At 37.6% G+C, this 129,247-nt stretch overlaps 2 protein-coding genes across 9 annotated transcripts; one reads left to right on the forward strand and one right to left on the reverse strand.

Annotated features, from left to right (window-relative positions):
• Positions 1 to 2,196: 2,196 nt before the first annotated feature.
• On the reverse strand, positions 2,197 to 28,830 carry MARCHF5 (membrane associated ring-CH-type finger 5). The gene is made up of 6 exons (XM_014875391.2): positions 28,546 to 28,830; positions 13,480 to 13,682; positions 9,510 to 9,640; positions 6,149 to 6,332; positions 5,554 to 5,720; positions 2,197 to 4,409 (listed from the first exon to the last, which is right to left on the reverse strand). The coding sequence occupies exons 1-6, from the start codon at positions 28,587 to 28,589 to the stop codon at positions 4,293 to 4,295; spliced, it is 846 nt and encodes a 281-aa protein (XP_014730877.1). The 5' UTR covers positions 28,590 to 28,830; the 3' UTR covers positions 2,197 to 4,292.
• Positions 28,831 to 36,495: 7,665 nt separating this feature from the next.
• Positions 36,496 to 110,161, forward strand: CPEB3 (cytoplasmic polyadenylation element binding protein 3). 8 transcript variants are annotated; one of them, XM_088169146.1, is made up of 11 exons: positions 36,496 to 36,630; positions 37,053 to 37,963; positions 57,425 to 57,584; positions 67,835 to 67,891; positions 77,171 to 77,194; positions 81,780 to 81,947; positions 83,757 to 83,846; positions 97,217 to 97,335; positions 98,600 to 98,714; positions 101,391 to 101,572; positions 104,462 to 110,161. In XM_088169146.1, exons 2-11 carry the CDS (start codon positions 37,064 to 37,066, stop codon positions 104,687 to 104,689), a joined length of 2,043 nt encoding a protein of 680 aa, XP_088025272.1. In that variant the 5' UTR covers positions 36,496 to 36,630; positions 37,053 to 37,063; the 3' UTR covers positions 104,690 to 110,161. The 8 variants fall into 8 exon arrangements, with proteins under 8 accessions (XP_088025272.1, XP_088025268.1, XP_088025269.1 ...); XM_088169142.1 differs by having other exon boundaries at positions 36,569 to 36,711; XM_088169144.1 differs by having other exon boundaries at positions 36,570 to 36,711; positions 57,425 to 57,515.
• Positions 110,162 to 129,247: the final 19,086 nt, after the last annotated feature.

Raw genomic sequence — 129,247 nt, forward strand, 5'->3', positions numbered from 1 at the left:
ACTTGAAATCTTTGTTTAATGAAATTCAAACTGAAATATTTTTATAGATTAGCACCAATTTTCTATGCTCCTCTCAGCAATTCCAAAAGAATTGCTCTTGTTTTGGTTACAAGAAACCCCTTGGCCTTTTATGGCTTGATGCTAAGGGAATTTGGTCTCAGACTCTGTATGTCAAAATGGCATTTTCTTCTATCTCTGTTTTTATTCCTACACACATCCACCCCACCCCAAATGCCTTTCATCATGTACCTTGTGTTCCATAGAACTACTGCAGTGTTCTTGATCCAGAGGCAGTTACTCTAATATGTTATCTATAATTAACCAGCATCTGTCTTGGATTAATAAAATACATAAAACCCCTGAACCTGAAGTACAAATATACTGGATAAGCAGGACTTTCCTCCTGCACTGTGGTCTTGTTTGAAACAGAGTAAGGCAACAGAAATGTAGCAAACTATGATTAGACTGGATTAAACTACCATTAAAACAAACATACCCTGAACTACCCAAGGGAACAACTAGATTAACCTAGATCTGTGCAAGAGAGGTAATGTGGTAGAGACTTTCTTCCATCAAGTTAATCAAACAGTTCTGAACCAGCCACCATTTTGCTGCAGAAAAAAAGCCCAAAAATCATTCTTGCTTTTCATCAAATGATGTTTTAACATATAAACGTTTTTAATTCTATTCTTACATATTCTATCTTCTGTGCATGAGAAGTATCTAGAAAATTAGGAAGGGGAGGCTCAGAGGTAGCTTGTAATGATTCATGTCAGAGAAATGACAACTACTGACAAAACAGTCCTTAGACATGCAGCAAATACTCAGAGCAGTGTATTCCTTTATCAGCTTCCATTAAACTGCAGCCAAGTGTTACGGAGTTGTAGTAAGAGCAGAGGAGCAACTGAAAAACACTAAACACTCCTAACATCGAGCTGTGCATGCTCTACCACAGAGTGGTCTGAAGCCAGGAATTGCTTTTATTTTTTATTTTAAAAGCACAGTACTTCCTATGGAGGACCACTGCTTAGGCAATTGCTTTTCCATGGCTTAGTCATCCAGCAGTAAATGAGATGCCTGCACGATATGTTTTGACAGGTGCTGCTGAGCTGTTTGGTTGAGGCAGTTTCAAGTCCTGTCTCCTGTTTGCTTTTAGTGGTTCTGGAATGGAATTTTTCTACCAAACAACTTAGTACAGTACACCAGAAATAACTGCTTTATGCTCACAATATTCAGAGAGGCAAAAGCAATAAAATATCCAGAGCATGTGAATAACTAATTGGCAAGAATGGCCACAGGTCTTCAAACTTTCTGAAAGCCTAGGAGCCCCAGTCCCATGGGTAGTTCATCCCTGTTTGCATAGCATGTTTTTCACTCACAGCAATTCTTCTTTGTACATGTGTCCTGGGAACTGCCCTTCTGGAGAGTGAGATGGATCACTCAAGCTCTTGAGTAAGGCTTGAAATTAATAAATAATGCCTATCTGGACTTCTCTATCTTAGTAAAGCAGAAAGAATGCTTGGCAAATTTTGGCACACATGCTTTTAAGTTTTACAGGAAAGAACAACACACACAAAAAAAAAATAAAGTAGGGGTCCATCTAAATCTAAGAGTTTAAGGCAGAAGAAAAGAGAGAAGGAGAGAAGCATCCTCTGTGTATTTACATAATCACAGTGCAGGTAATTTGTGCCCTTATGTTGATGTAATGGAAGCCTAAGAGAAATCATGTTACAGGTAAGAGTATACTGAGAAATGCCAGACAGGGCATAGTCCCTGTCCTGAAAGTTATGGGATATAAATTGGCTATCAGTGAAAAATACAATTTCTTCAGCCAGTATTATCTTTCTTAATGAAGAGAGATCAATGTATTGGCCAAATCAATGCTGCATATTAGCCAGCCTAAGGATATGTAGTCACTTCCAACCCCAGTTCTGTATTACTGGAAATTGCCCATATTGTAACAGTTCTTCTGCTTTAAGTATTTAAGAAACACATTCCCCTACATCATTTATTCATCACTAGAGAGGAGGAAAAAAAAATTCAATGTCAGACTTAAAGTAATTCTTTCTCCATCACAAAGATATTTCTTTAGTCTATCAACTTAATTATATAAATCTTCAGGTATGCATTAAAAGAAAACACAGTTTCCATTCAGAAGTTTTGCTACAGGCTTTTTAACTCACAAAACACACTAAGGAGTGTAAAAAATATTTATTCAACCTAATTCAACATAACTATAATTTTCAATACTTAAAAACAAGATTTACAGAGTAATGACCTTTAACTACTCGTGAAATCATCTTACAGTCCATATGGTATTTTATAATTGTATTTTTACAATAGCTTTAACTTCCAGAGGAGACAATGAGCTTTCCCATGAAACAACTTTCAAACCCACTAATTTGTATCATTCAATTCTCTCCATAAGACTTTAAAAAACAGTAATAAATTGCTTGGAAATATATACAGTGAAGACCACTGAAAAGCTGTTTTCTTGAAACAAGGAATTCTGTAAGAAATACATATTATATTGTTTCAAGACTATCTTACAGAGTGTAGCAACTTTCAGAGGCTGCTACTCAGCTTAGGTTTTATATAAAAGTGAGCCCACTAAGACAAATATATAATCAACAGGCTTACAAGGTTATAGTAATTCTTCTATTACAGCAAGAGCCTTAAAAGTATTTGATACTGATTGAATGTATAATTCTTAACACCTGTAGAGGTTTTCAATACTAATTGGCCTTTATATACACTTTTGTACAGTTTTAAAATATTACATCTTGGTAATTAAGATAAACATACTATAGAAAAGGTACCTTACTTTGAATTTCTCCTAACATACATTATTGCAGTCAAATAGGAAGTCCATTCTGCATTTACTTCATTTCTGGTGAAAAGAAATATTTACTTATGAATAATTTCACTAGAATATTTTTAAGCCATTCTCCATGCATTTGACATAGTAATATGAACAAGAAAAAACTTGGAGAAAAACAAAGAAATTGTTAATAAAGAACTTCAAATACAAAATCTAGATTCGGTCTGGTATGAATATGCAATGGCCATATTATGTTTGTCAGAATTTAACTTCACAAAACAGTCAATTTCTGTTGAAAGTAGGTTTAGAAATACATCAAATAATGGTAGTGCTAATGTCTCCCTCCACTGACTACTTTAGACATATGGGAACAGTAAAGCTAACTGTATAAATAAACTTTATTACACATGTAAGATTTATCTTTTAGTCCTTTACAAAATAGAGCCAAGTTACCTTCAGAGCACCTATCCTGCTGGCAGGATGCTCAGCTCACACACCCCAAGTGTAGTGTGAGCCCTTGCAGCCAGCACTTCCACTGGGGCAGGAGAGCCTCGTCCTGAGCAGAGCTGAGTTACACACTCAGGCCTGGATGCTTCAGGGGATGCCCTGCTCTGTCAGTTCAAATGGAGCTTTAGTGTTCAATGCTACTTTCTCATTGGATTTCTGTGGGTATTTACACAACATAAAGGACTATGGAAACTAACTCCAATACTTAACTACAAAATAAGCAACTGAAATTTACTTCCCCCTTGTAATTATTTTATTGTGGAGGAAAAAAATGCTATCCAGCACCAGTTACAAACCAGTAAAGCCATGAGAAAATGACACTAGGCACTGCAGAAGATACAACAGGACACTGAAAATTACCAGTAATAAAACAGTCACCTGAAAGCCATGCTAATTTTAACACCTAATGCTTAGGTGATTAAAGCTGACATACAACTCCTGCAGAGAGTGATCTATCTTTTGCTTTCTCTGCCATTTGGGTATTTCACACTCCTCATTCAATACCAGCAAAACCCAAGGAAAATTACTTCTCCTTGGTAATGACTCACATTCCCTTTCATCAAAGCAATCTCCCTTCATTGTGTGAAATGCTAAACTGAATGACAGTGTGGGTATGAAAACACCTATAGAAAAGGCATTTGGACATAGCCTACATAACAACACTTAAAATGTTCTGTAGTTGGTGTTTTTTCCATTCAATATATTGGCTCAAAGAAAATAATTCAAAAGCCTACTGCCCAACAGAAATACCCAAAAAAATAATGAAAGCCAAATCACAGTCTTAGGTTCAGTGGTTGCTGAAAAGATTTACCCTGCCACAAGACAGTGCTTTATTGTATTTAAAGAAAAAAAAATAGAGGAGCAGCAACTTATCACAATTTTCCACTACTGTGCAATAACAATGGAACCAATACAACATGGAAACCTGTTAGGTGAGACTCTGTGACATCTGGAGGTTACAGCCTTATGCTCCTTCTTGCTCAGGATAATTTAAAATTTTGCGGTGAGCTTGGCGCAAATATTGCTGCTGCTTGAAGTAAACCTTAAAAGCTCCTTTTATAGCAACGAAAGCAATTCCACCCTGAAATAAAAAGATGTTTTGAAAACCTCCACAGTTCAGTGTCATATCATTGCAAATGTTCTCAAAAATTTCCAAAGATTTGTTTTCTAAACATATAGTATTTTCTTCTGAAGATTAATTAGTACAGTTCCAAGTGAGTATCTTAAGGTTTTCTGTCACAATGCACTATTACAGAAGTTAATGTTACTTAAAGGGATTACAGACTGAATTTATAAAAGTTCTTATTTCCTTGAAAGTCTCACCAGTATTCTAAATTTAAAAATCAAAATCTTATTTCAAGAACAAAGATCTGCTTTCCTCCCTTCTCTGAATAGAAACTATACATGGCACAAGGAATAGTACTGATAACCATTCTATAACTAGACTGTGAAAAATAGCACTTGCCAAAAGTGGAGTAAAATAAAATCTATTTTTGTAGAGCAAACTTTTTTCCCCCTCTAGAAAGCTTTACAATATGTTTATCTCAAGTCTTCAAAATGAGACGCCAAGAAGCTTTTAGTCTGTGTGGACATTTGCAATATCATATAAAATATATAAATATGTAAAAGAGAGGGGTGCATAAGCATGCAGGCATTGAAAACAGGGGCTGAAGTGACAGTCAGATCACCAGGGATTCCGTATTACCAAACTCAATGTACTTGCCCTTGAAAGGCTGCAACCAGAGAGGTTATTCACAAAGGAAGAGATTGTCATTCCCCCTCCACTTGAATTCTATGGAGAGTTAATTTTCCTCTCGTTATTAAAATAAGAAACAAAGGGTTTCTCTCAAAAATCAGAAAACAAAAGCTAATATGGAAAGGTTTAGAATATAAACCCCAGTCTTCCCTTACAGAGACTGTTCTTAGAAGATGCTGGCTCCTCATCTTGTCAGCCTTAATAACTGCTAAGGCCTGCCTACTACAGTGCCAGATTAAAAGTTTCAGCCTTGTCATGAACTGAGATTAGCTTCAGTCATAAAGGCAGTCTTTCACACACATTTGTCCACTGCTAAGACAGGCAACTTAAAAAAACCCCTCCTTTAATCAAATGCTGCTCTTAAAATCCTGAATCAATTGATGCTCCTTTTTCCTTTGTCTCCCTTCTTCACAACACTTCATATTTCTGCATTATAATAATTTATGAAACAAACAGTATTGAATCTTACCAAGATTGTCCTTTGTAAATTTGAGTTAACACTGCTGAACATCAGCTTGCCAACTATCGTGGCAATAGTAGGGAAAACTAGAGCTCCACACAGAATCCGTGTGGCAGAGACGTGATCTGCCAGAGGGTTGGCCTCTGCTGGGATACGAGGAACAGGACATCCAATGCCTAAAGGGATAAGAATGGGGGAAGAAAAGGTTACACAGCCACTGCCTTAAAAAGAACACAGAAAGTACATTACTGCCCACTCCCTATCCCACTACACATCTATAGCACAACTACTTTTTGAGAACTATGTGTCTTCTCAGTCAATATTCTGTTTCCATTAAGTGACTGCAGTCATTTTTACTTTCAAGACCCATGAATTTTAGGAGCTTGTTTTGCTACTAAAGCCTGAACTGAAACCGTGTTCCTGCTACTCCTGCCCCACCCTTCTCAGGACATAGTATACAAACCCAATCTCAACAGAATGAACGTGAAATAGAGGGATGGTGTTAATCACCTCTACTTAAAAACAGCAAAAACTACTTGTCTATCCCCATCTCTGAAGGCCAAAATTCAATCTTGGCATTTCCTTTTAAATTTAATCACGTTACCTGGAAATATGCTGTTCAAAATTTGTAGCTTATTAGAGTATTTGCGCCACAGTCTGAGCACATAGTCCTCCCAACGGATCATCTTGCCCAGTATTAGCATGACTGGGATAGTGGGAAGGCCAATCAAAAGGAATAAAGGATCAGCTCTCTCCATCACATCAAGACCTTCTTTGTGACCCACAACCTGGAAAATATGCATATAGTTGACAAACATAACAAAGGCCACAACAGTATAACAATGTACAAATAAACAAAAAGGTAACTTAAAAAGCTGAGTTTGTTTGAAGCTGCCCAAAACGTTTTAAGTTAAAGAAAAAAAGAATACTGTTTTACCTAATTTACTCTGTTTTCTCTTTGTATCCTTGCTTGCTTATAGATCATAATGCAGGTGAGCTACCAGCCCTAGTTTGCAAATCATTAATCTTGCAAAGAACTGTAACATAATTCCCTAGCATCTCAAGAAAGGTTTCATCTATTTTTGTGTAAGTAAAAGCCTAAACATCTGAAACACTAATAATATAGCAGGCTTTCCAAATTAAGAATTCACATTTAAGAATTTACAGTTTTACAACATTAATTCTGCACTCAGAAACTGATCAGATACTACTGTTCAAAAGGATAAACTGATGGTAGGTATCAAGATGTTTTTATCAAAATTTTATGTTTTTTAGGAATACCTTACGTAACAGAGATCACAGTATTTAACTATTGTTTCTCTGGGCAATGCAGAAAGATGAACAGTATTTTCAACTGCAGTGGAAACAGCAGCATGTCTTCACATGTACCTTATTTTCAAATGTAGTTAGTTCAAGGATTTTAGAGGATCAGTATTACTGCTGTGTCTGCACTTTTCTACTAACATATAAAAAAAATTAATCAGACCTTTCCATTTATAAAATGCATATATTAACACTGCAACAGAATAGTGCCTTATGTCTTCTAAAAAGTACATTGTTTTAATTTTAAATAAATCTAATAGGACTGAGGATAAAAAAATTACATGGTAGATATCCTCTAGAATTGTCTCAATTTAAGCAGTCTAAATCCTAATACAGTCCTTGAACTGTTTCCAGGAAGAACAGGCTCTTTTACGACTTTTTCTGTAAGAATCTGGGAGGACTAAAAACACTAAAATAATAATTATGTTTGTCAGGCACTGGATTTTCTGATGTGTTTCCACTGACTTCTCATTTTCCTCACAAGTACAATAACTTATCAAGTCTTCAATTGCACAAAAATTAGAATTAGGAGGTGAGAACATGAAACCACAGTAAAATTTTAAAAAAGGAAAACAAGAAACCCAGTACTTCTGGAATAGGTAGGACACGGGGAAGAATCTACAGTAATGTACCACAGTACCTTCAAACTGTACATCTTTCCTTTGCTCTGAAAAGCATTCCATGTTATGCCTCTAGAACAGGAAGTTCTGTTATATACCACAGGCTCTAAAAATAGGCATAACCAATATTGTTGCTGCCAAAAGATTACCCCTGAAAAAACATTCAGCATTTATCTTCCAGCTTCTCAGGAAACTTCTCAAGCTGTGAAGTCTGACACTATCCTTTTTCTCATTATAGTCATTGCCCATCAAAAAAAGCATCAGTATCTCGTCTCTTTCTGCTTTAGATTACTGTATTTCTCTGCTTTCAGTAACTCCATCTGACTTGTTCTGACTTAGCTACCACAATGTCAATTCTGTATTTATTTTTCTGCGCCCGAAGTCTAAAAATAGCTTTTGTGCTTCTCTCTGGCCCTTCAACTAAAGGAAAGGAATCTGAAATGCATCAGGAGACAAGTTGTTTTAAACCTAGCAAGGTTGGGGTGGCAAAAGAGGTGGAACAGTTTCCCTCTACTACACACTCAATCTCCTCTTCTACAAGCAAAACTAAATTATTGTCTTGCCCAGCATGCCATCCATACAATCAAAACAGTAAATCTTGAAATTAGCTAATTCTGCATACCTGGCACTTAACCAGCTGCCTAAACCAATGTTTAGACAGATCCTCACTTCAAAAGCAAAACAACTTCAGAACAAAGAATTTATTTTTCCATTTGGCTATGGAGTTCTAGGGCAGCTAAAAAGGTCACAACTTCGTACAGAAAAAGGGCTCAGTGTAGCAGTGAGCAAGAAAAGGACTGGGGCATTTCCAAAGTCTGGCTGTAGTTTTACAGACGGTTGTAATGGTCCTGTTGGAGCCACAAGAAGAAAATATCCAAGGAAAAAATATTTAAGTGCACCACTCTGTAATACACAGACTCATCCACTGGAATGGAGGTGGATTGAAAGCCATTACATATCAGCTATGCAGCTGCCTGACCTTTGGCCACACTGGTACAGGGAAACTGCAACCACTCATTTGGGCTCCATTTCTGCTTTCAGATCACACAGAAAGTGAACCAAAACAGCACACGATCTTGAGAGGGAGTGACCTGCAGAACTGCAGGGCAGTACCACACATCTCAAGAACTAGTGCCAAATGACCTACAGGGCAAAGAACCAGGTTGTATATTTAAAATTAGAACTGTGTAGAGGAGTATTTATTAATATACAGATTTGTTTATTCTATCTACAGCTGAATTAGCATCAGAAATACTTTTATGCTTTCAGGCAAAACACAGGTTATGGACTTGATAAAGGAATCAACAACTAAAAGGGTAACGAAAGTGCTTCTGACTGTACAATCTCTGAAAAGTCTGGTCTTGTGGTTGAACCAGGACTGCCCTGAACAAGTCTTTCCATAGTTAATAGTCTACCATCTGTCAACATTACTTTTCTATTTAAATAGCAAGTTCACAAAAACAGAAGCAGGAAAAATATTTTTCCCCTTTCAACTAATCATACAGTCTGAGTAATTAAAACATTATTAATTTGCAGCGTTTTGCATTTCTTGTTTATGAATGAATTGCATCATTCAGAGCATGGATTTTCCTTTATACTATTTAGGAAAAAAAAAAAAATCACATTGTCTAGAGAATAGTTTACCATGTTTCAATTTCAACCCTGTGAATGTTACTAGCAAAGTTTTTCTCCAGGTAAGAGAAAAGATTAAATCTCATATCTTTTCTGAAGAATGGTAGCTAGGTAATAATGGCACCTTTTCCATGAGAAAAGAATTGGGTTCCCCAGTCTGCCATACACAGAGCAGCCAGCTAGAGCAGGAGTGGATTTTGTTAGCTGCAGACTGAACCACGCTCGAACAGGCATACTAGCATTTCTAAACTATGATCAGCTAAATGTGAAAAACCATCTTGAATTCACTGTTAACTACACTGAAAGCAGCTAAGAATGTTTTAAAGCAAGGACAAAGAAGTCTGAACTGACTTCTGCTTTCAGAGCTGGCAAGAAGAGGAAGACGTGTACCTGCATGACCGTCACGGCCCCGTACGTAACGGCTGTCCAGTAGATAGAGCCCACCATTATTCCAGCTGCAGCAAAGGGACATGCCTTTGAGATCAGGCGATCTGCAAGATCCAAAACGTAAACAACTGGACCTGTGATAAAGGAAAAGTAAGGTTTCAAGATAGATATATATAGATACACACACATAAAAGCATACTGTCAAAAGGGCAGCATCTATCACCAATAAGAAAGAAAGCAAAATACAAGTCTGACATACCACACGTGCTGATTAAGTGAGAATATATAATTAAAAAGCTATTAAGCTAAACTTGTGACTTCTTTCTACCTACCATTTCATTTACCACATAACCTTTCCAGGAGATTGATACACTGCTTAAAGCACTAATTTACCCACCGATTAGCTTCCTTTGTGTTGAGTAAGAATTGTTCTTTTGTAGAAACCACTTTAGGCTTAGTGCCTTTTTTATTGCTTAGATATTTTAGTTTTCTAAAGGAAAAAAATACCGATTTGTTGTAATGTACTTCTTGTCCTTATTTTTGACAGCTTCATCTGAAAATTCTGTCACTAAACTATCCTGCTATGCAGTAAAAAGTAGTGCAGTTAATACAAAAGATTTCTTCCACTGGAAGAGGCTGCATTCAGTATGTTTAGAGGATCACCTCTCAAAACACTGGAGGAAAAATACTCCTATTCAGGTTATTCAGTGCCTTTGACAACAACACATGAATAGATTCATTGTTCTGTCTGTGCACAACTGCACTTTCCAGACTTACACAGGGCAAGACAATAAATACCCTGACTACCTTTGGGTGAGGTAAACAAGGGCAATGCCTGCATCTTTTCTTTGGGGGACTGCAAGAGCATGAGTGAAGCAAAAGCCAGAACACTGAAATGTATATATGGAAGTGAAAAACATCATCACCATAATTTGCATTACTTTTGTATTTGTCAACAAATTCTACATACAGACTGTCCTCCCACAACTCATATGCATGAACAGTTCCTGTGAGCTCCCTCCTACTTTTTCCTACCAAAATCAGTGACAATTCTCAAAACCAGCCTACAGGCATTCCTCAAGTAACCAATCCTCCATGTCTCTCAAAGTTTACCCATAGTGACAAAACTGTGACTCCTGTTTCATGACTTACTTAGTTCTTCTTTTTCTAGAGAACATCTTTATTATAAATGATTTCAAAAACCCCAGTTCTACTCAGCTCAAGTCATCTGGTGGAAAAAAGCAACAGGAACATCCAGTTCAACTCTTAACAGTTGTGTTTGACTTTCCAGAACACACTTAAGAAGGTGCTGGGATGTCTATCAGTATGCTGGAAGTAGCAACAAGGTCATAACTGCAAGTACTAAATGCACAGTAGTTTACACATCTTGACTGTTTCCCAGAGCCACTGAAAAAGTGCTTTGGTTTTACCATTTTGAAAACTTATGTTTGAAAACAGGAAACTCAAATGACACTGAAAGTTGCCTTATAACACAAGTACTAACAAATTATACCTACTGACACTAATCATTGAGAGAAACCTGGCTAGAGAGTCAGGCATAGAATCTGGAGAAAATACTAGAAAAAAATATTGAAATGATCTTTTAATTAGCCCTTAGGAAGGAAATAGTGAGAAAGGAGGACAAAACTGGTTTTGCTTTTTAAGATGGTACTGAGGAAGAAACAGGAAAATAGATATCATTGATACCCAAATTAAAGAAGGAAATATGAAACAAAAATATTTTTCATTTTGAAAAATATATCATGCTTTAAAGTTTTTTTCTGCCAAACTCTTTTCTGTTTATTAAACTGAAGTAATTATTCAATAGATACTTTAGTTACTTTCAAAGTGGTAGTAATATTTTTTTATTTAGTGAAAGTTCTCAGAAGAGCAGAAAACAGCTCACAAGAACATAATTACCACCAATCACCAGAACTGATAGGCACTATCAAATCTAAAATGGATTTACGATTTTGAGATATGAGAAGTTAACTGGTAAATACATAAAAAAAATCCAGTGTTACTTATATTCACTGATGTCTCCTGCAGTTGATATTACTTCTAAACTATAATCATAAATTAAAATTTGTGTTGGGGGTGTCCTTTCACAGAATTTTTAGAAAAAAGTTTCCAGCAGTACGTTAAGGAAGTCTTAAAGTAAGTAAGTGAATTGTGATGCGTCAGGGAAGGGTATGACTAACACTGTCTTCAAAAGACACCTGCTGCAGGAGAAACAGGGCCACTAGCAAGGGCCCTTGGAAAATTCTTACTGTCCTTACTCTGCCTGGTGTGACCTTGATTGACTTGTAGTTGAATTGCACTGTAACAGCTTTGGGTTACTAGAAAGAATGACAAAAGGGCAAGACTGGTCACTTGTTTAAGGCACTTCAAGGTTATGTTCCATGGACCCAGATTAATTTCCCTGCTCTACTACTGATGTCTTGTGTACTCTTACACAAGTCTGAATTCTTATGCCCTCATCATTAAAAATGGAAAAAGATGTTATTGTGAAGGGAATTTTATCAAAATACATGAAGGGTCTCACACATGTGCAAGAGCTGAACAATCTCATGCAAGAATTTTAGTTCAGCTTCAGAACCCAGGAATATTGGAATCTAAGCTTTCAAATACAGTATGCCACGAACTGCAGGAACAAATTAAAATGCCTGTTATGTTAATATATCCTGTCCAAATTAGTTCCTTCCCCTTATTTCCATTGTCAAAATAAAATGCAAATACAGCTCACCTTACAATTTCATCAGTCAAGATACAAATAAGAATTTTAAACAATGTCAAGTTTTGTGATGCATTCTATGTCCAGACAGAAACCCAGTTTTCTTTCCAAAGCCAATGTAAATGTTATAGTTTGATGCCTTCTTTATGATGGAGATTTACCCTATTCAGCAAAGCTGAATGGTGGTTGTTACATGAATACGTGTAGTAAGTTTTATACTGATTTACATCTTCTTTTATATCAATAATGCAGTATTGTTGTATATATTTTGCTTACCATAACTCCGTGTTCTATCATGGAAATAAATGTCATTACTCAAAATTCCCTTGACACCTTAATTTTGTCAGCCCTTAAGCTAATAAGAAAAGAGTCCAGTCCCAAAGAACTGGCAGAGTTATTTTCAGCTCTTTCATGACAGAAATAGGATACTTAAAAAAAAAATCTTCAAAATCCTCTAAATGTCTGCACTCAACTGCTACACCACCATTTCTCTGACAAGCAGTTTTACTTTTAAACAAAATTTAAGTTTCCATGGCAACATTTCATTTTCTTGATTTGCTTAATATATCCCATAGAACACATGGGCAAACGAGGGCTGAAATAACAGCAAGCACTGCTAATTTAAATACATGCAACGTACTGTGCATTATCCTACTTGGCTACTCAAGTAAGAGACTCTGGAAGACCATGTCCAACTTTTTTTTTTCACCTTGACAAAAAGAGCTAGAGCAGTATCCAGCAATTGTAAATATTCTGCCTCTTGATTACGGGGCAGTATTGACTCAAAACACCTCCTGACCAAAGTGAAAGTATGTTTTTCCAGTAATACCACATGCTGCTTAGGAAATTCTCCTCTGAATTTCCTCTGATAAGTGTCTCTGCAAGCTGAGTAAAAAAAAAAAAAAAAAAAAAAAAAAAGATGTGTTTATGTACTGTGTGGCAATTGCTGAAAGAAGTCACCTTCTGCTCAACAAGAAAAATAATCCCATTAGCCAGGAAATAATTACAGGTCAATCACAAGATTTATCTATATACCTAAGTGGAATATATCCAAAATTTTTAGACGGCATTTAACTAAGCCACCAAATAGGATGCAAGCAAAATATAAAGTTATTTCTTTCTGTCTGGAAAAGGGAATAGACAAGTTTCCAACATAACTGGTACTCCCAGCATAAGAAAGGGGAAAAAAAAAAGCAAGAACAAATAAATAAACAACAATTTAAATGATCCATATCTTACCTAGCTTTGGAAACACTATTAAATATTCTGCATTGCACTGAGGACAAGCAACTCTAGCAGTACTGTTTCCTCTTTGCTTTTCATCCACCCAGCGCTGCAGACAAGTCTGATGCACCCATTTGGTGGAGCCCCTGCACCTGCAGGGCCTCACCCACTCTGCTGTCCGATCATCTTCATCGGTAGCAAAGCAAACCCAGCAGCTTCTGCAATCACAGGAAGGGAAAAAAAGAGATATTTTCTGCTACTTTTACATGCTTAAAATAAGTATTCACATGTTAAAGCATGCAGCTTTAGAAAATGTGCACCTAGAGGAGATGATGGTTGTTACTTCATTCTTAATCACCAGAAGTGTCAGTATTTTGTACCACAGTTTTGCTATAAAATCAACAGCATAAACATAATTTTATAGATAGCTAAACAACTGCTTTATACATTCTGAATTATTAATTAAACTTTTAGATAATTTATGATTAAAGAGCATTGAGACTGTAGTCCAACCTTTAATAATTCAACATATGAAAAATCCATTTTTAAAATGTTTTATTATCTCCTTCTACAACATTTTGTTGAGTTTTTTAAAAATTTTAAATGTATAAGATCAATACTGTAGTCTGTTACTTGGGAAAATAAGTTCAATCCACTTAAATGATAAAACAACACAAATACTACAATTAGTCTAACTCTAGACAATTATATAAAATTCATTCGCTCTCTTTGAAAAGATGAAATATTTAGTTCAAACAAGTTGACTTTGTATAATATAAATTCAGTTACAAAGTACTTCAAGAATACTATTGTACCAGTAGAGGAGGAAATTTCTGCTTTGGAGAATTTTATGGACATGAAAATTCAAATACATTAATTCTGTAAGGAGAAAACACAAAACTGACAGTCTATACAACCTCACCTGAAGTGAGCACAGGACCTAGGAACTCCCAGATCAATGATGATGTTTAGGCCAGAGTTTTGGCCAACTTACAAGAGAAAGCAAAATATGGATCTAAACCAGGAAAATACTAGATATGTTCAGCCAGTTACTTTTACTGTGACACAATCTGCTAATTCCCATACTGAAGATAGAGGAGTTTACATAATAAACCAGAATCTATCAAAATAACAATCTTACTATAAATATATATATATATCTAATGGTTTGCTTTTTAAAAAATATTTTATGCAAGCCACTGCAATCATAGTTAAACCCTTACAAAGGAGCACAGCAACAGAATCCCTATAATTTAACTTCCAAGAAACAATGTAATTAGACATTGTGACCTAAATGAAGTTTTACATCACAATTTTGATGATGTTTTGTTCTCTTAACAATTTGAGTGACATCATTAAGATGAAACATTAAAAAGTTTCTTATGTGTAACGAATAACAGACAGTAACTGAGGAAGAAGAAACTGAGAAATGCTCTGGCGCTTGTAAATAAAACAATTTTGTTATTTGAGAATAATGGTTGTGGATTCTATGCCAGGATGTTACATGTGGTTCATGATGCTTTTCCTCTCACTTCTGTTTTCGTTTGTTTTTAGCTCCTCTTTGAGGAAAAAGAAGAGGGAATATGCAATAGGAAATTAAATTTTGTCAGGCTCCAACTTCAAGAAATGAAAAATATTGTTGCCTAACAGCTTTGCTTTTCAGACCTAACTATTTTGGGTAGTGTTCTATTTGTAAATTGAAAATGCTTATTTACAGAAGAATAGCCATTTTTTAAAATAGAAATGACTGTGCCTATAAAATACTTGCAAGACATTCTTTAAAGCACTGAATCTTTTTATCATCTATAGTAGTAGAAGTATGTTGAATAAATTGCAAGTGCAGCTTCTCAGAGCAGAGGGCAACCTGTATCAGTTTAGTACCAGCATACTTGTAAAAGGGAATACAATTTGAGATTCAGATTCCAGGGAAGACTGCAGAGAAAGCAGTCCATAAACCTTGAACAATTGAACAATCCATAAAATGAACCTGTAAGGTCCATATGTTCAGTTGTAAATTCAGAACACATTCTATAGGTACAGATGCAAATTTAAACTGTGGTGGCCTAAAACCAGAGCTGCCTCCACTTGCATTTGAGAAGACTTTTTACTTTATGACTGACATCTGGAATCAGAACTGTAGTTTCTTCCACTGATCTTAATGGGAATGCAAAAGCAAAGGCTGACTTGGCTTTTTTCTGTTCTTCCCCACATTGGTTTGTATCAAAATTGTCATGTTATTCACTCCTGTAACACCACCCTTCTTTTTGCCTTCATGCTCCCAATGTGCACCTACTGCAGTCCCAAATGAAAGGACACATTGACCTTCCTAAGCAGGAGGAGGAAAGACAGACAAGCCACAAGTTAGTAAGAGTCTAGATGAAAATGCTGAGACCACAACTAAGATTTGTAAGGATTACAAAGCATGGCTGACATTTTGGTTCATTGCACTCAATATCAAGTTCTTACAGAATAAAAGTTCTTGCATTGTTCATTGATTTTTATTTATATTAAGAATCCCCAAATTTACTTTAAGAACAAATAATAATAATAATAATAATTCAGCAGTTTTTTTCTGCATTACAGGTAGACATTCACTCACTCATTCCACATCCTATTTAAGTCTACAACTGCTCTAAATTTGTAATTCAGATTTTTATTTGTAAATTAAAGACTTCACAACAGAGCTAGTTAGGTCTGGGGATACCATTACAAAATGCAAGTCTAGAGTTTATTCAAATAATAACAGATTTAAGCATGAACATAAAATTGCAGTGTAGCAAGATTAACTAGTGAATTTGTCCATGACAATAGTTATAAACTCTGTTATAAATTCTGTTCTCAAGTTCTCTGTCGGGGTTAGTAAGTCAAGAAAAATTTGCATATTTTCTTTAATTGGTTCATCCAATTTCTTGCCAGCCAATGATACCTGAAAACCTGAAAGACCTATGAAAGGAATAACAAAATCCCTTACAGACTTAAACCTTTAGCAAGCCATGAATAATGAACAATAAATTCCCTGTATATTGTCATCAGCTTTATCTCTTTCCATTGACAGCAGCTGTAGCAGAAAGGACTAAATAAAACCATTTCAAAACAGGTATCTAGGCTCTTGCCAGATTTTCCATTTTCTTGTACTGAATAAAATATGACCTTGATTCTTACCACTGAATCAGGTTGCTACTCAGATAACCTGAAATAGAAAGGGCTGAAAAGGTGGAACAAAGCATTGTTTCTGATAGAAACTCAAACCCTTTTCCTTGATGACTTTCTACATAGCCAAATCAATAACACTAATGTATTTTTCCACACTTCCTTGGCTCAAAAAAAAAAAATCAAAACAAAACATACAAAACCCCAGACCAGTATCACTATTGCAGCTCTGAATATAAGGTTACAAATGCCTTTTAGATTCAGCTCCCCAGCAGATGAAGCTTTCTGGTCTCAAAAATTCTGTTCTGGCTCTGAGAAAAATGCCTGTTTCACATCAGTTTTTTTCTCCAGCAAAGACAAACCCTTTTCAGGGCAATGCTTGTGTGAAGAGCAAAGCAGATGGGGAGAAAGTTGTATTGAAGATTAGAGACCCTATACTCCAAATGACTAATCTAAGAAATCAAGGCTTGCCTAAAACCAGGATCCTCCCAACCTCAAGCTTCCTACCAGTAAGGAGCCCACTGTCTCTGGTACCTGGTTGGAGCTACAGCTCCAACACATCCCCAAGACCCCCAGTCTCAGACATACCTAGACTGCTCTGCTTTTTATTAAGCTATAACCCTTCTAAAGGTTACTTTTTTCCAAAACCAGTCTTACATGGGAAGGAAGACAGTATCTAATTCATGTTATTTAAATAAAATCTGACTCAATTTATGAAAGCTGAATTCATCATGAAACAGCTTTGTTTTCAAGCAGGTGTGACAGTTGTAAAGCAATACAAAAAAGTAATTTAAAAGCAGTATGTGAGTTATCTATACTTACTAGTAAAAGATTTGCAAATATTTCTAAAGCCCCATAAGCCCAGCAGATGTCCTTGTATCCACAACACTTAATGGAAGACGACTTGCTAGACTGGGACAGCACAGCTGTTCTATGATCTGGTTTGAAATATTCAGTGCTGCAAGTGGGAATGGAAACATCTTGGAATTTTTCCCCTTATGTTCAGTGGCATACACATAGGAATGGTCAGCAAAATCAGAAAACTTCTCAGAAAAGAAAGTTTTACTAGACTTTTAGACCTAACTCTTACTGTGGGAAATGCAAATTTGAACATGCGTGATGCGCTCTAGAATTATGAGCTAAAAATGCATTTTCCCTCTCATTACAGCTCCTTCATAAAACAATAAATTTTCTACACTTCTCCCACATCATAAAGCACAGCTCTTTTCCTTAAAGTGTCAGGAATTTGCTGACATCTTGCTGCAAGAGTAAAGCATCCTAGTCCTGCTAAGCACGAAGTGTCTGAGCAGCTTATTGAATTTCACATCCCGAAAGAAGAAAGTGAAAAGGCTCAAATAGAATTGATAACAGCAATAGCACAGAGAGCCAAGTCAGTGAGGGGTGAAAACATACCTTGAAAGAAATTACTGAAAACCTTCCAGTAACTAGCCATAAAAAGGCACAGTTCTAAAGAATGACCCACAAGTCTGCTGTTTGGAAGAGGCAATTTTTCATGAGCTTCTATAACAACTTTTTATGCGTAGTCTATGTTGCCAGATAAAATATCTTTGATGATGAATGGTGATAAGCTTTACACTAAACTTGCCAACTACACTCTAACTACTACAAGATCATATTTAAGTTGGAAGACTAGGATGTCAGAAAAATGGAGTTACTTAGTAGCATTAGGCTGCTTTGGAGGTGACTAGAATTTTAGTAGGGGGACAGCAAACTGTTCTCTCTAAGAGCCAGAGAAACACCTTATTGCAAATGCTACCACTAAGCATTTCTTTTTCCTGAGTATGAGGAGCCAGCAGCTTGTGCTAGATCTTGTGTTAGAGGGCCAAGAGAGAACGCAAGCCTAGCCTACAAACCCCCTGATAAAGGCTACAAAGAGAGGAATACCATCAACCTGAGAAATGTTAGCTTATGTCATGCTTCACAGAGGAGATTAAGTGCCAGAAGAGATGAACCCACTTGCAGGATTATAGATGGAACATTGCTCTTTCTCCAGTATTTTCCTGGCCATCAAACGCAGTGGAAAATACTTTTATCTTCAATCCAAAACCTTCCTATCAAACTCAAAACACCCTCACACTATCCTAAGGGGGAAAACACACAAGAGAAATACAGTGAGTGAAGAACAGATACTGGTGCAAAAATAGCAGTCTGAGATGCTTTTAAGGCAGCATGGCACAGCAGCCATATGCCAGCCTGTATCACTCAGCTAGAAAACATGTTGTCACTTCGAAACAAAGTCTAAAATTCTCAAAGAAGTCCTGAAAGTCATCTGACCTTATATCCAATTCTGCTCTGCCTAGTCTTCATGGATAGGGTGCAATGCTGGGTAAGGGAGACATTGCTAAGGATCTAGACATAACAGTAACTACCCTTTACAAAAGCAATGCTTTCAATAGAAACAGCTCAAGGGCAGAATATCAAGCTAATGTTGGTGTGAACATATGGGCACCCAAGTGGTATTCACATATAGGTTCTCAGGATGATATCATACAAACGAGATTTTTAAAAGTTTTTATTAAAAGCATGTGCATAACTAAACCCAGTAAACAAACACATTAAACCCACATGGAATAACTAACTAGACAGTGCACCAGAAAGATCTACTGATTATCAGAAGTTCAATTCAAGGTTGATTATATTCTCAATTATAGCTTAAATCAAGGGGAAATACTTTACACTTGAGTTCATTGCACTATATAAAGGCAGAGATACGAGTAAAGGACAATTCACTGAATCCTGCTGGCTGTTTTCTAGCTTGTGGATAAAATTAAACCTTTGACTGTCAGGCCTCACCTATTGTGCTTAAATTGAGCCTTAGGAGGTTTTTATGGTGTTTGCTTCTAGCCAGCTTAGCATAAGGAATCTCTCCTCAGATCTAGCTATCTTGTTGGGTTTTAGTCTCTAGTTTGCCAAATCTAGACTGTTATTAGCTTTCATTCTGGATAAGTTAAATTTTTGCAACCAGTTATTCAGACATACTCCTTTCACAAAGTCTTCTAAATTCAGTTATCTTAAAGGCTTTAGTATTACCATACTCTTACTTTTTCAAAAGGAAAAGCTGAGAAATCACCAAAGCTCAGTGGCCTTGCTATCAGCCTTTAAATATGCAATGAATTTTGAAGTTAGAAATATTTGTTTATTTCCTAAGTGAAGGAGGGAGAACAGGGCCCTTCTAGACATGTACAAAGGACAAATCAGGGAAAAACTACCACTCATACAATAAGTACTTCATTACTAAAACGTTCTACATTTTGCTAGCTGAACTCTACTATTGTATATTAGCAGCTTGGCCTATAACTAACAATTTAAGCTACTGAATGCCTGCTGGGGGTGGATAACACTGATTCATACCATCTTAGGAAGAAAAACAGAAGTGACTAAAACTAAATGGAAAAAGAAAAACCAACCAAACAAACCTAAACAAAGAACCCCATACACACACAAAAAACAATTTACTTCCAAAACTGAAACATGCTTTGAACAACATGATTTGAACAGAAAGTTGACATGTAGTCAAGTACATAAATAGCAAACAGTGAAGAATTCTAATAGCATTAAGTTAATGCTTTAAAATTTTAATGGATTTTTTATAGTGCAGATAGCATATGATATGATATAGGGAAAACATTTTCTCATGCATTGTTTATCTGTCAATAATCACAAACACAGGAATAGAGATGTGAAGCAACTAGGAAATTACATATTAGAGGCTATTTAAAGTTACTTCCTTGAATGTGACTTTAAACATCTTAATTACTTATTAATTACCTCTAAGATGACCAGACTCCAAATGAAGACAAAAATATGTAGTTTCTATTAACCAACAATGCTATTTTGCACTGGGGGAAAGGGGAAGGGAGTTGCATCAGAAAAATACCAACACTGATACTCGTGGTGCATGTATAGAGTAGATGACAGATGCTACAAATATCAGGAGCAACCTACATACAGAATAGACCAAGTCTGACCTGCCTAAAACTGTAACCATCTTGACATTAAGCTGTTACTGTGATAAGCAAATGATAAGAACAGCAAAGTTATTCACAGAATCTGTATCATGTGAGCTCAGTCTCCTGCAGCCATTTTCCAGTGTCAGGCAGTTAATGGAGAAGTACAAATGAATCTTTAGGCACAGTAATTTTAATTACAAAAGTAAACGCATTAGCATAAACACCTCTTAGAAACCAAACATGGTTCCTTGCTTTACATCCAATTTTTAGGGAAAGTGAAATAGAAGTTTTATTTTTCTTAATGTATTCCTAGAGAGTTTCATGGTTAAACTGACCATACAGGGTAGGCAATCTTCCTGTTGTGTTCTTCTGAAGAAAAGAAAAAAAAAAAAGGAAGTGCAGTCCTCCAACTGCACAAAGTGGAAGGCTCCAAAGCAGGGGAATTGCTTTGAACTCAAGAGTTTATGACAGATACTATTACTCAAGTTATTCTCAGTTTATCATTTCTACTTTTTACCAGAAAATTTACAGTATAAGAGAATAAACCAAAAAGCTCTACTTAAGTCAGTCATCTTATATAATCCTAATAATAAAAATTGGAACAATTTCTGACCTAAAAATTATCAAAAAAATTTAAATGCCAAGAAGATAAATTCTTGGAATGTTAATACTTCAAGAAAAACAAAAACCACCTATCAAATGTGGCAGACACTGAAAATCTGGAAAGTCTTTACTCTAAATAAATGGGAACAAAATTGCAAGGTGTCTGATCATAACATTAAGTAATTCTCCTCAACAAGCTGTGGAACTGACTGCATGACTCACCAGTAGAACAGTCACAAGCACCCTGCACATGGTCTTCTGTAATTACATCCCTCACAGAAAGCTCACTCATGTTGGCACATTTTATCCCAATAAAAAATATCCACTTCTAAACAAAAATATTCACATTCCAGGAGGCACTCAGAAGAAACAAATGAGAAGAGATCTGGAAGGTACACAATGACCACACTGCAGGTTTAAAATAGAGGGTCTTGGCTTTTTTTCTGGAAAGATTGTGAAGAAGTAATTAATTATATCAACACGGCTTTAAAAAAATACCACTGAATGCCAGCCCCTCTTGTCATGACAACTCTGTTATTTACCACCTTCTCACTGTTAGCAGTTTCTTTTACTACGTACACATTGAAGAACTGCACGGCCACAGGAGGAAACAAGCAGAGAAACATAAACTGAGAACACATAACAGTCCATACTTCTCATCAGTAATCACCTGAAAACCTAGAAGCACTAACAACACTTATCCAAGACGTTTTTTCCTGTCAAAGTTGTTTCCAAATTCAAGCACATAGAAGGATTCCCTGATTAGCCCTTAAATCAACTGGTATTTACTTGTTATAGGAGAAACTATTTTATAGCAGGCCAGTTGAATTTTTACGTTAACTTAGAAACAAATGAACAGCTTGTCCCTGATTTAATACAACTTCAGTGCAATTTTTTTAAAACAGCATTTAAAAGCAGACATTTTGATTGTAAGTTTTCTTATCATACAGTAGTATTAGGCAGGAAGTGTCTAATCCTTCCCCCAGAATCACTGACACAAAAATCCTGAGCATAAGCACTTGCATTCAGTTTTAGAAATTTTTGACAAAAAGCACTCATATTAGCATCAACATAACAGTAGCAAAATTCTTAAGAGAAAAAAAAAGCAAATTTTCAGTCCAACTAGAGAGAAAGTTATCTTTACTTTTAGGTACAAATTTCAGAGCCAGTGCTAAAAAAGGCCAAGTGCAGATTTGCTAGAAGGTGTCAGTGGACTGTACCTCTCTATTGGCACCTCCAGCATAGTATGCTTAACTTATGCAGTGCAAATAACGCTGTGCTGTTTTCCTACTTAAACTGGGATTGCATCTAGACCCGGTATCACAGAATTGCAGCTTGGAAGGGACCACAGGAGATCCTGTCAGACCTCCTGCCCAAGACAGAAACAACACCAAATTCAGACCAGACAGCAGAGCATTCTCCAGCTGGGTCCTGAAAAGCCCCATGGGCAGAGATCCACATCTGCACTGGGCAGCTTGTTCCCAAGCTCAACTGCATCACTCCTATTCTCACATGCTGAAAACTTCTCTGTTAAAATTCACAGTTGATTCTCATCATCCTGCCAGGAACCTCCAGTCTGTCTTCTGAACAACCTCCTTGGTAGGTAGAAGGTTATCAGATCTGCCAAGCCATCTCTTCTTCAGACAGGCCTAGTTCCCTCTAGGTTTTTCTAGTAAGTCATGTGCTCCAGCCCTTTGACCAGCTTATGTAATATCAACAGTTTCATTTAGAAACATCAGACAGAAGCAGTTTGCTTTAACTACTTCACATTGAGTCCTCTTATTCTTTTGCACTAGTGATGAATTTGCTCCTTCTGGTAAAATAAAAATGCCAGTAAAAGCATGAGCAAGTCACACACTCTTTTGATAAAGACAGGTATTTACATCTTTATAAAAATCTAGTGCTTGGCCCATTGTGCTGCTTTTTTTATCAGAAAGCACTTACTTTCACACCAGGAGTTTTCCACCCTCTGTGCAATGCAGAAAGGCCATAAGCAGGTAAAGATGTCAAAAGCACCAAACAAGCCTAAAACAGCTGGCATGTTCATTACCACTTTAAATATTACTTTTAAAAACTTGCTCCAAAATTGATACCTTAACCTTTTTGATATTTGTCTGTAAATTATTATATGTATATTTATTCAATACATTTGCATTAATTGTCAGACATTTCAACTTCAGTGAGCACTTTAAGACACCACGGCAAAGGAAATCATTAGAGCTTTAAGCACTACTACAAAGTCTGAACACTTTTATATGGAAGAGATCAATAAAGAGGGGTTTGTACAGCCTTTATAGAGAAAGTGAATATAACAAATGAAAACGTTATCTGAATGCCTTCACATTACATAGGATGCCAAGAGTTTGAGTACAAAAAATTTTAAGTTGTCTCTCAGGAGTTTCTTCACACTTAAATAGGAAGAATAATTACCTACTGTCTGCAGGTAGAAGTTACTTGTTAAGCAGCAATTGAAACACGTACATTTGTTCTTAAGCATATCAAAGATAGAAAAATAACAGACATAAGATGACAGTCAAAAGGTTAAGATAGTTTATAAATAACATGCTGACACCTGTATATTTCACATGGGCAAAAGGCAGTGTACAGGTCTGCATTAAGTCTCCACTAATCATTTTTAGTAAGATAAGACACAGGAAGAAGTCAATCTACATAGAACTTTCAGCATAAAGTGAAGCAAAATACGAAGGGATGTACCTAAAATGAAGCAGTAATGAGAAAGCCAAGCTATTATAAAGTCATTGTTTCAAACTTCCTTTCTTAAAACCCACTCTCCAAGATATGTGTGATTTTGCTTTTTCCATCCTGCATCAACATCAACTTCCAAATAGTTGGGGTAAGGACAAGGAAAAACAAAGCCCTTGTTTGCTTCCTGGTAGAGGTTAACCCAGCACAGTCCATTCTCTACTCTTACACACCCTTTCCTTCTAAGCATGAATAACCTACTCTCAAGGAAGAACAGAAAGCCAGGTACTTCTAGATACTAACAGACTTTGACCAGAAGTTAAGAAGACCTCTCTCAAAAGTTTACCTTTGTTGTGAAGAAAGAAAATAATTACTTGAGGTAGGACAAGGAAGAGAAACGTGCTTAATCAGTACAGGTAGAACAGACAGACTGAATAACTGCAGAGATGGCATTCTGTGACAAATAAAAGATAATACATAGATCCTGTATTGTGTTTTATGTTGCCCATTAGTTTGCATATCTGGCTGAACTCCACTACTACAAAGAGTTACTCGTGTGTCAGCTTCCATCACTGAGAGAAATAAGAGCACGACATACAGTACAAGTTAAAGATGTTCAGAATAAACATCTTCAATCAAGGACCACACTGCACTAATTACACTGCCAAGGTTGCAGCATTAGAGTCTTAATCCAAAACCATTTATTAGGTTACTAAAGTATCAACAGTTAATTGTGCAAATAAAACTAAATCAGTGCCTGCACTTTCAAAGAAGGAAGGAAATGACTGCTCTCAACACAAACACCACCACAAATGCTGACTGGAATGGAAAGATAAACTGAAAATTATGTGCAAAACCACTGCATATTCTTTTTCTTGGGAGAAAAAAAGAAAAAAGAAAATTACCATGGAATCAGGTGACAGTTAAAAAAACTGAAATAGAAAATCCAACATATTTTTGCAAATTTTGGACTACAATTGCTAGCATTTTTCCAATAAATCAATGTTCTGGCAAAGAGCAAATTTAATTGCAATAGTACTCCTCTCTTGATAGTATGAGTAATTTCTTAAGTAAACGACAATTTATTGTTTAATTGCATTTAAAGTCCATCTGCAATTTCAGTTCTCTTGCCTCCTTTCAATAGGGAATGGCAAGGGTAGAGACTTAAAGTCCCATCATTTGGCTCTAGTTTTTATCAAGGATATTGACCACAACTGAGCAACTACCATCCAGTCAGGAAATTAAGAATGCTAATCCAAAAACTAAACCATGCTAAAATTACCTCTGTGTTGATTCTTCAGCATGTACATGCACAAGCCTTCAACAGATTATCCATCAAATGTTGACTAACATCTTTGAAGACAGAAGTAAAAGAAAGCAAGTGAACATGCTCTGACCAGGTGGCAAATATATGGAAAGAAGGGAGCAGTTGTCTTCAATTTAGACAGTACATGAAGTACCACAGGACATACTTTGAAAAACAGAATCTCAGCATTCTGAAGCCTTGGCATAACCAATTGCAAGAGCAATCCACGTGTAATTCAACTGAAGTCAAGAGAATAAAGTTAAAAATATGAGTACATTTTAGCATTACATTAGCTCACATTCACAGCACATAAAAAACCCACTGTCACATAATTTCAAGTTTTAATGAAGATTACTATAATTCTGTAATTTATGTATTAAACTAACATGAACAAAGGCATTAAAGTAATGTAATAATAAGAAAATCTCACCATTTAGCCAGATTACTAATCCCTGGCTTCAAGTGTACACATTAGTCTAGAAATACAGCTTTTTACCATAGATTAAAGAGATTCCTGCTTTCAGAAAAGGACAGTATTTTAAGAATTATTATCTGGAACTGTTATTTGAACATGAAAGAGAAGAAAAAGATTACAAGAGGGACAAAAAGTCTAATTTTGAGGCTAGAAAAGTTGATGTCAATCATATGGATTAGTTTCCTAAATGCTGCAGATGAGACAATCCACAATGTAGTGTCACTTTACAATCATGCTTCTTGTATTTATGCTACAGCCAATCCTTCAGGTAAGTATAAAATCCTTACATCTTAACAGCTATTTACCTTCATTATAAATCCATGGGTTGCTTCTAGATTGAAATTATACAGGCAAATAAAGGATGGAGCACAAAATACATCAAAGAAAGATTAATCCCAGGCAACAATGTGGTGATACTATTGAGTCAGTCCTTGCACTGGAGAAATACGACTTTATTAAGGAAAAGAAACCTGTAATCATACAGGTATAGAATCTATGAGTCAAGACAAGAACCCAACTGTTCCCTCTCACAAACAGAGAATTAAAGAACTTGTATTAATTAAAGACCCTTGTATACAAAGCAATGCATGCATTCAGATCTATAGCAACACCTAATTCCTGATACAAAAGCATGTCACCACTCTCAGTGGTGATCTAGGTACTGGAAACAGAAGAAAACCCTTAATTTTCCTCTCCTTAACGATTAGAATCCAAACGAAACTCATCTTCACTGGAAAGCTGTTTTCTGCATCCTTCACTAAAAGATCTGTATTTTTTTTAAAAGTATGAGCTTTGTATTAAGCTATAATCATTACGAATTACTCTTAAGATTTTGCATATCTGTTTTTTTTCTCACTGAGGAAAACAAATAATCTGTCATGAGCAAAAAAGATTACAGGATAGAAAAGTATTTCCATTCCTCAGAATCCCCACAAACAATTTAACCATAGGGTATGTCCCTAAAGATGAAATACTGAAGGTTTATCTTGATCACTGCTACAAACAACATGACAACAGTTATGTACAACCTTCAGAAACACCAGATGCTGTTCCCTGTTTAAAAAAAATCTGTTTATTCAAATGTAACCCTGCTCCACAAACCCAATATAAACCAGAAAAATTATTTACACCAACTGAATTTTGAGGTCTTGGTTAGTCCAAAATCCTTCTATTGATGTTGTGCTACACTCTGAATTAAATTAAAATCCTAAATACTTGGTTCCTTCTTACTACTACATCCACCACTTGTCACATTCCTATTTCTAATGAGCCCAAGGAATTCTTACAAGAAAGCTACAGCCTCTCTTCAGACCTCCTTGTATGCTACTTAGGTACTTCAAATTATTTCCCTGCTATCCTTGCTGTTAAGGTAATCAGAGACATTGTCCAATTGTTTCACAAATCAAGCTACTCCAAGTACATTAGAAAAAGTCTTTGAAAAGAGCCAGAGACACAAATTACAACTTCACAAACTTGAAAGGATACAAGAATATTAAAAGTACACCAAAACTCACATCTCTTTTACAGGTAACAACTGAAGAATAGTAAACTGGTTTGGCAACCTTTTTTTTTTTAATTAACTGTTTAATTTAACAATTGGTCACAACAAAGATTATAAGCATCACCTTACAGCCATTTCCCAACAGGGTGAACTAGGACTTCAGAGTGTGGTACAGTAGCCATGGGCATCAGGGCACCCACTTACTATTACTATGGTTTCTTCCTAGAACTCCAAAACACAAAATACTACACATTACTGGACTACAAAATACAGGATGTAGATGAGTTTGTTGTTTGATTTTGGTTTCAGTTTAAGAGGAGTTGATTCAGCAACACTCTTACAACGCAAAACATCCCTTTGTCGTCTCTTACTTATTCAGTTTTTCTAGAACACAAACTTTCCCTCCCCAAATCACTTTTATCCTCTTTCCATATCAAACTGGAACCTTTCATTCTCACTTTTCAGGCTGCACAAGCTCTACCCCTGCCTCCCATAGCTTGTATTTCTATCACCTGCCTGATGACAGGCTGTATTTCATTAAATAGTCTTTCCTTAGAGGCTACCTAGAAAGGAGAAAACCACCAGGGGTTTTTTTGATTCCTTTTGATGAAAACTCGGCAGGTACATCAACAGAAGCCTGATTGCATCTGGATCCCCAACGACGGGTTGCAAGGGCTTCCTGGATGAGTCAAAATTACACTTAAGGAATCTTAAGTGCCCAATGGAACAACGTGAAAGTGCTATATACTCAAATAAAAGTATAAAGAGAAAACAAATATAAAATAGAATGTACAAGTTAGTAATTACAGATGAGGAAAGATGCTTAAGTCATAATCCTTCTAAGGTCGTAATTTTTAAGAACGCTCCAGAAAGCAATTGTAGGCTTTCTTCAAATCATAAAACCAGCAACAAAACACACAAGGCGGGCTAAGCTTAGGTCATGTTTTGGTGCCTCACTTCGCGTACCCGTCAGTGCGTTCCCTACCCAGAGGCTCTCCCAGAGCCAGGGACAGGCTCCTGCAGCCCCCGGCTGTCCCAGAGCCCGCCCAGCTCAGGTACACACACAGACACACACACACACAGACACACACACACACATACACACACAGACACAGACAGACACACACACACACAGACACATACACATATAGACACACAGAGCCAGCTCCTGTGGCCGAGGGCTGTGGGAGCGAGCCCTCCTCTCCCCTTAGCTGCCCGCGCTACCTTACGCTGCTTTACGACAGTGCTCGCACAACTTCTGCCAGACCACCAAGGATTTTAGAAGGCAAAAAATGAACTCGGACCCGTGATACCGGCCCCAAACCCGCCGCGGGGGGCTCACAGGCCCAGCCCGAACGTTCCCTCCCCGTACCTGTCCATGGTCTGCGGTAGCGCCAAGCCCGTCTGCTCGGCCATGGCCCCGGGCGGAGGAGCGGGCCCAGCCGTGGGCCCGGAGCCTGACAAAGGCGTCACGCGTGCAGCGGCGGAGAAACGGGAGCGAACGGGAAGGGGGCAAACCCGCCCTTCCGCGGGACGGCCGGGGCGGCCCCTCCTTCGGCAGGCGGGACGCGGCGCAAGGCCGGTGGCCGGGGCAGGACGGAGCGCCCGGGCCGCCGCGGGGAGAGGCGGCGAGCGCTGAGCGCAGCCGCGCCGCCCGTCACCGCCAGGCCCCGCGGCGCGCCTGCGCCAAGGGCAGAGCGCGAGCCCGTGCCCGGAGCGCCGGGAGCTGTAGTCCTGCCGTAGTCCCGCCGCAGTCCTGCCGCCACTGGGAGCTGTAGTCCCGCCGCCGGCGCGGGTTTAAAGGTCCGGCGGGGCGCTTCCCCTGCCCTACCCATGTCTCTGCTCGCCGCCGCCGTCGCGCAGTCGCTGCCCGGCTCCGCGCGCGGGGCAGGTACGGGAGCGCGGCGGGGTGGCCGAGCGGGGTCTGCGGGGGGAAGATCCGCGCCCGGTGGCTGCCGCCCCTCCTGCCGCCCTCCGCCGCCGGCCGGGACCCCTCACGGATGGAGGGAGGGAGGAGGAAAGGAAAGAGGGAGAGGCTGGGCCGCCTGCATTGCCCCGCTCCCGCTGGGACCCCCTCGGGCAGGAGCATCTCGCATTCCCTCCCCTGCCGAACAGGTGCAGGCGGCCCCCGCCCCTGCGTGGCCGCCGGGCCCCGGGAGCTGCCCCCAGGGCGGAGGGGATCCTGCCAGCTGCCAGCCCCGACCGGGCTGCCCAGAAGGGCGGTGGCTGGAACGGCGGAAGGGAAATTAATCCGTTTCAGTGGTGGTGCTGTCGGTGACAAGGACAAGCGCCCTTGTAAGTGGCACTTGGTGCTCCATGGAGGCCCGGTGACCATTGGCTTCTGTGTGCAAGTGGGGTGAGGGATGGCACGGCCGGTGGTAATGGCAACGCTCTCTTTTGTGTTTGTTGGCGTACTTCCAAATGGGAAAAAGTCCTTCTAAGCTGCTTTTAAAATTTGTTGTATGTTCAGAAGTCAACTTAGAGCGTCACAATCTGAAAAACTGGAAGTTTAGAAGCTGAAGAGCCTTTATAGAGGGAAGAGGTGGATAGTATCTGGAAAGGAGTTGTCTTTGCAATTATCTCCACCATGGGTGTTTGTCTCTTGCCTTCACGTCATGCTCTCGAAGCAAAGGCAATGGCCTCTTTTTCAGAGCCTGTTGTGACATGACAGATTCTTGGAAAGATTCATTAGTAAAAATCAACTTTTAATTTTCCTTTTCTGGAAAGAACAGCTTTTATATTAGGTTTTGCTATGTGAAACTAGTCCCTGTACCTTGTGTAAATTACACTGCAGTTGCTGTTCAAGGTTGTAATTTACAGGGCCAAGCCCAGGTTGCAACTGTGCAGCTGCATCAGCCTACAGCTGTTCTTGGCTGAGATCAGGCTTCTGCACGTATGTGACAACAGACATCAGGTGGAATAGGAAGGCAAGTTTAGGGAATATTCTGGATTTTTTGACTGTGCTGCCTTAGCGAGGGACAAATCAGTCTGGTTTTGAGAGTCAGTGGGAAAGTGTTGTCAAAATTTATGTAAAACATCTGGACTTGCACTTGTAAGCAGTATTATATGCATAATAGGGTGTTGTTTATTTTTAATTACAAATACCATAAAGAGGAATGCTGAAGTATTTACAGAGATGTAAATGTTCCATACCTTAGGAAGACGGCATTGACATCCTGTCCCAGAAAATTTATTTTGTACTTATTCTTGGGACTATAAAATTCAGTTTTGCTACCACTGCTGAGGAGTGTTGGATGTACAGTGGCCTGAGTGAACCACAGGGGCATGACCTCTTGGAAGAGATCCTAATACACACTGTCCCAATTACAGCTGTCTGTGGCATGTAAGAGCAATATTGGATATCAAGAGTTTCTGGTTCCTATTCTTGGTCTGGACTAAGCTCATTGTCTATTGGCCAGAACATTGAGCAGCTAGGCTAGCCTAGCTTAGGTTTTTTTACATTTATTCTCAAGTGTTACAAATGGAGATAGGGAAGCTGGTTTTATTTCTAGGAATATGTGCTTTGTGCAATTTCTGTATTTTTGCTTTGGAATTGAAAGGATATGCTGGTTGCCTTCCATTTATGATAAAGGTCATAGTGGCTAATAATAGCTGTGAAGAATATTTACCTGAAGAAATGGAACCAGAACCCAGGATCACTTGGCTACCATTTGAAGCTAAGGAACTGTCTGTGACAAAGGTGACTTCTTTGCTCTACCACTGGCACAGGAAGGTATGCCAAGACTGGACTGGACAAAACTTGAATATCAGGTCAAATAGTGAGCACTTGGTAGGTTTGGACATGTCTTTTTTTCTTTTTTTTTAATTCTAATTTTTTTCCAATCATAAGAAATAAAAACATATTAGGATACATAAAAGCATAATTGGACAGGCTTTAGTGGTTTTAAACTAAAAGATGGTAGATTTAGATTGAACATAAGGAACAAATATTTTACGATGGGGATGGTAAAGCACTGGCCATAGGTCATCCAGAGAGAGGGTGGACTCCCTGGAAACATTTAAGGTCAGGTTAAGCAACCTGATCTGGTTGAAGACCTCCCTACTCATTGCAGGGAGGTTGGACTAGAGGAGCTTTAAAGGTCCCGTACAGCCCAAAGTATTCTATAATGGCAGACCCCTTAACATCCCATAAATAGCTTAAAGATTCTGAAATCCAAAAACCAATTTGTGGAAACTCTTGGACTGCTTGGGATATGTGTTCTTTGTCTGCTCTTTCCAGAATCAAAGTGTGATCCTAAAAGACATATATAACCAAATGATTTTAAATTTGTAAAAAACCACTTCCCTACTCCCAGACAGAGCAGGAGTTGTCATTTTATCCTTCTCTATTCTCCTTAACAAGACTGGATATGCAGCTGCTCTATTCAATTGCTTGCTTTATTCCCCATACAATCTCTTCCTTCACTCTCCCTCATCCCTCTTCTCTTAATTTTCTTCCCATTTTTTGCTTTTTATGCTTCCTTCTTTGCATTGGCAATTTCCACTATACATCTCAAAAATGCCTCTTGCATTTTTTTTTTCATTTTTAAACTATTGCTTCCTATATCGCCCTTTAATAGATCCTTCTTTGTTTCTTCCTCCCGTTTCTCTGATGTTCACTGCACTCTGCCTCACTCTGTCATCTCTTACCTGCACCTGGCGTGAGTGGCTCCATTTGAGCCGAGAGAACTCTCCTGGGAGCAGGCTCTGTTTGGCCAGTGCAGAGTGAGGGAAAGTGGCTGCTCTTCCTGGAGCTTTGCCAGAGCTCAGCTCCCAGACACTGACTGGAGGTAGCAGCCATTTTAAGTAAATTAAGTAAAACTGCACATTTGAAGACAAGTACAGAACCTAATGAAATGAAAGTCACCAAAAGCAATATAAGCTATTTAAGGCTTCAAATTGAGTCTTAAAATTGGCTATTGGATTTACTGCAAAATATCAACTTTTAAAAATAATAAATGGTTCGATAACAAATTTATACAGATTTAAGCTTTATAAAGAAGTTGACAAACAATTACTGAAAGAATGACATGGAGGTAGATTAAATATATATATGTATATATGACTACTTCAGTGAGGACTGAAAAAGAGGAAAAGAGGACAGATACTGAAGGAGCTGTACCTTAATATGGTTCTTCTGACCTGGCAGTATTAAAACTGTGGAAATTATTCACTGTTTACAACAAAGCTAAGTAACCTGGCAATATAGGAATATTCTGTTTTGGAAAATCTAAATATTAACTGCTACGATACCAATATGTAAAATTAAATTACAAGATCAGTTAGGCATTTTTCATCTACTTGGTTCCATTTTTTAAAAAATAAGTAGCCCTCAATTAGTCTAAAGTGAAACTAATCTAAGTTGAAAAATGTGTTTCTACAATGAAACTTGTTTTTTTTTTAATACCATAACACTTTATTTTAACCTTCAAACTAGTTGGAATAGTGACTTTCTGTCAAAAAGACTAGCATGCTTTGTTAGTCACAGGAGGCTTAAAGAGGCTTAAATTGCTTCATAATGAATTGCTTAAAATAAAAATACACTTTATGCAATGTTAATTGAATTAACTTGGCTTATTTGGGCCTTTCTTACATTTGTTTCTTTGGAACTGGCCCAGGTCAAGTAATTCATCTACCAGATTGAATTAAGCTCTTGTGTTCTGATTCAGCTCTCAGTACTATCTTTTAACTTCCAGTTATAAGGGAGTTGGTTGCTAGGAACAAAAGAAAGTTGTTTTCTTCTAGTGGCTAGTTGATCAAAAACTGTCTTTACATCTTGATTTTCTTTGGTTCTGGAGTGCTTTTCCTTATCCTAATGATTGATCTATGGAGTGAAACTGTCTCCTGGGAAGAGCTGACAGAATCAGTGCAGTCCCTTGCATGTGAATCCTCAAATCATCTGAAAAGCAATAACCTACAAGTAAATAGGGACATAAAGGAGGGGCATAGAATGCCTAGAGCCAGCCCTGTGAGAGGTGGGATAGTTCATTAAATTAAGTATTTTCAACTGCTGTAAGAAAACAGTTTTGCTGCCTTTAATGATTCAGAGTAGCACAAACAGGTTAGAGCAAGTGTTGAGAAACTCTTAATTACAGTGTTGATTTAGGGCAGGCAGACCATACAGCCCAACATAAACAGAGTGCAGAAAGCAGAGACATAAGTGTTAGGACAACTCACTTTCAACTGCCCTTATTTACTTTTTTCAGCTTTAGTCATCTCTCTTTGACACACAGAATTATGCATATTTCATCCTTGGAAAATCAGCCTGCACTTTTATTAAACACTGTTTTTTTCACACTTCAGATTTCAACTATGTATTTCCTTATGTGCATTACTATTTGGTCTGAATAATTAGTATTATGAATTACCCAGAATAAACATGCAGAATAATTCATGGACTAGTGCAAAACAGAACACCAAGTGCCAGTGAATGAAATTCTGAAAATTTTACCTGATCTACATTAAGGATCACAGTATTAATATCGTGTGAGAGGCTGGGTGTTGATGTGGAGGCTGGAGATATGTAGATGGTGTGTAGTGAAAGGGAGGGAGGTCAAGTGTGGCACCACCATGTACAGGATAGATGGAATGTTAAATAGTAACATTCACACCTTGATTTTCTTCAGAGCAGCTTATTATTTTTTGGTAGAATTTTCAGTATAGTAACAACTCAGTAATGAAAAAGTAGTAACTTGAAAACTGGAAACTATTCCAATAGTACAACTTTTCACCTATGTACTGATTTTGTTTTTAAATGTTCATACTTGACCTATTTGTGTTTGAGTTTCAGAATATATTTAGAAATTATGACACGTGATTAATGTATTATGACACGTGATTAATATATTCTTCAGCTAAGTAACATGACACAGTTTTCTTTGTAACAGCTATAAATTTTATAGCTGTATGAGCTTATAATTAATTTCTTATGCTAGGAGTTTGTAAGGGAAATACGGGAACTATTCCTTTGTCTAGCAGTTGTTCTGAATAGGTGGCTATTTAATCTGGGCTTCTAAATCAAACTGTTTAAAAGCTCATATTTAGTTAGTCACGTTCAGCTCAGTCTGACAGATATTTCCTCAGAGCTGATGATTCAGATTGCAGCAGTTTTCCCTGGGAAGAGGGAGTGTGCACGTATGTTTTTTCTCCTTTGGAGCTCTCTTCCTTTCAGGAAGCAGCAGTGCAATGCTGTCTGTAGGTAAGACTTCAAACCCCATGATTCCTTGGGGAGAGCATGCGCTGAAGGCTTCCAGTTGTCAAAGTGCTCTTGCCAGGCTGGTCGGCTATTTGTCATATACCAAACCTGAGGGAAGGAAATAAATATACTGTCCTTTTGTTGATCTTAAAATACAGAAAATCCAAAGGTAACTGTTCCTTAAACATTTCTGCATTGGTTGCGTGGGTTTCTGCATGCAAGTGGAGCTGGTATTGCTATGGGGATATAGATTTCCTGTACTGGATTGTAAATTTGTAGGAATACTTACACTAGCAAATAATCAAGAGTACTGCATACTAGTCCAACATTAGACATTGGCTGGCCTGTCTTTCAAAGTCATTTATTAACCAGTATTTTTTAATTTGGACTGGCTTCATTCATTAAGGAAGGTCTTGACCTTGACAAGAGGGTTGAACTGTGCAGTGATTTTTGCCTTTAAGAAGCACTATGGAAGGGAATATGAATCATGGTTCTTAGGATAAAGTTCAAAACCAGCTAGCTAAGTCAAGGTACATATTTGAAGCAACTACTGTACTAGCCACTATAGATAACTTGGTGACTAACTAATTTAAATATAACTTTATTGACGACAGAATTTTAACATTTCAGCTGCTGTGCGTTTTTCTCTAAATGTATTTTTATACTGATAGCTCAGATCCAAGGGAGAGGGGTACATATAATCCTTTTCTCCCTCTGATGTGTAGTCATCAGTAGTTTTATGTAGCCTTAGGAGTAATAGTGATGTGGGTAGAAGTGAAGCTAATGGAAAGTTACACAGACAGAGCTTGGTATATTGTGTTTTACTGCAGTATTGCTTTAAAATGCCTTGCAAGGTTTTCTGCACTCCCAGCAGCAGCAGCAGCGCTGCCTGGAACAGATGGAATGGTTTACCCCGTCCTTAGGAGATTAATGTTGTCTCACTGCATGGTCTGCTTAGGAAGCCTTGCTGCTCGTTTTACATATTGAGCTGGTAAATCAGGGGGAGCATAAGCAGTAACTGACTAGATAGCAGAAACCTTCCTGACGTTCATTTTAACTAAAATGTGTGTGTATTCCTCAGAAGATATTTAAAGGAAAGAACAAAAAACACCTGGACCATCTGATGTCAGAAAGGACAGTGCTGACAGTTTCACACTTTGCCACCTTTCTTAAACAGTTAATTGATTTGGCTTTACATTGTTACATTACAAAAACAATCCTAAAAAATGCGGTCTTAGGCGTGTAAATGTCATATGATGAACTCAATAGCAATGCAGTTAGGTATTCTGCGATGGCCATCTTTGACATAGTTATTCAATTAAAGTACGTGATTTGGGGCTCATTTAAAATACTTTTGAGATTTAGAATGATCTCCTCAATTGACTAAAAGCCTGCAAAATACGGATGTTCCTGTTGTGATTTCATACAATTGCTGTTCATTGATGTCTGTATTGTATTAGTACTATTAGGTCTCTAAATAATAATGAAATTACATGATCTGCTCTGTTTCATATGGAGCACCTTTTCTAGCAAATATAAGCCTCAACCATTCCACATACATTTCCTTTCTAAATTTTTAAGTTATGTATTGATTTAGCAAATAATTTACATCCCTAGTCTTTGTCTTGTGCATATAAAGATGGTTTTTAACATGCGGCATGTCTATATTGTAAATACTTCGATTTTCCCTGGATTTATATTTTATCTGAAAGCATCGGAAAGATCATGGTCTAATTATACCTCTCCAGCCTGCTGATTTTGACCTTAGGTTTTTCTAATGGACAAATCACCGATGATTTCATATGTATGTGTATAAATAGAGCGGGTATGTATATAAATAGAGCGAGTAGACAGCTATACCATCAAGCAAAGGACTGCTTTGATGTAAAATAGCGTTTTACGCGGAGAGATCGTAAGGTCACCGAAGGCAAATGTAGCAGCCGTCGGTGTCTTTGTAGGCGCAGTGTCTCCGCCCCCGGCCCCCTCCCGGCCGTGCCATCGCCGGCGCTGCCCGGAGCCGGCGCGGGCTGGGCTCAGGAGCGCGCAGGAAGCGATTGTGCAGCGCGGAGCCGCTCCCGTGTCAGCGCCAGCGTCCCTGCGCGCCTTCGCTCTGATAAACCTCAATCACTGCCAGCTTGCTCGTTAATTAAGGAAAATCGGCACCCGGCTCCTTTAAAGGTCCCCTAATAGAAAAGGGGGTGGAGAAGAGCGAAGACTGGTGTCTTTTTAACCTTGCTGAAGGACGCAGCAGTATTTATTGACGTATGCAAATAACCAGGGGGAGGAGGTGGAGGAGGAGGGTGCTTGGAAAAACAGGAACCAGAATCAGTTTCTCATTGCAGGGTGAGAGCTCTGAGTTCCGGTGTAAGAGAAAAGAGACGTGGCGAAATTGCTGTATATCTCTGCCCTATAAGCACACCTCTCATTTAGACTGAAGGGAAACAGGCATCAAAAAGGGTGAAGCATCTTAAAAAATATTTTAAAGGCAATCTAGCACGATCAAGGGTTACATATTCCTAAATGGGGGAGGGGGAAGATTACGGGTTTGCCTTGCAATATGCTGTAGCATAGTACTAGCAATAGGACGAAATTTTTGGCTGGCAAATTATTAAAACAGACTGGCTTGTGGTATGAATGACAATGTTAATAATCTGTCTTTGTGGTTTTTTCCCCTACTGTTTCAGCTGCGCAAACCATGCAGGATGATTTACTGATGGACAAAAGCAAAGCCCAGCCCCAGCAGCAGCGGCAGCAGCAGCAGCAGCAAGATCCAAACTCAGCAGAAGCCCCCTCTACGCCCATCTCGTCGGAGACACCCAAACCAGAAGACAACAGTTCAGTGACTAGTATCGGCACATCGGCTCCCTCCCAAAATAGCAAGGAGAAGATGCAGATGGAGTCTCCCATTTTGCCTGGCTTGAGCTTTCACCAGCCTCAACAAGAACCTGCAGCCGGCACCTCCTTGTCTCCCTCGTTTGGCAGCACCTGGTCTACAGGGACCACAAACACGGTGGATGATAGCTTTTTCCAAGGGATTACTCCAGTCAATGGGACAATGCTTTTCCAGAATTTTCCACACCATGTCAACCCTGTATTTGGTGGCACTTTCTCACCTCAGATTGGCCTAGCTCAGACTCAACACCACCAACATCAGCAGCAGCAGCAGCAAGCTCAGCAGCAGCAGCAGCAGCGGAGGTCACCTGTGAGTCCTAATCAGGCACCTTTCGCCCAGAGAAATGCTGCTTACAGCCATCAGCCCATCATGACCAGCAAACCGTCTTCCTCCTCTGCCTCTTCTTCTTCCTCCTCCAGCTGGAATAACCATCAAAATGCGGCTTGGAGTACACCTTCCAACCCTTGGGGTGGGCTGCAGGCTGGTAGGGACCCTCGAAGGGCAGTTGGAGTGGGGGTTGGCGTGGGAGTGGGAGTCGGCGTGCCCTCCCCCCTCAATCCTATTTCACCCCTTAAAAAACCCTTCTCCAGCAATGTCATTGCCCCTCCGAAGTTCCCACGGGCTGCACCCTTAACCCCCAAATCCTGGATGGAAGACAACGCGTTCAGGACGGACAATGGCAACAATCTGTTGCCTTTTCAGGTAAATGACTAGATGCACCTTTTGCACGATGACAGCTATCACAAATTTGTGGTTTTTGTAGGGCTGTGTTTCATGTTACTGTTGTCTGACTGGCATCTCCATAACTCATATTTTCATCAAATAGTCACCTTACATGAAAGAAATGGGGTTGAACCTGGGGAGTGCATACACGAAGATTTCCTATTCTAGCTTAAGGTTTAAAATCCTGTTTTTCTTGTAACTTACTGTTAAATGCGGTGCGTGGAGGTTTTTTGTTGTTGCTCTTTGCTCTTTTTTTAGCATCTGAAAGGTAGTAGCCTTCATGAAAAACAGGTTCAGCAGACTACGTTCCCTTGGTGCTGTGTTAGAATTTTTTTTCCTATTCTCCCATATGTGAGAAAGCTGAGATGTTGAAATTGCTGGCTTCAGTTTTCTAACTGGGTTGTTAATTTTAACCAAAGATGCTTCTTGACCTGAAATTCAGTTAATTATTTTATCACCAGTGCAATAACTAATTGTCCTTGTGTTGTGGTGGGATTTAACAGGGAGTCTGCTTGCATAAGGCATCCATATGAAAAGCTGTGTACATCTAATACGAACACCCTGCTGTTATATTCACAGTGGACGTTTTGAATACATCTTGAAGCAGCGTGGGTGTGTATGGAAAGAGTGGCATATCTGTCCTTTCCAGTAAGGAAATGCCTAATACAATTGACATGGTTTAGAAATGGCAGGGAGGTATTGTATAAAATAAACCATTTTATGTTGTTCAGAATATTTGCAGAGAAAAGAGACAATAGGACACGACCTTCAGAGCCATATTGCAATGGAGTCTATTTACTAGCTACATAGCTCTGAAATATTTAAAGCTGCAGTGCCCTTCACTGTTTTTTTTTAATCTATGACGACAAAGCAGATCAATTGCAGCTGAAACTGGGCCAAATGGAAGATTTGCAATTTTAATGCAGAATGAAACCTGTCATGGTGTGAAATCCATTTTAAGTCGAAAAAAGCAGAGCTTGCACTTGCAGTTATATCCATACCAGGTGAAGTGAACCTCAGACTTTTTCTAGGCTAGCTGTTTTGGTCAGATGAGTCAAAATTTTCTGCTTTGAAATACAGGTAAATCATTCACAAATGCTTGCTTTTTAGGTAGTAGTTTTCTTAAGAAAGTATGACCTCTCAAACATCTGTAACTTACCAGTTTAGTAAGAATAGCATTTAGATTGACAGTTTTAGAAACACAGTAAAAAAAGAAATCAAACAAATGCACCCCCACCCTCATGATTTTAGGAGACCGTTGAAGTAAAATATATGCACTTTCCAGTCCTATTCAAAGAGGACATCTTATAGTCAGCCCTGAAATTTCATTTTGCTGCTTCATTCTGTTTAAAGGGAGAGTTGCAATTTTTTTATTGGCTGCCCTAAATGAAGGTGGAGTGGCTTCTGGTGAGCTGCTGGTTAATGTCTCTGAAGCACTGAAGGCAGATTACACTTTAGCCACAATACGCCTGGTGTAAATAGTATGTTGCACAGAGCACAGCACCACAAAAGCTAATAGCTCCCAGTCATTTTTGAGTAGTGGGAAATGTGTTTCAATTTACAAGTATTTTTAATTGTCTACATGTAAGGCATTACAAATTTTGGTATATTTGAATTAGTGGTGAAAACAACAGTAAATGGTCTTATTTCTGTGGTTTGGTTAGTGAGATACATCTTTAATGAATACAGAACTTTATTATTGTGACTGTAAATTGTCACGAATTAAACTGGCAGACATTTACTCATCATGAGGAGAAAAAAACAGATAACTGCTTTTAAAGAAAAGTTCTTTTGCTTTTGAAATTAAGGTTTCAAAAAGCTAAAGTATTAGCCAATATGTAAATTTGGAAACCTGTTTTCTGTGAATTTAACCTGGTATTTTCATGTTCAACTGAAAGCAAATGCTTAGGCTATTCTCAGCAGCAGCCGGTATAGCAGTCTGATTTCAGAGACTCAGAACACTTGTATTTTTTCTTCCTATTAGGCTCCTTTTTTTTTAATACAAGCTGCTGAATTTTGCTTATTAAAAATTTTTCATCTGGGTTACTGTTGATTGCTGCTATACTTAACGAAATGCCAAAGACATTCTGAAACCATCCTATTGGTAGGAGGCAACTGTTTAGTTACACTGAAAAAAAGAAAATTCAAATTAGTCTAAGAGTTTAATCTTTGCTGCCAAGGTCCTGGTTGTCTTTTTTTTCTTCTTTCCCCCACCCCTAAATTGGGCAATATGTTGACACAGTAAGTTTTGCTTGTCAGCACTATCAAGTAGTTCTGGCAGGTTTATCCATTTACATGTGCCACCCCCCATAACTGCGTGGTACTTTGGAAATATCTTCCAGTAAACTTTCTAGCAACACACTTATGCACATTAGCAAGTTCTTAGTGTTAACCTGTTATTTTATGTTAAGATTATGAGGCTTCCTTAAGAAAGAAGAAAACTATTAATATGTTCACTGTTTGAAATAACATGAGAGAGCTATTTTGTAGTTCAGGTCTTTGCAGTGATCACAAGTTTTGATCAGAAAAGATCTATAACCAAGATTTGCGTTCTGAGTCTATAATATTTGAAGAAAGTTGATACTCAGGTATTGATATATCTTGTTCTAGGAAAAAAATGTCCAGTTTGAAAATGTTTCTGTTAAAACGTATATAAAGCAATATGCTAGATATTTTCATCCTTTAATTTGAGTAATATTTTTGTGCATCTTGTATGCCAAAATCAATTGGTGTCTGTCCCAAGGAGTTGTGCTGCAGAACATATCAGAAGGTTTACAATACCACTTGGTAGGAATTCTGCTGGTGTTTGCCTTGTGATTGGTGTGGAAAGGCCACTAAAAATGCTTTGAAGGAGACTACATTCATATACCAATGTATTAAAAAAAAGGGAGATATAAAGCTGATGGTTGAAAGGAAAAAGAGAAGTGATCAGTCTGGAATGAAATGTAATGTTGGAAGTAAGAGTTGGAGACGAGATCATGGGAACAGATGTGGAACTAGGCCAGATAGGAAATACAAAAACATGGCCAGTTTGTTCTTCTGAACGTGCTTTGCCTGCTGACTGGTTCAGGTGAAGGGTGCCTGGCTGCCGTGTGGCCAGCAGGGTGTTGTGCTATTATGTGAGGTGCCCCTCAGCTCTGGCATTTGAGGCTGGCATTAACTGGTTGTCCCTGGGAGGACACCGTTCTCCCGGCAGTGGCTCAGTTCCATTTTCCAGAAGAGTGGTGGGGCTTGTACAGAACTATTGTCATCTCCTGCTTCTGTGCTGCTCCCACTATTCTATTTCCCTTCACTTGTCTCAGGTAAATAGTGTATTTCTTTTGGCTTTTGGCCATGTGAAGATATTGGGACACAGCTTGTGGGTTAGGAGGATTGATAGTGCCTGAAATAGATCCTTGGAAACAAGGATCAGAAATTCTCTTTGCAGGGAAGATAGAGAAGGAATTAAAAGTTTGCAGACCAGTATCTAATTAAGTATGTCCACCTTGTGGATTTTTAATTATAGCAACACTGTAACAATTTTCCAGAAACTGTGCTGAGTTCTGCCATTTCCCAAGTAATGTTCTTTAGAAACATAAAATGCATTGCACTTTGTGCTCTGAAGATTCTGGCATGCATCAAACCATCATTGGCAGCTTCACTGATAAATATTTCTCTGGCAGAAATAAATAAGGTGATGTTTATTGTGTATAAAGATAGTTTTAATGTGTTAATCTTTTGCAGGGAGACTGAGAAAGAATTTTTGGGAAAGTGTTTTGGTATGGTGTTTTTTTCCTCATTGTTTTCAGTTAGAATTAGATAAAATTATAAGCTAAATTTAGAAATTTTATATTCAATATTTCATACTTAAACAAAATGCCAATTCTAACATGCAGTTAGTTTGTGTTTAAATGTAAGTGTGTATATATGTATAGAGTTCAAGTATTGGAACATTCAGGAGTGTAACAATCAAAGTTTTGTGTTTATGAGTAAAGAAGGTTTACTGACTAATACACTCTGGTGACTGATTTTAAAAACCTTTTTTAAATCTGGAGGGTTTTTTAGGCAGAAATAGTTGTATGCAACTATGTAATTAGTCTATTTAAAGATTAATTTTTAAAACACTGTATTTCTTTAGTCTAAATTTATCATTCTGGGCTCTAGCTTCATGACAGTTTAGTAGATAACTGCACTTAGTATTGTTACTGTTACCTTAAAAATTATTTCTTAAATTGTAGTCCAGTCTTCATTTTTCTTTCATGATGATGCACAAGCACTGACAGCCTGCAACTTCATGGATGACAAAAAAAAAAAAAAAGAGGAAAGTACCTAGGATTCTCAAGTGCTTCTGTTGGTACTATTAACTAGCATTTTTTGTAGCTGGATTCTGAATAGTAAAATGTGGGAGCCCATATTGTGGTATTTCAGTAGTCTTCCCATGTAACAGATACAAGTAACACGTCATATTCTAGCTAAGTAGTTGAGAAGAATTTTACAACTTTTTGTTAGATTTTAAATTTGATTGAATTACAAATGTCTGCGTTTTCAAATTAACTAAAACATAGTAATGGTACAGGAAAAAAGCACATGGCTGCTTCATAATGAAAGTATTATGATTGAACACTAATTGCTTATTGATCAGAGTTTTGATTTGAAGTAACCAATCATAGTTAAGCTGTCAGAGTTAGGCAGCTGATATTCTGATCTGTACATAGCTAGGACTTCCTTAAAAACATTAAATGTATTAATATGGAGCAGTGAATCAATAATTCTGCCTGAAAGATTTGATTAAGGACTTACCTGTCTTTGGGAGGAACCATAGAAGGGAAGGTGTAGTTAGTTTTGCTATTTCCCCTTCTTGGATCATGTCTCCCAGCTTTCATCTTTTTACCTGGACTTCTTTTGTGAATAGAATGTGAGAGGAAGAGAGACCTGGAAAAGTTGTGTTTTTCAAGGTGCTTTTCAAGGAAAAAAAAGAGTTTGCTGAGTGAATGATGAATATTTCCATTGTTAGCATTTGGTAAAATATCTCTCCTTTCATTAAGGTCACTCAAGAGTAATTCCTAGCAGATCTATACTAAGGGGAAACTAAAATAAAGCACGGTTTAGTTTAAAGATTGAAAGTGATCTTAAACAGTGCATGTCTGAATTTTGCTTCTATTCTAGACTTTACAATTTTTAGGCTATCTTATACATTCTGTACCTAAATTTAGGGCAGCATTGCCATGTTTTGTTTCATTAGTTTTTTAAATCTAATTTTTCTGTGTTTCACAAAAGCATTGCTTTTAAGCAGTTGTTAGAATGCTGCACATACTGGTACTAAGCATTGTCTCAGTAGTTAGAAGAATGTAAAATTTTTGTATATGGAATTAGTTCTTCATTTGTGTAATCATTTTGTTATTAAATTTTAGAATTTAAAAAATGCAAGATGTGAAAGGTCACTGGAATTTTGCTTGTTTGTTCAGACTTGGTCAATATTTTTGTTTCCATAAGTTTCAGTTAAATGATTCTGACTTTTCCTGGAACCTACAAGTAGCATTTGTAAATCACAATTAATTGATGTCTTCCTTTTCCTTCTTGTTGTGGATAAGTGGCTTTGTACCTTTATTGTATGTTTCTCAAGCTCATTCCAGAGATAAAGTTGTCAGTTTTTCCTAACATCTTATAGGAGAGAAGCACTGTGCCAATCAGGATAGATATTGATCTTCTTTGTCACAACAGTGTTAGAAAAGATGATGTGAAGTCCATTCTGCAGAGGTTAATAAGAGGCACAGAGTTGGAGAAATTAATTTTCTTCTTCAGCTTGAGAAGACTAAAACATTGTAAGATTTTTCTGAAATGTTTAGAAAACACGTCTTTGAAAACAGAGCATCCACTGCAGTCTCTTAAGTTTAATGGTTGTGTTAATCTCAAATTAGGCATGAAAAAATGAAGACAATAAATCGGTTCCTGTGAAAACTTTTAGTTTATGCTACATACCAGTTTCTCAGGAATTAAGAACTTTTTGTCAGGGAAGAGAAAAGAAGCAAAATACTTAATTTCTTTGATACCCACTTTTCCTTCAACTGTTTGGGTTGTTCTCTGAACATCTTCCAGATTGTGGAGAAGTCTTACTCTTGCTGTTCCTAATTCTTTTCTTCTGGATGGCTTTGCAAAATTTGCAAGAATTTGCAACAGTTTTCTTTTAAATTCCTAGAGTCTAAATAAACTACTTAAGCAAAACCACAGATTCTGTGGCATGTTAGGATGATAAACTTCGCATGATTCATCACCCAAGTTAAGAAGACTTTGATCAACTCCATAGTTCTTTGTTCTTGGTTTAACAAGTTAATGAAAGGAGTACAGAGCACTGTCAATAGGTTTCAGTGGGCATGGCCCATTTTCTTTGTTTTATCCACCCTTGAACGCTTTGGCTGCCTTCAAACATCTATTTCTTCCTGTTCCTGAATTTTGATTTTTTTTTTTTTTTAATGAGGCTTCTAGTTTGAGTTGGCCTCCCCTATTCCACTTTCTGTGTCAAAGCTTCAGGTTACAGTGGAAGGCCCAATAAATGCCTGTAGTTGTAAGCTGAATCGTGTTCACTTAGTCCTGTGCAAAATTAATAGCATGGGGAGTTTTAAGTAGGTTTAATTAAATTCAGAGAGAATGGAATTTTCAGAAATACTACCTAGAAGGTCTAAATTCTAAAAATTTAGACATTTTAACCAAGGGACAACTTAGTCTGAACATATAGAACTGATTTTCTTTCCCCATGCCCAAACTGAGCTTCCAAAATGTATGACTTGGGATGGATTTTCACACAAATTGACAAAAAAACCACTTCTGACATAAATGAGAAAAGCATTCATTATGGCTTTATCATGGATCTTTTATATATGATTTTGTTTTATCTCATAGTCGTAAATGGGTGTTTTGGTGAAATTCACCTATGTATAAGAATCATTGTAAAGGTGCTCAGCTTAAAAAGATTCATCCTAAAAACTTACTTTTAGCAACACTGTAGGCAACTTAAAGCTGATCTTTTAATGAGAAATGTCAGACAACAAAGAAATGCACCCACCAAAGCTCTCTGGGTTTTATTCCTGAGTGAGGCTCTTTTTTGCAGGTAACTCATATCCTAAAGAGATTCTTCGGAATTGTAGCTTCTTCTGGAAATTGCTGAAATAAACAGAGCAAACATTTTGTTTTAAAACATTTGAATGGTTAAAAATTGTTTTGGATGAAATGAAAATTCCTAATTCCTTGTTGGAAATTGCTGCTTCATTCTGCTGAAGTATCTTGCTTTATGAAATAGATGTGTTAAAATCATTAATGAATTAACATGGAAGTAGCTGGTGTTACTCCCAATTACAACATGACCTTATCACCTGTGAAGGGTTAACAAATTTTTAATGTATTAACTGATTGTTTGCATGGTAACAGATGGCTTATAAGCAAATCTAATATCATCTCTTGATGTGCTTAGTAAGCATTAAGATGTGTAATTACCAAGTGTGTAAAATGTTTATAGTACACTGTAGGTTTGAATTTATTTTAAACTGCTTATAAAAATAACTTTTAGTTTTAAATTATGATGCCCACAACAGTCTGACCTAATTTTTCACCTTGCTAAATAATTTTCTTTTTCATATATTCTCTCCAGGATCATATTGTTTCTTCCTGTGACAATTGAAAAAAAAAATTGAGAACAGTGAGGCCTCTCACATTAACTGAAAAGGTTTTTCTTAAAATTCACAAGGCCCGAAGTAGCAGCTGGCTGTGCAGCAGGAAGACTAAGACAGAACAAGAGAGTAGAGGAAACAAAAGTCAGGAAGAAGAAAAAGTAGGACTTTTATAGTACAGAATGGAAGGGAAGCTGTGGTATTTTTTAATATGGCAATCCAACATGATAATATACCCATTCACTTTCTGCAGATGAGAATTTCTGCTAATAAAATCTTGAAAAGTTTGGACCACATTCAACATTTAGTGGTAAGGGTCCTCAGGTGGGTGGCTCCTGCTCCTTTTGGCTGCTAATAAGTGGAGCTATACCTGTGACTTCTGAGTAAGAAAATCAGCCCTAATAGTCAGCAGATTTTACAGGTGATGTTTTGATGCAAGTTTCTGCAGACAGTACCTCCCTTGTCTAAACAGAAACACAATCTTCCAACATGTTTTTACAAAGTAGTTGATGACTTATATAACAATTTGTTCTTGCTAGGCAAGGGAGAAGTACCTGCTGTTGTGTATACCATTCAAAACTACTTGAAAATTGATCGTAGTAAATCTTACAGGTTTTTAGAAAGGCTTCACTTTGTATAGAAACTGGAAAGTTTTCCTGCCCATCTTTTTGTTTGGACAGTATCTTTGTTTGAATATAAACCTGAACTGGTGAGTGTCTCAAAATACAGCTCAGTCCTTAGCTCCACTGGACATGTAGAACAAGGAGAATTAATTTAAAAGAGCAAACACAGTGAAAATAACTTTTTTTTTATTAATACAGGCATGCATAGTATGAGATGCATAGTTTGTCATACTACCTACAATTTTGTTTACCTTTTTACACTTAATATTTATATTTGTGGTTTGTAATTGTCCAGAAATTGACTAAAAAACCCCTGTATTTCTCTTTTCTGTCTCATTCTTACTGGTTGATGAGTAACTTCCCACTTTATGATGAAGACCGAGTCCTTGAGGTTGTGACCTTGTAGTTAGTGCTATTAAATATCAGTCTGCTTTGCTGCAATTCTTCAGCCCTTTTTGTACCATCAGCTTATGTCCTCTGGGTTGATGATGTCTTGTAAATATTATTATTGTGTATCTTCTTTAATAACCAACATTACTCATTTCAAGTATCTCAAGTAATATCAATGAAACTAGTCTCAAAATTTGCCCTTAAGAAACTGCATTATTCACTTTTCTTTAGCAGATTCTGTTGAGCACTAGCAGTTCTTTCCTCTTTTGCCTTTTTTTTTTTTTTTTCCTTACCTCAGTTGCACTGGTTACTTTTTTGTCCCCGTTTACATGGTTACTTTGCCTGTAGCACCATGTGAAGCAGTCTGTGGAAGTCCTTGTTAGATCAGCCATATCCTAATCTTTCAAGAAGCAGGAATCACCTTTTCCAGGGGATTGCATCGGTAATGCATAATGCTGCATTGTTTCTGCACTGTACTTCTTAAGAGAAGAAATCCTTGCATTTCAATCATAAAAACTAGGAACAATGTTTGTCATCTTTAGTTTCATATCCTGCTTCAGTTATTGCAGTTCTCTCATTTTTATTTTGCTGGTCAGATATACACAGTGCTGGCATTGTTACTTGGTCTAGCTTTCGTGGTTCCACTGACAGCCTTGCTGACTGACTGGCTCCTTTTGATTAGGATGTTGCCATGCACCTCATCAGTTACTGACTTGGATAGATGATATTTCTTTCTCTTACTATTTATCTCTCTTCTCTATTTACCCTTGTTTACCTGATTTTCTTCTATGAATGTGAAGAGCAGTTATGGAGGTGATATTATTTTCTCCTGACTTCTTTTGGTGTTCTAAAATTTTTTTCTCAGTCTCTTGCTAGACTTTTTGTCGACATTTGTTGTCCAAGGTATTCATGCTGACCTTCTTACAGCAGTTTCCCTGAATATATGTAAGTGGCTGGACATCCTCGTTCTTTCCTTGTAGCAGCATTTTCTTAACATGCTTGTCAGTTTTTATTACCCTGTGCAAAAAAAAAATTAAAATTAAAAAATGGAGAATTCTGTTTCAAATCAGGCAGGCTTTTATCTCAAGACATTTTTCCTGTCTGGAGCAATCTTTACTAAATTTGCCATGTGCTAATCAGTTTAGCTCTTATGATGTAAAAGGAAAGTGCTTTTCCTGCTCCTATGAATATGGTTTTCAATTTCTGCATAAAGGTTTCCTTTTGGTTAATTGGCTGTTCACACTTGTACTTTTGTTGTGTCAGTGATTTATGAATTATTTTAATTAAATCCAAATGTGCCACAGTAATTTGAATGCATAACACCTACCTGACAACACAACTGCTCGTGGCCTCTTCTTATCTAAGGGGAAGAATTTTTATTCTGGTTGTTTTCAAGACTTTTACCGTAAGTGTTCCGGCGTTTTATACACAACACACTTAGTTATTCTTTTCCTCATATCATCTATTCCTTTTAAGCCCCTTAGGCAATAAAAGATGGAAGTATGCATAGTGTTATTCAGTTACTATTTTAATATATTATCTTATGAAGGTAATACATTTAATAATTTAATTCTAAATTTGTTATTAAATTGAAGGGTTTTTTTATACGTGGGATGATTCAGTATTTGCCACTGAAAAAATTCCTTTGTTTATAAAATTTAATCTGAAATTGAATTGCTTGCATATAATTGATATGAGGAGTTGCTTCGAATGAAAACATAAATTTTGGACTGGGTTTTTTTTTGCTCTGCTTCTGTCATTCCTTCCTGTAATTGGAGCTTGATGTTACAAGTGGTCTTTGGATTGCTACTGTCTGCTGTTTCGTGCCTGTTTCTTGCATATGTGCAGCCTTGGGTGATTTTGTAGATGATCAGATACGTAATAGCAAATATTTTAAAATTAGGGTTTCTAACATAGTGACACTTTCAGAAAAGGTTTGCATGGTATCTCACTGGTTATGCAGGAGTCTTCAACTCATGTTTAGAAGTAGCTTGAGAAAGCCTGTAGTTCTGTTTCCCTTACATGAAGGTGTCTGAAGCAGCTTGGCATTCTGTGATTGATTTTTGTCCTTGATAAAGTCCCAGAATTGACAAGATTTGCTGCCTGTTCTCAATCCCCTTAGGAAGAAGATGACAGACTGGATTGTTGTGTGCCACAATTTATCATGCATATTGATAGTGCTATGATAGTATAAAGTTAGGAATTGGGTAGTTCATGAGTAATTGGTAAGTAATTAGTAATCAAAGTGTATTGCAACTAACAGGTTAAATTTTTTCTTTAAATCCTGTTGGATGCAAAGTGACATCATACTGCAGAAGTCACCTTGTCTTCTCTGGGAGCTGTTTTTCATTGCAAATGTTTCTGGCCTGGTTCAGGCCTATGAGTAAATATTGGTGAATAGCCCCAGTTCCACCCAGGCCTTACGAACAGCGATCTCCACTGTACCATTTCCTCTTCTGAAATGGAACATGACTGTCCTCTCTAGGGACAGTTCTCCAGACCTGTAGGTGAGGATCTTGTCCTGTGTGAAGAGATGAAACGTGGTACCTCTCTTTTGTTGAAATAGCTACTGGAGTTCTGACACCTTCAAGATTTTTGTCAAGAGGCACTATTTCCTGAGCACAACAGAAATGGAACAGGAGCATGACATGGAATGTGCCAGTTAGATGTTATGTTAGTCACATTTTTCTTAAAAGCACAATGATTTAGGGTAAGAGACAATATTATTTGTCATTAGGCTTAAACATTTCAGTGACACTTTTTTTTCCCTCTTACCAATATAGTCCTTGTCACTGATGATTGGTATAGACAAAACCACAGTTTCAGAAAAATCCTTGAGTCTCCTTTGCTTGGTGGCCTTAGTGAATGAAGCTAGTGGGCAATGGTCCTCAAACATCTGTTTGACAGTGATTACTTGTGTCTTTTCTATCTCAAATTTAGTCTCATTATGCTGTCATACCATGAGACAGACTGTAAATCTTGGAGACAACAGCTTCCTTATACAGCATGTGTCCACTGTGTTTTACATTCTGTAGTCCAGCCTGTGAAGTGAGATTGTTCAGATCCTTTCCTTCTGTAGCATCCCCAGTACTCCCTCCTCTTTGCATCTCTGCAGTGCTTTCATTTTGTGATTTGAGGTTTGCACTTGTGCTAATTTGTCTAGCAAGGAGTTCTTAGGTCAATGTTACTTTTTCCTTGCTATGGGACACAGGCAACGTTCAACTGAACAGAGTGAGAGAAGCCCAAAGGTAACTTATCAGTGCTGAACTCTTGCACAGCAAACCAATGAACCAGTTAAATTATGTCATTTTAATAGCTCAAGGGTATAATGAATGGGCTTGTAAATTCTACTGCTGACATCTTTTTTTTTCCACTTGCTTGTTTTTGTGAATTGATGGTCATCTTGGGTGTAACTACTTTAATCCTATATTTTACAAGTGTTAGAACTGTTTGTTACTGTAATCAGTAACTATAATAGAAAGTGGATACATCAGCTTTTTGAGATGCATTCAGCAGCAGGACTGATAAGCAGGTTTTTTATCTAAAGCATCACATTGAACAAAATATGATTAAACATAAATCCTGTCACTGGGTGCTCAGTCAGTTGTACTGTCTAGAGATCATTCCCTACAGAAGTGTAATGGCTGTAAAAATAATAGATGTTTTGTTGGTTTTTCTGATTTTTTTTTTTTGGTGGGGTTTTGTTTGGGTTTTTAAAACGCATTGTTCAATTGTTTTCATGGCAAAAGATGATACTTGAAATCTTAATTGTATTATATTATCACATTTCTGTTTACAAAGATGGTAGCAAGGTAAAAGATGGTGTTCCCCTTTAGAGCATTTGACTCTGTACCTGACTGTCATTGAATGGAGAAATAACATTTTAGTGATCATGTAAGTAGTATGCTTGGTATATTATAAAAATGTGTATTGGAAGAATAGCTAAGTTATCTCTATTTAGGAAAATGCAGGGTAAATTCAATTGTTTTCTTCCCCCATTTTGCAAGCAAATTGAATACTCAGGAGCTTGACAGGATATTCTGTTTAGTGAGTATGATGCCAAGTCTTATAGCTATAAAGACTGAACTTTCTTATATATTTTAAGCATGTATTAAGGGTATGCAAAAAGGGAATCTCAACTGCAAAGTAAAGGGACATTTGAAACAAATAATATAATTTTTATTAGTTTTTTAATTCTATATAATGCTGATTATGGTTGTATCTCTTCCTGTTTCTGTGCTTTTTAGTTAATCTGAAAATAAAAATTTGAAACCTTTCACTAAAAGATTTTAGAACTAAGGATTTATAAGGGGTTAAAGTTCGAATATAACTTCACCTTTCTTTGTGGAAAAGTTGTTTGAGTAGGTCAGGTTTTCAAGGCTTTTGGATTCAGTCCGAGATCTTGCATGTTAACTATGAAAGTTTATATAACACAGACAAGGTGACTAAGTATTAAATAGAGTTTTGAAATGTTATTCAAATTACATGGAAATGTTTCCATAATCTTTATACAGTTAGGTATTGTTTTATATGTGTATTAATCTTCCTTATTTTTCTTAGAAGCCTTCTAAATCGGCTTTAAAAAATTCACCTTCTGCCCAGCACACTTCCAAACACTTAGGAAAATAAAATGTGCTACAGTCGGTAATGTTGAGAAAAGACAAATATATGAGAAGTTGATGTATTCTGTGCACATTCCAAGAGCAACAATAACATAAGAAAACATTCCCCAATTTGTTCCAGTAAAGGAACACAATAAATCCACCTGTTTATTACAACCCAAAGTTAACTGGAAAGATAAAAAAGAAAGTCGAATTCAAATAAAATTCCATTAAGACTTGGTGTTAGTGGCTATGCCTCTTATCGGCATAGACAAATTTACCCTGTTGTCCATCCTACCTACATTTTATTTCTTCTTACTTGTTTTGGTTTATTTCATTTTATAATTAAATCCAATATAAGGAAGAATTACTGAAATTTCTGGTTGTTCTAGTTCTGCCTGTGTCTGGGTTGTCAGTCATGTTATTGGCAGCATTCCAGCACCAAGCTGCAAAGGAAGTAACACTTGCTATTTACTTTTTTAAAATTCTTTTGTACAGTGATAATTTTACCACATTCCTCAGATTTCCTGTATTTTGAAATACTTTTTTTTAACTTTTCTGGGAATGTGAGTGGGATTGCATCTCAGCTGAAGCTGCAAGAAGTGAAGGATTGCCTGGCGAGCATTTAGAGCATGCTGTATGTGATCATTCATGTGCACCATCATGGCATGTTGAGCATGTCCCAAGCTAAACTTCAGAATACTTTTTTTTTTTTTTTTCAGTTGTTGGTTTTGCTATTTTGACTTGAGATACTGAAACAAGACAAACTTGTTTTCCTCGTGTTCTTGGTAATAACCTGTGCTACAGGTGCTAGAACAGAGTGAGTGAGGCCTGTTTGAAACAGTGCTGGCACTTTACCCTGTATTTATTCAAAGCTGTGCTTCCATTGACTTCAGCTTTCATTGGCAATGCTTAGCAATTTTGTCCAGCCAAATCCAGGTTTATGTTGGGCACAGAAATAACACAGCAGTGACCCCTGTGAAGAAGTTTCTATTGATAGGAAAGTTGTTTAAGCCATAAGAGTTGTAGCTGCTCCCTAGATCTCATTGTTCTGATCAAAATACTCCACGTAATGTTGCAGGCTCTGATGACTCCTGTGAGCCTCACTGGAGTTATGCTATTCTGGAAACAGTTAATATTTCAGTGAGTTGAAGCCATCTTGTTGCTCAGCAGAGTTAGGTTATGTTGTGCCACATACTGGTGCAGAAAGCTGAAAAACCTAGGGCAGCATGAAAATGTATTACGCTGTAATAAATTACTGTAACTGAGATAGTGTTCAGAATATAGGAAGCTTGGAAGCTTAGTAGGAAGTCAGTGTACTGAAATATGTAGACATAGGGAAATGTGTCTTTGGAGGGGTCTAGATATCTGAGGATTTGTTGCTTGCACAGTAAAAAATATGCAGATGAGGAGTATCTCTCAACTGGCTGTGTATTTTATGCTATAGATGTATCTGACCATGCCGACAAGGATTTAACACATGCAACTGTGTGCTTCATGGTTAAGGATTATGAGTATGGATGATAGCTGGGCTTGAGCACTGTGTGTTAGTTTGCTGACATGAATTCTTAGAATAAAACTTGTCACTTTTTAACTGGACTTTAATAATTAATAGTCAAGTGTCTTTCCTGCCATAATCCTTTGCAGAGACAGAAGAAAACGATACAGCGTCAGGTTTTGGAGCATGTTCTCCATGTCTCTGCCATGGGATAGGTCAGACATTTCCTTTTTTAGTTCATTAGTTCCAATTACTTTGGACTACCTGTTCAAGCTGAAAGCATTAGTGAGGAAATCAGGCTTTATTAAGATGCACTTCTCACCTGTTATGGTCCTAGCTATAGATTTGATCTTGCCATTTTCATCCACGATGTAGTCATATATTTTTTTTCTCATTCTTTATCTTTCCCTTTCAGCAGTAAAGACATGGTTTGTGTATCTACTGGGAGGGACCTGAAGTAGTGCTGGGTATGCCCTGCCCTTACATGCCCATGCTGTGAGTCTGAAGGGGGCAAAACAAAGCCTACTATGTTACAGGGTACAACAAATGGGAAAAAGTTATTTTTATTTTAAATGTTACAAACGTGTCAATACTGCAGGCACTGCTAAGTAATATTTATTTCATAAATAAGATCACTTTCAAAATTACTTTTGCCTTCCTGGAATTTGCTGATGCACTTATTAGAACTCAGCCTGGAGTAAGCGACACAGGCATCTATCCTAGAGATAAACAGACCTCTTCAAAGCACTGTTTTGATTCATTCCTAGAGCTTGCTCATTATGTGTGTTGGATGGAGACTGGAGACCTCTGAATAATTATCATGGTTGTGTAATTAAAGACTAGCATAATACATATGCACAAAAGTGTAAGATTCAGATAAAATACACACTGTCACATTTTTCATTTTATTTTAGTGCATTGACTCTGCAGTTATTTTTGGCAGTTGCTCTTTGGTTTTGATTTTATTTTATTTTTTTAGTTAGAAGATTATAGACACTGTATTGTGTGTGTGACGTTTTTTATCATGCTTACAGGTAAAATATTTAGAGGTAGAAAGCTGAGACCCATCTCCGACTAAAGGTCCGTTTTACTTTGTGATCCTTCAAAATCTGATCCTAATAGGCATTTGTGATTTTTTCATTATGCTGAACATGTCCACTTTGAGGAAGTCCATGGCATGGATGAATGTATAGAAAACAGCCATCGAGGACTGAGATTTATAGTTTTGGGACCCATTTCTTCTCTAAGAGCTCTTATTACTAAACTATTTTTCTTTCTTTCAAGACTGGAGAATTCTAAGAACTGAAATATGCTGCCATGTACACCAGCAGCTAACGAAGGAGCTGCTGTCTGCACACAGCAGAAATAAAACCAACGTGAGCAGGCTGGACTTAATCTTTTGCTGACTTAATGATTATTCTGTAGCCAAAGGCAGTGCCTGGTAGCTGGAGATTTCTCTTTTATCCATAATGCAGTTTATCTAAGTGGGTCTTAGGAGCTTTGTCTTCTTTAGGAAAATACCCCAGCAAATCTTCCAGACTTGCTGGATTTTCAGACTTCTTTTCCAAGTTATTTTTATGCTTTATTGCTCTGTATTTTATATAAATTTTGATTTTTAGTTCATGGTCCTAGTCCCAGAACTTTTTTGTCAAGTTCTCATGTGCTGCTAAGGACCTTTATGAATTGTTTATGTTGTTAAGATTGTTTGGCAATAGATTGGTGTCCTGTGGAAACAATGCAAAAGGCAAATCCAGGGGATGGAACAGTATCGGCTCACAAAACCAGGAGAACCTGTTCATGCTGTGAAATGAGGAAACAGAATTGCGTGTGTGTGCAGAAGCACCAGTCGCCTTGGAAGAAATTGCTGAATTTAGAAAACAATTTCAAATCTGCTGAGTACAAATGAGTTAGTACTGAAATGAAAGCTACTGAGAAAAATGGTAATAGCCCTTTTATTTAGGAGCTAAAATGTTAGCCTTTACTTGTGTTTTATCACCCACACTGCAAAGTCTGTAGTCAGCATGCCTTATACTTATGCACTGCCACAACATGCTCGTAAAAGCTGTTGCGTCTAAAATTTCTTTTACTAGATTTATCTTGCTCAAGTGCTATAATGGGAAGTGTTACAGTTGCCTGGTAAAGGGTTTTGATTAAATCGATCTTCCTGTGTCTAATGTAGATCTGTTTTAATCTTGAAAATATATTGTGTGCCCCTTAAAAGGTTAGAAAGATGAAGCATCTGAACAAGCCTGCCCTGCATAGCCTTGCTGCCACGCTAGGATTTCCTTCTCCCTTTTTCCACCTGTGTCCGTGTGCACAGCTCCTTGGCAGCTTACAGAACAAAGTAGCAAAGAAGAAAATCTCCCCTCCCAGGGATTTGCTGCTTTAGTAGCATAGTTAAAATATAACATACATATGTTAATAAAGGGCAATTAAATTCAATATGTAGGCTGTGTCCTCTTCTGAACTCACGCCTTCTGACCTCTAAGGCTGTAATCTCAGGAATGTTTGAAGCTGGAATAAACTACCATCGTGGCAAAAGCAGCAGTCCTGCCCTTTTGCTCGCCTGCCAGTTGGTTTTGCCAACTCAGCTCTGCTATGGCTATATAGTAAACCAGATCAGGGCACACATCTGACTGAAAAATACTTCCTTACCCCTATTTAGGATATAAGCTATACCTTTGCATTCATATTTTCTCTTCAAAAAGGTGTTAAAATTGGGTATTGAAGCATCTGACCTCTTCACTTACATGTAGTGCATGTATCTAAAAGACACAAATAGAAAGAGACAACAAAAATTCTTGCTTTGAAGGAATGCTATAGATTCTATTTAATCAATTCACTAATATATCACTAGAATGGTTTTTTTTCATTGAAGTTAATTCTTTTTCCTTTCAATTAAGCCTTGCATTTTTTTAAGGAAGTGGTTATGAAATAAAACAAACTCTTCTCTCCTAGTGTGTATTACTAAAAAGTGAGTTGTTTTAACCATATAAAGCTTTATTTTTTGAAAAATACCCCCGACCTTGGCATTTTGGATGTTTTTGTTTGGTTTGAGGTGTTTTTTTCTCCTAGGATCTGTTTTGGACTTACTGGATATACATGTAATTTTATATTTCAATGTATTGATTTGCTTGGATAGGTGAACAAGTACTCTTTTAAATACAGGATACAAATGTTGGAGCTCTGAGCAGCTGTAGAAGCCAAAATCATCAACCAATGAGCGTTAAAAATCAGTGAGCTCATTTGAACTTCAGTGCTTACTATGGCTTCTAACAGAAATCAAGTACTATTCTTTGAACATCATGTTTGACTGCCAAAAATGCTCGATAGATGAACTAAATGTGTACAGAAAATAATGGTAGTCCACTTATAGAAAATACAACATTAGCACATTGGATAAGGGAAATAGGGTCTTTAGTTTTGAGTAGGCACTGTGGGAACATGAGATTTTTGACAGTAAGATTACAGAAAACTCTGCAATACAGATAACAGCAAGCTTTTAATGATGTGTATTTATTTTAATTCCAGAACAGGAATATTAAAAAGCTTAATTTATACCAGTGAACTCCATTCTCTCCTTTAGTTTTATGTTCAACAGCCTAAGAACAAGATGGTTCAAGAGACATAATTATTAAGACAGAATTTTATTACCTTTTCTATGGATACTGCTTTTTCTCTGAGGATTTTAAATACTAGTTTTTCAAGCAAGAATGTCTTTTACTGACCAGCATGTGAAAAACATTGTTCCAGGAATTGTGGAAGCATATTACAGTGAAGGTTTCAGTTTGCAGGGTAGAATGTTATACCACTCTTTATAAATAGTAGCATAATATAGTGTCCAACACCCTCCCTTTTTTAATGATAGTGATTTTTTAGCAGCAGAATGACATTCTGTTACGCTGTCTTATGTTGTACAGTACTCTGGGTACATGGGCACTGGTAGTTTGTTTCCTCCATGGAATTGTTCCTGAACTTTGAAACTGGTTGTTCTAGTAGGCCTGCTAAAGAGTGATTCAGGATTTTGTTTTTCTTTTCTTTTTCCCTTTTACTTACCAAAAGCAGAAGCAGAACTACAGTGAATTAAAAATTTGGGATTCAAACAATACAGACCAGCCCTGACTCAGGTTTTTGAGTGCTCTGCAGTGGAAGTGTTACCCTAGCTTGCCTTTGTGTTTTCTTGCACCTAGTATACTTTCCTTAAACCTGTCAGGTTAATGTTAGACATTTGAAGAATTAGTTAGTACTTTCTGGCACAAAGGTGCCTGCTGGTGTCTTGAGCATTGCTTGCTTCTGCTCTGATATTAAGGTAGCACAGTGACAGAAAGCAGATGATGGAAGCTACAAACCAAAAATCTCTGAAACAATTTAATTTCTCCAGTGTAAGCATTAATACTGCTTTATTTCTAAGTTCTCATTTAAATGATAATGTTTAGAATTATGTATTACTTGCATGTATATTTTTAGAAATGTTTAAAAGCCTCTTTGCATAGCTGTACTGGTGACAACAGCAGTTGCAAAATTAAGTGTATAATTTTAAACAACTGTAGACATATTTATAAATTTTTATTTTTTTCTTATAAAAAATTCTAAGAAGAAGAAATTTAGAATTGGATGCTGGAATTTATATAACAAGAAATGAGCCTATCAATAACACTTGTCTTTTCTTCTTTTTTTCTTTCTTCTAGGACCGGAATAGGCCCTATGACACTTTTAACTTGCACTCTTTGGAAAATTCCTTAATGGATATGATAAGGACTGATCATGAGCCTCTGAAAGGTAAACACTACCCTCCCAGTGGCCCACCAATGAGTTTCGCTGATATAATGTGGAGGAATCATTTTACAGGTTAGGAATATTCATATGTCCATGCTTGCTTGGTGTTTAAACAAAAATCAGCTTTTCAGTATTTCTATAAACTTTTTGTTAATGAATGAGTTTCCAGTTATGTGAAATTTCTGTTTTCCCATCTTAAGATAAACTTCTCTACTAGGTGAAATAAGGTGAAATGTGTATCCATTTATTGTAAGTGTACAATCACAGTATTATCTGACTGGCATATCTGAAACATGGGATTTTATGTCGGCAAATTGTAGAGCAAGATCTCTTGCTGCAGTCACTTCACAAAAATGTGTCATACAACTAGAGTCCAGTTTTTTTGCCATCTTGCTGGGTACAGGTTTCTTTCACAGCTCAACCAAACTGGATTCTGTACCATCTTTTAACCTGTGCTTTCCACTGTTACATTGAAATTTGCTGTGCCATAGCCTTTGTGTCTTTATTCATTATTCATCTGTCTAAAATGGCAAGGAATATAGTCTATTCTTATATATATTCTTATATGTCTATTCTGATCATAAAGCTCTGAAGTAAGGGTTAAAGTTAAACTTAAAAAGCCAAGCTCAAATGTTTCTACTGGATATGTGTTTCATGTGGCTGGCATTAGAACATGAAATAAAATTCAAATTGCTCGTAAGTACAGTTAAATATTTATTGTGTCTTGTTAGAGACATCGTAATTTAGCTAAAACTCCCATGATTTTGGTTTTTCAGTATTTATTTACATATACAAATAGAGACTAATTTTTTAAGAATGAATTTTTATATGAAAAAATGGGGTTAGAAATTGGATTGGATATTAATTGTTGAAGTTGGATATTAGGTGAAGTTTAAATTGATCTTTTCCATTTCACTCTGGGACCACTGGCTTTACTTTTGCTCTGACAAAGGCCTCTGTCTCACACTGGATGTGCCCTTTGTAACCATTTCATTTTCTCTTTTGGTGCTTCTCACCTGTTTTGGCCTTCCTGCCTTGCCAATGAGCTCACTTCCAGTCAGTAGCTCTTGGAGAAGTCTGCTTTTCTATTATTTACCTCCCTGTGGCTCTGCCTACCTGGTTGATGGGGTTTTTCCCCAATGACACCTTTGCTTTCTCTGTTTTACTTTCTTCTCCATCTAAGTACAGGGCTGACTTTGCCAGCCCCCAGCCTTGCCCTGGCCTCATGTGTACCTTCCCTGCTCCTGTTTTCACAGTGCAGCATGACTGGGAATATTTCTAGGAGCTGCTCTTTCAGGACACATTCATGCTCCCTTGCAAGAGGTGTTGCCTTCCTCTGTGTTAAGCAGATCTATGTTACTACTTTAGCTGAATCCTTTTCCTGAAAAACATTCTTCTGCAAAACTTGATTCAGTCCTCAAATCACTTTCTTACTGCATTTTTGCTGTTTCTTTTTCTGTGAAAATTGCTCTGGACTGTTTTCCTGTACACCCCATTTCTTTTTCTCTACAAAGGTGCAGAAGGTTTTCAGCTGCTGCCTTTCTCTGCACCTTCCTCACATTTCTCTTTGTGGTCTTCTAAACTCATCTGCTTTTTCTTATTTATTCCACTCTCCTCTGACTGTCCACCTTAAGGTACATTTTAGTCTGTTACCATATTCAGAAAGTAAGTGATCAATTCTGCTTACTTTGGCTTGCTCTTAAGTCATTGCCAAATTTTCATTTATTTTCACCTTGAAGCTTTTTGAGTACATTGGTTGCGTACTTCAGCTTCATTTTTTCAGTTCCTTGTAGACAAACCCGTGTGAATGCCTCTTGTGTGAAATTTCTGGAATATTATTAACTTAACCAACTCTCTGAGCTAGTTCCTCTTCATTTTACCACCTCTGTCTTCTGTAGTAAACTGTTTATTCCCTTTAAAATCTTTACTTCCTCTTGCATCTGTTTGTCCTCTTTTAGGTCTGTGTACTATTTCTTCAGTAGCTACAAAATAAAGCAGCCACAAAAATCCTAATTTAGAATAAAAGAAATGAGATGGCTTTCAAATGACTTTTAAAAATTGTTCTCCTTTTGATAAATGAGCCCTTTTTTCTCAAAAAATCACAGCTAGCAGTGCTTACAGGTCACTTTGCTGTACATTTACTATCCAAATTTAAGTGCAAAGGGTGACAAGGATGAGTACCAAAATCCTCTAATTTTGAAAGTGTAAGAAGATTTGATTCTAGAAAAACTATATGTTTCTTGGGGCATCCAATGCATGTTACAGAGCCAGTGGAGCTGTTTCAGGATCATTCCAATCTTCTGCTGCCAGCAAATACTTACTTTTAGAAGTACTGTCTGTATATGTATTCATGAGTAAAATATTGCAAGTGGTTTATCTGAAGTTTGAAACTTTGCTTGGAACATCATCCTTCTTGGCATATGTGCCCTTCATGTCTCAGCAGATACTTGGAACAAAATACGATTCTCCTAGGTATAGAACAAGAGCTCCCAAATAGAAGGTGGGTGGGAGGATTAACCATGAGAGATTCTGATGGGAAGACCAAATTGAAATGCTTCTGGAACATTTTGTTCTTGATTTGGGGTCTGAGTTCATTATGCTCTGTTTGGCTCAGAGAAAATAGTGAAGAAGCTCAAGGTGAGAAAGGGAGTGTCTGTCCTCTTGTTTGTGGTAGCTGAAGCTTCATACCCTTCTCTCAGTCTTGAGGTATGGTCAGGCCTTGTTCTGTAAGCCATGGAAATTGAGTTTATTTCAAGGTCACCAAAGCAGGTTGCTTCTTTTAAAGCATGATCCACTTGGCCTTGAAGAGGGCATGAGATTAAGTGACATTTTTTGGGAAGGGACTTTTTTATTGCTTTCAAGTGTGGAGCAGAGCAAGCCTGACAGATTGTTAGTGCAGCAGAAATGATCTGATCCTCACTCTTGCAATGTTCAGTTAATTACATTGAGCCAGGCTGATTGGCAGGATGGCTTGGTGCTCTCCAGCAAGGAGAGCCAGGGTCACTCACTCAGTTCTTTTTGTGTATTTCTTGCTGTAAAAGATTTGAAATCTAGCTCTGAGGTTTCTGGACCTAAATTACCAGCACAGCCATTTAAGTAGCCTTTTATCATGAGCTCAGTCTTGGGAGAAGGTGCTCTATGTCAGCTCTTGCTGTGTTTCTAAAACTGATTTATTTTTCTCTGCTTTTCCTGCCAGATAGGGGAACCCTTCTGTATGTTTCTGTTTCTGTCTTCATAGTCTGGGAATTGTGTAACTTTACAAATCATTTGCCATTTTTGTGCTTTGAGATCTAAGGAATGTAAATTAATTGAAAAGGAATTCTCGTTTTCGTTTGTCCCAAGACACTGTGGCATATTTCCCTCTGTGCTTCTTGACTATCAAGACCAGCTTCCACATTTTTCTTTTCTTTCAGTCAATACTCATAAGTAAAGAGGAAAAAGTTAAGTAAAGGCAAATTACAGTGTATGGCCTAGGCTATCTGGCTACCCCTCATGTCAGTCACAACGAGGCCTCTGTGACAGAAATGTGCAGTATCTCCAAGATGTTTTTTCTGAGCAGTCTTATTTATTTCCTGAGTGGCCAATGAAATATATGCTACAAAAGTATGAGGAAGGGTTATATTTGCAGTATTTTATAACCTTTTTTATTTACATTCTGCTTTGACCTAAAGGTGTAGGGCAAAAGTGAATTATCAGAATGGCTATGGGTAGATGCCACTTATCACTGACCAGAACATTTCTTTCCTACCTAAAAGTGTCTCTTGTCTGTGGTGTAATATGTCACTGTTGCAATATGTTTATTCGTGTCAAACTATTGCATTACAACACAAACAGAGGCATTCTGATCTATAAAAAATATTTTGATCAGTAGTAACTAGCAGCTGCCTTTGTTCTATTTTTAAATAATTAAATACAATATTTCAGCTGTGTTAGATCATATGCTGTGCACATGTGCTACTACTGACAGGTCATGAAACTAAGTATAAAATTTGACGAGAGAAATCATGTCCTTCAAAGTATTTCTTTTAAATTTACTGTTACACTAGGTAACAGTAATATTTGGTTTTTGTTCTAAATCAGAACAGAAACAAACTCTGTAATTTACAAACCCCAACCTAACAAAAGTTCTGGGTTTTTTTAAAGTATCAGTGTAACACAACTTCAAATATAAATAATTGGAGACAACACATGTACAGGGAAATTTCAAGAGTAGGCTTTATTATCCCTAATTTTAATGGGTATACTGTAGAAAGATACATAAAGCATGTGTTGATTATGTAATATTTCAGTAGAGATCAAGAGGCTGAATATAAATACAACAGTTCAGAGGCAGAAATAGCATCTGTTGGGAAATTTATTTTGATTTTCAGTCCTTAATGTCACCCATTTATTTGTGAAATACAAAACTGAAGTTACTGTGTTACTACTTGAAAACTTTTGTAAATGCTCTATCAGGTCACATGAAAACTAAGCAAAATTTAAGATTTCTTATTTACATTTAAATTAACCACATTTTAACAGCCAAGTGTTTGAATATTACATGCAACTTGAGACTGTTGTAATAAATAGAGAATGGACCTTTAGATTTCCACTTTGATTTGCATTAATTTCAGTAATGCCACCTGATTTTGTTCAGCTCTAAGTGTTCCTAAGCTTTTTGTAAGCAAAGCACTAAGTTTGCCACATGACCTAAGAAAAGTGAAGGTGAATGGATCTTGTTTGTGTTTTCAGTCAGCAGCTGAACACAAAGGTCATGCAAATAGAACAAATGTTGTCATCTCAGTCCTAAAAGTGGTGATACACTGTTGGAACTTTTTGCAACACTTCCATTAGAAAAGAGTGCAGTGTACCAGCATTTCCCAAAATCTCGATGCTCATCAGAGCCCTTTCTGTGAATGCTCATGGAAAACAGAGTGAGCAGACAGATGTTTGCACATCTCTGTATTTGTGTTTAAAATTAGGCCCCTCATGCTAATCCTTTTGAAGGAAAGATAGTATGTTGCCTTTCCATTTAAAACAGTGCTTATTTAAGAAAATCCTCTTTAATATTTCTTTTCAGGACAGAATATGGTCATTCCATGGTTCATATTTCTTAAATTAGTGCCTTTTGCAATGTCCCTGTAGTATGACCTGACTTCCTAATTTGCTGCTGGAAGCCAGCATGTCCTTGTCTTTGACCTGCTGAATCTGTTTGGTCAGGAGTGGTGGGGTTTTTTGTTTGCTTTGTTTAGTTTAAGAAGTGGTTATAGAGAGAGCAAAGTTTCCTTCTCTTTATTTCCCTTTTTTTCATTGTGCTATTGAAGACTGACCTCACAAAGACCTAAAGCTGTTTTTCTTTTTTTCTTTCTCACTTTGCTACTGTTTTGAGTGTTTTGTATATTTTGGTATAGATTGCCAATGGAAAAGTCTGCTTTGATATTGTTTTATTTTAGTCCCCCCAAACACACCAATGAAAAATACCAATATTGCTCTTTTGAATACAGTTCTAGAACTTGATGTTAGAATGAGCATACGTGTACAAATACTTGTCTACCACTTAAAAATAATGCAAAATTTAAGTTCAAGTCTTGCTTTCAAAGTACTGTTATCTTGAAAATATAGCTGTTTTCAAGCTAAAAATGTTTGCACTACTGAAATATATGCAAGACTGCTGTGTTTTATTGGAGCAATGTAATTTAGTTATAAAGTCTGCATTTCACTGTAATGTATATGCTGTTTTATTTTATAGGTTTCATTCCCTGCTGATAGGATATATGCTTAGTCAGTGATAGGAAGAAGTTTTATTACTGATATTCATAGCTGATAATTATACACTTCTCTTCACATTGCCACAAGATGTTTTTGCACAGTAAAGTATATACGTGTGAACACAGTAATAGTTCTTCATATTTCCCTTCTGGCAAACAATAGTACTTTTGTTCTGCTCAGTATTTTATTTTTTTAAAGATCTGTTAGTGTGGGTGTTTAAATTATGGGTGTGAATAAATGGCAAATGTACATTTAAAAAGAGGGGGGAGAATAAATTCAATAAACTTCTTCAGAGAGCTACCTTTTATTTTTATAGTTTTTTTATGTGGACCCTTGCTTACAACATTCTTAGTGTTGAAATTGTCTTGGGCATGTATGTTGAGTTAATGTAGCATAGTTTCACATGTGTGTAATTTTGGGGAAAGGAGAGAGAATGGCCAAAGGTCTACTCAGGTAAAAATGATTAGAATTCTTGTATATGCACACGTGCTTCATGCTTTGTGGCCCTTTGTGAATCCTGGAGCACACACTCATGGCTGAGCTGGGGGTATGGGGAGATGAGGGGAGGCTGTGTGGAGTTGTAGGTTGTGCTGTAAACTGGGCTCCCAAATACATGGGAGTCAGATGAATAATCTTATTTCACGTGTCTGGGGTAATATTCTGGTCTTGCTTTGGTTTTTGCACTCTTCTGTGTCTAAACTTTACCCTATCCCACTTACCTATCTATCCAATAAGTATTGCTGGTTTTTAGTGCCTTTTCTTGGCACTAACTTGGAAATCATAGAAAAGATAAGAGTGATAAAGGAGGTATTATTACTGAAGAAATAAAGCAGACCTAGTCCTGTTGCCAGTTTCATTTGACCTTGCCACAGAATTATGTGGTCATACATTGTAATTGATATCAACAGTGATCTTAAGAATTATGTGAGAGGAAGTTCTCATTCCCAGAAAGGTCAGGCCAGGTCAAAAGCATGCCAACTTTGATATTTTCTACCAAATTTTATGCCAAATACTAATTGCTGAATTGGTATAAGTGGTCAATCTTGGTGCAAACCGCCAGGTATAAAAGTGCAGGAAGTTTTACTCAATATATAAGCAATGAACATTGTTTCTTAGAATGTTGATTGTAACATAAAAAAGGTTAGAATAGGTAACTATAATCTTAGAAGTCTTTCACCGTGTGAGTGTTCATATCCAGGGGCTGATCAGGGTTACACAAGTTCAAAAAAACCTTAAAGCACTTAGGAAGAGTAAATGAATAAAAGAAGAAATGAAATAGGGGTGAAACTGTGTCTGATAGTCATGTTTACTATTTCTAGAACAGCATTATTTCTCAAAACGGATCATGTAACTCAAAATTATCTAGACAATTAAAAAAAGTCTATTTGCAAAAGAATCAATAAAGATTCATGTCTGGGAAGGATATACTTCCTTAAGTTGTTAGAAAGATTTCAGAATTCATTCAAGATCATTACTTTCCTTTACAGAAAAAGGTAAAGTTAAATTCCATATACCATCTCATATCCAATATAATACAGAAGAGAGGATGCACAGGCTTGATGTGCTCTAAAAAGGAATTGGGCTCTCTGCCGTGACAAGTATGATACTACACATGCAGCAGAGCACCCAGGCAGTCCAGGCACAAAAGTCTCTCCAAATGTTGTTAGGAGAGATAATTTAAGAAATTTAATGACATGAGATAAGCAACAGTGCAGCCTGGACTATACAAGAATCATCAAGCCTTCATTTATGCTCTGAAGTGTTTAAAGAACAAGAAGTTTACAACTGGATTTTTTCTTTCTAAACTAGGAATTGAAAAGACATAAAAGAGTGATTATTGTTGTAGCCTAACTGCAGTACTCTGAGTGTATGTTATAAAGACATGTAATTGAAAATATACTCAGTAAATAGTTATGAAACCAAGACAGGCAGACTGAAAATGGCAGATGTACACTGAATACAAGTACTGGGGATGTTGTCTGTTACTGGAAGGGTTCCTATTTATGATTTCAAACTGCTGGAATCTATAATTTCTGTGCTCGTAACTTCTCTATGTTTCTGTTTAGTGTGCTCAATATTCTTGAAAAGTAAACCCTTTATCTAGAGATTTTGTTTTATAACTATAATTAGAAATATGTGTTGTATAGTTTTGGTAAATGTTCAGGTAGCCTACATGTGTTTTTTCTTAAAATTGATTGTTTTCCAATAGTCATTTATGTGTTTCACCTAAATAGATCTTTGAAAGTACATATTCTTAATTACATTTCACAGTTCTACATTGCACCTTTAAATTAAAAAAATATAATTTCCTTTCTGTGCTCTCTAGTTGTTCCTTAGATAATTATGCAGTTTTGTAATCTGCAGATGGCCCCTTTTTTCAATGGAATAATTTGCTTCAAGCAACAAAATATTAAAACATTATAGCCAATATAAAAGGCTGTATAATTGTTCCTAGTGAGCTTGTCTGATGATTGGTATTTTGCCAGTGTCTTTTGAATGCTTTTAATACAGGTGTGTTTTGAAAGGATTCCATTGATCTGTTTCTCTAGAGTTGCACAAGGGACCTGTGAAGATGTACAGAATTATCCTGCACGCTGGCTTAGCTCAGTGGGAGAACATGTCCTTCTGCTTGTGCTGCTCTGTATTTTCTGCTCCTCTTAAAAGATAGCTGACAAGAACTGTTTAAAAATAGCAGGCCAAGGGCAGGTGACAAAATGTCACACAAGCAGCACCTGGTCCAGTGACAGCCTGGAGGGAGGAAAAAACCAAACCCAGATGTCACAGATAGGATTCTATTTCTGAGGCTGGTCAAACAGCAGAATTTCAGCTTCAGCAGAGGAAAAGAGAAGGACCCATCCAAGCATATGCATTCAAAATTTGTTCATTTTTTTCATAGTGGTTTCTTTTATTTCTTCTATTTCAAGTATTAATTTTAAAGTACAAATTAGTACAGTCACCTTTTCTCTTTACAAGTAGTACCTGTAACCTCACATTCTTTAGTACAGTGTCAAGGAAAAGGGAATTAATGTCCATCTGGAGAGATGTCTGAAGTATTTCAGCAAAGGTTATACTAAATGAAATAATAGCAGCTTTAATGTTTCTGCAGTGCCAGATTAATGTGAAAATATGTATAGGAGAATTATGTCTGTAATTAGGAAATATGGGTAATGAAGATCATCTCTTTAATAAGCTTTGCTCAAGGAGTTGGAAAGTAGAAATGGAAATTATATATATCTTCTTTTCCCCACTTCTTTCTGGAGGTGCTCTTTGCTTCATAGCCTTATTGTGGTGGCATTTTTTTTCTTAAAGAAGCAGATAACATCAATGTGAAGAAAAGATTAATTTACTTTTCTTAACCTGCTTATAACTTAGTTTCAGAAGTGTATTGAAACTTCATGCTGCATCTGTTCAGAAAGAATATTTATTACAGCACAGCAGTTTCAGTGACTGGAAATAGAAGGCTTTAAGTATCAATAGGAACTAAAAATGTTGGAGAGGATTTGCTTTAGATCTGCTCTGCCAGAGTCTGTTAAAACTTGAGTACAGGAACATAACCATTATATTGGTCTTTCAGTGTAGTGAGTGGATCCTATATTTGAGTTTCCATGCAGTGAAGAAATGTGAAGTGACCTCTTGCTTAGTTCCCAAACTTAGCCACAGACCTAGAGATAGGAAAAGCCTATGAAATGGAATTGCATTATTTACATGAAGTTACTAGCTTTACTTAATTGTAGTCATGTAAACATTTAATTATCCTTTTATATCTTTTTCCAAGTAAGGACTAATACAAATCACAGCTTGCAGATTTTCTTGGGTGGTTTAATTTAAAAAGTCCTATGACAAACTGTCTTCAGGTTAAGTTTTCATACTCCAGCTCAGTTGAAAGTGTCCAAAACTAATCTGAACAGCACTGCTGCTGTTGGCTCATTTCTTGCTTTAATATAAGAATAGGTTTCTCTGGATTAGGTCTCCTTTAGGTCAAGAATATCTATTTTTCAAAGTACATATGAATGTACTACTTGAGAGCAATATTCCTTCCAACCCAGTGTCTTATCTCAAATGGTAGGTGATGGGAGATTCTTAGGGAAGAATGCAAAAGCAGGGTAAGAACTCTCTTTCCAACCATCTGTTAACTTGAAAGCTTCTGGTGCTGCATGTAGTATAAAAAAAACAGTAATAGAAAAATAGTGATTTCTTTTTTTACCAATTAAATGCAGTTTTGTAATGCTATACTTGTTATTGAAAGGCAACTATAAATGGCAAACCTGCAGCAAGGTTGAACTTGAGGCCTTGTTTTGAAAGGGTAAGCATAATGCTTTCTTAGTGCAAAGTAAAGGAATGTACTGAAATAATTGTTTCCTTGTTTATTTTTTGATTTTCAGTATTTTAAGTACGTAATACTGAAGGTACTATGGTGTTAAATATTTTAAATGTGTATTCTTGGGAAGTTGTCTTCAACAGATGGAAGATTCAGCTACCCTGATTGTTCATTCCCTTTAGAAATTTTTCATATTAATGAATTTAATTTAATTTTGAAATAAACCCGTTGAAAATAGCTTTTGCTTACATTGCAGGGCGTATGGGAATAAACTTCCATCATCCAGGAACAGACAATATTATGGCTCTTAATAGTAAGTAGTTAATGTCTGGTGATTTATATTGCCATGTTGAATATTATTTCTTACATCTATTGTGTGTGTAGCTGCACAGTCAGACATAAATATGTGTAATGTTTTCATGGAAGTTCATGTTCACTCTCTGAAAATGCTTTTCATAAATCAGTCACCTCTGATTCTTTATATTAGCTTTGTAGTGGCTTTATGTGTTTCACTGGAAGCTTCATAATGCCTGCTATGGAAAATATTACAGAGCACTCTCTCTTGTTCCCTGTTTTGTGGGTGTGTATGTGTGTTAAAGCTGTAACTTTAATTTCTGATACCTCTCCAGACATGTTCTTTCCTGTTGGGATGAGCTGTTACAAGTTTTGCATACAATTACATGGACCCATGGTGTTTGCTTTGTTGGTTTCCATTATGTAGACAGGAACTGGGAGAATGTTTAGACATCTAAATAATGAGGGAAAACTGCACTTCACTGAGAGATTATTGCTTTTTTTGTGTCAGGAAATAAAAGTAAAATTAAAAGTCCAGTCATGAACATACAGACTCAAAAAATCTGGCAGGATAGATCTGGAAGACAGTTCCTGTGTGGGGAGGGTGGGGGACAGGCATAATGTTGAACTGAACTATGCAAATCAAAGCAGAGTATTTGTCTGTCTAATCCTGAGAAATGCTGTTTTGAAATGTCCATTTCTGTTTACAATGTTGTATTGGACATGTTAGGATTATTTATGAACTTTGCTAAAATATTTTGCCTTTGCACTGTCTATGCAAGTGAGACTGTGTATAGCTGAAAACTGCAGGGGTCTTTTTGTGTAATACCAAGCAAAGAATAATTTATAGATGTGAAGACCCAAAAATTTGTGATAGACATGATGCAAGGTGTTTAAGATTTGGCTTTAAAGACCAGATTTTGAAAAGTGTAAGACTTTGCTCATGTTCTTCTTAGTTTTGCACTATTAATGGTGAGGTGATATTTTGGGGAGTTCTTGTCATAGTTAGCATTTAAATCCCATTTTCTTATGGCACATGAAATTATGGGAAATCAAATAAATAACTTGGAGAAATGTTTTTTTAATTAAAGACTTTATTAAAAGAGGAAGCCTTCATGCCTCTCTGTGTAAATGAGGTCTACACAGTACAGTTGTCAGGTGTTTGACATGAATTCTGGTCTCAGAATGTATTTTTTCTGAAGTGGGCATTTCAACAATCTAATTGCAATAGAAATATATTTGTGACGATGGGATACTGTGAATTTTGAGTTACCTTTAAAAATTGACAGTTATGATGAAATATAGTATTACTTCTTACCAAGTCTAACAGATATTTTTGAAAGATGGGAATGAAAAACTGAAACAGAAAGTTATACTATTTTGGGACAACTTGCTTTTATCTTAAATGAATGATGTGTTTTATTCTGATTTCTTTTGGATGAAAAGAATGAAAATAGCCTTTTTCCTGTCTAATTTCTTTGAAATTTTTGCAGCAGCTATATACTCAGTTTATAAAAAACAATTATCTTTGGTAGTTATAGTCCTGGTACATGGTTAAAATATCAGCATAGCTAACAGAGGGACCAGAATATTTATTTATGCATTTGCACTGTTTAAAATATTATGGGTTTGTTCAAATATTACCTGTTTAAAGACTCAAATAAGGCTGTAATCATAAATATGAAATTTATACAAAATTAAATTAAACACAAATCCAAAGTCTGAATAAGTTCCCATATATTTTTCCTCTTCTGTAACTCTTCTAGGTAAGGCCACACCATTTTTGGCCATCAATGAGAGCCCTAAGCTAGAATTTATTGTACTGTGAAACCTGTTGGATTTTGCTTTTAAATCTTTGAAGAGCTAAGAATAAAAGCAAATATTCAAGTACACAAGCTTAAAAATTACTTTCCATGATTGAAATCCTTTTTTGTATGTAGCTAAACTTGAAAAAATTAGAACTAGGTAATTCCCATGTCATTCATTACCTGTCCCCTTTTGTGGGGAAATATACCAAGGAAAATTAGTTTAAGAAGAAATACTCTTTTCTGCGATGGAATAGCAGAGATTTGGGTTAAAAAAATAAAATAAGTTGAATAAAAATTCCCAAAAGATACTTTATCACAGTATTTTTTGGAATAATTTTGAGAACTTATATAATGTCTTTAAATCATAATACTTGTCATATCTATGTTTAATTTCTGTGAAACCAAACGCTCTCTGCTGAGTCTGCAAATCCAACCTTCACATTCTATTTCAAGTCATTGCTTCATAAGCAATTTTTCTCTTTTCCTGTGAAGACATAGTAATAATCTTGAAGATTTATTACTCAAAGCTCAATTTCACACTGACAATGTAGGCAATCTTTTGAAGCTGGAAGACAACATATGCTCATGCCAACAGCAATGCAAAACTTCACATGCTGTAGGGAGAGGGGAAGTTTTCTGGAGGATGTTTATCTCTAGCTCCTTCTCCTCTGTGGCAGCACTTTGAACTGTACTTCAGCTGTTATTCCTGTGTACCCATTACAGCCTTTTCAGTCTGGGGCTTTGCCTGCCTGTCTTGAGCTGCTGTCTGTCAATGTTGGAGGGCATTGTTTGGTTTGAGGGAAGGTGTTGCCTAGCTGGGAGCACAGGGGGAGCATGCCACCACCATTCTGTTCATCATTTTAGCAAGGCTAAACCATCACCATCTTAAAACACCTAGTTCTGAAATAATGAAGCTTACGGGGTAAATTATATTACTTTGAAATGCATAATTATTATGAATCTCTTTGTGTCATTAGTGGCATTATGCTTATGTACATACAGAGTTGCACATGTGTATAAACATGTTTATATTATAAATGCTCAGTTCAGAATTAGGCTTCTGTTGAGGAATGCAATGTTCAAATATCCAGAGAGATGTGAGAATAATCCTAAAGAGCATCTTAAACAAAAGGAAGATGTAAATATTAGATTGGAAGCATTTTTGAAGGCAAAATGATGCAGCTTTTGTCTGTACTAGATCTAAATGAAATTTCTCTAATTGAGATAGTATTTTGAATCAATTAGTGCCATAAAGTAATTTTTAGTCGTATCATTCATACTGAGCTGAACAATACAAGAATTTTTTTAAACTTCCATCTACAGCACCTTATAAAAATAATTGATGCTGTAATTTATAGGGGAAATGTGGCATAAATTTAACTCAAACGTGTCCTCTATCCTCTTGCTAATATTCAGTACCTTTTGTAGCCGTACATTTCTGCATCCATTGCTTCTCCTGAATATATATATGCTCCTGTCTAATTACCTGAGTAATTAGGACTGAGTGATCAACATGAATGCATGGTTACCTACATGGTAGGAGGTGAGCTGTCTTTAGGGCTTGCTGAGAGCTCCAGAAAGCCACGATAACATCAGGGGGAGAGAAAGGCCCGTGGAAAATGGAGATGGGAATAAATGAGGGTGTGTGATTTCAATAAGGGAGCACTGAAGTGTTGTGCTGGGATCCCAAACAGTCTTCTTTAAAATAAATGTAGTCTAAAGGTAGTTAAATAAAGAAATGAGAAACCCCTTTGTGAAATGCTGGAATTTTGTTTTTCGTAAAGCTCCTCTGTACAGTGACTTTTCAGTCCTGTTGGGCTACAAATGTTCCATCTGCTTCCACTGTTCATTCTTGTCTCATACAAAAATGTGTCATCTGTGAGGTCTGGTACTATTTGCTCTCCATATGACTGTCTTTTCATTAGTGTAATTTAGTTCTATTTATTCAGAGTAAAATAATTTGAAAAAGACATTAAGGAAGGGATTTTAAGATGTGTATGTTGAGATTTTGGTTTTGTTTTATTAATCCCATTTATGTGGGGAAGTTGTCATGCCATGACAGGAAATGTCATGACAACAAAACTATTTCAGTTTTATTTTCATGTTTCTGTTGTTTGTAAAATTGCCTTTCTCCTTAAGAGCTATTGTACTTCACTCTTCCTGATGTGTTGTTTTCAAACACATATAGTGTTTAGATAGAGAAGTTGCTGAAGTAGCATTTTATATTTAAAAGTTTTGCTAATGCTACTGTTCTATCTTGAAATAAACTGCTCCAAATAGAAAGCTTGTTGAATTACTTTTGTCTTGCAAGATCTTGGGTTGGCAGTTGAATAGCTAATAAAAGCTTTCTTTTTGTAGTGATAATATTCTGGGTAAATGTGTGACTAAATTCTGAGAGGCATCAATCTCATCTGATAGTTTAGTTCTTGCCTATAGGAATTTGCTGAGCTCTTCAGTGCAGTTGCCATGTTGGGTTACTGATGTGTCACCATCTTAACAGCATATAAAGAATAACAGAAAGGAATAAAAAACTCTGAGAGAACTTACAAGGTTTGCAAAACTAGACCTGATTTAGTTGTGAAGAGATCTGGGTTAATATAACTGGAGGGGAAAAGTGACAGCTTTGAAGTGTGAGATAGCAAAGGCAGCGGGGTTCAGAGGAGTCCCAGAGTGTGCACGTCACCTTGTCAGGTTTTTCAGAACCAGCTGTACAAGCACTTGGTGTTGATGCTGCCTTGGAGGCTGTGAGGTGGGCTTGCTGGTATCTCCAAGTCCCTTCTATACCTATTTAAATTTTTTAAAGGGTGAAGGGGGAAGCAGGGGAGCAGTAAGTAAGTACATGCATTTTCTTCTTTCTCCCTTTCTCCCAGTTTTTTATATTGGCATCTCTACTTCCAGAGACCCATCTGGCTGTTACTGAAGGCAGGATCTCTTATCAGTGGCTGCTAAAGGCTTTTTCTAGCAGAGGAAGATTTCTTAAATCGTCTTCCTCTTAATCCAACTTGGTAGCTCTTTAATGCCTTCTTGTTTATTTGTTTGTTTCCTCCACCGCTTTTCCTGCCTCACAACCTCACCAATGTGCTTTCTTTTCATCTTTGTGATCCTCTCTATTGTGGGTTAGTGCCATCTGTTTCCTCTGAATGTTAAGATTTGCCTGGCTACTCCAAGAGCATTATATATGGTGCTAGGAGAGATGAAGCAGCCTGGCTGTTAAAAATGTGAGTTTTATTGTTAAACAGTTTTTTTAAACTAAAATGAAAATATGAAAATAGATGAACCTTCCCTCTTTGCACGTTGCTTGGCTGCTGGTATGCCTCAGGAAAGAACATCTAAGCTGGTTTTGGGTATTGAGTGCAGTTCATGTGTTTGAGGCCCAGTGTGTGGGACTCAGCTGCATGCAGCTTACATGTAGATGGTGCTTTTCTAGTGATGGGATTCAGTTGTATATGTATGTGAGCATATGTTAGCAGGGAGATTGCTGCAACACTTGCATTGTTAATATTGGGGGAAAAAACCAAACAATAGGGACTGGTGAGGTTCATATCACCAAATTATTGTAGTGCCCATCTGCACATCCAGCCCATCCATCAGTGGAAGTAGAGAACCACCTTTTGAACCACTTGCAGATGAGTGTCCATCTTTGCAATTCTTCTGGATGATCCCTCCCTTGTGGAAAAACACATTGCATAATTCTACTTGATTCTATCACCTTCCCTCAGCTCATGAATGCATTTTCTCTGGTATTTTAATTTACTTGTAAACTTCCAGATCCCTAAGAACTTCAGAGACCCTCTGTTCAAAAGCAAAAGCTTGACATATTTTCCTTTCTGATCTTAGAAAATCATTGCATAACTCATAATGTCCTAAAGCAAGTATTGTTCTGAACTGCTGACTGCTTCAAGAATACAAATGAGTGTTCCAAGCTAGAAATAAGATTCTGGTACCTTATAAATCAAGGAGGTTCCCAGTCTTGTCAAATAAACTTTCCTTTAGCCAGTATAGCTCCGAAATTTCTAGTCTGGAAATGTTGATCTCATTTTTTCATAGAGCTAATGCTATTCTATATTGATTTAAGATATGTCTTTAAGATTTCCTTGAAGTGTGCACCTTTGATGTTGTGGCCACATAATTGTGTGAACAAGATAAATACCAGAAGTGAGGAAACAATGTTCTTAAAAGTCTCAAAATACTTTCTATTAAGTCTTCCATAAAATGTGATAATACAAATAAATATTGTTGCCTATATCTAAATTTGAAATTACATTATGAAATTCATTTCAAGTTATGACATGGAGAGCATATAAATCTAGTCCTTTTGAGTTAATGTTTTATGGGTTCATAAATTTATTGTTTCCCAGGACTGATAATTATTTGATACAAATACAAGGTGCAGTTTCAGTCCCATATTACAATAAAATAGTCCAAAAATTCCAGAAAAGTTATTTTTCATCAGTTTCATGTAGCCTTGAGAGGCAGTTAAAATCTGAGCAGTTCATTTGAGTGAGTTTTGATTTATTTCAACAATGGGCAATCTTAGCTGCAGGCTTTGGGGAATTCCAGAGCATTAACACTGAGTTTCCTTGATTGCATTGCAAGATTTGAGGTTTGGGGAGTTTGTTCCGATGGTTTGTTCAAAACTTAAAAGTTCTGTCCTTCATGATAGAATTTCATGTTTATAAAAATACACTTGGCTTCTGGGACGAGGTGAGTTAATAATTTCAGGAGAGTTATCAGCAGGTGAAAAGGAATCTGTTGTTCCTTTGCATTTGAGGCCATGCAATTTGGGACACAGCAGTTATGTAACTTTGTACCTGACAGTTACAGAACATTGCTAAGGATGGACAAACACCAAGGCAGGGATGATCCTGCTGCGAGCTGCACAATCCATCAGTGCACCTTTTACATGGGAAAATGTGCTCATCCCCTCTGAAAGCACCTGGGTTTGCTGTAACATTGCAGTGATCTAGGAGGTACCGAGGAAGGAATCATTTGTACAGAACCTAGAAACATTGCAGGAGATGGTTTTCTGTGCAAAAGGACATTTATATGTGGCACCAAAACCAGCACATGAGGAGCAGATGCATTGGTGGGGGTACAGTTTAAGAAGCTCCCGGTTGCTTTTTGTCTTCTCTTGGAATTGCTGAAGAGAGAAAGTAACTTCATATATATAGCTCTGGTAATTTCATTGTTTGTAATAGTGTGGCAATCTTCTTCTTTTCTCACAAATGTCTTCATTCAAGAAAAATTTCTAAACTGTTTACTTTCTAAAGTATTTATTCAAACTAGAGGCACTGTGAAATTTACCTGATGAACTATTCCTGCTATTTAATCTATTGTGCTGTGAATTTTAACTTGTGAGCAAGATGGGTATTTTTAAATTAACTTGTTTCAAATGACACATTCAAACTTCACATCCTGAGAAAGCAACATAAAGTGTGCATTGATGTTCTGAAGTCATCATGCTGAATAACTCGGCTTCTTGGAAAAAAGTAGCATTTTAATATAAATACTAGTCAAAACTGAGAATTTTCAAATGTTGTGTGTATATGCATACAAAATATAAACAACAATAGTGGAACTTCACCTTCTTTGAGTATTTAGATCTGATGCAATGTTTTTAGATCAGCAAAAACTGACTTGCCTGTCTTCCTGTTTAAGTGAATTGTAGTATTTTGCCCCTGGAATTTACAGGCAAATATACCTTCAGTGAGTTTCAGTAACTTTTATGGACATAAAGATTTTGTGTGAATGCAAGTATAGGATAAAAGTATTATTCTGCAGTGTAGTATTGCTTGTGTTAAAATACATGAGTAGCAATAGGATATTCTAAAATTTACAGAAGCCTTTGGCAGATTTCTGCCATCATGTACTGATCTTGATCAGAGCCTAAAACTTCATATTAAGCATATAAAGCTTTGTTTTCTTCAGAAAAAACACCAGAGTATCTTTCATATACTGACATAATGCTTCTTTATTTAATTTTTAGATTGGTGACATTCTGAGAAACCTCTTTCAGATAAATTGCTCTTAGAATGTGTCCATAACTATACCTTGAAACATGCTTTTTTGGGAATATGGGCATTCATCAAGACAACAACTTGTTACAAGAGATCTGTCAGTGATTCTTTGCCACCATAATCACTAATAAAATAGGGCAATAACTAGAAAGCAGGAGGACTAATTTTATTCTTGCTTCAAAGCCATCTCCAGTGTTAATTCTCACTATTGCAGGCAGCAGAATATCTCTCAGGGCTTGCCAACCCCCTCACTGTGGCTGAGTAGCTGTTCACACAAACAGCTCCTGCTGTCTTCATGTTCAACCTCAATTGCAGAGCAGTTCATCATAACCCTTGAAAAATTTTAATCCCCCCAATGACATACTCATGTACTTGCCTTTTTGTGACCTCTCTGACAGTGGCAGAAAAAAGATGTAGGGGTATAGTGTTTCTTCAGGGCTTGAGGAAGAAGTGCTTGGGTGGAAGAGAGCTGCCTGTGCTGCAGGAGGGCGAGCCTTGCTCTGGGTAGCCCCGGGGCCTCTTGGTCAAAAGAAAAGTGGCCTGGGAATGCTGAGGGGTCTGGTGGGACACCTGGGTGTGTAGGGCAGGACTGGAAAAGCACCGTGTTAGTTTTGGAAATAAGGGATGGGGTTGGGAAGGAGCAGGAACACTGATAGTGTTACAATGAGGAGAGAAGGAAACAAAACAAAGCTCTGTTACCTCTTACATAAGCTCAGCTCTGTTGAAAAACCCTCCATGGAAGGACAGATGGCTTTTGTGATAAATCAGAGATCCTGTGTAGAAGACACGTTTTCGGATTATGCTCTGTTTTTCTAAAACTTCAGATCAAAAATGCTGGGTTTTGCATTTGCCACTACATCACAAAATATGGTTCTAAAGTTGTCCAACATTGTGGATTTGCCATTGATGCATGTCTCATTGAAATGCTCTGTTAATTCTGGTAGTAATGAAGTCATTTTGTCAATCTAGTTTTAGTCATCTAAATGTACTGGCTGTTGATTTCATATTGTTTTAGTAGGATTTTAGTATTTGCATATGGTTAATTATTTAAATTGAATCATAATTGGAAAATATGTTCTCCACAACTATTTAATAAAACGCAAAATTAGTTCTTTTAATTAGGATTACTGTTGATGATGTTTATTGCCCCTTAAAACCATAATCCTAAATTATGATTTTATAATACTGTCCTATATGCCTGATTTTTCTAATACCTTTGCCCTTTGCTATGTAGAAAACTTGCACAGCAGGTATGTTCTTTTTTTTTTCTTTTTTTCTTCCCTGGCTGTATCATCTTCAACTTTTTTTTCTTGTCTTGGATTGTTTGAATTTCATCTTGCACTTTTAAATGTTTTTTCCTTCTTTATGGTGGGAGGGGAAAAAAGAGAAGAGGTAGAAGCTACATTTTCATTGCTTTTGGAGCTAAATTTAATGACAGCTGTACCGACAATTTTCTTCTGTGTTTACATGCAGCCAGGAGCTATGGGCGGAGAAGAGGTAAAAGTATTTACTAAATGTTTTGTTTGCTGAATAGTGGGAGAAATAAATATTTAGTTTTCTTGTGATAAGATGATGCTACCAATTTTAACATTATTTAGTTGATCAGTTGCTTCATATAAATCAATCATGTTCTTCCTTTGCAAAACAGCTCCCTTTTAACAGCATCTTAAAGCAATGATGATCCTGAGGTGATAACTTCAGGTGTGTTGCTATTCCTAGAGAACTGGAGGATGACTGAATGTAAAGACTCTCATGACATGTATTTGTGACTTGAAATGCATAGTGTTCCAAAAAAAGATCAGGTTTGGGTTTATGTTTGGTGTGTGCTTGTTTTGTAGAAGTGCAATGTTTAACTGCTGCATTGAACATTTGAAATTTACTTTTTTTCTTACATGAAATAGCTTTTGCTTCATTACATTAAATTGCCTCAGATAGAACATGTGAATACCAATACTAGTAACTGTCCTCAACAGCAAATATTCATGATCATTTTGAAAAGATACAGTATTTGAGCACATTTTAACAGTACTTCATCACAGAGAACCCTTAAAAGCAAACTGAAAATATTTTATAAATATACAGTGTTGCATATGAGTTTATTCTGAGAGATGAATGAACAAAGACAATAGCTGTATTGAGCAAGCCACTAATGCAGCTCACATTTATGTCCTGTGCTGTAGCCTACACAGACTATTGAGAAAATATCAGTGAAAACAGCAGCTTTAACGTTTAGGCAGTGCCATCTGCACAGGGTACTTTAGCATTAAACTTAATTTTATCTTCCTTTCTGTGAAGTTCTCTGCCAGTTCTGCAGGTGACATTGCCTCCTTTTCCTAATGTAGAATTGGTATCACAGTTGAGAAGAACCTTAGAGGCAGATGTATCCATCACACAGACCAGTAGTGTCTAAGGGTGTGTAATTTGTGTGGATTGAGGTGATGGGCTGTACAGGCCATACTAACACAGTTTGTAATAAAGAATTTGCTCTGATTTTGTTCCAAGCTGACTCCTTTTAGTGTTTATTTGATAGCTAAATCTGAAACAAAAGATTCACATTTTCCTCACAAACTTACCTTCCTATTTTCCCTACCTGCAGAGATCAGGCTACTGTTAACAGATGTTGAAAGCATTCTAATACTTTTTCAGTGCTTCCATGGTACTGAAACAAATTGGGAAGTATGTGGAGTATACAGTAAGGTGTACTCTCTGTGCATGTAAAGAGTTTAATTTTATTTTAAGATTGTGACAGGTGTTTCCAGATTGATCAAATGGCACCAACGTAGGAAATGAGGTAGGAATCAGTAGGATACTATAAATTACTTGCAACTCTTGTTTACTTGTAGAAGCAAAATACAATAAAGCAGAAGTAATTGTGATGAATGTAATTTAGGCTGTTTTATACGAATTTAAGTGAAGTCAAAACAGGGCAAACAAGTTTGAATGTGCTGGCTTTTCAGATTTTTTTTTCTCACTACCAAGAAGCATGTTTCATTCCACAAGATTCTTGTGTCCTGTGTGAAATGCAGACTTTTCCATACTAACAAGTAGATTTGTGTGTGTCTTGTCATTAATGTTAGGGATTTTTACTTGCCTCATTCATATTAAAGTCTGTGATGTTCATGCTTTATCATTACCTTTATAATGTTGGTTTTAAGCTTTAAGTGTGAAATTCTACAACAGTCTGTTAAAAAAAAAATGCATTGGTTATGAAATATTCTCATATATCCATCCCTCTCTATTATTGCTTTTCCCATTTGCATTGGGATAATATGCAGAGTAACCACAGGAAAGTCTGTGCAAGGACTCATTTTATGTTGGTTATACTTGGATATTTTAATTAGTGTTTGATTCTGTCACTGTGACTAAACATCTTCAGTGAGAAGAGGTTTTGTCAGACATTTCTTGAGGCTTACCATAAACTCTCAGTTCTCTACTCGATTCTCTGTTTCCTTTGAGAAAAGAGATGAGCATTTCTTTGTAGATATCATGTTTAGAGCTGTTGAGTCATGTTCTTGGTACCTTGTTTTTTAACTTTTACAACCAGTTTTTCAGGTACAGATGTAAGCACTGCTGTGGGAAATCAGCCCAAACTATTTTGCTACACTGACAACTCAGAGATGCCCAGAGAGAGGTGCAGGAGTATGTTACAAAAAAAAATGCATTTAGTGATGCTTTCCCTTAATGTTCTCTCAGAAATTTGCCCCAGGGGGTCTCTTGAGGTGATGTTTTAATATTTATTGCTTTGGATTGCATTTTTCTCCTGTTCTTACTCATTCCCGTTTCTAAGCCTACATAAATATTTCAACATCTCAAAAAGTCTGTAGCCAGGGTTCCAAAGTTTGCCTTGCTTTCAGCCTTGGCATGTACTGATTGTGTTCAGTTTATTTTTCCCTTACTAGAGAAGACTGAACAGTCATTCCTATTCCCTTGTCTGTATGCTTTCCATTATTTTAATTGTATTCTTCTCACCTTTAGCTCTATACTTTACTTAGCTATAGACTTATAGAGCATCATTTGCATTTATTTAAGGTGAGTGTGGTGCTTGTAGACTGCCAAGCATCTGGCATGGTGCTTAGAGGTGATAGCTTGCTTTCTAAGTTGCTGTGAATTTTTTTTTATTGTTTCCTTCAGAACTCAGTCTCCTCTGCAGATCTGTATTTTAGTTGAACACTTTGTTATTAATTTGATATGTCATCTTCCACTAATGGCTCATGTTTGTTGTTGGGTTACTTTTTCACAAGAAGGTAGGTTGATGGGCAGGAATTAAAAGATAATTTATCTCTTCAGTAATGTCAGTCTCTGAGATTTTTTCAGATTTCCTGTTTTTCAAAGATTTGATATTTTTACACAGTTATAGTATTCTTAATTATTTTTTCTCTCATCCAAATGTTATCTTTTATGTTGAAATGCATGTGTTTATACATGTGCATGGCCTCTTTGTCCATTAATGGAATATTCATCAAAAGTCTGTTTTATGTTCTAAATCCATCATTTCGGACAACAAATTTCTACTTCGAAAGGTAGCATTTCTACATCCTTCTCTGATTGTGGCATTTACCCTGTTTTTTATGTTGATGTATAAATGCATGGTAGGATTTTTGCTTCAGTGGATCTTTGTGTCTGATCTCTGTCAGTGTTTAACATTCAATATATTCTTTTTAATCAACACTTTTCTGGTGCCTGATGTTTATAAAAAAAAAAATCAGGCTGGTGGAGTGTGTCAGTGAGAACATCTTTCCTGACTTCATTAGCTCATCTTCCATACACAGGATTGCTGCTTCTTTTTTGTAATCTGTTCTTTGCTACTGGAGACAATTGACAATTACTGATATTTTCAGTGTATATGGTTTTCTGACTGCTGTCCCTCTGTCTTGATTTTTCTCCTTGCCTCTATTTTTATTTCCCTTACTTCCCTGTGCTGTTAATACCAGGAAGGTATTAATCCTTAGGTCTTGCTAAGTCAATTTCATGTGATCCATTACCTTTGAATTTAATTATGTGCACTTAGAAAAGTGTAAATATATTTGTAATCAGCCCCCCTATAAACTGTTTGTATCAATTAATTATAATTCCATCCCTGGGAGCAATCCTCCATGGTATGAGGGGACAAATAGCCTTTTCAGATTTGAAGTGTGGCTCCTATTTATACAGCTCTCTGCATTGCAGGATGTATTTTTCAACTCAGGTATAGCGAATTGTTAAATTCCAAAGCTGGCAAGTGTTGCTTATGTGCAGTCTTTGAATATTTTATCTTTCTTGTTAATAAATCTGTTCTTAAGTTAATGTGTGTATACTTTGTTAGTAAAAGCAACAAGTTAATTGCATCAGATGGTTACAAAAATTCTTTACTTTTCATTAACAAACTGAGTGGCAGCCATTTGTGTTGATTTTACTCATTCATTACTGAAAGGATGCTTTAACTCTGAGTAGCAAACAGGCTGACAGGCTGTTCTAGCTAACAATGTTTTCCTTCAAGTGCAAGTTCTATGTCGTTTATTTAACAAGATTTTTTTTCTTGTTCAATGAGTTTCTTCACTTTGTGTTTAATATCCACAATCCAGAGCTTTTCTGTGTTTATTTTGCTGTTTGCCCCCCTACTCAGCACGGGCCTGTGTTCTGTGGAGGTGGAAGTGCTGCAGCCCTTGTTGTCAGCTCTTGTTGTACAGCCCTCAAAGGACTGTCCTGCTCTGCAGTGCAGTGGCTTGAGGGATCCTGAGATCATCCCTTCAGGATCTGTTTTGGAAGGTGTAAATCTCTAAGAATTGGTTTGAAATGAGGATCTTGCAAAGGTTATTTCTATAGCTATGGCACATAATCTCATCAGATAACTTGTTTTTCATTTCCATCCATTTGCAAGGGTTTGTTTTAGAGCTAAATTAGGTTTCTTATCTTGTAAGGCAATACACTCTTGGAAAAATAGAAACAATACAAATGAACATGAATTGGACAACTGGACCACCTAACTGAGGCTTTTAATGCAAGTTCTGTTCAAGTAAAACAGTCAAAGGAAAAGGCTTTTTACTAAGGTATTTCATTCTCCAGGAAATAGTGTTAACTATAGGTCCTACAAAATCTATTCCAGGTCGGTCTTCACTCTTCCCTTTTGAAGATGGCTTCCTAGATGACAGCCATGGTGATCAGTCATTGTCCTCGGGTCTCAGCTCTCCGACGCGCTGTCAAAACGGGGAAAGAGTGGAACGCTATTCTAGAAAGGTGTTTGTTGGAGGTCTTCCTCCTGACATTGATGAAGGTACAGTGAATCACTTGCATTGCTGAAATGTGGGAATTGGCTTTCAGATAATTTCTATTAAAAAGGTCAGATTTTCATGGAAGCAGATGGATTTTCCCAGGTGTGTCTCTTATAGTGCTTGTGGTGTTATTTAGAACAAACACACTCTACCCCCTGCAACACCCGAGAATTTACTTGGTGTTCTTGTGAACTGCAGATCAGAAGAGATGGAGGCAGAAGTGACTGCATAGCAGGTCTTCTGATCTGCATGTCTTCCCACGACTGTCAAGTGGGAAAGCTGAAAAAGGGAACTTAGTGGGTACTGTCTCTCCTCTATAGTCTTTCCCTATTCTTGGATGTGGTTGACTTTAAGGACTTTCTTAATGCAGTCCTTACCAAAATACCATGGGCTTTAAATAAACAGCTCTTATACCCAGCATGTATGCAGGGTTCAGATGATAAATACAGGGTAATGACATGGTTACAAAGTAATAACCTGCTTAGCGAGGATGGTCAGAGTTTTGCTCAATCATTATCTGCTCTACTTGTGTGTGCCTCCACAAACCCTTACTCTCAAACTAAAATCATGAAAGTTTTTGCTAATTTTTTGTGTTTTTCATAGCTGGAATATAGCTATAGGAATCCACCACTGTCTAGCTTCACTGGGAATACACAGGGAATTTGAGGATGCCTTATAATGAAAAGAGGGAGATCTCTAATCTACTAATCTGAAGCCTAAACCATGTACAGTGTTAATGAAGAAATAGTATGAGTTGCCAAATATCTCAAATGCAGTTCCCATGTCACACCAAGAATTGCAGGGCTGTACAGGGTCTGGTGGGTAATCTGGATTTGCAGCTGTAAGAAGCAGCAGCCCAGCAGGGACAACTGATGTGAGCATTGCTGGGTCATTCAGAATCAAAATACATGCCCAGTCTGTCCTGTGAGGAAGTAACATGGTGACCTGCAGCTGTCACTCTCCTTCCTGAGAGGTCTCCTTCAGTAACCCTTTCTCCTTCAGCTCTTCAGGTGTACAACATGTGTGTTCTGTCTCCAGAAAAATCTGGCATGCAATTCATGGGATCGGAGAAAGTGGACACATCTCTGTGTCAGCAGTCCAGAAACTGGAAAACCTCACTGCCTGTTCTCCTGATGGCTTGTTACTCTGATCTACCTAACATCACATTAGACACAATTTTAAACTAATTTTTCTTTAAAGTACACGTGAAAATGTATTGAGAAAATAAGATTTTTTTCAAAACCAAATTTAAATACTTTTTTCTGAAGGAATTATATGTAAAACAAAACTGTCCTATAGGATAGCTCGTGATATATGTTACATGGTGGTTCCAAATTGATGCTTAAAATGTGAAGAAAAAGCTCGGTAATTCAAGGCAGATTTCCCGAGGGGCCTGAGGAAGGTGAAATGCCCACAGTGGCGTGACCTGCTGCAGCCTCTTTCTAGGGCAGGCTGCAAGGAGCAGCCGTGCTGACATGGAGCTCCTCCGTCAGTCCCATGTGGCTGCCTCTGACCCTGCTTTGTGGCTATAATTAGAAATAGACCGCAGCTGAAGCATATTCACTTCTGATAGATCATGTTTGCATTTAATCCTGCTGCAGATTTCCACTAGTGGAATGTAAAATCACTTTTTTAAGCAGCCATATAAAGCACAGAGATGAAAGAATATTTAGGCATCCTCTATGGACACTTTTGCAGTTTTCACTGTTGTTTTGTTGGTTTGGTTTTTTTTTTAAGAAGATTTTTTAACACTGCCGTTGTCAGTTTTTATATTCTCTCTAAGGTGCCTCATTTTTTTTTTTTTTTTCTAGATGAGATCACCGCCAGCTTTCGTAGGTTTGGACCTCTTGTGGTGGATTGGCCTCACAAAGCTGAAAGCAAGTCATATTTTCCACCTAAAGGTAATTTGTTTAGAATACACTTAAGGCTGTTCTGGTAAAAGGAAATTACATCTGCCATGTGGCAATCCACTACAAAGCAAAGTTTTGACTCTTTATGGTGAATTTTCTATCTTTCATCAAAGATATTTTCAGCCATTGTCACGATTGAAAAAAAGTTCACAATTTGGTTATTGAAATGTGCTCCTCTGTGTGTATTTCTTCAGCACGCCTTGAAACCTTGAATTATGACTTAATTTGTACCAGCAGTAGGTGGATGCAAGTTGCAAAAATGTCCTAGTTGATTCTGTTGTGGTTTGCACATTGCAAAACGCATGGGAGTAAGAGCTGGGAGTCACCTGGATTGGGTCACTGGGTTGGGTGCCCAGTGTTTTGCAGGAAGCAGCTCCAGCAGGTGCTGTGACCCAGGAGCTGTGATCCTGCTTGGAGGCACGAGCTCCATGCCAGGGCTGCCCGGGCACAGGGCGTGGGCCAGAGTGTGTGCAGGTGGGGCAACCTCTTATCAGTCAGCACAACGTCAGGCAGACCTGTTTGGGGTGAGAAAGAACAGTTTATGGAAATCTGTTGGGGAGGGTTACTTGGCTAAATCAAACCGCCCTTACTGTGCCCAGGTCTCTCTGATTTTGTACAAAACATTCTCCTCTCTCCCACGTGTGCCTCTTGCATGTAGTTCCCGAGCTCACTCGTGATCTGAAACAGTAGCAGGAAGTTGTACACAAAATTTCTGGTCTATATGCAAAGATTTTAATTTCTCGTTGACCCTGGAAACTCTTAATTGCTCATTAAGGCCACTGATTATTTTGGCAGAACAACGGGCTGTTCAGTCAGTGAACTAGCTAATCCTGCAATATTTTGATAGATATATTTTGACTATAAAAACACACAAAAGCCAACTTAATTTATTTGGAAGCTTAATTGCTGGAGGTGAGATAACACTGTGACAAATACTTGACCCGTGAGCAGTATTTGGGACACTTAAAATCAGAAGAGAAACCGTACATGCTTCCTCTTTCCTGTTCCATTCTCACCACTCAGCCTTGCTGTCAGCAGTTATGCAACATCTGTTCTTGAATTTAAAAACAAATCGAAAAGCCCCAAAAACAACAAAAAACCACCCCAAACCTCAACCCCCCTGCAATATTAAGGACAGTTGGTAAAATATATGCTTTTCCCTTTTTATGTTATTTTAAAAGATCTCTGGGGTCTTTCTGGCTAGTGAATTCTAATTGTACCTTCGCCTAAAAGTTTTTTTTTAAAAGAGTAGAAAAGCCATTATCCTTATTATGCCCTTATTATCTCCTAGTATTCTCTACTTGTTTTCCCTTTTTATATTTTTTGTCTTATTAATTCAATAAGAAACTATTTGTTGAATTAACGTGGGGCATCCAGTTTTGGTTTTGTTCTGTATCTGACTGTGGGCTAGTTATGCCTTGACAAACTTGTAAAATGTTTTTGAGTAAGATCTATTTTAGCAGAAGACAAGGGAATGCAGCCTCACTTCTATTTTTGTCATGATTCTAATATAGGAAACAGCTTTCAAAGCCCCTGCCAGTTGCCCTGAACGTCTGTCTGAAAGTGCTAAACAACAGTCAATCCCAACTGTTCCAGATTTATTTATATCTGACTTCTTAGTTATCAGTCAGGGCTGCAGCATCAGACATCCATGTCTGACATTCACTTACAGTCATGGTGAGCTCCTTAGGTCGAATGTACTTGATTGACTGTGATCCTGTACAGACAGCACCTACACCGAAGACAGAATATTATTTCCAGGAGACAAAGGGTAAAGTTTGAACGTCTTCTAATTTTTTCACAACTTTCTGGTTTTTTGTTTTTTGGGTTTTTTTGGTTTTTTTTAATAAAGAGTACTTACTTTTCAAAGTTATTACAGAATAATTTTCAGAAGCACCACAATGAAATTTCTCCAATGCTGGTTTTGATTAGAAATTTTAGACCTAAAATTTAAGTTGGTGGGCTTTGGTTTTGGTTTGTTTGTTTATTTTACTTCTTTATTTAAATCTGCTGGACATTTCCTTAAAAACCACAAAAAGAGATATTTGAAATTATGCTTGGTGCAAAATTCAGTGAGACTTATTCAGTTGTCAAATACTCATGAATTCAAATATTTTCTCCATTTTTCTAGATGTCTTGTCTTCCATGTTGCATTGCTAGTCTGTAAATTCTCTGACATTTTGAATATGACTCTTTCAAATGGAAAACATGTCCAGAAAAACAAAGGACAAATGAAATTATAGAGGAGAGAATGAGCTGGGATTTGTATGCTAGCAATCTTGAAAGAAAACAAGAAAAATGAATTGTTGGAATGAAATGGGGATGATGCAGAGGCTATTCAGACATGGATAAAGCCTGACCTTCAAGGCTTCTCCCACCTCCTTGAGTGTGCCCCAGAGGCAGTAAAATTGAGCCCTGCTCTTTCTGAACATATGTCATCACCTCCAGAAGGACTTCAGTGTCCTTTTGATGGATGGCCTTTTCCATTACTGCAGGGTCAGACCATGGGGCAGTGTCTGGTCTTTCAGCAAGGTTCAGGGCTTTTGTCTGTTTGCTTTGATGAGTGTTCACTGAGAGGTTTGGGGCAGACAACACGAGTAGGTGATGCCATGGGTCAGCACAGTCAGTGAAGTTTTATGCAGGAGCTGCTTCACATCATGGTTTTCTGTCTTCAGTTACATCCAGGTGATGCAACATCCCCTGCAGTCCTGAGTGAATCAATACAGATTTCCAGTATCTGCTTGTTGGTATAACTTATTGAATTTTGGAATGTTTGCTATGCTGGTGCAACACATGAATTCCCTGTAGTTGCCCTGTATTAGGAGCACTCTGTTGATATTAGGGCTAGGAAGAGAAGGCTGCAGAAACCATTAGCCATGGCTAATCTGATCAAGCATGAAAGATTAAAATGTTGCTTACAGTCTAGTGACCTCCACTAGCACCCAGCAGCCCTCCTGAGGGCTTTTTCTGGTTAGTTTAGTGAGCGAGTCAGGCCATGGATGTGCAGTCAGTTCCAGCAAGCCTTATTAGCTAATTTATTAGTTGGTGAGGTTGATGAGCTTAGCTGCAGTGGCATGTAAGCTATCACTGGGACCAGCTGGAGTCCAGAAATATTCCTGCAGCACTGAGCTTGAACAAAGTTGGTTTTCCTGGATTTGGCATCCTGAGCAGTATGGAGTCACCACAGGTCTGCTTAGACACATCACCTCAGATTTAGTGATGGGCCTGATGGACATAAATGTTTGTGTGTGAAATGATGCTGAGCTGGGATCTCCAACATGGTGAGTAACAGCAGGCTTATCCCAGTGTGGGGTCAGCAGTGACATTTTGGATCTTGGGGGTTGGCACAGCAACACAGAGGTATCTGCAACATATTCCTCAAGCACATCATTGCTAGCTGTATTATCCAGGTTTTCCTGTTTCCCAGATATTCTAGGGGCTTGTTACCCTTGCTGAAACTTGCCTGGCATCACAGAATACACTGATCACATGTTTGTGAAAGCAGTCTGGCTTTGTCAGCATTTGAATTTTGGACATTGTAACAGCAAACCCAGAATCATTCTGTAGATCAAGCACACCTTACCTGCCATTGCTTGCCAGTGAGTTCCATATTTAGGTTGCCGAGAGAACAGGGACGTTCTTGTCACTGAAAGTGAATATTGTGCACTTGGGCAAGAGAAACTGCCAACAGCTGACAATGTGTGCAAGAGGCTCCAATTTCTAGTTCTGAGCATCTGCATTGTTGCCTTAACATTTCTTTTTACTCCTCCTGTGCATTGTAAAGCTTAGCACAATGTTTTCATGTTTGTGTCATGCATGAGGTGGTTTTTAATGCTTTACCTCTGAATAAGGCTAATTCCTTCCCCTTGCCTGAGAAGTCTTTGGATTACAGATCCTTTGGCATCTGTTTGGATATGCTACTAACTGAACTGGCAAAATTATAAATGCCATGTGTTGGTCTTGGGTAAGCAGATGCCCAGTTCATAATGTGTTTACTTGGCTTTCACCCCAGAGTTTGGGAATTAAATGTGGTTTGTGGTTAAGTATCTTTTGAGTACCTATGAGACACTGAGAAATAAAGAAATATGTATTAAAGGATACTGTCTAAAGTAGTTGCATATTACCATGTCGCAGTCTATTTATCTCTGGCAAAATCCAGTTAATTCATGTTTTATTTAAATAGAAATTGATGGGGTTTTCACTTATTTGCTGGTGTGCTGAGTTAAGCAATGCTTATGCTAACTACAGTAATTTTTTTCTTTCCTTTTCTTTAATTAAACAGATGGTGCCAACTGTTTCAAAAACATTTTTTCAGTTGTTTTTTCTTCAACAGATTGCTAGCTTTAAAGCAACTTTTAAAAACCTCTTTAGTGGTTTTTCCTTTTGATAACTTCGATTTTTCTAGTAAGAACTGCACCATGTGTTTTAAAATGCCAAAAATTAGGCAAAAATTTTCACCCTTTTTTTTCCATTTAGAAACATTGATGTTTGTCTAGAGATGAGAATAAGAGTTAGAAAATGAAGCATGGCAGAGCTTGAAGATAGGATGGGTTTGGAATGGTAGGAATGCTTTGGCTCTACAGTTGATTTAGATGTGTTGTGCAGTAGCCTGATCCTTTTGTGTTTTCCCTGTTCTTCAGTTCATTATCCTGTTATCTGATAAAATAAAGCACATTTGTCCCTACTGTTCCATATGGGACAGTAGGATGAGGGAGATCTCATGAAAAACAAAACAGTGTAAGTGAAGTTGCACAAATTAACATGAAATTATTGTCATGCTTTAATTTAAAAACAACTGGTGGGACAGACAGTGTGAGCCTCTCTGATTCTCTCCAAAGTACTGTTTAGATGGGAACACTGTTGTAGTCTTTTGACTGATCTTGATTTCATGGATCAAGACCATTTCCATGGTTAATTCCATTGCCACTGCAGTGGCAGTTGTAGTTTCTGCCAGAGGAACAAGAGTGAACAGTTGCAAGGAGAAAGTATGGAGTCATAATTCCAATTTCATTAGTTATATTCACAAGAAGGTATCTGGTTTGCCTAAGTACAGCAGTCTATTCTAGAAAACTGCCTGCTTTGGCTTAACTGATCAAACATGATACCACCACAGTCCAGCATGAAATGCTGAGCCAATTTTTGTATTTAAAAAACTGAAGTCAGAGATCATCATCATATTTGTTAGACTGGAAACTGATATTCCCTATCCAGAATTACATTGCATGGCAAAGGGTGATTCTGGGACGTTTTTAGATGTTGTTTATGTATGTTCCAACACACATGTGCAGTGTCAGTTGTTCAGCCTCTGACATCTGAGGCCATGTCTGTAATTTGTAGTCCCTGTGTCTTCCCACAGCAGGGCAGCATAATCCCAAATCAGTGCAAGTCACAAAATGTGTGGTGGCAAAATGCAGTGCATACTAATGTGCTGTTCTGTGGCAGTGTGACTTTAGCTTGGTTTTGCAGAGAATTTTCTTTGAGGTTTTTGGTGACTTTTGTTCGAGCCTCCCCTTTTTAAGCTCTTAACACTGTTTAGTGTCTTGTCCTAAGTGTTTGAGGTGGTGTACTGATAATGATGATTTTTAAATGTCTGTCTTTAAAACTGTTGTGCCAGGTATCTAAAAGTATTCAAGGAGCTTGCTTCATGTAAGGTAATTTCTGTCTCTAAAACCATGTCATTTGAAACTTATTTTTCTGGGGGAAAACAAGAATCTGGTGAGGCAAAATACAAAAGTATTTTTGAGCCATCCAAGCCTCGGCAGAACAAATCTGATTCTGAAGTAGCATTGCAGGATTATTCTCTCCCAGCTTTCATATTGCTTTCAACAGATCCTACTTTCTTTCAGAATTGCTAGGTTTCTGTAAAAGAAAACACTATTTTTAGCAAGCATTTGACCCTTTTTCAATAATTTGAACATATCTAAGTACATAAAAAGCTTTCCATGTTTATCTGTAGAGGTAGCCAGACCACTTTTGTCAAATGGAAGAAGTTAAATATTTGTCCTAGTCTCATTAACCTCTCCTAAAACCCAAGAAGATTTTACTGTGAGTTGTACATCTCATCCCTCCCCAATACTATTCTTATTAAATGTCACCTTTTCTTTTGTTTTATAAATGGAAATACATGAATTGATCTGTAAGTATTATGGGCTTCAGGATAAAAGCTGTCCTTTGAATAGTGCTATTGAGGACTTAGTATTATTTTGTGCTTTATAGTAGCTTGTGCTATCTTGTTTTGCTAATAATTTATGAAGTACCAAATTATCCTTTCAAATCATTGAAATATGCTGAAGGGGTTGTTGCAGAGGCAGATTCTGTACTAGCACTGCAGCATATTTGTTGTTCTGATGGTCATCTAAAAAGTAAGTTGTTCCCTACTCCCACCCCCAATCAGTTGTAATTCTTTAATGCATTAAAAACTTGTGATCTCTTCGTGAAGTCCTACAGGTATTATATTTATAAAAGTACATATTTAGTTCCTAGGATCACTTCAGTGAATCTATCCCTAAAATAATGATATGGAAATCTAAATAATATCTAAAAATAATGATATGGTAATGATGGTAATCTAAAATTGGTGCAAGATCATTGGAATACACACATCATAAATTTAACAAACGTAATACCCCTAATTATACTTGTGTCCTCTCAAATCAGAGGTAGGAGTGGCAGTGTGAGTGTTTCAGGTGCTGGATATGCTGTGGGTGCCTCTGCCCAAGGCAGTGCATCTGCTTCTCTCTGATCCCAGAAGCTTGGAGGAGCTCAGAGCTGGTGTTTCCCTCAGCTGTCTCAGTGCTGTGCTTGGCAGGTTGTGTCTACTTGGTACCATGCAAATCCTACCTGGTTTTGGGACCTACAGTGTATCTGGTTACTGATTATACCCAGAGTGTAACCAGTAGTCAGCTGTATGCCAGTGGAGGATGGGCAGTTTCATTAACAAGGGTAAACACATAATTTTTTAGGGGATTTGGGAAGTCCAGTATTTTTATTTATTTAATATACTATTCTCATCTCCCAGGGACATGCATACTCTTACTCACCAGAAGCAGTTGTGGGTTTTCTTTGGTTTTGAGAGGAATTTATTGTTCAACATAATCCAATTCTGGAAAAAAATCCTTCTGTTATTATGGAGGGTTTTTCAGGCTGCATCTTTTTCTTATAGTCAACAAAGACAAATTTGAACAAACCAGAACCTGAAAACAATCCACATGTGAGTGAACATTCAAACCAGTGATTAGCAGCACCACGGCAGCAAATGACAAATTGTTTACTTGATTAAAAGAAGGGAAGTCAAAGCTTAGTGCTGAAGCCCTGCATTCTGCCTTTAGAAATGTTTTACAGCTCACAGGAGAGTTACAATCATAGAAAAATCAGAAAATACGTTACTAGCTTCATCTGTGCAAATGACATGGGGTGTCTTCCTTTTGATTGAAGTACTTTACTTTGAAGCTCTTGACAACAATCCAAATGTCAAGAAAAGCATATAATTTAAAGTGAGAACTATTTTTATTTTATACCCAATATCAAATTTAATTTAAAATAACTGTAATCCAGCTAGCTTGGATTTTTGGACCAGTGCTTTCTTCCTCTGAAAATTTATTTTACCTCATGCTGATACTGTGCTTGAAATAGAAGCTGAAATCAAGCAGAGCATTTATATTTCTGTAGAATTTTTCCATGTTAATGTTGGTTGGAGTAGGACTGGAAAATGAGTTTTTTTGCAAAGAAGAGTAACAGGTTTTGTTTAAACTTAGAAATGGCTCTTTCTTGAGCCATCTGCTCAGAGTAAAAGCAGCAGACCTGACTCTCTCCAGATGATGACCATGAGCTTCTCTGCCCAGAGCAGTCACCATTGTGTGTTGCCCTTGAAAATCAAAATTTTAAAAATTAAGTTCTGGATTTAGTTGGGTTTTTTAATATTTACAAGTGTCAATGCTTGTTTTATTTTTCATGCTGCTGACTCAGCAAACTTCACAAAGATAGCTTCCACTTCATCAAATATTTAGTCTTTGTCATATGAAATTCATGTGACTACTCAAATAACTACAGTAACCAAATTGTATGTTAGAGCCTTTCTTTTATGTTTTTATACCCTTTAATTCTGATTTATAGCTGCTATAGATCATGTTGCAGTCTGAAGTCTGATGTTGAAAATGGCTGTGACCTTTGAAAGAGGAGACAACACTATAAATTTCCTGTTGCAATGTTTTATACTAGTTCAGAAGTAAAATGCCAGATAAATAGAGGCTTTAGTATGACTGTAGAACATTCTTTTGGTTAAAAACCACCAAAAAATCCAAGTAATTTATTTCAGTCTTTTCTTTTTTAATATAGGTGGGAGGGAGTATTTTTACTACAGGACAAACTGAGATGGCATATGTATACTGTTCTTTTGGGGCTTTTTTACCCATAAGTAAAGTAATGATAGCTAGAAAATCCTTTCTGTTTCTTGACATGTTTTTGGAACTGAAAAGACTTTATAAATCTTCAGCTGTATGTATTTACTACAGCACTAAAGAAATGTCCTTTCTACTGACCAAATACTGGGGCACCTCTCCCATGCCCACAAATAATGCATGTCCAGAAAGCAGAGGTTCTGTAGGTGGATTGGGTTTTTTTCCTTCCACTTAAATTCAAGATGTGGAGAAAAATGCTCCATAATATATATCACAAAACTGAAGATTTCTGTTTTCTCTGCTCTTCGTGATATGGTAAAATCATTATTAGTAAGTATTAATTATTATTCAATTCTTTTGGTGATCTCATCATGTGGACTATGTAGTGCTGAGACTGGAATGATGAAGACATGCACTTTATTTTACAGAAGCTACTGAAACAGAACCTGTTTTCATTCAGCTCTTCTCTATGATCCATTCCATTGCTGACTTTTCTTGTTATGTCTCCTGTCTTCTGTTTGACATGTATGCTTCATTTTATTGCTATTAAGATTCAGGATCCAATTATTTTTCAGTGTAACTGAGGATATGGAGTTAAATCCTTTAATTAAAATCAAACAAACCCTTCCCCAGTACCTGTCTGTAATGTGGCATATGAGGAATTTCTTGCATATCGCACCAGCCAGGCTTAGTCTGGTATTCATGAAAATCATGTAAAAATGTTAATGTGCAGAAATAGAAGAGTCACTGTAAGATTCTAGACTGTTCCTATTTCTTATACACCTTTGTTTTTTAGAGAAAAGAATCAGCTGACAGGGTCAAACACTGCCATATAAAATTAGACCGAATGAAAGAAATTAATCTTTGCAGCCCTGACTAATACATAATTTCACTCTTCTGCAGTAGCTAAGTGAGATTACAGCCTTTTCTATTTTGAGGTTTCTTAAGTATTTAAAGCCTTTGAAGTTTTTGGAAAATGCAGTCATGTCACTGCAACGTTTAAAGGAAAGTCTGCAGTTTTTTAGCACCTCGGATTTTTATTTTTCAAAAATAAGTTTAATTTTTAATAGTCGTTTCATCTTTGGATTTAGAAATGTGTTTTATTCATGTTCAAAGCATCTTCTAATAAGATTACTAAGGTGACTTTGAGCAATGACCCTTGTCATCACATTAACTGATTTAGAAATTTGGTTCACACTGTTTCTAAATGTTCCTTTCCTGTGGGCTTTTAAAACAACTTTATTCTAAAAGTTCTAGTAAATACAACCATAATTCAGTTCAAAACTATATTTTAAAATCTAGTTAAAAAAAAAGAAAAAAAGCAAGTGAAATATGTATATAATGAAAAAGTTGTCTATTTAAATCTACTTCTTTGAGGCAGCCATCTCAGCCATCTAAAAATAACTCTCAAGAAATGAGACTAGAACATTAATTTTCTTTGCCATTTTAACTCCTTTTTTTTTTTTTTTACATAATATGAGGTAGATTTATATATTGAAATACTTTTATAAGAAATCTGAGGTCGATGCTAGATTTTATTTTAATCCTGAAGCTTATGAAAACATCAGAAAAGACACTGCCTAAATGGATGAAAGATGTGCTTTGAAGGTAGTTCAGCTTGTCTCAAACATAAGTGGTCCTTCCCTTTTTGCAGATGAAATCAGTGCATGTGAGTACCCAAAGGCTTTAAGGCTTTTCTGACTTGCTGTGCAGAAAGTAAAGAGGAAGTTCTTCTCTTCATTCTCTTAATTCTGCCACCCAACCTTAGTGTTATAAAGCTGAAAACACGTGACCCTTAGATTATGATTCCTCTATCTGTTTTTATAAGTGGACTGAATTTTGGGAAGTATGGATTTCAGATCAAATACATATGAAATCAATAGATGATGTGCAGGCACGTGACATGGATATTCAAATACTCTTTGACCTTATATACAACTCTTCATTACAGTATTTCACTTTGTTTGAAAAGAGCCCAGATTCTAAGAACCAGAAATAGGTTAATCCTTCCCTGTTGGCTATATAACATTTGCATGCCAAAATGCTGGCTTTGTACCAGAAGATTCAGCTCGTGGTTGATGCATTTGAACAATTTATTTACCGTTGTTCTCAAATGCAAGAACTTGAATTATTAATTACTTTGAGTATTCACAAGTTGAGCATAAAATGGTGTCCTTCAGTTATTATGATAAAATTGAGCTAATTCACAATTAACTGAAATTCTGAAAAAAACCTCTTGATTAAATTCAATCCGCATATCTCAAGTGAGAGATCTGTGCTGTTACTCCTTTAGTACCTTTCTGAAATATTCCTGTACCACTAAGTAACTAGGGACTGTCCAGACAACCTTTACTCTAGTAATGTTTGTTCAGTTTAAGTGATTAATTACAGAGTATAAAAATTCTAATATAACAAACTTCATTCCTATCTTCTCCCAAGGGTTCCAAAACACAGTGATTTCCTTTTACTCTACCAAACTGTGCCTAACCATGGAGCTGTAAAAGGAAGGTGTTACCAGATTTAGAAGAATAAAAGAAAGCCTCTTCTTTTTTAAATGTGCTCTTTTCACAAATGCTGTGAAATGCAGTCAGGCTTTTTCTGCTGAGCCATGGCAGGCATGAAGCTGGATAATCTTTAACTCTTGAGAAATATTTTGCTTTAGGTCTTTTCTCATTAACTCTACCAGCTCTAGCTTGCTAAATTGAATGATGTCCACAGGGCCAGTAAGTTTATTTTCTCTCACATAATAATACCTATAATGCACGTTCTGCCGTTGTAAAGGTACATGAATGGTTCTTTTCAGTTAATAACATTGAGGAAGGATGGGCAGAATACATGCAGAATGCACTACTAGCTCAATCTCCAGTATGACAGCCTGTAATTTGTACCAACACGCCAGTTTTTAACATAAAAGCATGAATATCAAGATCTTCTTTTATTAGAAAGGCAGAATCAGCACCTTAATATGCTTTCCATCCAGCACGTTGTTTTGAAGAAAGAGGTCACTGAAGCCTGATTACAAACTGTGCTTTCAGTAATACAGAAAGGTTCCCTTCATTAGAGAAGATAAGCCAATGTTGGTATTAATTGAAATGGAGATTTTCTTTTTCCCTTCACTGTTTAGGCAGGCAACAATGCTCTTGCCAGACTCTTAACAACTTTATTTAGTTGCAAGTGTATCTTGCATTTCAAGTGGCAACCTTGTTTCAAGTTTATGGGACACAGTGTATATGCCATATTTTTCAGTTTATTCTCAGCAAGGTTAACTGAAATTAGACCAGCTGGACTAAATTATCCTTTCATATGGAAATTGTGTCACTGTTAAGATGTCAGAATAGGACATGTACAAAGAAGCTTAGTTCTTTTACTGCTTTCCATAAAATAATGAATCTTGGAACTAAGGGTCGAGGATCTCCTAGGTTGGCTTCATAAACTAGGGAAATTATTTTTCTCCTCATCCTCCCTCTGCTGTGCCCTTTGAAAAGTTGCAGTGACTTTTTTTATGCCAAAATACATTGTTGCCTTTTCCCAGAGAATTGCAATATTTATTGGCAGCACTGCAGTGGTGTGTTGCACCAACAGCAGAGGAGGAACTGGATTGCTTCTGCTCTGCCAAGGACCCAAATATCTGTGGATAGAGAATAGTTTGCTGGGTTTTGAGGCATAAAATATCTTGTCTGGTTTACTTTGTAGAATATGAGTCAAGAGCAATCCCTTGAGCCCTCAAACCTTTAGGGTGTGTGGTCAGGTAAGAAAGGAGCACTGCCAAAGTTTGACTGCAACCTATGACCATACTGTGCTACCAAATTTCTGCCACATTTGCATTAAAATTTTGAGGTTTATCAAATCTTCTACTTCTTGGGGAAAAAATTGATATTTTTAGAAATGATATAATATTTGCAAAGCACAGATAGGAGAAGCTGCTGAAGCACACGACACTGGGGAATTTGAAGCAACTTCCAACATCTGCTAAGTTGCACCTACTGTGTAATAATTCCAATTTTGGCATGGATATTTTCTAGTTTAATTTTTTTATACTGGAACCTGAATTCAAAGTGCATCTTCTGTTATTGAGTTCCAATCAAATGAAGTGCATCCATGGAAGCACATGTTTTCCTAGATGAGCAAGCAGATGCAGCTCTAAACAGTGGCATTGGGATGAAGGGGGAAGTCTTCAGTGGTAGCAATGCCTAGAATTGCTCATGGGGAAAAGCTGCACCTTTCTAAAGTTAAGGTTTTTGCATCCCTATGTGCTTCTAGAAAATGAGTAAAAATACCTTTAACTTTGGCAGGTATCTTTCTAGACCGTATCAACTTCTATGATCCTGATATTATCTGAAGTTCTGTTCTTTTATTTTCATGTAATCTTTGTTACTCTTCAGTACCAGAAGTCTTTGAATGATTGAAATAGATGTGTAGTTACCAGGTTTTGAAGCAGTGCTGGACATCATGTCAAGGTTAGTCCAGCCTCCTCCTTTCTAGGTTAGCACAAGCCTGCTCTGTAAACAGCCTCTGTGTCTTTGGTGGATCCTTGTGGACTCTGCAGCAGGAGAATGGTTTATTCATAGAGGTCTAGAGAAGTGAGGAGCTTTTACCTCACTGAACTAGCCCCTGGTTAGAAAACTGAAACCTCACCAACTTGGACTACTCTTCTAATCTAGTAACCAGAGAAAAATAACAAGTATATCTTATATTCTATATTCTGTATTCTCACTGCTCAGAATCATTAAATAATCAAATAAACATCCTCAGATGCAGCAAATACTCTTGTCTATTCTGAAATCAGTACTGTGGGGATCTGTAATGAGGGGATATGTTCAGTGAATTTAATTTACAAACAACCTACCAACCTTAACAGTTATTTGTAATTTGTAAATCTTACCTGCCTGTCTGGCTTGTTTGTTTAAAAAATGCTCTATGAATTAATCTGTTACTTTTCTTTCTTGTGCCCTTATCCTTTCCAAGGTTACGCCTTTCTGCTGTTCCAGGAAGAAAGCTCTGTACAAGCTCTGATAGATGCCTGTCTGGAAGAAGATGGAAAACTTTACTTATGTGTGTCAAGTCCCACAATCAAGGATAAACCAGTAAGTAGCTTGTGCCATGGCGCTTATGCTGGTTGCTAACTCATTTGCTGTTACTCTTTTCAGTTAATAAATAAATAAATAAAAAATACTGAGAGTTAATTACTTGTCATTTCCTGTTTCTGACCTTGCTGTTACATTGAACTGACTTCCTGTATCAGCATAACATGGCTTTTACTTTTGCTTTTTTCTGATAAATGCCATGTTCAATTAACTTTATTTGGTAAGCTTCAGGAGTGTGCATCCTTTAACAGTGTTAACTGTAAAACAATGCAATGATAATTTTTTATCTATTTGATTTGAGAGAAAAGAAAGCCTTATGTGATGAAATGAAGAAACTTTGCCCTGCCAAATTAAGATCCAGATAGCATCAAATATCTCCTGCATTTCATTAGGCTTTTTAATTACTATTTTTATGCATTCACTAGCTAATCAATTTATAATTTAGGCCTCATTTACCTTATAGAAACTATGGGGTAAAATCAACTACTGCAGACAGCTATAGCAGAATAGAAGACATACAGTAGCCTGTTTTTATTGTTCACATCTCTAACATTCTTTAATGCCTGTGTTTATATAAAAATGAGGTGAAAACTGCAGACAAATAAGATAAAAAACGTGCTGCTTTTTAAAAGTACTATTAAAAATCTTGCAGAAATGAATGAACAACGCAGGACTGCAGCACAGTGAACAGGCTTGTGTGATTCCTAAAAAAATAGATTGATGAAAACAGCTTTATCTAAATAACTTCTGAGCAGTTTTTTTCTGTGTAATCTAATGATTTCTTCTCAGCTATGTTGCTTGCTGTCCAATAGAAATAGTCATTCACATATTACACAAATTCCTTTTGTATCCAGTTACAGAGCTTGTATCAGTGCTTTTGAATTTGTGGGTACTGTATGTCATTTCAGGAAAGCCAGAAGCCCAAACTGCAACTGTAATTGCACATACATGGCAAAGTGTTCTGAAAGTCCTTTCACAGGTTTCTTCCTATGATGGCGATTAGGGGCAGGGAACTAATGAGCGTAGGAGTTTGTGATGAGGAGATTTAACTCAAGCCTGGCCTCTAGAGGTGATAAATGAGTTGTCCCCCTGCTTTCAGATACTTAGATAAGGTATGCTCTCAAATTGTCTTGGTTCTTATAAAACCAACTTTCTGCTTTTGAAAAGTTCAATTTTTTTTTTTAATTACAGGAAGATTTGGCAAGTTTTTCTTAATTTTAATTAAGTGGCTGAGTTCCTCTGCTAAAAATTATCCTTAATACAGGTGCAAATTCGACCTTGGAACCTAAGTGACAGTGACTTTGTGATGGATGGGTCTCAGCCTTTGGATCCAAGAAAAACAATCTTTGTTGGAGGAGTTCCACGGCCTCTCCGAGCTGGTGAGTAGAAGGAAAATGTAGGACATATAGCAAATTAAATAGAAAAGATGAGGAAAAGAAAACAGTATCTGTAAAAGATCAGAAAATGGACCCTGTGTTATCCAAAGATCACAGCTTGCTTTCTAAGACAAGGAGTATCTTCTGGTTTACAAAATACAGTGAACATTTTTAACCTCTTCAATAGGTTACTAATTAGGATTGCCAGGAGAAAGAGTTCTCCCCAACTTTGTGTAATATCCTAGAACTTGGCTGATTTTTTGCAATCCAGACCATCTTAATCCGAACCCTGATTTGGTTGCTGAGGCGCAGACAAGTTTCCCTTTCCTTTGTCTAAAGACAAAGAGCAAACCCTTCTCCCAGACCCTTTCCAAACCAATTCCAACCTCAGCTCTATGATTTCTGTTTCCCTTTTGTTCAGTGCTTACCTTAATTCTTCCATGGAGTTATGGACATGGCCTCTCAGCTATTGTCCCAAAGAAAAATTTCTCCCAACCCAGGTCTCTTGGTGGCCTCACGTGGAAGATCATCTTCCAGACTTGATCCTAATGTAGCTTCTTTCCTTCAATTTTTTTTCTTCACCCTTAGCTCTTTTTTTCACTTTTACTTGCAGAGCCATAGACAAGACTCCCTAGCTTTTGGCCAGAGGAAAGATTTATCCCAGCCCAGTCTTCATTTTGTTTTGAAGGCCCCATTTGAGCACTGCTCAAAAAAAAATGTAGCTTAACCCTCATTTCTTTCTTCTAATCCTGATATTTTTGGTGAGCTAACGACAAAGTCATGAAGAAATTTAAAACATTTCTCCTAGCCAGATCTTCTGGCAGCCCTCACTTCTATTTATTCTTCCTTTCCATGCTCACTCCAAGGCAGCTGCATGGTTTGTCTTTCTCATCCTCTCAACCCTAATCCTAATCCTGGAACAAACTGTAGTAGACAAGGCCTCTCAGTCACTATCTGGAAGAAAGACTTTCCTTGTAGCCCTCAGTTTCCTTCAGCAGCCGCTTTCCAGCCTACTGCAACTTCAGCTCCTCACTTTATCTTTTGCCTAATCCTAACTGTACCAATGTCCCCCAGCCATTGCTGACAGTAAGATTTCTCTTATTCTGGGTTTCTTGGCAGCTTTCACTTTCCTCACCATCTTAAAATAAGGCTCAATTGTAAGGTGGTAATTATGTAAATAGTAACAATTAAACATTAGCTCGTTCCTAATGATAGCCCTTTATAAAACGATATGTCACTTGGCCTGTCATAGATCATGTTGGAAATGCATTACATTTGGAAACTGATGCATTTAAATAGGTAACTTCTCCAAAGCAACAAACAGTTTCCATTTCTTCTTGTTTGCAGCTCTAAAGATCAGGTACAGAAGTTTTTTTGTAAGATATTTGAACGCTGCTGGTTTCCTTACCCTGGAATCCTATGTATTATTTGTGTATTGGCAAGGGTAATGTAGTGGAACTACTATTGGAATTGTTCATGATGCTTATTCTGTACTGTCACTTTTAGAGATCTCCACCCAAGTGATGATTCCAAATCATTAGAAAGCAGAAGAATCTATTAATCACTACATTAAGCTGGTAGTTTTTCTTTACTTTTTGGAGCAAAAATATTATCTGGTTTGGTAGAATGAGTCAGATGTTTGTTTGTTGCAAATGGACAAATTAGCATATGGTGTTCCCTGCACATGGATTTATACAAATGCATATACCTATTCAATTTACTAATGAGAATTTTGTGAGAACTGTGAGAATTTAAATATTTAGTATTTATGGGTTCTAGTTTTATTTTAGATAGTTAAATGGTAACATGCTACAGAAAGTGTTTTCACATATTTCACAGCAGTAGAAAATGGCTGACTTGGCAGGGCCTGTTCAGGTCTCAGTTCTTGCATTGTCCATCTGACACATTTGTTGGCATATGAGGTTTTACAGTGGCCATACAACCTTGCACAATTTCCATGGCTCTTCCCTGCTTTCTTCAGCCTCTTTACTACTTCCTTCAGTTCTTTCTCTTAACTTCCCTCTGTATGTCTCCTCAGCCATGCACTCAACCTGTCTAATTTTATGAATGATATTTATAACTTCTTCTTCACAGTTATTGGTAATAAAAAGCATAAAACCATAAAAAGCAACAAACCATTTTAAAAGATCCACAACCAAGATAATATTCTACCAAAATACTAATTTAAATTGCACCTAAAATGTAGGTTTGCTTTAGCTGCAGGAACTTCAGATGTTTCACGGGTTTTTGTTTCAAATGTGAAATATATCTTGGATATCTTTTGAACCTTAGTACTTAGGGCAAAATATCAGATTCTAAAACCAGGAATATCCCTAAATGATCTTACATGTAAACTAGCATTAAAAAGCCTACCAAGTACCAGGGTTTTAATATGCAATATTGTAAATTCTTGTTCACCTGATACCTACTTTAACAGCATAACTCTGCACTTCTTTTTCACACTTCAGCTACATCAACTTTTTACAGATTCTGGGTTTTGCCTTTATATTTTACTACAATTCATGTAAGGTTGACTCAATCTGTGTTTCACTTTGCAATTTTAGACTTTGGAAGACGACATGTCTGATAAGACAAATGGTGCTTTTTAAAGGCAACAATCCAAATGCCACACCATTATTTATGTTAAATCTATTACATTTAACAATTGACTTCTTGCAGTTGAATTGGCAATGATTATGGACCGTTTGTATGGAGGTGTCTGCTATGCTGGCATTGATACAGACCCAGAGCTGAAGTACCCAAAAGGTGCTGGCAGAGTGGCTTTCTCCAACCAGCAGAGCTACATTGCTGCTATCAGTGCTCGCTTTGTCCAGCTCCAACACAATGACATTGATAAACGGGTAAGTAAAATAGCATGGAGTCAAATAGTTGTTACCAAACTGTACAGGTATTTAAAAAATATTTATTAGCATTGTGTTGGAGAACACTGTAAATTCTTTCTTCAGATGATATTTGTCAATTTGTAAAAAACTTATTTGAGCATCTAAAGCAGAGTGAAAAAATACTTTAAACATCTTAAATAACTGTTAATGGTAAACCCAGAAAATAGTTGATTGTAAACTCGTTTGTCCCTGGTTCTCTTGAGTTCATAGGTCAAATTCCATAGCATTTCCCAGCTTCTTTCTCCTCCTTTAGATGTTTGCTCACTGTGCATCAGTGGCTTTTAGTTTAGTGACTGCTTGTGTAGCTTCTGACAGTTTTGCTATTATTAGGCCATTTTCTGTCAGTAGTGTAGGGCTAGAGTTGAGGTCCCTAAAGCACAGGTTTATTGTAGTAAAATAGGTAATGCTGACCTCATAAGTCTTCAGAATTATTTAACTAAAACCAAATGCCAAGAGATGCTTGATAGGCAGAAGGGGGGAGGAAATGAGATTGTTTTGTTCAGTCCACATGAAATCCCTAAAGGGCTTTTCAAATATGGAGTGAAGTTACAGTATTCACTAAAATTTGATTTGAACATATGAAAAGAAAGCATTACTTACTTTCCAGAATTATTTTTTTCCTTCAGACCTTCTGTCTTCACCTCTTGATTACACATACAAACAACCCATGTTTTTGAGGGCTCTGCATTTAGAAATATTCAAAAGGACACACAGTGTGCACTGTTGCTATGCAATTTTCTGAAAGAGATGGCTTGTTTTTCCCTTAATCCAGTTTAAATGATTTCTTCAGAAGTCAGTTCAACAGGTATTGGGTGTGTTTATTATGTGCAGTATGCATATAAAGCTACAGAGCTGCAAAGTTCAAACTATTTTGACTTTGTCTTTACAAATCTGAATTGTAATTTTTGTCAGTTTTGAGGAGGTCATGGAATTAGAAATCCTCAAACAATTTGTGTATGGTGCTTTACACCATATTGCATTAACTAAGACAAGGCTATTCCTAAACATTTCTTGCCCATTAGATTCTGAAAAAATCTTACAGAGAGATTAAGATTACTTTTGGAATCTTAATCACACGTTGAAACCTTTGAGACCTATATCAGCCATGCTTGCCAGAGGGTACTTTCTAAGCTTTAGGCTAAAGCCACAGAAGGTCACTAGCTAGTAATTTTTTTCATCAATCTGTTCTTTTTTTTAATTTAATTTTATTTCATTATCTTTTATCTGTTTTTAAAATAGATTTATGTGAGTTTGAAGAAGTATGAAGTCTCTTAATGAATCTTTAAATCTTAATTTTTAAATCTAATAGATTAAGATCCCTGAACTGTACAGCAAACATTTTTAAAATTATTTCACTAGTAACCAATGCAAGAAAAGATATGAGAGAGAGAAACAGAAAGAGACTCTATTTGAGACCTTCACAATTCATGCTTGGGAAATCTGAGTAGTTGGGGATCTAGAGCTGTGCTGGACATTGGACCTGCTTTCTTCCAATTTCATTTGAGACAGGGCTGTTTTATTTTACATGATGCTTCTAATTTTAGTGATATGGCATCTGATATGCAAAATGGCAGTTACTCAGACTTGTTCCATGCAATACTAGTAGCAGGGTGTAATTAAAAAAAACTAGATTGGCAGCCCTAGCTGTTCTTTAGGTAAGAAATATAACTCACTATATAAGCTTTACTTCAAAGGAGAACATTTGTTGCAGTCTGATCAGGAGAAGCTGAAGTAAATTCAGCATAAATCTTTTTTGTAGAATGGTTGTCTTTCAGCTTGATATCTCATTCTGTTTCTTTAAATCTCTAGGTATTTAAGTGTTGTTACATGAGTCAGGTTTTCCTTGCAGTATACAAATTGTGCCATACTGGCACTTGTACAGTTACAGCAAAATTATTTATTATAAATGTTTACTTCAAATTTTTCTGTTTTCTAGTGCAGTTGACTGTACTTCAACCCCTTTTTATAAATAGCATCAGAGAGCCATAAGAATTAGACATGCATGAACTCATGATTTCCCTGGAATGAATGAACACTCCATTTAAATGTGTAGGCACAATTCATAGGAACATACTCAACGTCTGTAAGAGCTTTATTGCAAGTGTCTAATTATGCATCAGTCCTGCTATGTTTGGCACAAATGCTTTAAAAACAAAAGGCATTCCAGCCCCAAGTTGTTCATAACTGAGTGTACAACAAAAGTCAGCAGCTCTCTATTTGTAATTGATGGCAAGGCCCTCGTTGGAACTACAATGAAATTTTATTGCACCTCAAGAGCTGATAGTGATTTTTGCCAACAAAATGGAGAATATTTAATACAAGTGCATTTAATTTTGTTTCATTTGAATCTCATATTAGTCTGGTCCTACATTTTGTAGATCACAAAAAAAAAAAAGAAGCCAAACGAAGAGACAAAAAAAAAATCTTCTGTGTAAAAAACACCTCAAACCCACCAGATCTCTGAAGTTTAGAAATCGGATTTTTTTCGTTACAAGTTTTCTTCCCAGATGCTACTCTCATGGCCTGCCCCTGTAACACCTCTGTTCTGATTACCTGGAGTTTCCTTAGTGGGTAAAATCTTTGGAGATTTTTGCTGTACTTCAATCTTAGTATTTTCCCACACTCAAATTTCCCAAGGAATGTTGAATAGTTATGAAAGCATGCCCTTCTTTCTTGAGATTTTCTGACAGGTAAAGTGCATGGTATGAAACTTTAACTACCAACCTCTTGGGTTAATCCTGCATCAGTTGAAACCCTTCAGTAGAGCCAGCAAGAATTAAAACTTTGGAGTTTGTGTTCATGCTCGGCGAAACTATTCTTACAGATGTTTTCTTGTCCCTGATGCAGGTGGAAGTGAAGCCATATGTGCTGGATGATCAGATGTGTGACGAATGCCAGGGCACTCGCTGTGGTGGAAAATTTGCTCCATTCTTTTGTGCCAATGTTACCTGTTTGCAGTATTACTGTGAATACTGCTGGGCCAGCATACACTCCCGTGCTGGGCGGGAGTTCCACAAACCACTGGTAAAGGAGGGAGGTGACCGGCCCCGCCACGTCCCGTTCCGCTGGAGCTGAACCCCGGCCGCGCCCAGCAAGAAGTACTGGAGTAAATAAAATTGAGTGAAAAGAGAGCGCTGCCTCAGGGCTTAGTGTTCTGGAAATCTGTGCATTCGTCCTCGACTTTAATGAAGAGATGGGTCTTTTTATTACTATTATTATTATTTACAGTCACATTACTGAACTCAGTGTCCAGTATAATACAAACCGGCAGAGTGTAACTGTACTGATTTTGCACTTTGATTCACACAAACATCTGCTTGGTACCTTAATTTCCTACACAAGACTTGTCACTAGTGACATTATGTAGACTGCCATTCTCATCAGTCTTCACTGGGCTGATGTGTATGTGATGAAGATTTTTTTATTGTAATTATAATTATTTTTATTTTTAAACTGGAGCATGCACTTATTTTCAGAAATTTAGACTTGCCCCTAGCAGATGACTTACCAAAGGTAATATTCACAAGTAGGTGGCAGATGTAGCAAAAACTTAAACAGATATTCAGCAATCATTAGTTTGGGTCATTTAGAATAGTAATAACCCTTAAAGAAAAATAAGCCTTTAGTTGCTCTCGATTTTGACTTGTAAGGATGATACCTCATAAGCTGGATCAGACCTTTTTCTTTTGTTTTGCTGAGGGATTTTTTTTCGTTCGTTTGTTCTGTTTTGTTGGTTTTTTTTGTTTTGTTCTGTTAGGTCTTTTAGTGTTATGTAAATGTATGCTGCAATAGCTTTTGCTGCTATTAAAATGGTATTACTAATACCATAATACTCTATTCAGGCTAGGGTATCAATTAAAAATGAATATGTGATTAAAATAGTGATGGCTGCTGAAAGGAGATCAGTATAGCATACAGAAAAGCTTCCAAGGAAGGTCAATATTTTTTGACTGCATGTTTACTTAATCAGGTTGCTGCATGCAATAAATTTTATATATGTCTAATATAAAACCTGCCCACAATGCACAAATTATGAACGTAGGCTACAAAATGCTCAGTAACAAAAAAAAAAATTGATTACTGACTGGAGGAAGGCATGCCTCAGTAAATGTAATGCTTCTGAAATTAGGATCAGCCCATTACAGAATGACCTATATTACAACAAATATAAAAACTAGCTGTAGGATATTCTTAAAAAAAATTTGTGGATGGTAGATGAAGTACTTTGCGGTGCTCTGTTATATATCGTGCAATTTATTTTATATAGTAAAGTGATTATGTCTAGTACTGTGATCAAACTTAACTGTTAAAGCCTCTGTATCTGACATTACACATTTTTGACAGTTCATAACAGGTACATAAACAGAAATGAGCTCTTAGTTACGATCTCTGTCCTAATGCTTGCATCATTTCCGTAGCTGCAGACCTTGTCCAGAAAACCAAAGAGCTCATGCTGGCGTACATACACTACGATTAGATAGTCTGTCAAACTAATAACCTAGGCACATTTAAGAAAGTTAGGAAACAAAGTGGTGCTAAAGAAATGTCTGCATATAAAAGTAACATGAGATGTCTGCTCTGTGGATGTGGCGTTATCTCTCTAATCCCTGGATGTATCCTGTGAAGCTTGAATACAATTAAGACCTGCTAACACAGTGGACATTTTTTTAGCATGAACTATGGGGCTGCAGATAGCATATAAATATAAACACACTTGGTATACTAATGATTGTGAGAATGTGTACACTATTTTTTTTTTTCTTTTTCCTCCTTTGTTTTTGCAGTTCTGGGGACAATCTGACTGGATATGACACCGCATAGTAGACTTAAATGTTCTGGGTTTTGTTTGTTGTGATGTCCTTCTTTGTGTCTAATTTAGTAAGTTGGTTTTCCCAATGTTTAGTTGCAGGTATTGGCTTTGAAAGGATTTTTTCTGTTTTTGGAGAAAAAAAAAAGAAAAAATAGTTTTTTACTGGTTTAAAATGCTTATTATAATTATCCCTTTTGAAGTTACTTCTGGGCGCTTTTGTGATATTGCTTTTCCCAGCCCAGGTGTCTTTTCTGTTTTTTTTCATCTGTACAAGACATTTTGTTATGCACTACTTTTTGTATCTAGACAGTTTTCAACAGTTGGCTGATGATTTTTTTTAAAGAAAAAGGCATGCTTTCTGACTGACATGATCTTTTGCAATACCTCAATTTTGAAATATAGGAAAGAAAATGATATTTTCTAAGTAAGTTTATTCAGAAAAATATATATTAATTTAATTCTGCAAGAAAAATGATTTAACAGATGGGTAACTTTATTTTTTTCATGCTTATTTGAGTTTTTTTGAAAATGAAGAAGTTAGAGCTTTATAACTGTAATATTAAAGATCATAGCTAACCTACAGAAGTCTACCTAATTATGTGAAAGAAGTAAACCTTTTTGAAGAAATACCCCTCTTTCATGTAGAAAAATACTCCCAGAGAGAAAGAGAGCGAGAGAAGCTGGAAAATGTACAATATACCATAATGTTGGATTAAATCTGAAACAAAATCATCATAAAGAATAGGTGTAAACACAAACTCCATTTGGTGCTGAAAGTTGTGAATAGAAGGTGAAAAAATATTTTCCCTTAATTTGTATATTTATAATCAAGTGTGATTATGCACGACTGACCAGAATTGTGAGAGTTCTTCTGTTTGTATTTTTTTAAAGAGAACTTTTTTTAGTTTATTAAATTATGACATGCTCCCTTTTGTTTTGTAAATGAATGTGCCCCTGAGTTGTTAATATGTTATATTAAAAGAGGGTCCTTCAAAAAAAAAGTTATTTTTTAAAATATGGAGTTCTGAACTGCAACTTGACTAAGAAGCCCCTGGGTACAACAGGTCCTATTGTGGCCTTTTCTGATGTGAGACTTGAACTAGTCGATTTTTTTGAAGGCTAACCTAACCTCGACTATTTGTTGTTATGTGCAATACTGTTTGTACTGTTTGTATAAAAAAAAAGAAAAATGAAAAGAAAAAAGGCATAAATCTTTATTGCAGATTTATTTTCATTGCAGACTTTAGACATTGTGATTCACTAAAATCATTTTTCTACTGTCAAATATGTACCTTTTCTTCATGCTGGTATTTTTTCAATAGTAATGTAGCCTTTGTACTGAGACAAATTTTCATTGTTATTTTTAGAAAGATTTTTTGCTAAGAAAAAAATTAAACATATTTACATATTTTTCATTTTTATTTCGTATTTTCTTTAAGGAGTGCTTTCTCAACCATTAATATAGTTGTTTCTGGGAGAGACTTTCATATCTGGTCAATGTCATTAATATTATTTTGTATTTTTACTTGGAATAAATTAATTTTATGATGCTGATTCTTTAAAAGTTTATTTTTTTCATTTTCAGTTATTTTTGAAGCTAAAATCTTTGTAATATTGTTACTAAAGTGTCTAGTTTTTTGAAATGCAAAGCTTTATGTATTAACTTGCTGATGTGGTTTACAATAGTGTGGCAATGATGAAAATGGTTGGTTAATGTAAAGTGATTGGAAAATTGTAACAAAGAATTGGGCAATAAAATGACAGAATGAAGCAGAAAAACCGTGATATTTTGAAAAGCCTTTTCCTTTATCAAAATGATTTAGGGAGATAATAGGGATGTCACAGTACCAGTTCGCTGTCTAGATTTATACACCACCAGTGTTGATGAAATACTATTGCCGTTATAAGGAACTAAATCTATTGAACAATGGGTTTTTGACCCTGCCCATTCAGCATAATTCTTCATTACTTTTCTTGTCATGAACTCAATAAACTCTCTTCAACAGCCTTAGATTGAACCTCCTAAAATATATCTATTCTTCATTGTATTTTGCCACCGTGTTTTTTTATTTAGAGAAATTGCCCCTTTCCCACACAAGTCTCTCTCTGCATGCGTTTCTCAGTGGCAGCGTGGAGCAGACTGTCAGTGCCCACAGCATTTCCTAACGCAGCCACCCCACGAGGGTGGGAGCTGCCAAGTTAATGCAAAACACTCTGAGCATCCCCTGGTAGCAATGCAGTAACTCATATTGCCACCACGGCTGAACATCCCTTCAGCTTCTTTGTCTTTCTCCGTTCTTCTCTGCCTCTCTTGTGTCTTTGTCCTTTTTTTTTCTTTTGTATTGGCAATACCAAGGGCCAGTATCAAAACACTTTTCACCTCCATTTCCATCACCTTTGTTTCCCTATGCAGCCAGAAGAAACCCCTTCCTGAAGCCAGTGACTCTGTTCTGGCACCTGAAACAATCCAGACTAAAACTGGTGTTGCGTAAACAGGGCATACAATGACTTTCTCTAGACAAAACTCTCGCTTCCACAAGTTGCTGACGACCTTTTAGACTTAACTTCTGCTCGAGTGTTAGAGTGGCTCATCCGTGACTTGTGGGAAGAAATGTGCCCAGAGTTGGTCTATTGTGTATCCTCTGTGTGTTCAGTTCTGTAAGTAATGTATAGACTAGATCAAATAGTGAAGTAAAATTTAGACTCAAATTAGGTACTACTGGTTGGAATGTACACAAATTGCAAACAAAGGAGATTAAGGAATGAAGAGGGAATAAAAAATTCCTGCTAAGTGGTACAAAGTTTATGCTTATATTTCTGCCGACATGCTTGTATTTTATAGCCTGCTAGCAAGGCATGGGCTAAAACAAATTGTATTGCAAATATGCAGTTAGCAAATAACTTTGCTGATTTCACTATCTGTTAGAGTAGTAAAAAAAAGTAAAAAAAAAAAGAAAAAAAAAGAAAAAAAGGCGCTTAACTGGGAAAAGCTCCCATGTTAATATTTCAGTATTGTGACATCTCTACTTGCAAGGTATGAGTGAAAGATTAGTCACAGATTTGTAGAAATGTCTCTTTTGTTTAATCTGGCTTGTATGTAGTTGCTTTTATGCTAGTTTGTATGATGTCAGCTAAACCCTTTTTCTTTTCCTTCCTTCCTTTCTTTTTTTTTTTAAACAGACAAACTTCTTAATCTCTGCTGCTATAGTGTTCTATCATACCACGGAGTATTTTATATTCATGTTAGTGACTACTCTATACCCCAAATGGGTAGCTGGTCAGAAATCACATTGGTCACATAATTCTGACACACTCAAATTTACATGACAAAAAGTTCATCAGTAAGTAGAAAACCAGGGTGCTAACAAGAGATAATTTTTGCTCTTTTTTCTTTCCTGGATGTAGTTCTGTTGGGGTATAAAGTATTAGAGATTTGTAATTTTACTGTCAAACTAATGGACATAACTTTTAGAGCATTCACAGCTAAGATCTCTGTACTTGTTTTTCAACTAATTTTAAATGTACTGTATCTTTTATTACATGTTCTCTTAGATTGTTTTTGCTAGTAATTCTAACAAGGCTTCTTCCTTTTTGGCTTGGACTAATGCTTGTATGGAACTGCAGTACTGTGACTAAACATGGAGCTCAATGCTGCTATTGCTTACAACTGCTTAAACTTTGTAGTTTGGACTTTATTTTTTTCTGTAATAACTTATTAAATATAGTTGTATGAAGTACTGATATTTGTCATCCTTTGCACATGCTAAGGAAATCCTGGGACATGCATTATGGGAATGTAAACTAGATACAAAGCCCCCAAATCTTGTATTGGAAAAACTTTACTAGATAAGGGTAGGCAAAGACACCTTACATGCACACAAACTGTCTTTCCTAGTTATTTCATAATGCAAATATATGGTCCACTTATGTATTCCCCCTAAAATGGAAAAGCCACCTTAAAGAGGTATTTATTATGCTAAACTGAATGTAAATACAAAAATATATATGATGGAAATAATTCTGGGAATGTAGAATCAAGTGCCTTGAGAAAAGGAACTGTTGAATTATTTTCTTTGAGCTAAGAAAAAGTTGCTGGCTAACATATATTGCACTCTTTTGTTAGCACTTTAACAATGATTACAGGCAGATATTAGACCGATCAGTTAAAAAAAAGAAAAAAAGCACTACAACAGAAGTTTGTAAAAGTTTATTTTTAAAGAATAGGAGACAATTAAAGCTCAGCAATACAGCTGTTTGGAATGCCACAGAACACTTCCTTGAAAAAAATTCTATGTCAGGGCAAGTGAAGGCCTCCAGAATAGTGCATGGTCTGTCACTGTTTTCATTCAATGTCTACATAAATGCAGCTCAAGAGCCCTGCTGGAACTATCAGTACTAGAAATGTCAGGCTGTTTTCAGATACAGTGAATAACCAGTGAGTAACTGTGAGTAACTTTCAGGAGAATGGTCTGACTGCTCTGCCAGGAGAAGTGCTTTTACAAGGCAGTGATCTGTAATATTCATTCCTGGACAGAATGAATGTATGAGAAGCTGTGAGCTTTTCCGTACTTCAGAGCTAAATTTGAGAGAGGAGTTCTCACAAACACCTTCCAATTAATCACTTAGTGTAACCTCTCACTGTACAATGTTCCAGGTCCATCTGGACAAAACTCAGTGTGAGTTTAGCTCCTCCTCAATTAAAGAGAACAGCTGTGGGAAGAAGTGCAGCTCCTCTGAAACTTCTAATCCCCAGTCCTTCCCTTCTTGATAGTCAGCCATGCTGCTGGCAAGGTACACTGATACTGACAACTCCCTTCTCCAGCTGATAACAGCATTTACCTCTGCCTTTGCCTGCATTAAAAAAAGGCTGCAGTAACTTAATTTAAACAAGTGCACTTAAGTACAAAAGGCTGCATGGCCTCTTTTGCTTCTGCTTGGTATTATTGGTGTTATTTTGGCAAACTTAAACTGATCTAAAATAGTCACCTATGTGACTCTGGAAGTGTATTAAGCCTGTTTAAACATGCTCCCAAGCTAAACAGTTTTGCAATCAAGGCACCAAAGCAACGTGTCCCCCCTCACATAGACCTGCAGAAAAGCTGAAGCTTAGCTCTTAAAAGCTATAATCTGCTTTCCTCTGTTTAGCAAAAGATAAACAGCATGAGCACAAGAGCAGAATTGCTGCTTTCTCTCCCAGAGATGAACCAGGAAATGGGTTTTAAAACAAGAGACCTATGGAACTTTTTTTCATAAAAATGTTACAAGCTACTTGCAAAACCCTTATAGCACACAATTCCATTATGAACACAGGGCAAAGTTGGATGCACCAGCTGCACTCACAGATTATGCCTGTTCAAATGAATCCTCTCTCTCCCCTGGGGCAAGCAAGTTTTTGCAGTTTATTTTGGGTGATAAACTGCTCATACAGCAATTAGAGAAGGAATCATGATAAAGGTTCAGAAATCTCCCCCTTTTCCTGTTTTTGAAGGAGAAATAAATGATCAGCATGTACAAAGTCATATGGCAGGCCCTTGGCAACAGCTGGGACAGAATTCCTGCTGTCCCACCCAGAGCACAATAGCTTCCCAGTGTCTGTGCCTACCATTACTTGAGTACCATGGGAGGCACCTGGGGCTAAATCATAAAACCAGATCTTCATTTAGAAGCTTGAGTGATGTTTATTTGCTACCAACTTCCTAAAATCCCCTTTGAACTGCTGCCCTAGCATTGCTTGGGCCTATGTTTTTGTGAACAGGAATATAAAAAACTGCTGTGTCATAATACTTCTCAATTGCCCAATAACCCAAGATCTACTTAAGATTCTCAGCGTGTTCCCCTGTATTTTTTTTCACTTGCAGGCCTAAATACAGAAAGCACTTGCAAAAGTATTTATCATATTTCACATACTGGAGAACAGAGGTGTGTATCTCCTCCTCTATTCAATAGCCTAAGTGGTCAAAACAATTGGGGATATCTTTATTTTTTACTGTTTTCCTTTTCAAAATTTCCTGCTCTGTGGAGCAAGAACTAAACCTACTTATTCATGGTTGTGGCAACTACTCTTAACTATTTCATGATATGTATTTTGCTCTCTAAAGTGAAGAAGAATGGTCTCTGGAAGAGCATAACCATCACCAATCAGGTAAATAATCAAAGTGGTTGTTCATAAAATTATATATAACGAGATCGTGCCCTCTGATACACCTTCTTGACTTCTTTACCAGCTTCAACCAATGTACCCAATGAAATGAAAGTCTGAAAAACAGCTAGAGCTGGTACAATTCATATGCAAAATAATTCTGAAAAATACTGCCATAAGTCATGGCAAAGATAAATGATCTCATCTGTCCTCCAAAATCTTTGCCTTTCAGAGTTACAAAAAATCGTCTAATCCCATTGTCAGACTAAAGAACATGGTCAGAGTCAAATAACAACCATGAAATTCTAGGAGATGGACAAAATCTTGTTCACAGTGTACCTAATTCCTCCAGCTGTGCCTTGTGCATATTGTTGTACTCCAGGACCACCTAATCACAGCACAGACACACGTGCCAGAAATGTCCTGCTGAGCAACCTGCCTCTGCCTTTCTTACTTCTGACTGCACCTGCATGCTACCATTTGTAAATGGGCAAATTTCAGTCACTGGCAGAACTAAGCAAGAGTATTTGATGATTACACTGAACTCAGAAACAGGGCAGAAACCAGAACCAACAGCTCCTCCCTCCCAAGCGGGTGTCCAAGCCTTTCAGTTAGTAAGTCATTCCTATGCTCCAAACTCTTACTCCAGAGAAACTTGATTTGTTTTATACAGAAGTGGAACAACAGAAAGCAAAAGCCTTACTTCAGTCACAGGCAGCATAATGCAAGTAAGGACTGCTGTTGTGAGTATAAAACATTCTGTGTGATGAACCACCCTGAAAAGCAACTAAATTCGCCCGTGCTAAAGCACCTTGAGTATCTCTGCATCACATTTACTTACAGGTGCCTAACTCAAGGACCAGGATTATGCTGTGGCCACCACAAGCTAAACAATTAGACACAGTGATGCTCAAATTCAACATCACTGGCATAATTTGTAGATTCAGCTTTGAGACCTTGACTTGTTTTTCCTTTTCTCAGTTCAGACTTTATTTTTAAATGTGTACATTAGGTGCTTCGGTTGTTCTATTCAAAGATGCTAAATATTGATGCCAGGCAAGAGCAGAAAATACACACTTCAACTAGCACTGAAAAATAAATTACCTGCCACACAGAGAGAAATTACTAAAACCTTGAAGTGCTGAAGAATCTGCACTTTATGAGGCAAAACATAAAACAACTGATAATGCAATCACACCCCCTCGTACCCCTCCATGCCCCTCACCCCAATCCTACAAAGGACAAAAAAACCAATTCCAGAAATAGAATATTTTAGCACTTTTCTGCCAAGAGAGTTTAGAGGCAGAAAAGTACCATTACTTTATGGCCATGTAATGAAAGCACTACTCTCAGATCAGGATAGAATATTAACATGACAAAATGTAATGATCTCATGCTAATGTTTTGTTCTGAAAAAATCCATCAGATACCAGGGAGCTTCAGTGCTAAAATTCATTCAGTAAAACTACTTCAATCACTGCCCTGAAAAAAATGTTTAGTATAGACTATGCAGCCAGAAGGCCAGAAAAAAAAACCTGGTCATGAGGAGATACGACTTACTGAGTCTGGAAATCTTTACAGCATTATATAACTTCTGTAATTAACCCCCTGCTGTGTAATGGCTGTTGTCATCTAATCCTCAGTGAAACTGAGGGTTGTATGAGACAAAGGAAAATAAATGCTAAGACCTGTGATATCCTCTGCGTTTGCTTCAGACTATTCTTACACAACATATCAGAAGAAACCCTTAAATCTTACATTTACCTTCATCCTGTGAGTTTTAGCTCCATTGAACAGAGCCTATAATGTGTAGAGTAAATGTATAAAGTAAAAGGAAAAGCAGCAAAGTGTGGAGATGAACCTCTTCTGCAGTTTAGACTTTTATTAACACAGTAACTGTGACACACAAAAGGACTCTTCACACAAATAGCTCAGTCTGCCTTTGACAGAGCATCTGCAGCCCTGAGCTGAAGATGTCTGCCCCTGCCCTTAAGTAAGACAACCACTTTTGTTTGGAAAGGGATCTTAAGAACCATCATTTCTGTCTTGTGTTTGATTTCTTGTTTCTGAATGACATATGAGGGCAGATAGATGACAATGGCCTTTCCACTGAGGAGTGATGCCAGAAATAGGACAACACTACATGACATTCTCCTTTTACTCTCTAAAATACTACTCAAGTTTATGCTCTCCTAACCTACTTTGAGTAGAATTTAGAACTATATTTATAGCAGCCTTTCTACTCTGGAAACTGCCTTCAGTTGCAGAAAGGATGTTCTCTAGTAATTAAGTTGTGTATTAGAAGCTGCAGTATTGCTCCTGAGCAAAACAGTTTGGGCTAAGCCTGCCCGCTTTTCATCCCAATTTCCTAATTATTATGGATCACCCTCTTCATTTGTGTTTCTGTCAAGTGTGAAGAGTTATGGGGATTGGTATCAGTTCTCTTCACAGGGGAATAAAGCTGCATGCAAAATGCTGCAGGAGGTAACGCAGAGTCAGCAAGTGCCAGTGCCCTTCTCTCAAACAGTCCTCTTAAATCATGCTCTGAAGGAGGGATATAACAGAAATAGCATTAGCCAGAAGTGAACACTTCATATCAAATACTCGAGCTGAATCTTTGCCCAATTTCCACACCAATTCCAAATGCACTGTCAGATTAGAAATTTTGGGGGGTTTTGTCATCCATTTTGTGATTCTTGCAGAAACAGGACTGTGAGAACAACTCGTCTGCCCCAGGAAATGGAGTCAGTGGAGTCACTCAGCTGCAATATGCAAATTCTGAAAACTTGGTTCTCTCAGCTTCCTAAAGCTCAGGCTGTACAGCTGAGCCAGAGCCATGTGACTGTGAGTCTGCCCAGCTCTTGCTAAAATGGGTTCTGCCTGGCTATCTCCAGCACACATACTGTTCCCACAGACCGAGCCTGTCATCACCAGCTGTACCACCTGCCTGGGCTCCTGGGGCCCTTCTGCAGCTCCTCCTATTACCGAGCCATTTACTGGTAATAGCCTGGCGCTGGCAGGGGGACAAGGCAATCAGGGAAGATGCTGGTTCTCTCTAGATCTAAAGAACATGATATCCCTTCTGAGGCTTTACAGGGTGCTGATATCACCCCTCTGTCAGTTCCACCTCTCCCCACAAGCACAGTCCCAGACATGCTCTAGACCCTTAGCCATACCTCTCTTCAGACCTTCCTTGCTCTGAAGTATGAACAGAAGCCTCAAATGCACAGCTGAGGAAGGGACAGAGCAAAACCACACTGGGCTGTCTGATGAAACCCAGCAAGATGCATGCTGCCATTTATTCTACAGTAGCCAGGAAATTGTGTCATAAACTGAGCCCCACTTCTTGCTGCTTTGCTTGGAGATATTTGGGGTGCACCTGGGAACAGCTGTGGATTTATTTGCTGACTGTAGTTCTGTCAGTACAGCTGACAGAAGCCCCCAGCTACTTGTGGCTTTTCCAACTGGAGGACGGGCTGACAACGGGGAAGTCAGCTAGGATGTAGTGGGAAGGGTGGTGTCCAAGGTGCTCATTTAGGCAGACCAATTCTGATGTGAAGTTACACACTTAGCTGTAAATGGAAAAAAAAGCTTCCCAGGAAAATCTGCTTTTGCCATTTTCCCATTTTGACCTGGGCCAGGCTGGACAGGCTCTGCTCTTCAAGGGAGATACATGGTTAAAAAAAAAGAGAAAGGACTACATTGTAGGGCAGTACTGTCTTCCTATTATAGGCTCATTCTTCCACACCCAAGGGGGAAATGGCTGATGGCCTGCAGACATTTCTTATACAAGTCAATTTTAAAAAAAAGATACAAAAAAATCACTGCCCAGAGGAAAGAAGAAACTCCTTCACCTGTACAGCTTATGGTGCAATACAGTGAAGGATACACTTTTTTTAAAAAAACAGGACAAGGATTAGCACCCTAGATTTAAAAATATTTCCCTTACTTACAAATGTCCCAGAGAGTCCTGCCTCTCCCTCAAGATTTAAGCTGCTATATCTTCTCCACACTGTCCTGAACAACATTTATCTCATGTATAGCATGGAGCTGATGTAGCTTCATGTACTAGCTTCAAAGGAGCTTACATATTTCTCTCTCAATCCTGGTGCAAAAGCAATTCCATTTCCAATTCATCTCCTGGCTCTTATTCTGTACTGCCCTACTTCTAAACTTTGTGGAACAAGCACCCAACTTTGTAAAAGTGTGTGTAAAACTTTTGCCAGTTGCCTGAGTTGTACTTTCATGCAACCCAAATAACAAGTCTCAGCTGCAGCAATCCACATTGCATGGCCTCTCAAGTAAACCATCCCATGTCTATTCCCATCAAGGTATCTGTCCAGTGCATAAATGACAGTCTCACAGGATGGAAGCTAAAGCAGATTTGCTGTCTGTGCTGACAGAGCAAAGCAGGCTACCAGTTTCCTACCACAAGAAAGTAAAGCAGAAACGTTGTTAAATTTGGAGGAAGACTCCTGGGAGCCAAGATTTGAATAGCTATAGAAGCCAGAAATTCCCCAGTCAGCAATGCACTTTTAAATACAAGCCTGACTGACTGGAATTACTTATGTGCTTAAAATTACATGGACACTGAAGTAATTGCCAAACTGGGGCCAACAGCTATATCTGATATGGTGAGCCAAAACATTCCCTACCCCAGTATGTACCAATGTTCCTGCTCTTGAACCTGCACAAAGGCCTGTGCCATTAATATGTAACTGAAGCCCTTGACTGAAAGGCTATGAAGGACCTATTGCTAAACATTAAACTAGACATTTGTCCACCTGGACAAAGATCATATGCAGCATGTGCAGCTCATCAAAGCCAGATGTAACATGTAAAGACAAATGAGCTGGCCAGCAATCCTCTCAGATTTTCTGGACAGCTGTGTGCGTGCTTTCAAAATGTACTCTGATGACACCCAGGACAAGCAGATTCCAAATCGAACTTGTGAATGAGGACACGAACCTCAGACTGAAGGAAATTCCTCTGGTTTGTTATCTGTTGAGTCTTTCATCTGCATTTGCTCCCAGCTGATGTAACGACACCTTATCGAAATGGTTTCTAAGAATATCATATGCTTTGCTCAGAGTGCCTGCCACATAATTCAGAGCTGAGTGCCACAGCACAGGGAATCAGCCCTTCATTTCCATTTGTGGCCCTCAGATGAGAGAGTTGTTAATTCAGCAGTTCATTTCAGAGAAAAACTAATATCTGCCCCTTTTCAAATCAGGTGGAGAGCTGAAAATTCAGGGTTGGCAGATCAAGCAGCCAGACTGCAGGCAGAGAGATTGCACACAGAGTCAGGATGTTCTCTGGCATGATCCTATTTATGAACAGCGAATATGAATTCCTCCTTCTGTCAGGAGAGGAGAAATACGTGAAACAGTGACAATATCTGAGGTCACAGCTGCAAATGCCTTTGAAGGTGAAATTGTTGGTGTGGAAAAACCTTTAGTACTGTCTTAATCAAATTTCACTGTAGGACCAAACTGAAAAAATAAAAAAGAATGTAATTAAAAATTAAAGTCTAAAACTGCTCCTGCAAACTCCTGCTCAGCTACTGCATAACCTTGAAGCTGTCTGAACTCTCTGGCTGACCGAGTTGCCTAAAGGTGCCTCAGATGCAGAACTACCTGCCCTGGCAAAACAGAGTAGGTCACTATATAGTAGCTGCCTGCAGAGTACCAAAATTCAAAGCAAGTGCTTTTGTAGACCTGCACTGCACACTTTCATTTCCCATCACCAAGGCTTCACCTTTTTCTCACATCCATAAGAAGTGCTTCAGTTGCAATGCCATGTTAAAGAAGAAAAAAGAAATATTAGATGACTGCAAGGACACACAGGTGTGAATTCCATGTGATATTCCCTAAAGAAGGGCAAGATCTCAGGTGTGCTGCTGTCCACACTACTTCTTAGCTAGTCCTGCTGAAGTTGCCTTGCCAAGTATGAATGGATTAACTGCCCTCGATACTGGGCAGGTTCAGAATTCCCCAACCACCCAACAGGCATCCAACAGCCTATAAAAATGCACCTGACCTACTGGGTTTATGAGATATTATTAGCTGCCCCTATATGCACTACAAGTAAGTGAATTATGAGCCTGCCTTGAGGATCAGCAGGTCTAGTGACCTGGTGTTATTTCTCAAAACTTGCAATTACTAGCAGTGCTTGTTAGTGAACTAGAAGGCAAATTAGAATAATGCACCATGATGATACCAACAGAGTATCTGAACCTGGACCACTCCCATGACAGAAACATTTTCTCTGATTACAGAGAACATTCTAGCAGTCACAAATCTTCTGAGGGAAAACACACAGACCATAGTTTTTGTGTTGCATCTGTGGACTAATTAATGACACTGCCTATGTTTAAAGCACCTTGTACAGGAGAGGTGGGGTGAAGCAAACTGTATATACTCTACCCATATTTAAATGTGCTCTCCTGTGATTACATCAGTCACTCTGTTTATTAAAATATTTGGAGGGGGGGACGACTTCCTTTAGCTTTTAAAGCAAAGAAATTAAAGGCCAGAGCAATTGCAACAGTAACTGTCTTTGCAGGTGCTCCTCATCACAGTCTGGTACTAACTCAGTGAGAAGGAATTTCTGCCTGCACTTATTTCCCACACCTGTGCCATCAGGGCTGACTTAATCTAATCAGTGCATGTTCATTTGCTGTGTCTTCTGCTGCTGATCATGGTTAAGGAGTTTCCACTCCCTGGACACTTAATCCTATGTCTCTGACAGAGTTACAGCTATCTCAGCTCTTATCTATCTAATTACTACAGAATGTAATCTCACTCTACAAAAAACTCAAGTTGGAAAAAAAAATTAATAAAGTAGCTCAGCTGGTAGAACTGACATGACAAGAACTTCTGGAGAAAAAAAGGTCATAAAATATAGTCAGATCAAGTACCTATTAAGCAATTTAATTTGCCCCTCTCACTGTGCCCAAAGACCAACTGTGCTTCAGAGAAAGGGCAGAATTTTATGGCAGGGTTTGTATGTTGCCTTGCTCTTTATGCTGACTCTCAGGTGCTGTTGTGATAAAAATAATAGAAAAAGAAAAGAATGAATGGAAAATTTATATAATTCTTCAAAGGAAAGCCTATTTTCATTTGATTTGTTTTGTTTCACAGCCTAAGTATTACCACACTGTCAAGCCTGTGCCCTTTAAGGCACTTGATGGTTAAGTTTTGTAAGCAATCACAGTTGTCTACTTAGGACAAGGAGTTCTTTAATTTTTACTAAACATTTTCTAGGCTTTAGGTGCTAGTGAGACATGCAGGTTTCAAGATAATTTGATTTTCAGCCAAACACAATTTAACCACTCAAACTCCAGCTCCTTCAGACTCAGCCACAACTCTGAAAGCATCTTGAACATTTAGAATGTTTGCAAAAATTTCCAGTCTCCTCCTTTCCAAGAGAATACTCATCAGCAGGTATGGTAGAGCAGTAAGGGTTCCTCTTTCTCAGGCCAGACTGTAACTTGCCATTCAAAGTCAGTGCAGTTAATTATCTGTGAGTACTTCTGTTCCATCAGTGTCTAAAGGCCCCAAAGCAAAGCAGAGCTTTGTTATGCCTGGCATTATACAGGCAGAGAGAGCAAGATTCTGTCCTGACATCCTTTCAGTCTAAGTATGAAAAACAAAATGAGCACATGAAAGTAACAGAAGGACTGAAAAGAAATGGCTTGTCTGAGATCTTACAGCCAGTCAGGAATGAACTGGTCTCACTTTTAATACTGAGTAAAGTCAGTCTTTTTTCCAAAAGAAAAAATTAATTGATGTGAGATCTCTTTCTGCCTCCATCTCCCTTGTAGAGAACACATATTGGTATAATTTAATTTCTATACTTAACAACTACAAGGATATAAAGAGCTTTAATTGCTGGTTCTTTCTCACTATGTAAAGAACTGAGGTCGAAAGTCTGACCTCTGTTTGAAAGGACTGTGTTGGGTAGAGAGGTTATGAACATTTCACATTTCACTGGCTTTCTATCCCTAGCACTGGATTTTATTAGATCAATGTTTCAAAGATATGGCTGTGATGTCCAATAAGGACTATGGCACCATTGAAACAAAACTTGTACTCAGAAGAGCACAATACAAGAAGCTGCTTCTCAGCAATATCCCATTACATACACACTCATTTCCAGCTGAGACTGAATTAGTCAAAATCTATTCAATGCACTTAGGTTAACTCTACAAACCCCTTTTGACTGCAAATCCAAATCAGATGGGCAGAAACTGGAAGACAAGTTTTGCTCAGGTGTTAGGAACGACTCAGGCATCCAAGTTCCCAACAGTTCTGACTCAGTTTCTGTCAGGCAGGTTAAAATGCATTGTTTGTACCCAACAAAGCTTGAATAACAGCTCTGCCTTTGCCTGCCTCTTGCACCTCACTGCTGCTGGAGCTGTAGGAGACAATGCCCCCCACTCCCACGGCACTCCCAGAAACTTCAACTTCCTGCTCCTACATTTTCTGGTGGGGCAAGGCTGGACTCGGTGATGCAGGCGGCTCTGAGTCTTTATCTTACCAAGTCCTAGAGTCAATATGCAGAGATTATTTCTACTTTTCAAGTTGTTCTGATCCAACCACTCTTTTTTAGAAATGATAGCAAAGTGGTGCTCTCATTAACACATTTGATGAATTACTCTAAAGGACTCAACTCTGCATTAACCTTTTTGCTCAGCTTTATTCTTGGAAGAAGAGCTTACAAGGCTAATTTCCTCATGCTCTAAGAGTGCATTATCATTCCTTTGGCCCACTGACCAGCATGCTGTCATCTTTTTGAAACAACAAGGATATTCTTTATACTGAAAAGAAGATTAATAGAAAATAGTGTGATGTGATGTAATTTGGGGGAAACAAAATCTCTTCTCTTTGTTTTTTTTCTGTATCCCCTAGAGAGTCAAGAGAATATTTTTCAAGTAGCTGTAGGTAAGTAGCAATTACATTTCCAGGATTTTTTTTTGCACTTTAGCCGGAGGATGTTTTGCTTTAACATGCATAAAATGAACAGTCTGTGATGCAGAGACACAACCACAGTCTCTTTTCCATCGGGAAGCACATAAAACTGGGACTGCCATTTCCTCCTGATGTTCCAGCTGTGCTCTAAAAGAAAAGGACAGCAGCTGGTATTTGTGCTCTGTTATGCAACCAGGATGAGGAACATGATTCCTGAATCCAAATCCTTTGTTTTAGGCATGACAAAAATGCCAAACTGCTCAGAAAGGAAGTTACAGGCATATGAGAAAGCTGCAACTAAATGCATAGAAAACCTCAAACCTGTTGCAGTGAGGGACCTCTGCTGGCCTTTCCTCAGGTGAGGTTACTCACAGGTCTGGACCTTCGGCCTTATCTTTGGCCAAAGGGCAAGATACAGACCTGGGAGACTTGAATGTCACTGCTCCTGAGCATGTGTTCTCACTACCACAGTTAATTGAGAAGAATCTTGAATTAGAACTAACCTAGTTACCCACTTTTACACCCAGTGAACTCAAGTTTTTTACTGTGGCTCCTTTCATTTCAAGCAGCTGTGGCCTCCAGGTACCGAGGTGCTCCTGCACCATGAGGTGTGTCCCACTGCCTGTGTGACTCTTCCTGGGGCTGGAGTAGGTGACTGGACTGCTGCTGCACTGCTGCAGAGCCCTGCCCTCCACTCCCCAGCAGTACAGCAAGATGGTGTTGGACCACCTAACACTGCAAAAAACTGCATCAGCTGCACCTCACCACACTTCCTCCTGGGATGTAAAGCCTCAGCTCTCCTAGCTTCCAAAGTTAGGCTTTAAGAGTGTTCACCTACTTCATCTTTTTTCCCCTATTTCTGTTTCAGAAACTCAGATGGCAAGAACACACCGCTTACCAATGCAGGATGTCTCCAGCAGTAACAAATGGACTACTTTGGAAAACATAATTGCTGGGTTGGGGTTTTCAACACATCTCTGAAAACATAATCTTTCATAATTTGAGTCCTGACTATGCTACCACCTACTAACACACAGAAAGACTCACTGAAGTGCAACTGCTCTTTAGTCTCACCGTGATTAACACCTGCCACAGGAGATGTAAATTCTCTAGCAGCTGTGAGCTAGGATTAGAACAAGGTTGAGGTTTTTGTGGGTTTGGGCTGTGTTTTTTCTTTCAATGATGAAGAAAAATAAAGAGCTTTAAGACACATGGAAGACAACATTTTTTTCCAGTTTTCTCCTTCTCTTTTTCCATATCTCAAACACAAGAGATTTTTTTTCCCTTTCAGAACTTGCTTTGGAAACTTTAAATGCTGAGGGGAAATATGTTGCAATAATTTTTAGAGCAACCTCCCTTCCTATACTTCAAGTCCCCTACCAAATTTATTCTACCTTAACTACCTGCATCACTAAGTGCTTCCTAAAATACAGTTTACAGTTCATGAAACATTTTCTGCACATCTGCAGAGAACTAGTTAATTTCATGGTCCCAACACCTTTTTGTAACTCAGCAACTGACCTGGATGAAACACCTTCTCTCCTGACATCATGTTTCCAAGGAGCCAATGGTAATTCCACAACAATTATCAGTCATCTGTGGGAAGCAAAGAGATAGGATTCAGCATTGCCAACTCCCAAATATTCGGGGGAATGTTTCTTGCTCCTCTCACCCCCTTGTAGAGTCGAATTGACACATTTAGACAAGAGCATTGGATTTCCAGTTATAATTCTAGTTCTCATAAGGTCAGATAAAAGTTTGAAATAGTGATGCCTAACATTTCTGTTATTTTGTGAACTGCTTTATTTTAATGTCTGAATCTGGTGGGGGTATGGATTGGGGTATGTGGAAATAGCAAAATTTTATGTCTGTGTTGTAAAGAAAACTTGTATCCAGATTACAAAACACTATTCTAGTGGAAATCTTAAGGTGTTGAGTTGTTGTAGACATAGAGAGATATTGATGATTTTCAGTTACTTTGAATTCCTCTGAGTGCTGATATACAAAAGTTAATGATATACAAGGTAAGAATGCATCAGAAATCTCCCAGTGTGTAAGAGATCTACTTCTGCCATTGTATCCTTAGCTTCAAAAAATCCTAATTAGCAACCGATCCAATCTTTTAATGAGTCGGTAACATCCTTTAACTCTGCAGCCACATGCTGTTCAGATTGCCTTTCCTATTTTAATGTGAGTTAAATTAAGGTTTAAATTTTACTCATCTCCTAACTTTCTCAGCTGTGAATAATCATCACAGCTCAGTGAGGCTGGTATTTGTTACCTGGGACATGCTGCTAAATTGCTACTACCTGTCCTAACAAGCCCTCTGACTGAGACAGCTGACAAACGTCTAAAAGCAAAATGAAAAGGGAAAACAGCGACAAATTCTCCTCAGCTTAACTGGGTGGTGTGAAAAAGGGGTTGCCTCATCAGCCTTTGTAATTTTCAGGGATTAATTAAAGGATAATGCTCGCTGCAGAGGAGTTTATGAGGCAATAAATAGCTTTTGCGGTTGATTAAGTGCCAAAGCAAAGCTGATAAAGGCATCTAATAATTGCAAAAGCCATTTAGTGCCTTGAATACATCTCTGCCACGGATGCAAGTCTTACCCTGTGACAGATCAGCAGCAGACTAACGAAACGGAGGAGCCCTCCTTGCCTTTAGAGACCTTGGGTGGATAACCAGAGAACTCTGCAAAGTGTAAAACCCCGAATCCGGGCTGATCCTCACCTGCAGGAATCCAAAACGACGCAGGTGAAGCCGTCGGTTCTGCTGCTCTGCGAACGCCCCAAGAGCGCAAATTCAGCTCCCCGGGCCGCGCCTTGCCGGGCCCGCACAACCCCCGGCCCTGCCCGCCTTGCCCCGGGGGCTGAGGCTGGGGCTGGTTCCTGGGGCTCACAGTGACAATCCCGGGACGGGGATGAAATGGGAACACGAGGAATTTGGGGGCGGCTTGCACTGGGATCAGTGGGACCTGTGAGGGGGCACAGCGGGATCCCGCACAGCGCCCGGGCCCGGCGGCCAGCGCGGCCCCACAGGCTCGGAGGGGCCGTGCCTCCATCCCCTTCCCCCGTGAGGGCGACTGCGGGAGCCCGAGGAGCAGAGAGAGAGAAACTCGTGGTACTGAGGCCCTTTCTTCTGTTTTGCCATTTGGTGAGTGAGGCATAGCGAGGGTACGAAGGCAGGGAAGGGTTAGTTAGGTTGGATATTAGGACAAGGTTCTTCACCCAGGGGGTAGATGGGCACTGGAATGGGCTCCCCAGGGAAGTGGTCACAGCACCAACCCTAACAGAGCTCAAGAGCTATTTAGCCAATGTTTTCAAGAACACGGTGTGACTCTTAGGGCAGTCCTGTGCAGGGCCAGGAGGGCGCTCAATGAGCCTTGTGCGTCCCTTTCAATTCAAGATACTCCATGGTTTCATGACTGTGAAGGCAGTGCTGCCTGCTGCATCCTCATGGATGCTGTTGGGCCTTAGCTCATGTGCAAGGCTTGTGGTTTCTCTCTAGGTTTCTGTGCAAGTATAAGAAGCTGTGGGGTGTTTTTACCATGTGCCACTTAAACTTATCTGAACTTTGAGTCTGGCTGGTTTGTTTTCTCCTTTGGGATGGCGCAGCAGGCTCCTGTGGTGGTGGTCGGAGCTACTTTTCCTGCTTAAGTGGGATGGGGATGAAGCAGCACACACCAGGCTCCCAGGGGTAAGGCATTTTAATCTCTTCCACAGCAGTACTGCGGTGGCTTTGCCAGCTGCGACCACATCTATATTGGGAGGCAAAAATACTGCACAGTGGGAAGCTGGGAGAAATAAACCAAACAGAGCCAGGGAAAATAGGCTGGCAACAAGTGCATCCCATGTCCCTTCCTCCTCCTTTGCTTTCCCTGGCCCTACACAGCCCATGTAAACTGTCATAGGTTTTGGTGGTTTTTCACTCTCCTTGCTTTGTTTGCTGCCTTGCTCTTCAGCTGATAAATAATAGATACAGCCAAAGAGTGATGCAACTTTTAACTGTGAGAACACAGAGTTCTGCATTTTATAAACAATAATTAACTACTGCTGACTGTGCCAGCCATGAGAAGCCTGAAATGCTGATCACATCTTGCAGCTATCACCAGGGCAGCAAAGAAAGCAGAAGTACCAACTTTGAATTCTGCCACGTTGTCCTTTCCAGCTTGCAAATGAACTGGTAATTTAACTGATGTGATGCCTAAGTGGGTGAGCTTTAAATTAGTCATAAATGAAGACAGACACTGGTGGGATGGCACTTACTGCTGGTTTTGTTATTCTGCATGATTCCTTCCTCTGCCATCTCTTGAAAACACATTCTCTTGAATACGAGCATGGGCTGCATTTTAACTTTATGCCCAGAAGTGAACTTTGCCAATGTTTATATAGGTATCCAGATGTGTCCAAATGAACATGAAATAGCACCTGAGTACCTAAAGTTAAGTTCACAAGTTTGATTTAGTTTGATTGTTGTGGTTTGTGAGTGATGATACTTGCAAAATGGAAGCCAAGAATGAACAGTTGCAAGCATCCCAGAAGTGTTTTTATAATTTGGACTGTGTGGAGGCGAGGGCAGCATGGAGAAATAGATCAGAGTAGAGTGCATTTTCCTAAAGGCACACTTGTTTTGGTCATGCAAAGTCAAAAGTCAGTTTTCCTGTTAAGTGAGGCAGCTGTGATTCAGAAGAAAGGCAAGAATTGGAATGTGTCATTTTCTGGGAGTTGATGTATTTTTAATGTCTTCCCTCTCTGGCTACAGCAGAGATCATGACAAATTCAACTGACTTTTTTCAAGCTCTGTTCTTGCAAAAGCAGATTTTAACATCTGTGTTAGCTCTTCCCTTGGCTTGCCATTACAGATTTCTACTTTAAGGCTTTATTTCTCAGATGCTGGGCTGTGACTGATAATTAAATCTCTGTAAGTGCAGTATGAGTCACAAGAAACAGGGTCAGAATACATAAATGTGTATCTGTAGAGCACAGTATTTACTCAGAGAGAGCTAACATTGAAACAGCAGCAAAAAGCACACAAGTTAACCACATGATCCGCTTGGGCCGCTACACTGAGCAGTACTCCCATTTTCTCAATGGAGTAGTTAAGCACCCAGCCTGCATAAACTGTGAAATGTAATTACCCTGACATATGGGAAACCTCTGGCAGGCACAGCCTTGGCATGGAGAGCATAGCCCTGCAAAGGCCCCTGGAACTGGAGTGTATTGGAGACATGGCCAGCATGTTCCCATAGCTCAGCTATTTCTGAGCCTCTCACTGAACTGCAGAGTAGCTCATTTTGCTGTGTCCCTGGAACAGCCATTTGGCAGGATGCAGTGTATCCTTCCTTTCTCCCTACTCCTGCAGCTTTTGCACCTGAGGCAATTTATGGGTTTGAAGTTTCTGCTCTCTGGATCAACTTCCTTCCCTCATCTGAAAAAGGGAAATTGAGTAGTAAACGTTTTCCTTTAGTATGTAGAATTCCTCTTACAACTTAGCAAATCCTGGTCTTAATGTTACTTTAAAAGAAAATACTAAAGGTCATAATCTGTAAGAGTTGATTACTTCGTAAATTGTCAGTCACCCAACTCTCCAAGTTAGCTATCCACATGACTGAGCTAAGAAAACAGGACAAGTCTTGCACATATGACTTTTTAAAGGTAGGATAGCCTAACAAATTTCCTAAACCCATGTGTGCTGGTTTGTGTAGATGCAAGGCTGATGGATACAACTTGAGATGCAAAGTTTCCAGTTTGGATCCCCGTGTCTACAAGAAGTTAATAAAAATGTCTTAACCTTGGCAAAGGACAACTTTCTCTCATCTTCTTGCCTATCCACTGCAGCATATGCACAGTGTAAGTATAGTATATTTAGCTGTTGCCCAAGAAAAAAAGATACAGAGGAGCTTGGCACAGACCTTCTACTCTTCATGTTAAATTAAAGGTACCTGTTAGAAGAAAATTAAGGTTTTGTTGTTACTGCATAAGGCTTATGAATGGAGAGGTTTTGGCATAATGAGCACCATGCTTGCTCCAACCAACAGAGCTCACCTCAGGGTTCATAGCAGCAGAGCTCTACCTGTGCACACACACAGCAGATGAAGAGCATCTCCTTTTGAGTGACATCCATGATCACAGAATTGTCAGTGTGAAGTTAAGAGCTCTCTCACCCTGCTCCTATATGGTCTTCCCAGGAGGGGAGCGGCATTCCTGTATTGGAAAGGGTAGTGCTGGCAGTCTCACACCAAAGGAAGCTTTCACTTGCTGGGCAGAATCCCTGAATCTGATCTGGCTGCCAGAGTATCAACTAAATCCCGATTCCTGAACAGGGAAGTGCCTTAAAAACCGTGTAACTGAACACATACTTCCAAACCTGCTGCAGAGGAGAATACTGGAGAACTAGCAAAGCTACTAGAAGATAAGGAGCCAACTGAAAGAGTTTCTGACACAAATTCAAAGGTCATGTCCCTTTAACAGACCACTGAAAGCCTATAGATGGATGATCATCTCTATAAAAATACTTATATTCAGAGAACTGTCCTTGAAAGTAATTCACTTAAATGTGATTTATAAAATACTGTAAAGCATCTCTCTGCCTGGTTTAAAGAAAGAACTCCATCTTCTAAGCTTTTGATTACAAAGCAACTTAGTCCAAGTCAGTTACTGCTGTGATCCTTGTAAGCTTTAAAGTTTACCCTATACCAAAGCTCTATTAACATTGCACACCAAGCTAGATTTAACACTACATTATTTACTATCTGTAAGGAAGTTAATAAAAGCTTTGGTATGTGAATATGTTTTCATCTTAAAAGTTTTTCACATTTTCTAATATGGCTTAAGTTACCCTACTGCTCGAATTAAGGCTTAATTAGAAATGTGTGCTCTTTGCCTTACAACCTGCAGAACCATAAGAGTAGGAAAGCTGGGGATACCACTAATGGTAAATGTAAGCATTGGTCTTGAAATCTGGTAATCTTAAGGTAAAAATACAAGATTCATAAAGATAATGGACTAAAGCAAAAGACTCAACTTGAACTAATTTGCATTAAACTAAATGACTATGTATATACCTTGGATATTCAGTGTAATTTCACTTTCAGCAAGCTTGGGAAAAAAACTTCCTAAAACATTAGGGAGAAGAGTAAAAAAAACAACCTAGAAACCTGCAATAGTTGTATGTAAATTTGCAGAAAGTAAGCAACTTCCTGTCTAAGTGAATTCCAAAGATAACCTACAGGGAGAAAGACAGACTTGTTAGATTGTATTCTTTGTTAAACTAAGTACAACAGACACAGCAGAAGGTGTGTTTATGCAGACCTGGTTCATGTTTGCAGAATGTAGTTCTCCATTTAGTTTAAAGTAGAATTGAAGCAGTCCTTAAGTTGGGCTGAAAAGCAGCATTATGTGTACAGTTGTTTCAAAGTCATTCCTTCCAGCCCAGAATGCGGTCACCAGTCAGAGGTACTTAGCTCTCACAGATTAGAAAGCTCTGAATCAGGAACTAGATTAATCTGGAGGTCTGGCTTTGGTGATTATTATTTTTTTTTTTATGCTAATAAATGATGAGACTAATTTAATTCAGTGTAAATTACACACAACGCATCAAGCCTTGAGTATGAGGCGGTGGAGCAGGTTGCCCAGAAAAGTTACAGATGCCCCATCCCTGGACGTGTTCAAGGCCAGGTTGAACAGATCTTGGAGCAATCTAGTATAGTGGAA

The sequence above is a fragment of the Sturnus vulgaris genome, chromosome 8 (assembly GCF_052056855.1).
Source record: "Sturnus vulgaris isolate bStuVul1 chromosome 8, bStuVul1.hap1, whole genome shotgun sequence".
NCBI lineage: Eukaryota > Metazoa > Chordata > Aves > Passeriformes > Sturnidae > Sturnus > Sturnus vulgaris.

Excerpts from the sequence above, each read along its gene's own strand:
- MARCHF5 (XM_014875391.2), bottom strand. The coding sequence starts at position 28,589 with ATGGCCGAGCAGACGGGCTTGGCGCTACCGCAGACCATGGACAG. Across the intron at positions 9,641-13,479 it reads AATAGTGTTTCCAAAGCTAG|GTCCAGTTGTTTACGTTTTG; the intron begins GTAAGATATGGA and ends CCTTTATCACAG. Across the intron at positions 6,333-9,509 it reads GGGCCGTGACGGTCATGCAG|GTTGTGGGTCACAAAGAAGG; the intron begins GTACACGTCTTC and ends CATATTTTCCAG.
- CPEB3 (XM_088169142.1), top strand. The coding sequence starts at position 36,633 with ATGCAAATAACCAGGGGGAGGAGGTGGAGGAGGAGGGTGCTTGGAAAA. Across the intron at positions 57,585-67,834 it reads GTGGAGGAATCATTTTACAG|GGCGTATGGGAATAAACTTC; the intron begins GTTAGGAATATT and ends CTTACATTGCAG. Across the intron at positions 77,195-81,779 it reads GAGCTATGGGCGGAGAAGAG|GTCGGTCTTCACTCTTCCCT; the intron begins GTAAAAGTATTT and ends AATCTATTCCAG.